We start from the raw sequence: 144,179 nt of genomic DNA on the forward strand, positions 1-144,179 counted from the left end.
AGACAGTCAGGCATGTCTCTGTATGTTCACATATGTGTGTGTGTGTGTGTATATATATATATATATATATATATATATATATATAGATAGATAGATATATAAATGCTTTGTCTACATCTAAACTACAGAATATGCAAAATAAAACCCAATAAACCTGATGCCCTGCAACTGTCTATAGAGCATATGAGGCTAGTTGTGACATGGTGTTTCATGTTATAGTGATATTTAAAACACATGCCCAATTGGTTTGTCCCCTGTGCTTAGCAGGAACCTTGTCTAAAATAGCAAGTAGTGTTTCACACTATTAATTACTCTTTCTGAATATTTCTGAATCAGTCCTGACTAACAGGAATGTGTACATAACTGGTGTAGATTGCTCTAGCCTTCAAGAGCTTTTACTGTGAGTACTGACAATGCATTATAAAAATTATAAATTTAAAATTGGTTCCTTCAGGTTCTTTGACAAGAAGTAAACAGGGAAGAAGTAAGTGATAGATTTTGTGTAAAAATACAATTAATCTCAATTTGAACAAATTGTAGAATTTCTGAGCCTATATAAATGACTGTCTGGGGAATCTTTTTGGTGCTGTTCACTTTGCAAAAGTGTAATCCAGGGAAATAGTCTGATCAACACATGTGCATGTGCATTACAAATTTGTAATACATTTTATTCCATTCTTAATTTAATATACACACTAGAAGATGTAACGTTTTTTCTGATCCTAACTCATTTCAAAGTTAAAAGCAGCGATGGCAGAAAGTGGTTAGCCAGGGGGCCACTGCATCTGTATTTCCAACACAACATAAATGCTTATTTTATTAGGTCAGTCTAATCTTGAGGTTCGAGTGCAAAAGCAAATGCACGGATGTATGAAATGATATTAAGCAGTAGACTAATCAGCTCACTGCTGATTCCCGCTTTGCTTAATTCAGCAGTGATATATAAAGTGGTGCTTTGAAGCATAACTGAATAATCATTGTTTAATTCTGAGGTCAAAGGTTTTGTCAAATCTTTCTGAGGAGTTGTATTTTTTTCACCTTTAGGTTAAAAGCTGATGAAACAAGCTTTAATTACGTGAGGTATTGAAGCAAGATCAAAAGGCAGGGAACTCATAGCTGTCGGTTAAATCCAACTCAGACTCTGATATTGGTCTACATTACACATTACAAGTCTAAAGGTGCTGAGGCTTATTAGTAAGGTTAAATGGGAAAAAAACTGCTTCAGGCATTGTACATTTAAAATGTTTTGTTTTTGCATTACTTGTACTTGTGCTGTGGTTAACAAGTGTAGCTTTTCCTTTTAATGTGTAATCTCTTGACTTTTTACTCTGCGTATTTGAGTCTGGATATGTCTTTGTGTCCACATTTAAGTTAACAAATGAGGCAGGGGAGAGCACAGAGGAAGTGAACATGTCAACTGTCAAGTGGTTGTCACGTTATGTAAATTCGGGGTGAAGGCAGGAACACAGTGAGGACACCACGTTCATGGAGCTGGAAAAAAAGATGCGTCACTGTTCACAATCAATCTCCATCGATCCTCTGCAGCAACATGATCTTCCAATACTCACTCAGTGTCAATGGTATGGCACCACTCACATCCAGAAGCCCCTCTCAAATAAACACAACTCTTTGAGCATGGATTAAAAAATATACATACATGTTTATTTTACAACAAGGGCACATTTTTTTGTACAAACTGAAAACTAAATACTGCAATAATTCTGAGGGTTATAATTTTTGACATCACTCATCAACACCAGAAACACATAAATAAATATATAAATAATCAGTGACTGTTGTCAAATTAAATTATAATCCCACCCTGGAGAAAATATACAGCATGTAAATTTGCTACACACATTAAGGATTTTTGTAGATAAAAAGCACTTGTGTTCATCATGACTACATTTTGAACATCCAATGTACAATACTTTATCCCTGCGTTCCCCAATACTAAATACTGCCATTTACAAGAAGCATTGTCACTGAAATAAGGTCGAGGTAGGGACTCCGTCATTACCCTAGACTGTTTAAGCAAGCTGAAACATCATTATTAAAATGTCTGCACACTCCCTGGCTCTGGGTATGTTGTTCGGCCCTGCGCCTGCTGCGTCCCGTGCCCTGCCATCGCAGGAGGAGAAGGGATTCTGCTCTGTCAGATTTGCTTAAGTTGTCATACGTCATGTAACAACACTGATTGAGAGACTGTTTACTTTCACTGGAGCTCCCAAAAGCAACATGTAGGGGCAGCCTAAGGGAAGTGCTCCTGATCAAACAAAACATTTTGCTTGTGGGAATGTTGTCTGTCATTGCCCTTCTCCAAAATGAAAGCAGTGGCAGCTGGAAAGATGACTCACTGAGCTGACAAGGTGAAGGCTCGAAGGGGAGGGGGCATTACGTGGAGCCAGAATACAGCAAAGATCATTTCAACTCTCAGCTGGAAGTATAATACTATAAATGCATACACAGACCATATATGGAAAACATCTGGTAAACCTGTAATGCCAGCGATATCATGACAAAAGGCAGATTAACCTCTATATTATTAAGAGTAGTCCTACCCTCACATTTTTGCTTATAAAACATCTAAATCACAGCATGAGCTGGAGAACATCCACATTCAGCCCAGAAAAGGAATTTTGTAAATAATAATAACAATAATAATAATAATAATAAACACCCAGATGAGACTTTAATTCACTGCTTTGAAACTACGGAAGTGTAGCAGTAGGCCGTGTCTGTTTAATAATAAATTCAATCTGTGTTAACATCGGGAACGCTCATCAAGTCGACAGAGGCAGTCAAGAGAAAAGAGAAAGAGATAGAGAAAAGGAGGAAAGAGGATGGGGTGCGGTTGAGGACCAAATCTTCCCCAAGGCAGTTCCCTTCCATGTCCAGTCCTGACAGATTATGTCCAGTTCATATTTCATTGCGTGTTTGAGCTGGCTTGTGCTTGGAAATAATTAGGGAGTAAATTAAGATGAGCTAGTTGAGAATTTCTAAAAGGTGTAAAATGTGGCAGTCAAAATAAAATTTGAGAACTTCAAAAATTAAGTAAAGCCATAATAATGACAGCTGATGGAAATTCAATTTCATAAATATCACTTTAACTAATGGAGCAGCAAATGGAAGGAGCTGAGGACAATGATGGAGAGAGGACAAACAGCTGCTTTTGTGCCCCCCTCCCTGCATTACAATCTAGATAGCATTGGATTTTCCAGCTCTGGAAAATCAAATGCTTTGTTCAAGACCAATTGCTTTCTATTGGATCAGCTCTTCCTTTCCCTCATGTACAACAGTTTCACGCCATCATGGACACACATAGCACATGGTGGACACTCAGTATATAATGTCAGGAAGCTGTTGAGCATGCTTTCCCCAGCAATACTGGACACAGAAGAAAGACTTTAGACTTCATCTAAAACACTAATTATGGCTTACTCTGAAGTTTGCCATGCAACTTTGCAATTATAAAGCTCTGAAAAAATAATACACTAGTTAGAATAATTGAAAAATTCAGTGAACAACTTAAAACTATCTAAATTCTAGCAAGACCAGTAGCCTATGGTGATCATTGTTAGCTAACATTAACAAATTGTAGCTCAGTTTAGTTGCACAACTGGACGACTTTCATTTATTTTGCTACACAAAGATGACAATTTGAAGCTACCTATTGGAGCACCGTTAAGGCAGCAGTAGATTTACATCAAATCTGTGGAGTGACGGTCACACTGCATGCTCCACATCGCCACTACAACACAGCTTGGCTCTCAGCATGAACACTTTACAAAATCAGATATCTGCAAGTTTGCAGAGGGTTATTAAGTGTCACTTGCATTTTGGCTGAGTGAACTGTACTGCTGCTGCTGCTGATGATGATCAGCATCCTCTGTCCCAGTGCAGAAGCTGTAGTTTACAGATTTACATTCTTTTTTTAAAATTATGAACTGACTGCATTTAACAAAAATAGAATCATTAGTGCCACTTTAAGTGCAGACTTAAAATGGAGGGCTGCCAAAGGAGATGAGTAGAAGCACCTAGAAAAAAAACACATTAAAGGAAGGTGCAGATGTTAACTACTGTGCTGATTGATGGAGAAAGTATAGGCTCACAACACTGGAGACATATGCATGACGCAAGGGAGGAAGGGACTTGCTGACCGTAAAAATTAGAGCAGGAAAATGGAAAGTAGAGGAAACCAGAGGACCCTAGAAGAGGTTTGTTGAGCAGAATAAGATAGGGGAGACAAAGCTAATGAAAACAGGGAGTGAGGAGAAGAAGTCGAGGAAACTTTAGCTGAGTCAGATCAGTCCCATGGGGGCATGACTGAGAATGGATCAGAATAGGATACAAGAAAGAGTAGAACATAGGAGAGACTATTTCTAGCTCCCTTTTTCCTCTCTTTCATACACGCACATCAGTTGGACTCTGAACATATCAGATTTTATAACAATCTGCAGATTCTGCAAGGTAATGTGGGTAGGGGTTGTCAAAATGAATATATATGACAACTGTGCTTATGGTATTTAACCCCATCATCTACCTTCAGCCTGTTTTAGTTTGGATCAGAACATTGTTACTTTGATGTTTATAGTGAGTCTAACTAAAATAAATGATGACTGCAATACATGGGTCAATTTTTCAGTTAAATTATCATTAGAACTGCTAAGAAGAAACATTGCTGCAATAAACTCATTTTCATGTACCAAGACCAATTATAGAACCAATACCCACATTGTTCTCTTGTTCATGAAACACATAAAGCGCCTACCTACAAGACATTTTGTTAATAGTTACTACATCTTGCTCCACGGTATATACTGTGTATAAATCCTGCCAGGATAGTGTCAGTACTGTACAGTATACACATGCAAATGTATACATCTTGGTAAATATGTTTTTTTAAATGTATACATGTGCACACAGCTAGTGTTTTGCTTTAATATTGACATTATCAACATTTATCATCAAATGTGTCAATTTCATCAATAAATGCTGAAAGGGTTTTGCAGATAGTTATATCCAGGTTAAAGTGCCATTACTTTTAAACATTCTGAAGGTTTTTCCATGTAGAGATTTGTTGACAGTCTTAAGGTCCTGTTCATCCCACTCACTGTTTCATTGTCAGGCATGTTGTCATGTTGTTGTCAGTTTATTTTTGTCGACCTCCTTCTTAAGCCACATTTCCTGTTCTGCAACTATACATGCGTTAGTGTTCACAGATCTATCTTTGCCTTTTCTCAACATGACAGGGTTTTATGCTGTCCATTCTGTGTTATGGGATTGATCTTTTCCAATGTGACCTCAGTATCACTGTCCAGGTTCCCAGAGATGGCTGGGGACAGTTTTTCCAGGGTGTTGTTTGCCATCCCCACCTCGATCTCCCCTCTGCATCCATCCTTCTTTTGTAAGTCCTCCTCCTGACACAGGATGCTGTGGGGAATCACATAGTTGGCTGAATGGTTACCCTCCTTTGGTATGTGACTCTTGGGCTGATACTGATAGCTGGGGTTGGAATTAGGGGCACCCATGTTGTTGTTAATACTGACGATCTCAATTGCGTTGCTCCCTGGGCAAAGCCGGTGGCAGCCCAGCAGGATGGAGAAGGCTTTGCGGAAATCAGCATTGAAGGCATAGATGATGGGGTTGAGCGAGGAGTTTGCCCAGCCAAACCACACGAACACATCAAAGGTGGTGGAGCTGATACAGGGGAAATCCGCGGCACCATCTGGCAGGTTCGGCTCACAAAATGGAACCATGCAGTTAAGGATGAAGAAGGGCAACCAGCAGCACACAAACACTCCCATGATAACTGAAAGAGTCTTTAAGACTTTGGTTTCTCGTTTGAATGACATTTTGAAGGAGCTCTCACTCTCCATGTTCGAACTATTCCCCATGCTGCTATGACGGTTTTTGGCACTCTCTGCTGCCCGCTCCAGGGCAGATATTCTCCGTATCTGTTTCTGGGCAATGCGGTAGATCCGGGTATAGGTGACCAGCATGATGGCAACAGGAATGTAGAAGCTGATAAGGGAAGAGGAGATGGCATAGGTCCTGTTAAGGCTGGAGTCACAGTTGTCAGGAGGAAGATCGCTGGGGTATGTTCCATTTAGTTCTGCATAGCTGGTGGTCTGAGCTTTGTGCCAGTTAAGCTGAACTGGAATGAAGGAGATGAGGACAGACAGGGTCCATGCCACACTGATCATCAGACATGCCACTTTAGGGGTCATCTTGCGTTCATAGCGGAAAGGGCTCGAGATGGCCCAGTAACGGTCAACACTAATCACACACAGGTTCAAGATGGAGGCAGTAGAGCACATGATGTCAAACGCCACCCAGACATTGCAGAACGCTCCAAATGGCCAAAATCCCACAATCTCCGTCGCTGCCTTCCATGGCATTACCAAGATGGCTACCAGAAGGTCAGAGATGGCCAGGGAGATGACAAAGAAGTTGGTGACTTTCGACCTCAGGTGTCGAAACTTGGTGACAGCGACACACACGAGTGTATTGCCTAGCAACGTGGTGAAGATGAGGAGGGAGAGGAAGCATCCTGTCAACACCCGTTTGGATGAGTCTCTGTCTGGTAGCAGCTGCTTGCCATCTCGAACTGTTGAGAAATTCTGATCCATTGTTTATATTACACTACTAATAAAGTGAGAGAGGGGGTGTGGGCGAGGGGGGTGTCAACAGTCACCCCATCACATCCCCAGCCTGAAGCAGCTGTGCCTCCCTGGGGAAGAGTTTTAGACGGACAGCGTAGCCGGTGGAGAGGTCATCTGTCTCGGCACCAGCTCTCCCACAGAGTGGGTCATCCATAGGCTCCTTGTCACAACCTCCATCTTTGCAAAAGAGCCACTATAAATATTTCAAAAAGATGTCTTCAGAAATTTGCTCCACAAAAATGCCTGGTTCATAATTCCTGCAGCAGCAGTACAGGCAGCAGACATTCTAGTTTGAAAAGAAAGAAGTACGTTCCCCTTTTCAAATATTTTTCCAATCAACATAAAATATTATAAATCAGCAGATAAAAACATTAGATTTAAAGTAAAAGGTCCTTGTTCTCTGTTCTTCTGTGGCTGCCTCAGGTCTCAGGCTCTCAGTGAAAGCTTCACACCATATTGTTGTCCAGCTGTTAAGTAAACAGAGGCTTGGTCAATCATTAGTCTTATATACCACCTCATCAATAACTTGTATTGATGGTTTTCGCTCTGCGTTTATCTAATTTGCTTAATGATCCTCGAGGCGTGTCTGTGTGATTATATTGGTGCCTGTATTGACGCAGATCCACTCTGTCTCCACTCTCAGATCCGCTGCTAGATGTGTTGCAGTTATTTATTTATTTATTTATTTATTTTATTTGAGTACAGATCCCTTTTCATAAATGCACGGTCTCCATCCAGCATGTCCACCTGAGTGGTGAGCCAACAATTAGCCTGTAAACAGCATCCAAAAGTCTAAACAGTTCTTTTTTGTTGAACGCAGAGACATACAACTTAAATGTACAACAGTATCACAGTTCTTTTTATGCTGACATGTAGCTGTTATTCTGATGCGAGGTCTTTTTTTTTTCTTTTTTCAATTTGTGAACACAGCAAAACCTTTCAAATCGTTTAAGAGTTGCTCCGGCCACCCACCTAAATTATTTCTGGCAGTGCTATCCCCGGGTTGTTGCAGTTGAGACAGATGCGCAGCTTATTCTGTATTTTCTGAATTTTTAAAGAGTGTGCGCTCGATCTGTGGATGTGGACAGTTTGAGACCCGGAGCAACATCTGGGTTTAAAAAATAATTGATTCCGAAATCAGTTTAACGACTAATAAGAATATTTAGTGCCCGAAAATCCATCTCTCTTCGGCACACGTCCAATTTGTATCTCGGTACCAAGTGAAGGAGAAGGAGCTCACCCTCTCTGCGCTTTCCATGGAAACTCGGCGGCGAAACTCGGTAGCGGTCTCCTGTTGCGACGGTCCTCAGGTGTTTTACCAGTCCTTATGTTTTTGTTTGGGGGTTGTCCTTTGTTGTGCAACATTCAGTTTCCCTTTTATGTGTCTTCGGTCTGAATGGCCGGCGGAGAGTGATGGGAATGACTCTGGTCTATCCAAGACCGTTTGGATGCGCGCTCCTCTCTCTCCGCTCAGCTGCTGCCTGCTGCTGTGCGCCACGGTCTCTGCCACAACTACTCCATCTATCCAGGGAGACTGTGAAGGGTAAAGCCAGGGTTGTAATTGCGCTGTGGCTTTCGGTGGGGTCTCTTTTCTCGGGCCATATAACAAAGATATATAGCTGACAGGACCATATATCTGAAATACAGCTTATGAAACTGAGGTGATCTGGTACACTAACCTGTCAGAACGGATGAGGGGAGAGAGAGATAAACACTTTCATCAGGTACTGTATCTAATTAGAAACACAGCTCACTATTTGAAATTTAGGTCTGTTTGTACTTTCATAACTATTTTGTTTCATAATTTATGTCACTTCGTAAAACAATCTCTAAGGGAGGGTGTTGATGAAATGAGGGAAAGGCTACTGAAGTGAATGCGCTATGTGAAGTGCGCTCCAGCTGGTCCGTGAGCATCGCTGATCTGACGTGAAATCTGCGCACAATATAAACTAATAACAAAAACATTAAAATAAAAAATATCACATACGAACAGCTCATGAGCCGCAGTGGATGTAAACTGTCTCGTTACAACCATTACTGAGTGACAAGTGCGCAAAATAATGGAATTTATTTAGACTTTATGAATTAAAAATGTTAACTTCTCTGATGTCTGACACAGAGTTGGCGTGAGACCTGGGTGGCTTTGTGCTAATAGACAATTATAGACCAGCCTGCAGCACAAACTCAGGCTTCATTTACATTAACAATAATGATGGTGTTCCATTTACTTGCTTGTACCTTTAGACCTGACCTAAACTAGAGACTGTTATAACGTCACACAAATACAAGCAGAGCTAAAATTGAAGGTGCTGTGATGTCCTGGGATGACCTTAAGGCCAGCAGGCATGAACAGAGTCACAATGAGGCCATCTACTGGATACAAGATTGCAGGAGATTATGTGAGTGGGAGCTAAGAGCGAGCTGCTGCGCTGTTGCATTAACGTCTCCTCGGTATAACGTACTAGAGTCCCCTGAGCCACACTGCAGCAGGGAGACCCATAAATTAAGAGAGACACTGAATGTTGAGATGTGTGTGTGTGTGTGTGTGTGTGTGTGTGTGTGTGTGTGTGAGTGAGTGACAGAGTGAGAGAGACAGATGTGAATTACAGAAGCTAATTCTATCATGCTGCTGTGGCAGCCTGGCAGGCCCTGGCCAGTTTGAATTTTAAGTGTTTAGCAGATCCAATCCTAGATGGACTCTGTCCCCCTGTGTGTGTTGTTGTGACTATTGTTCTGCATGGGTATCTGACTTTGTGTGTGTGCATCCATGACTCTGCATGTCTTTGTGGTAAAATATGTGTGTTTGCTGATGTGTACTGGAATGTTTGTGTGTGAATGTGTGTGTGTGTGAGTAATGCATGTAGACAAGCCAAGTGTAAGAGGCCTGGCAGGCACAACGCCCACATTTCCCTGTAGCACAGAGCCAGGGTGTGCGTGCAGCTGACAAAGTTCAAACCAAGACCACATCACACATAAATACACACACACACACTCACGCGCACACACAACCAGCCATGCAGGGTAATTTATGTGTGCTCCAAAAAGCAAATAGAATAGAATAGAACGCAACAAAAAGAATAGAACAAAATAAAATAGATATTTATTTTTAGGATGTTTTTTTTATTAGACTTTCTACACTTAGCTTCAGTTGTTTTCTCTGTATTTTCCAATGTGCTGACCTACACAAAAGCCAAAAATAAAAACAAAATCACAAATTTTAGGCTTTATCAATCAAAATTAAAATCAGCATATATATCTATTGTTGTGCAAATGAGGAAAGCATCTTCTGCTGGTTTAATTGAAGTGAATGTAATAAGATTGTTAATGAAGTGGTGTCACAAACTTTGTGTAACTTTTCATGGCAGCTTGAAATTACTGTAAACCCTGAGAGTAATTTTCCATTCTGCAAACCGTTCTTTCCTTATTCCTACAGGCAATAAATTGGAGGAGATAAACTGAAAACTCCCAGGAAAGGTTTTTTACTGTGCCGGTATGGCACTGATCTCTGTGGGGGGGGTCAAGTCTTTATCCTGTACCCAGTTCAATTTTAAAACGTTAACCAGAAGCAGGGATTCAGTCTTCCAAGAAATGCAAAAGATTTGAGGGGCCAAATTTATCCTTTGTCTTGGGGCCAAATTTGCAGGGGACATCTCAGAGATTAAATTTTGGCACTTATCACAAGAGTAATAATAAATCTGAATAATTCAGAAACCAATGAGCCACACACATATACATTTATATGAATGCTGTCATTATGGATAACTGCTGCCAGACAGGATGTGTAAAGCCAAGCTGCGTTATTCGGCAACCTACACATGAATGCATGCAAAAATCTGTGCTGCAAAGCAAGTGCATGCCTAAAGTAAAGCTGCTTTTGTGAAATCGGATATTTAAAGGACCTTCCTTAGTGTATCAACCAAATCTTATTTGGAATTTAAACCGTGTGTGGTAAAGTCAAAGACTTTTAATGTCAAATCTAATTAAAATGATACGTTTTTATGACATTAACCAGAGGCAGCATTCGTTTCTCATTAACTGGAGCCAAGTTATTTTCTTCTGCAATAAATGGGGCAATTACCTCAAAATAACACAAATTCAGCATGCGGTTACACAGATCTGGCTTGATGCCATTGGCCAATTAAGTGCAGTTGTTAAAAAAATGCAATAACATTAATATTTTATGTAGACTTGATGTGTATTGTCAAGAGAGTAATAGTAGATTTAGCACTTAAATTATAATAATGATAGTAAAATTGATAATAAAAAAAAAAACACTGTTAATGGTTGATGCCCTGTGTTTGACTGGCAGTCTGTCCAGGGTGTACACTGCCTGTCACTCAGTGTCAGCTAGGATCAGCTCCAGACCTGCCACGACCCTCTAGCAGGGGTAACCAACTCTGTTCTTCAAGGACCACTGCTGTGCTGGTATTCCTCCCCTACCCACTGCTGATTACTTGGGTCAGGTGTGTGAAGCTGGAAAGGGCAGGGATAGTTGGAAAACAAGCAGGGCAGTGGCTCTGGAGGAACAGAGCTATAGGATGGAGCGGGGCTATACATAGACATAGAAAACAGATAGATGGGTGGAAATGGATAAAACTTGTATCAAAGTGATTACTGGAAGATGACACCATTTTCAAGCCTGTCAACAGCAACAGGTGATTCCCTGTCTGACTGAAAATGCTGCAGCACTAAAACCAATAACTGTCAGACATTACTGAGTCATGCTTTTCAAATATTTTACTGACATGTTATAGGCCATGCAGCAGCCTCTGTGTGTCTATTTCTCTCTCGCGCTCTCTCACACGCACACTCGCACAACCTCACAGTCTCGTTCACTCTTGGTCTCTCTGCCCTCGTCCAAATCCTCTTTGTCAGTGTGACATCCATCAGGTCCTAGCTTGTTGTTGTGGAAGCTCTAACCGCCAGACACCCAGCAGGAAGAAATTGTTGTGTGCTAATCCCATCACAGAGATTCAAAAGCTGACACACAGACACACAACAGCTTTCATGACACTCAACAATAACATCGTAATTATCTTCATTGATGTAATCTGAGGCAATGTAATCAAAGCACCCATTCATCATGAGCTGGAACAAAAAAAAAAAAAGTCAGATCTTCAGGAATTCTGCATTACTTTACATGTAAACAATTTAAATTTAATTTAAAGGTACTCACATCTTGAAAAAAAAAGGTTTGCTTAAATTGTATCTTTGCACGTGTGTATTGCAGATAATTTCCAGTTATGCAAATGTAAATTTGCATTGGCAAGCACTCATGGTTTTGTTTGCTTTTTTTCTTCGCATTTTCCCTTGTTTAGTGCACTTGATGATATTTGGGCCATCTGTCAGCAGCTTCATTTGATAAAGTGTGTTTATGAAGAAGTGGGGGCATCATTCACATAATCTCTAAACATATTGCACATGCATGTCTGCATACACACTATATCTATCTATCTGTACTCAAATTTCAGGTCAATTAAAAAAAAAACAACAACATAGTACAATAAAAATTTTGCATTCAAAGAGGCCTGTACTTTTTCATTTCAGTAATAAGGATTAAAATCATTTTCTTCTGGTTTACCCTGTCATATTCACAAATCAGATGTGTGTGTGATCTTCCACAGACAGATTATTCCCTGCAGTGAGATTTAGTCAGTTTAATCTTTGAGAGCAAGTTTCTTTTTTTACAAAAAAGGAAACAACACACAGCGTTGTCAGTGTAAGGAGTGCCTTGCAAAACTATTCATTGGTTCAAAAGTGAAGCACTGCCATTTCAAAAGGCATTTTACTGAGAAAAACAGCCTACCTGAAAGCATTTCAGCAAAATGACATTCCACTGTAGTTTGCCTAGTCATGTTCAATCACTTTGTTCTAAAGTGCTGCAGAAACATACAATTTTTTATGTTTTGAATGTCACATTTGATGTTTTATTTTGCTAACCTTTTTTTTAGTATTTGTCTTTTCTGCAAGCAAATCTAAGGGGAAGTTCCCTTAATGGGACTACTTTACTTACTTATGTTATATTTGTATTTACTGACACAATAATATCTACTCATTTGATTTTCACTTTGATTAAATTATACAATTTGATTGGACCACACTGTGACTCCAAAATGTGACAGCATCTGTATTTGAACTTAGTTTGATATTGTATTTTTAATAACTGTTGAATGCGTCTTAAGGTCGGCTGGTAGGTGTCGGCAAAGGAAAAGCTTTAGGGCTTATCTTGATCTTGCTGTGGCAGCCTGGCAGAACACTGGGACGTGTTTTTAGATTGCTTGAAAATTTCATGGTCGTCTTATGAATTTTAATTATGAAAGGGAACTGATTCATTTGTTTGGCATATTTTATCTGTCTGTCGCTGTTTGTTTGTGTTTGTTTTGCTCTTTGCCACACATAGACCATAGAGTATATTAGTTCCTACCACAAGGTATGGCATCCTTTTTTCAAGAAGGTTTTGCAGCTCAGCTTATGTGCACAGTACTTTAAATCCAAGCGAGTGCAGGCAGCTTACATGATGCTGTAGAGGGAACACAGAATGTTTAACCTCACTTAACTCCAAGCTAAAGATGTTCTGATTTAGGTGATGTGCTTTGGCAGCACCAAAGAAGAAGCCATGCAGTTCCAAGAAACAAGCCATTACACAGAAAATGGTGATGAATGGAGAATCTTAATACCCTATTCTGTTGAAACCTTTCCTTTTTGACAGGTGTAATATAACTGTCTAATAAGGATTTCGCAATGTGACTTCTAGCAGTGCAAAATGTATTAAATCTGTGTTTCTCAGCTAGGGCAGCTAAATAGGAGAAACAGTAATGTATGAAGGGAGAAACAGCAGCAGTGATCAGTCATTTTTTAATATAAATGCTGAACTGGAAATGGCACAGAATGAGAATATCATTTCCAAAAATGATTATTCCGGATGACTGTTTATGACTTATGCTGTTTGGAGCTGAAGATGTACTGGAGAAAGAGAATAATTGCTCCACTTAAGATTCAGCGGTAGTAGGTGGAATAGCAAAAGAGCTTTAGTTAACAGATTGTTATCAGCTATTGTAGGACCACAGCACACATCCAAATGCTGTCATTACTGACTTCCAACACACACAGAGAGATTCAGACAGATACAGATTCAGAAATGCCACAGAAAGTTTGACACGTATTAAAGGATGACAGAACAAGAATCAATTCAATGTTAAGAATGTGCTCATTCAGAAACCACCTCATCGGTTTTATTAGTATTAGCAGCCGCTGACAATATGTAAGTAAGCTTGTCTTTTATAAATCTATCACAGTCTCATTCATAGTAATGTTTTTATCTGGTCTGAAGTGGCTCAGGGGAAGGGAGTGAATGTGGCTGTTTTCATCCACTGCTGTGAACACCAGACACCAGTGATTGCTGCTGTCACTGTGATACAAGCCATCACAGTGTGTCATAGAGGATTATTTTAATTTCAGAGTAACTGTAAACAACTGCATACTCAACAAGATTAAAACAAATAGCAAGCAAATGTATTGGTACTATCCTTGATGAGTCGTGCTAAATATCAGCGAAGCTGGAAACCTGGTTTCATAAATTACAATATCATTGTAATCACTTGAATGAGCACGGTGGTTATTTGAAATGAAATTAACATGCTCAGTGGCTAAAACGTGAGAGGTATTTTCTGAAATAATTAATATATTCAAGACAGCCAGACAGACAGTAATTTAATGCTTCAGTGGAATATAAGAAATGTAAGGAAGCATGGCAGATAAGCATGTACATTTATATACAGCTCTGCATACTGTGTTAAGTCATATCATTTGTTTGTCTTAATATTAATTATTAATGGCACAGCAAAGAACACAATAGCTTCTTCCTCCAAAAATTCCCAGGTTTGTTAGATCCTGCACCCATGCACAAACATAAACATGCACTACAATATTATCAGTGGTAGTACTAATGAAGAATTATTTTAGAGTAATAAATACACACATCAAATGGACACGCCAAAACACCATGAGTAGATAAGTGTCTTAGCCCAACAGCATTAACACATAGACAGCAGAGTCACCTTGCTTGTTCTCAATAATTGCTCTCCTTCCAGCAGGCTGTCTGGCTAATCTCACTTGGAACCTTTACCTCTGCTGATTTCATGCACCAGCTCATTCTCCATTATCCAAATTCGATCAAAGTGAGGCATCAAGCTAATGAGATAAGAAGGACAGACCAAACAAAACTACGAGAGACTCTGACAATGGGCCCTCAAGCTTCTGCTTAATACATCCATCCTTCTGTTCACCAAACATTGTTCGCAGGTTTCGTTGTCTGCAGGAGTTGACATTCAAACCAGCATCAAGAACAGATGCATAGACCTGCTTATTTACAGTATGCTGTGTTCCTTTCTCCTTGCCTTTACCTTGCTCACTCTTTCGCTCCTTTCCTCTTTTTCTTTGTTGCAGTTGTTCCATTAGTGCTGTGCATCTCCTGACAACACTGTTTGAGAGACCACTACGCTTCAGCAGTGGGAGGCTAATTTATATCCCATCACCAGGGCCAGCACCTGTACCCCCTTCTTTTGGTAATTGTGTCACCTGCTGAAGTATCTCTGTCTGACAATATGTGCACATCTCTTTGTAACCCTCTTTTTCTTATTCAACAAGTAATGTGTGTATTATGACCATACTTCTTAACATGATAGGAAAAACATAAAACTAATGATGGTTTAGTTCTATTTTGTTGTGCTCATGATCGCACTAGAACAGAGGTGTTGTTGTTAGTAAACCCAATCCAATTAAACAGTGTGTGTTTAGCGTGCTGGACACTTAGTTGTACCTAAATTACACCGAGACAATCTTCATGTATTTCCAAAATTAATTTAGAAATGTGTCTACTCTGAGCCCTTATTGTTCCTGGTGGTGTGTCATTCTTTATTGCTTTCTGTCCAGCGGTCACATCTGTCACCTCCACCTTTTTGGTTGTTTGAAGAGAACTGGAATAAAGTATCTGCCACCCCTTTCTCTGTGTTGGTTTTGCTGTTTCTAATTTTTTTTTTAACATGATTGTTGTCTCCCTTTTTCAAATCTGCTTTCTGTTCTTAGAAATTGATATTATCTTACAAACACATGTATTTGGCAGTTTATTAGCTGTAACAAGTAAGTGACAGACTGATTATGTTCACTGCAGGTAAAATGAACCTACCCATTGAACTGTACAGAGTACCACTTATCTGAGATGCTTCATCAGCTTCTGCTTCATCGGTGATGAACCCAGCAGCTACTTTCCAGTAACTTGAAATACTAATGTTTCCAGTGGCATTTAATAAGTCTTTCTTAATGTATTTATCACTTTATTATATTTTCTATTACTAACGCCCTTTTTTCTTCTAACCCTATATAAAATACGTTGTAAATTCTTTAGAAACAGGCTACTTAAAAAAAGTCACCGTAATCAAGATTAAGAAAAATCAATAAGATTATGACTATTATTGTTATTACTTATAGCTGCCTGTTGCACCAGTTATTGTAGCACATATTGATTTACACAGGGAATAAAAGACAATATGCTACCTGAATCCAAAACAAAGGATGCTCAGTACTGCCATTCATAAACAGTGCATGTATTGACTCTCTTTCTCTCCTTCGTTTCACAAATGCTTGTTCAAAATCAAAACATCTGCTCGTCTTCCTGATTAGAAAGTTACCAGGAGTAGAAGCAGTGGCAAAGAAAACATGCAGCTTTTATTCTCTGATAAGATGTGATCTAGTATGATGTGAGTAATTGCTATTCATTGTTGAATTATGGATAGGACTTTATTTGGATGCAAAGGACCTCTTTGAAGCACACAGATAATTAAAAACACTTGGATATCTTAACTAGACAGAAACTAATATGAATGACTTGGCATCATTTGATACACAGAACTTAAAAAATATGCTACAACCACTCTGCATAGGCACCATACATTTACTGCTGAAAACTTTTTGTGCTGCTTTACGCTTCTGCTTCCTTTAAAAGGCTCAGTGGCCTCATACCATCTCCTCTTCCAGCATAATTCAATTCTCAGTAACAACACACAATCTACTTTTCATTTCCAGTGCATGTTCAGAGTACAAATGATTTCTTTCAGTATCAAAACACTGACTGCACGTGACAATTTTTCAATAGGAGTAGGAATGAAAATTCATAAAATATGTCTGACCACATCCGAAGGCTGTTTGCTGCCACACTTGAAAGCAAATTGAAAAGCCAATCACCATGGACAGGGTCAAGACATGACAGTCATTCAAATATGTGGATAACTCCACACACTTTCGGATGATCCTTCCGCAAATATTTACTTTCCCACAGTGAGGGTTACACAGTATGATCGTGTGACACAGTGATTATCCAGGTGTGCAGAGATGATAAGGGTAATGTTTGAACTCCTTTATCTTAGTGTATTGTTTTATTATTCATAACATAACCATCATCCGAAACAGTGCATCCTCATTTGTATGATTCAACACTTTTTATCCTCTTTATAATTTAAATTTGTCACACGTCAACTTCCAACGTGGAAACAATAAGACTATTCCTATTTTTATTTATTATTCCTCTGAAGTGAAACGTATCAAGCACTGTTTGGAAAGGGCACAGTCAAAAACCCAGTTTCATTTTGACAAATCCTTACTGTGTGGCAGGTGAATTGGCCACAACAGACTCTCATCAGTGCACTCAGGTCGGTAGAAATTGAGTCCAGCCCTTCTTGAAAAACAGTTGCTTCTGAAAAAATATGAATCACTTACATCGACTACTGTTGGTTTCTTTACTGTATAATTGTAAATGTATAATTTGCCACAAAATGTATATTAATTGGTCACACAGACCCAGAGAGCACTGTGACGCACCAGCTTTTCTTCTTTTTTCACATAAACTCAGCAAGTGGAAATGATGTGCCATCTGAATATTCCCTCAGGATTTAAAATAAATATCACACTGAAATTTTGTTTATAAAATTATGAAAAACAGGTAGTTTAGTGAAAGGTCTGTCAGTTCAGCCTCTGTGTCTGCAGTCTGTAGCTGTCTGCTGTTGATTGCCAGCCCAAAACATCTCATTTACTTATAGAAGATAATTGGTGCTGTTTCAACTGGTTGCATTTTATTTCACTGCTTATGCATTCTTTCTCCTCTAACTTTTTCCCCTTTTTCCTTTGTGCTCCCTCTCTTTCCACGTTTTCTCCTTCGATTTTATCCTTACTTGCTCTCCCACCGTATTTAGATGATAAGCAGGAGAGAACCAGCTTCCTCCTTGTGATTATCAAAAATACCACGTAAACCAATTCCATTAGCCATTTAGAGAGAGCGGGTGACTGAAGGCATGTGGGATTATGTTTTCACACTTAAACACACACACATAATAACACAGACATACACATATACCTCCAGTGGTTCAACACAGGATACAAGGTCATGGCATTTTCATGTCAGGAAAGGATGAAAATAGAAAGAGGGCCATGAGCTGGACAGACTGAGGCACAATGAGTCAGTGGGCTGATAACACAGACAGACTGAATCAGTGGACTGAAAGCAGAAGGCACTTTGTGTGTGTGTGTGTGTGTGTGCGTGTGTGTGTGTGCGTGCGTGCGTGCGTGCGTGCGCGCGCACGCGTGTGCGTGTAGGCATCTTTGAAGGGGGAGACAACAGAGAGGAAGTCAGAGAAATGTTCTCAGGTTTTTAGGGGGTTAGCTGCAGGTGGTGAACACCAGTACTGCAGGTCCCTGTGGACATCCGCAAACTGTTCTTCAACCCCAAACACAGACTCAAAATAACTCAAACCCTTTATTCCAATTAGATGTATTCTCTCTCTCCCTCTATCTCTCTCCCTCCCTCCCTCTCTCTCTCTCCTTCTCTCTCTCCCTCCCTCTCTGCTTTTGTTTTTTTCTTTAATAACAGCATTGTACAGTTTTTACATTTAGTCTTATAATCTATTGCAATTTATATATCAATTAGGGAAATGTGAGTGGGAGGAGAGGAGCTGAGTGAGAGGAGAGGAGAGGAGAGGAGAGGAGAGTCACTATGGTGTGATTCAGTAGTGCTGGCTTTTCCACAGGGAAACAGTGTCCTCTTGTGGTAAACAGACAAACCAAACTCAGGCACTATCAATGTTATTAAAACTACAAACATGGCGATTCTGACATGCCAGCTAGTTCAATCAACTACACAGTAAAGAAACAGGTATAAAATGCACACAGCCATTTCACATTGATCGCTTTGTTTAACCAGTTTTCCATAACCCAAATACATTCATAAAATGAGACAGCATCACATCCTCACAGCTGAGAAGATGGATGTTTAACATTTTACTTTACGATTAAACGATTATTGAATGAGCTGGGGAAAAAAGAGACTTCACATACAAACAACACTGAGATGGAAAGCAGTGCCTTAAGTTAAAGCAAACGCCTTTGAAAAATCAGACAATAATAATATTGTAAAAAAGTCACTGGTTGGAGTTTGACCATCACCACAGAAGAAGAGGTAAGCCAGCGTTTAGTCATAGAAGTGGAATAAATAGAAGACGCTCTTACATTGATAATCCAGCCCTCGATTAAAACTGTGCCTATTTAATAACCGATAATAATAAACGAGCAGTAACTGAGTTGGGGGACAGCGCACGAACCGCACAGACATAAATGCAGATATTCGTTAAGTGAGAGTTGCCGATCTAGTCGTTCGTGTTCTATGCCCACGGTCCCCGGAAGTCAAGATTTCTCAGCGCGAAAAGTGTAGTTACCCTCATGTCTGAGCTGTGCAACGATAACACCAAGCAGAGGTGGGTGCAGGTCATTGTTTGGAAATGGTCGTAGAGACTCCTGCTGCTGACGAAAATCATTTTAGCCTTACTTTTTCCTGAACAGTATGTTGCAAACTGGAAAACTCTGCAGCGTAGCATGATAGCCAAACCTTGTTAGCTAGCGGAGTTTGTAGGTTAGCGTTAAATTGACATTAAGTTAGCTTCCCGGCTACTTAACACATAACACACACAATAACATCAGCACATTCAAACCTAGCTAGTTGATTGTTATCATTGTTTAACTGGTAAAGTCTGAAACATGGTAAAGAGCATTGAAACAATGACTTTCTTACCTTATGTAACGTTACTCCAGAGCTGACTGTCTGTGTTAACTTATTGAAAATGTGCAGGGACAGTAAAAGTGGTGCTGTGTTGAAAGTCTGTTCTCCTTTAACACCTTTACCTGAATGTTAAGTTATCCTAAGTCAACCCTAACCACAGTGAGGCCATAGAAGAAACAAATGCCATTATAAGTGTTTCTTATAGCGCCGCCACGCGGGTTTAGGGTTAGGATAAAGACCTTGTATTCACTATATAACACAGCTTGGAAAATATATGGGTGGATATGATATGTATGCACAAAATATGCTTCAGAGACATGTGGCAGCTTTGACAACCAATGACATTAATTTCATTGAAACAGCAGATTCTGGCAATGACAATCCTGTCATATGCCACACTACCTGTGTGTCTATAAGCACAATTGTGCTGTTTGTTTGCTGCCTAAACAAACAACTGCTGACTGACTTTGTTGACTCTGTAAAAGTCTTAAAACTATTCTGATGTACCAAAATTGTCTGTGAAAGGAAGTGAGTGAGCAGCTCAACTGTGCAAACTGACACTGTTTACCACAAAAAACTTGTTTGCCAGAGTTGTTACAGCTTAATTTTAAATTTGTATTGGGAATTTTAAATAGTTCATTTTCTACTTTTGCAGGATGTTCTGTTGATATCATGGTGAAGTACTTTGGCACTATCTTTCCTGTTTTCATCACTGCTGTTGATTTAAGTCATGCATTCACATTTCTCATTGTCCTTTTTCAAAAAGCCAAAATGTCAAAAATAGACAAGATGAGCATCCTCGGGGTGAGGAGCTTTGGGATTGAGGATAAAGACAAACAAGTCATTTCTTTCTTCACTCCTCTGACTGTGCTGGTTGGACCGAATGGAGCAGGGAAAACGGTATGAGGCCTTCGTTTTGATAAGAGAGGAGGTTTATCTGTCGAGAAAGTGTGTTTGAAATTATCTATGTGTTGGCAATAGTCAAGCGGGACAAATTTTTTTTTTTTTTCTTATACCTTGCAAATAGATACAGAAAAAGTTTGATAAAATCTCAAAATGATAAATGCAACTGTATGATGTGACCTTTTGTTTTATTTTTAGACTATTATTGAGTGCCTTAAGTATGCAACATCAGGAGAATTTCCCCCTGGATCTAAAGGGGGTGCTTTTGTTCATGATCCAAAGGTGAGTTTACTCTTCTGTACTGCTTATGCTATTTGAGCATTCAGTTAATCTAACATTAAATGTAACAAATGTTCTTATATTTGAGTTGATTTGTCTTTAAATAATAAATAAATTAAATTTCACAATTTCAGTGGTAGTTCTTGTACAAGATACTGAGTACGTGCTTAAAATGAAGCAATAATTGACTAAGACAGGCTATGGTTTGTTGCCAGTTTGTGTTGGCTTTTTCATTACACCAATTGTGGTTATCCTGTTGAGGAATGAAAGTTAATTTGTGTTCATGGCTTACTCCTGTATTTTCATGAACGTCTCATAATCCTTTGCTGTACATGTCTCTGTTAAATGTGCCAAAGCTGCTTCTTCTGATCCCTGTCAGACATGGATTTTTCAGGCTACCTTTGTTAAAGTAATGTACACTTGTGTGAAATCCAGGACGCCCATGAGACAGATGTGCGAGCACAGATTCGACTGTTATTCACAGATGTCAACGGAGAGAAAGTGACCATCCATCGCTCCATGTCCTGCACTCAGAAGGCAAAAAACTACTCTTTCAAAAGCTTAGAGCAGGTCATCACCAGAGTAAAGTAGGCCACTTTCTCAAATTTAGTTAATATTGAAAAATAATCATTTTTCTGACCAGATGTTATGACCATTTTCTTCACATGTGACCCCCTGTTGTCGTTTATTTAGAGATGGTGAGAGAGTGAGCTTGTCGTCTAAGTGTGGTGAACTAGACAGGGAGATGATTTCTGCATTGGGTGTATCAAAGCCTGTGCTGAATCATGTCATCTTCTGTCACCAAGAAGAGTCTAACTGGCCACTCAGCGAGGGCAAAGCGCTTAAAGAAAAGTTTGACTCCATCTTTGCAGCAACCAAGTAAGGACAATGAATATTTCTATTGTCCAACCGTCACATTACTTAAAATAAATATGAAGAAACCGTGTACCTCCATACACCATAAATTTATTGCCATTGTAGAGAAACTGTGTTACTGTGTTTTGTCTTTATCCCAGGTATATCAAAGCTCTGGAGACCATGCGTCAACTGCGTCTTACACAGAATCAGACAGTCAAAGAGTGTCAAGTAGAACTACGCTACCTGAAGCAGAACAAGGAGAAGGCCCAGCAGATAAGAGAAACTGTGGCCACCAAGGAGGCTCAGCTGATGTCCTCTAAAGACAGTGTCCAGCGAATAGAGAGCCAGATTGAGCCCCTTGAGGTGGGTTGATGGTCTATATTTATGTTTATTGTATATAGAACTGTGTTGAGGCTTTAGGCAGTAAAAGTAAAGTAAGGATGCTTTCAAAAGTAACACCATGAGTAGTTAATATTTGTCAATTAACTTCACCCAAAGTGCAGTACACAGAAAAAATAAATAAATCTAATCAGTATTTGGTGCAACCACGCTCTGCCCTTAAAACAGTACTGGTTCTGTACACTTGCCACAGTTCTGTGGATTTAGGCTGTGTCAGTGTCTTTTGTCTCTTCACGTAATCACAGACTCACTTGATAATGTTGAGATCCCCCCCACACACACCCATACACACACATCATGCTATACTCTGGGCATACCAACACTATAGTATATGTAACAATAAAACCCCCATTTTTTGTTCAGAACCGACTGATGGATATTGACACAAAACTTGGAAAAGTGATGAAGCTGGACAGTGACATCAAAGCTTTAGAGAGCAGGAAGAAACAGATGGAGGAGGACAACAGGGAGCTGGAGGAAACAATGGAACAGGTAATGGAATAATATGTACTTCAATGCATACTTATGCAAACAAGCTTGAATCCGTAATTAATAAGGGGAAGAAACACTGGTTGCAGCACCAAACTCAGTGCTCACTTTTCACACCACTGACTGTAGACTAAACACATGGTTAAATCATTTTGAGAAACCCGATAAGAGATTTTAAAGATAATAATGGATTTAAAAGAATGAACTTGAAAATTAAATGTGTAAGAGAAACTGATGAGGTAAAACACAAGTCTTCTGACTCCCACTGTGACAGTTTTAGCTAAACAGCTGCTTAATAGCACTCAAGACTCCACTCTGTATTAAGTGTCCTTGCCCTAAATGGGAAACTAATTGACACACTGCAGATGGTGAATGAGGTTGTAGTAATTCTTTAATGAGCAACCAGTTCATCGTTGGCCTGCACTGATATGACAGTCTTTAATGACTCCTATGTCTTACAGATGCCAGTTATCTCTGGTTTGCTGCTGTGTTGATGCTTGTGACAAAGCTGAATCATATTATAAGACAATTTAAGTTGTTCAGATATTTTATTTTTAAAAATAACTTTTCTAAAGATAATTTCACAATTTTTCCATCCAGTTGTTCAGATATTTTAGTAATGGAGTTATGCCATTACTCTGATATTTTACTAAATTTAATCGTTGAGCTTCAGGCTAAGCCAGTGAACTATGTACATGGCAGGTGTTCCAGGGTTCAGACCAGCAGTTGCAGGAGGTTTACCAGAATCACCAAAGGACAGTGAAGGAGAAGGAGCGGAGACTGACAGACTGCCAGAAGGAGATGGAGAGAGCTGGCCGCGAGTGTCAGAGACTGAACAGAGTCAAGGCAGATCTTCTGGTAGAACAAGGTACACATCCTGCCATGGCAGCTAATGAACATTATAAAATCACTATTTTACCTGAATCTTTTTTTGTCAGTTTTCTGCAGATGTCATTGTTAAAACCTTTTTAGGCACAAGTTATCTTTATTTCAACTTGAATTGAACTAAGAACAAAACTAAGACTAGCATACCATTCCTGATGAATCTAAAATAATATGGGAAACCAGCCTTTGAAATGTTAGCAATAGGTCAAATAGATTGATAGATGAAAATATTGGCAGATGGTTTGGATACAAGAATATTTCCTAAAGAGTAAGTCGGCTGCTGAAATCTCCCTCTTTTTTTCCAGGTCGTCTTCAGCTGGAGGCTGACCGCCACACTCAAAACATTAGGAACCGCGATGCTCAAGTAAGAAAACATAAACCAAATTACCTGCAATTGTACTGCAGTACTGCTCACCCTGGTTTTTTGTTTGGGGTGGATGCTATTACGTTTTTGACAACATTTGGCTCTTGGTCCAGCAGAAGTGTAGCTACTGTAAGTTGCTGTAGACAAAAGAATCTGCTAATTTAATATAATGCAATGAAAGATGCCGAGCAGGTGGACTACAAAACACACAGCTAACAATGTCAGTTTCACTAATAATGCTTTTAAGTAATGTAAAGTACCTATACTAAGAATTAAATGTTATTCCATATGCACACGTTAAAAATATGTTGTATTTGAATACTTGCCCATTTCTTTCTCAGGTTCGTTCTTTGTCATCCTTTTTGGACATGGAAGGTTACGACCGGCCGCCCTTCGCTGCGCTTCAGCTTGAGAACTTTCACCGTTTTGTCAGTCAGAGACTGCAGCAAGAAAAAGAGACAAACAGTCAGGTTTTGGTAAGAACCGATTACCACGGTGACCACTGTTGCCTTCACCTTCCACATCTTTTCTAGCTGTTCTTTCAGCTGTGTCCAGGCATCTCAAGGATCGCTGTTGTTGTTGTTGTGGTGTATATCAGCTTGTTGGTCTCAGTGATGGTCACAGTAGGGATTGTTTGTAATGCTGCATTCACATCTTCAAGTAGACTTTCAGAGGGTACTTCACTTAGTCTTGGTAACCAGCTACGGAGGTTCCAGGTGTCCATCTTACTCACGATTTTCAATCTCGGCTCAGCTGCTCTTATGTTGAGCGTGTGGGGGCTTGTTATTGGGGCTTGGTACCAAATCTCGGGTGGGGATTGTATTGTTTCCCCCCGACCTTGTGTCCTGGCTCCCCCTTGCCGTAGCATGTGTGTTGTATCTCTTCAATCTCCAGATGTGATAGCAGTTGCCGTTTGCGGATGTTGGAGCACTGAGCTACTAGTTGTTTTGGCCCTAGTCTAGATGGTGGGTTTTGAAGTTTCCATTGGTCCCACGTCTTCTTCATGTAACCCCTATCGCTGGGGTTACTCATGTAGTAGCTTTCCAACAGTTCTAGCCCATTCCAGTAGCCCATTTCTCATCAGGTTGCCCTGGTTCCCTAGCACCTGACGCGGACCTTGTATGAATATATGAATATATATATATATATATATATATATATATCAAAGATTTTTCAGTCCTTGTATTTTATGCCATTAAGCAGCTGTATTATTACTTTTTCCTGCAACTTGCTAAATATTTACAGTAGACAGATCATGAATAAATGTGTTAATCACAATTGAAATGCCTGATTTCACTCTTTATTATTCTGTCCATTAAGGCTGACCTGCTTGAAAAAGAGCAGCAGAAACAGCAGTCCATTGATGAAATAAGGGATAAGAAGACTGGCCTGGAGAGAACAGTGGAGCTGAAGAGAGACCTGCAGGGAAAGAAGCAGCAAGAACTAAGGAACATCAGAGCAGACCTGCAGAGGCTGGAGGGTTCATCAAGTCGCCTGCAGGAACTGGAGAATGAATTGGCTAAAGCAGTAAGAACCCAAACATTGGCTGTGACAGGGTTTTCTTAAGTAGACACTGACCATGTGGTACAGGTGTCCAACCACTGAATTATAACATACAACTCATACATGACAAACAGTTTTTTTTTATCCCACTATTTAGAACATAACCTTGTGTGTTTTTTTTTTTTTTTGTTTTGTTTTCAGGAGCATGAGCTGCAGAGCGCAGTGCAGAACTCCAATGTTGAGGAGCTAAAGGTCGAGGTCATTGAGCTCCAGAAAGAAAAGGCTGAACTTGATCGTGCACAGAGGCGACTTGACCAGGAAATGGAGACGCTTAACACACACACCACTGCACGAACGCAAATGGAGATGCTGAAAAAAGACAAGGTATTGTATATTCACTTCCTGCCTGTTGTCAGACCAGAGCCCCTCAAAGCATGAAAATGTCTAAAAACGCTTCACTTCACTTTTTTTATACTTTTTTACTGGCTCATATCAATTTTCATTTATTTGCTCTCTTGTGTTTCTGCTCTCATTTCTCCAGACAGAGAAGGAGGAGCAGGTACGTAAGATCAAGTCTCGCCACAGTGAGGATCTGGTGTCTTTACTGGGCCACTTTCCCAACAAGAGAGAACTTGAGGACTGGATCTATGCCAAGTCTAAGGAAATCAGCAATACCAGAGACCGACTTGCCAAATTCAAGTAAGTAAGATAATTATGCTTTAAAGCACAAAAAGTGAAAGCAAATGTTTTGAAATTGTCAATGGCACTGACTATAGTATTGTGTTGTGATTTTTATTTTTCTCAGTAAAGACCTGGCGTCAAGTGAGCAGAATAAAAGCCACATTGCCGCTGAACTGCGTAAGAAAGAACAGCAGTTAGCCAGTGATGAAGAGCGGTTGTTCAGTGTTTGTGGCAGTCAGGATCTGGAGCAGGACATGGGAAAACTGCAGGAAGATCTGGAGAAGATATCCAAACAAAGAGGTGAAAAAAATGAAATAAACAAAAAATGAAAATACAAGGATGAGGGTTAACCTTGGAATTTAGGGCTCTACTGTCAATTCTAGTAAAATGCCCCCCCAAAAAAACTTAGAAGGAAGAGATAAATAGGATTAGTTTGAGAGACACTAATATGCTAGATTTGGACTTTGTATAAATAGGTGAAACAGACATTCACAGTAGTTTTTACTGAATATCACACAATGCAATGCAAATGAATATATAACACATTTGTTTTCTCTATCTTCACTTGTCTTTGTATAGCAATGCTAGCTGGAGCCACAGCAGTGTACACACAGTTCATCAGTCAGCTGACAGAGGAGAGGGAGCCCTGCTGCCCTGTGTGCCAGCGGACGTTTCCTTCGGAGTCCGATCTGCAGGAAGTTATCAGTGACATGCAGTCCAAACTCCGCCTGGTGCCAGACAGGCTAAAAAACACTGAGCAGGACCTGAAGAAGAAGGAGAGGAAGAGAGATGAGATTATGGCTCTAAGACCTATCAGGTATAGAGTGACGTGTAGACTTTTGGGTCGAGAAAAGTACTTAAAAGTGTGTTTCATAAAAATATGAACTTTATAAGAGTAGAAGACTTATGATTTATGACATGTACTCCACAAGATGGAGCTAGAGTCCAATATGAGTGAGATTTTATACCAGTTTCTGTCCAGTGTCTTTTCATGACCTGAGTAGACCCAACAGACATTCTCAATTATTTTGACAGTTTTCTATATAACCTTTCAGCATAAGAAATGATATCCAGAAGAATTTATGCTTTTAATAATTTGACAAAAAGGAAACATTAAAATGTAAATATACCAACTATACCAAATATACCAAGTCTTATATTCAGCAATGAACTAAGAGGGTCAATTTTCACTGAAGCTCAGATCACAAAGTGAATGAAAGAATCTAAGCACAGAAATTACAGCACAATGCAGCCTGATCATATGATACACTTGTTGAATGTTATGGTGACAATAACAAGTGAATTCCAGTACTGAACAATAAATCACAACCTCAGCCCAAATGCTATATCTACAATGGGTCTTGTGTTGACACCCTTGTGTTAATCTAGTTGAATGCATGGGACATCCTACTTTAATCTGAGTGAAGTTTGTGAAGTGTTGCAGGCGATCCTTCAGGGCAAGAAATCCTACATTCTGTGAAAATCCATGTTGTAATTCAGTACACTATTCAATGGATGCATAATAACAAAAATAAATAATAATAGTAATAAATACGTTCAGGGAGTCACAAACCCATTAACTCTTTGCTTAAAATGCATTTATTTTCCCTTTCTTGTCCCCCAGGCAGGCAGTTGTACAATTTCAGGAGAAGGAGTTGCCTGAGTTGAAAAACCGTCTGCAGACCGTGAACAGAGAAATTGAGAGGCTGAAGGAAGATGTGGAAGAGCAGGAGACTCTGCTTAGCACTCTGGTGTCAGAGGAGGAAACAGCCAAGGCCTGCCTACAGGACATATCACTCATGGATAGATACCTGGTGATTTAGAAACATCATGCTAAGACATTGCAAGTCTTGGAAACTGACACCCCAGTCTTACACTTGCTTATTTTATTCTTTGCAGATGGACCTTAAAGAGGTGGAGAGGAAAATAGCCCAACAGGCAGCCAAACTACAGGGAATAGACCTGACCAGGACCATCCAGCAAGTCAGTCAGGAGAAACAGGAAACTCAGCACAAGCTAGACACTAGTAAGATGGCAGTACACAGGCACTCCCTTTTAGAGGGCTGGATCTTAGTTTTGCCATCACTGCTTTTTCATTGGTCTTTACTATAATTGCTGAGATGTGGGGCTCACATGCACGACATATCCAAGCAGAATAGCACAAGGGGAAACCACATAGTTTCAAACAAATCAGCTTTAACGTATCATAATCACTGTATTGGAAGTGGTTATGAACAAAGGTGACTAGATGGAAATCATTTATTTCCTTTGCTCTCAAAGTTTTAACCGATGACAGGAAATTTTCCTTTAATTTTTTTCCGCACTTTATTTTGATAAAGTTTTAATTTTAAATGGATGAGATCCATGTTTGACACATGTTTTATTAAAAATCTAAAATTGAAGTCTTGACACTCCAAATATATTCAAGTGCATTGTTTCAACTTCAATTATCCTTCAGATTCTTCTGCAAATCCATTATTGGTTAAAAAAATCTGTGGTGTCGTTTACTAGAAACACCTACAGTAAAGAGGGCTTGTTTGGTCCGCAGCTGTTGATATTGGAGGTGAGAATGGAGCTGAAGCACTTGTAAGGCTTTTCTCCTTTCTCTTTGCCTATTTGTGTCCTTGCAGCTTCCAGCAAGATGGATCTGAAACGTAAGCTGATTCAGGACCAGCAGGATCAGATTCAGCTGCTGAAAAGTGCTGTGAATGAGACAAGAGCAGAGAAGCTCCAGCTGAGTAGTGATATGCAGAGACAGCAGCAGCTGGAGGAGCAGTGTGTTGAGTTCACCACTGAGATACAGGCCTTAACCAGGGACATGAGGGTACAGTTTTTTTACTGCTTCTTTAAAGATCTTGATGTAGACCTATAAAGACATTTGTGTTTCACACAAAAGTGTACAGGATGTAGTTTTGTACTTTTACTCTAAAGTACTCTAGTACTTTTTGATGTTTAGGGAGACAATGTAGCTTCATTAGAATTGTACGTGACAACGCAGGACATATTTTCCACTTCATTTTTCTTTTTAGTCAATATTGACATACCTCCCCATATACATGCACTATAATTTTGGTATAGTGTATCAGTGTGTATGACCTGTAGTTCTGCTGCCATGTACTGTGCAATAAAAGTGCACATCAAAAATAATACTGTTTAATTTTCAAAGTACTTTTGCTTCATCTCTTTCTTTGTGACATGTCGATTTCTTTATCCAACCAGGAAGCAAAGGAACAATTGACCCCTTTGTCTGCTGCTCTGGAGAAACTGCATCAGGAGAAACAGGAGTTAGTGGAGCGCAAAAGGCAGAGGCAGGAAGAAGGGCAGGAGAAGGTGGATATGTTCTCTCTCTTATCTCTCTCTATACACTTTTTCTCTGTGCTGTACAAATTCAGCAACAAGCTAGTATATATTTGTCTCTACTTATAATGTTCCTCTTTTGTTATTACCTTTTTGCTTGAATTGGAACATGTGATGGGGCAGCTAAAAACTGCTTCTCTTACATATTACTTTTAAAATGCTAACTCATTATCTTTGTCTTTGTCACTGATAGATCAGTGCTATTAAAGAGAGATTGAAGGCCATCACCACATTGGATAAAGAGATCACCAAATATGTCGATGAGGGCAAAGATGAATACAAAGAGGTAATTTGTTTGTTTTACCCTCCTTGATCCATTTGTTTTGCTGATTCCTCTGTGTGTCAGTTTGTGAAAGACCATTACCCCAAACATTGCACCTGTGTCGTCTTCATTCAGCATGAAACCACAGCTTAGATTTCCTTTCTTTTCATAGTCATTTTTTTCTTTTATATTAACTTTAGAAGCTGTATTGGCTAATTTTTTGCAATTACTGAACAGCTTTATTAAAACTGTTTTTCTCTATTGCAGCAAAAAGAGTCTGAGCTTCGGGAAACCAACACTCAGTTACATGAGGCTGAGAAACATAAAGAGAAGATCAACAAGGAGATGGGAAACATTCGTCAAGACATAGACACTCAAAAGGCACAGCCTCCTAAGTCTTCATTGTCATCTTTCATGCTTTTCCCTTTATTGACATTTCATGTCATCCCTGACATTTTTGGCTCTGTTGTCTGCTTTGTGTGTGTGTGTTGGACTTTAATCTGCTAATTTTACTGTTTTTTTTTTTTAATATAAAGATAACATAACTGACCTTAAAAATGCTCTGGATTTGTGATAATTTAGAATTGGGTTTTCAGACCTTCCATACACTCAGAACACAAAAAGGTCTGAAACGGTCAAATTCTCAGCAGCTCATGTAGCATTAAGAACAACTTCACTGGCAGACCAATGTTTGGCTTGTGGCCTTAATCATTTTTGACTACCAACGTCTTCCAGCTCCTACACTGCTATGCCTTTTCCCATGGCCATTTCTATAGGTTCATACTGTGGAAATCTATAGGGATATAGTATTGATTGTAAAAATATATTTGTAGTAGTTAATACTTATTTAACTTTTCCTAATTTATTAGGTCCAGGAGCGCTGGTTGCAAGATAACCTGACCTTGAGGAAGCGTGTTGAGGAGTTGAAGGAGCTTGTGGCTAAACATGAAGCTCTTATGAAAGACATGGGCAACATGCAAGTGCTACAGCTACGCCAGTAAGAGCACTACACCAGTATCAGTCAATTGTAAAAGTAATGAATAGAGTGATGAAAGGGAATCAGGCTGCATAGAGACTAACTGTTCAAGACAGCTCCAGTGTCTTTTATCTCAGCACTGTCCCATTTGAATGAGTAAAGATTACAACTGAATTTACATTTTGGCAAACACAAATTATGGTTCACAGTAACAGAATAATCCACTGTGTTTACACCTCAACTCTGTGGTTGTCCAGAGAACGACGTGAATCTGAACGCAAGTTAGAAGACTTGAAGAAGAACCGCAGTGTTGCACTGGGTCGTCAGAAAGGCTTTGAGGAGGAGATACTGCATTACAGGTGAGATATGGAGATATAGTATGTTAATGCATTTACACTTTGAGCTGAATTCATCTGTGATGGTCATTATAATCTAAGTCTAACCTACTGTATGCCACCTGTATTTTGCTGAGAAAATAAATGATGGCTCTTCCAAGATAACATTTTCATCACTGCATGTTGCACAGGTAATTGTTTCACTAATCTGTGTAGTCCTTGGCCTACTTAGTATTCTTTTTTTTTTCCTTAATCTCAATAATTGAACTTGATTTTTGAATTGCAGAAAGGAACTGCGAGAAGATCAGTATGCCAAAGCTGAGGAGCGGTACAAAAACAAGATGATCATAATGAGGACCACAGAGCTGGTCATTAAAGATCTGGATCTCTACTACAAGGCCCTTGATCAGTAAGTGTAGCCATAACATCTACACATGCACACAAGGTGTTATTTTTCATTCAACACAAATTTAGCAAATCAGAGATTTGAATGTAGCATAGGTTTTTATTGTAGCAGTAAACCTTCTAATGCTATGATCAGCATTTATTGTCTGACCTAATAAATGTTGCTGTTACTGAGAAATGTAGGTGAAAGGGAGGTGCTAGTAGAAGAAAACCTCAGACATCTACTCAGCCTGGGAAAATCAGAACTTTTACAGTGACATGAACTGAAACAGATCGGATTGAAAGATTTCAAGTTGAAGCTGTTGGAGTCATAACCTGTACTGTACAGTACATTTTGTACTGTAGTGCATAGTAATTTGACAATATGGTTATCTCTTACAAGTGCTGAAAATACTACTGCAAAACATTATTACAGTTATACTGTGTACAGCAAGAATTACAAAAGGCAAGAGACATGTTTGATTATGTTAGAAGGGTTTTTTACTGGTTTTATGTAGCTTTTGAAGAGATACAGTCTGAATTAAGAGAACAATGAAAATAATAATTTTCAGATAAAATTTGTTCATATTTTATTTATGTTATATAAATTTATCATATTGTTATTTTTAAGACAAAAAAAACATTGGTAATTTTCCTGAAAATATAAACAGTCCTCCATCAGTCTCTGATTGCACTAGAAGCATAGAAATATGATTTCCACTACAAGTGATCATTTCTAGAAATACTGAGAAGAAAACGTCACACTAACACACATCAGTAATTTAGCACATTAAATTGATCAGTCACCTATGTGTGCTGTATCTGTGTTAAGGATCCTACCAACTATCAAAATGTCTTTGTCTGCATCTCTGAATAAATACTGTATCTGCCCTGCATGACACCTACACACAGCATTTAATGTGTTCATGACAGGGCCTTTTTCTTGAACTTAGGTCATCAAAACCACTTCAGAGGTTGGAAATTATTAGCTAGAATGTTTGCTTCCTCGTGGTGGGGAAACTGCAATAGTACGATGATGTCAATTGTGTCTGGTAACCTTTCCAGGCAGTAACTGTAAAAATGTACCTGCTGAAGCAGTACAGAGCTAAACATTTGTCTGTTACGCCTTAGTAATGAGGACATCGCATGGCGGTACAACAGTTAGCAGTGTCACCTCACAGCAAGAAAGTTCTGGGTTTGAACTGTTGAACTGAACTGTCCTGACTGTTTGCACCATGTCATATCATTATTTACTTCACCTTAAGACCAGAAATATAGGCCTATCATGTTAGGAGCTGTGAAGTAGCTCATTCTGTGAGTGTGTGACGTGAACATTAAGTAGCTAAATTCATCGGTTTTGTTATTAGAAATAATTTTTTTTAATCTGTTTGAGAAACACAGACACATACCATTATATTTTGTTTATTGCTATATAGACCATAAAGACAGGCTTTTCACAGTATAAATCTGTCAACAAGGGTGCTACATGGTCCATGGTAGGTAAAACATATACAATAAGAAAGCACAAGCATCAAACATAAGTGATCATAGTGCGTTTTGTTAAAATTTGTAAGCTAAAATTACTTTCCAGGTCACTCAGTCTCCACCTTGCAAAGACACCTTTTAACAAACACACCAGGCTCAAGTGAATTCACAGCAAACAAAGCACAGCAGTGACGAGATTTGTGGTAAAGAAATGGCATGGTTTTGTAGCAGTTCTAGGTCACCAAACCCATCGGTTTACTTTCATTTTAGAGTTGAAGCACTGCAGAGATTAATCCATCAGTCAGTAAAACATTATTATACAATAATGAAAAGTACAATAATGCACATTTTGTAATTGTCTGTTTGACTGCAGATAAAGCATCGATATTTTAAAATGGTAATGCAGTTATTTAAGCCTTGTTACATTTTCAGTCGTTTCAGATAGTGTTTGAATTCTCATGAAGAAAACTGTCAATGTAAAAAAAAATGTAAAGTCATGATTGCAAACCATTTATATTGTTTTTAGATATGTGGATGAGTCAGACTGGATCCTCAGGTTAAGGATGAAAGTGTGAACTCATGGTCTCAGATACCATCTGAGAAGTGAGCAAAAGACATAATTTACCCATATATGTGGGTTAATTACAGCATCAGCATCTGCACTTATCAAGATTGAATGCAGGCTTTAGCAACCCTATAGCAGATCAGGCAACCGGGTCACAGTTCCTGTCTGAATATACAAAAGATTGTTTTGATTTAAAGAGGGGGAAAAAATATATGAAACTGCTTTTGTCATTGATTTTGCTACAAATTGTCGTGTTTGCATAATTGGTCAATACCCTCAATAATCACATACTAATTACCTGGAGACATTTACTGTTAAAACTTAATACAGATAAACCAAACGTGCAAAAAAACAGGCCTTCCAGTTTCTTTTTATTTCCTTTAAAACCAAAATTATTTTATTAGATTTTTATTTTTCATTAGATTAATTTAAGTGAGTTTTGTTTTGTTAGCTGCATCACAGTTACAGCCACCCATCTAGTCTATGTTATACATTATCATGTTTAAATATATACTATGTAATTGAATCAGAAGTACTTTATAGACCACTGGGTTACTGGGTCACAGATACAGAGCAGTTGCTGTGAGTGTGTCACGCAAATACTTTGCCATAACAACCATAATTTCGTTAGTACTTTTATATTCAGATCAAAAGAACTTTATTAATCCGAGGGGTGCTGGAGAGGGTAGTACTGAGTTACATTTTCTCCTTTAGATGTGCTCAAATAACTTTTTTCAGCAAATTGTTCATTGTAGAAAAATCTTGCATTGTTTTTTTTTTTTTTAACCTGGAATGGTTAAAAATATTAAATAAAAACTAATTAAATTAAATATTAAATATTAAAATTAAATTAAATAATACATAATAATAACAAAATAAATTAAATAAATAATAAAACACAGAAAAGTCCAAGTAAGAAAAATACTTTTTTTAGGATTTATCATGAATGTGCCATCTTAAATATAAAAACTCCATTCTTCTGATCATAAGTCATTTCTTCCTTTGTTGCATCAGCAGGGCTTTGTCACTGTTCTTTATACTGTTATCTTTCTGGTGTTTTCAAACCACAGAGTTGCTCGTCAATTCTTTACATTATAGACAAAATCATTCTTGGTATTCAGGAAACAACTTCCTGTTGCTGGCGATGTATTGACATTATCTTCGTCATGTATCAATATTAGATGGATTTACTAAAAAGAAAATTGCTGTCTCTATCATTTTGCAACCCAATCATCAGACAAACCTTGTTTCAGGTCAGTCAGGCTTCCGCTGTGCAGCAGTAAACTCATTTAACCTACATATAACTTTGTGACTTTGTGTCAGATCAATTTCAGTTACCTGGATATGTTCAATGTTGAATCAGCCTAGAGTTTAATGTACCAAATTCTCTAATACAGCACCAGGTTCTGTCTCTGTTCACCTTTTTCATTATGCCCAGCATAAATAATGGTTCCTTGTACACTGTTGGTTCATTGCATGTTTTGACTGTATTGCACCATGCTACATGAAGTGAACCAGATTTATATTTTATACACCTTGACATCCATTCGAAGCCAACATGGTCATTGACAACCATGTAAAAGTTTTTTTTTTCTCCCAGAACAATCATGAAATTCCACAGCATGAAGATGGATGAGATCAACAAAATCATCAGAGACCTATGGCGCAGCACCTACAGGGGTCAAGGTGCCATCTCACTTTATTACTATGTACTGAGGAATATGTTGTTCTTCTTTATTCTTCCTCCTGTCAGTGTGATCAATCTCTCCTGCCTGCTTTCCAGATATTGAGTACGTGGAGATCAGGTCAGATGTGGATGAGAATGCTTCTGCTGGAGTAAGGCGAAGGGTGTACAACTACAGAGTAGTTATGATAAAAGGAGACACACCTTTGGATATGAGAGGACGCTGCAGTGCTGGTCAGAAGGTACCAGAAAAAAGTATTTTCTGTTGTACCACATATATTTGATAAAACTGTGCTGAATAAAACTTATGTTTTCTGGTGAATCATTATGTAAGCAGGTAGGGTGAAAATCTGCTATAGGGCTTGATAGGAATTAATTTCAATTCAATTCCATCCAATCCCATTTATTTGTATAGCACCAAATCACAATAGAATCATAGAGGAGAGGAGGGGAGAGGAGCTGAGTGCACCAGTCCTCAGGCAGTCTAGGCCTATTGCAGCATAACTAAGGGATAGTCCAGGGGCACCCGAGCAGACCTTACTATAAGTTTTGTCAAAAAGGAAAGTTTTAAGTCTAAACTTAAAAGCATAGAGGGTGTCTGCCTCCTGAACCCAGACTGGGAGCTGGTTCCATAGGAGAGGAGCTTGATAACAAAAGGCTTCCTCCCATTCCACTTTTGGAAACTCTGGGAACCTCAAATAGAGCTGCACTCTGAGAGCGAAGGAACTGGAGGATTTTTATTAGGTTACTGGGACATCCTGATAATGAGTTACAGTAATCCAGCCTTGAAGTAACAAATGCAATGACTAGTTTTTCTGCATCACTTTGAGACATAATGTTCCTAATTTTGACAATATTGCACAAGTGACAGAAGGCAGTTCTACAATCATATGTTTGTTTCCTTTAAGTCATACTGTTTGTTTTATTTTTAAATGTGTCCCCTGCATGTGTTTCCATTCATCCTTCATCTGCCACTTATCCTGGCACATTCAGGGTCATGGGGTGGTTGGAGTCAATCCCAGCTCACACTGGGTGAGAGGCAGGGTACACCCTGGACTGTCTGTCACAGGGCTGCCACACTGACAAACAGACAAACACACAATCACACATCTATGGGCAATTTAGAGTCACCAGTCAACCTAACCTGTATGTCTGTACTGTGGGAAGAACCCAGAGTACTCTTAGGAAACCCCCACAGGAATGGGGCCGCCAATGTGTATTCTCTCACCATGTAATTCAATGTGCTTACCTGGTTATCATTAAGATTAGGATAAATCTTGAAGAAATTATTGAAATCAGTATGCCATGAGAGATTAAGTGTGTCTGTATTGGTGTGTGTCTGTCTAGGTGTTGGCATCCCTAATCATTCGTCTGGCTCTGGCAGAGACCTTCTGTCTGAACTGTGGGATCCTGGCCCTCGATGAGCCCACAACCAACCTGGACCGAGAGAACATTGAATCACTGGCACATGCCCTTGTAGAGTCAGTACACACACACACCTGAACTTTGACTGTCCACTGTGTCATCACATCATCCACCCCGAGTGAATGAGTCTGAGCCAATAAGTACTGTCTTGAGTGTGAACTTGACTTTGTTATATTATGGAAATAAGAGAAATAAAAGCTAATGTTATGAGATGGAAACTAACAGATGCATTGAGTATGAAAATTACAAATGTATAATGAAAAACACACAAGATCAATTAGTTACTACCTGCATAGTTAAGTTAACCTGCCTGAAATGCCAAATATGAAACATAGACTCTGTCTTTATATAATTATTTACACATGTATTTCTAATTTGACTTATTACATCGTGAGCCATAAAAATTTCCAGTACTTCTTGTCTTCTGCTTGCTCCCTCCAGAATCATTAAAAGCCGTTCTCGCCAACGTAACTTCCAGCTTCTGATCATCACCCACGATGAGGACTTTGTGGAGCTGCTGGGCCGGTCCAACTACATTGAACACTTCTACCGAGTCCGTAAGAACCAGGACCAGAACTCTGAGATTACAAAGTGCAGCATCAATTCCCTGTCCTCCTATCTCCACTGAGCAGATGTTTGATTATTTAAACTCCTTTGGGAATACAAAGTAGTCCTTGATTTACTTTCATTTAGGTTTAGAAAAGCTGATGTTTGGTTTGTTTTAGTTTAAAACCAGTTAGGATTTATCTTGAGGGGTTCTGATGCATAAAGTAAATCCACTTTTAAGTCACTCCATGTGTTAACTGGCGGTCTGTTTTGCACAGTATATAATCCATGCAAACCAAAGGCACAAGTACCCATAATGCAATATGTAACTGAGCTGGAAAGAAATTTCAAGAAAATCTTGGGAAACATAGTGTTTAAAATATTCTGTTTCAAATGAATTAATTATCACATTGTGTATCAAAATTGTGTGTAAGAAACAGGTAAGGTGCCTACGAGAATCCCATAAATTCAGTACTTCCCACATGTCCACATGATGAGACACATCACAGGCTACACTCTCTAACAACCTAAGTTCCAAATAACTTGAGAATGTGTAGAGCATTATTGTAAAAAAAAAAAAAAAAAGTTTTTTTTTATGTGTAAGAAAAAATCAGATCAGTTATATTGTCATTTGAACTGCATGGGTAATTGCAGAATTCAGCAGAAAGATATGTTTTAATGTTTTTGCTTTTGTAAGCTTGCAGTATTCCTTCATTAAATTTATTGTGAAAGACCTGAGCTGTTATGTACTGTATGATTGTCTCTATTCAGCAGAGTACATTCGTTTTTTTTCCCTTTCTTTTCTTTTTTTTTTTACTTACATGGCAGTCAGTTTAGATCCTCTTCAGAGAAACCTGTTTTGGTGAAGTTGCTAATCAACCACCAAATCTTATCTCACTGGTTTCATTTTTTTTTTTTTCTCTCTATCTCTGTATGTAATGAGGGAAAACACGTAGCAAAGGCATGGCAAAGCACATATAAATTGTCTGTCAGTTGTCAGAACTTCAGAATGAACTTCAAACAGGCAACTGCAAGATCAGTTTAAGGGCTTTCTTGATATAGCATTTTCCACAGATCAACAGTAATCTAACTAAAATCATGGTGATGATGATGCTTCTGCTCGTATGCACTATGGCTCCGCTGGTCATTTTGGCTGGTCCTGTTACTATTCGTCACAAGCTAGATGAAAACCTAAACCAGATAATTGATCTGGTTGAAGAATACAATAAATCTCTCAATAGGGTAAGACACAGCTGTTTTTGTCTGCTTTTTGCTTTTTAAATTGTTGCATTGTACTGTTAAAACCTTTCATGTTAGGTAAAACAATTTTCATTTTCTCCAATGTTCTGCAGGAATTCTTTGTGGAGGATGTGCGGCCACTGGTTGACGCCGGCTGTAATGTAAGACCAGTGTTATGTTTCTTTTAAATGTTGTTGCATGTAGTCCAAATGCTATGTTCGTGAAATTAATGAACCTACTGCGGTCATACGGTAGTACAAGTATTTATTTACTGTTTTTAAAATGTAATATATTTTATTTTCTATACAGAAAACATTCTTCTGCAAAGTGCATGAGATCTTGGAAAACCGTAAGCAATTCAACGAAATTGTGAGAAACCTGAAGAAGCATATCAAGACCAGCCATGTAAGAATTTATCACATTTGGCATATTAGAAGGGACAAACCTGTTTTTTTAAAGGTTTAAAGTAGTAAGACAGCAAAAGCAAAAACAATGACATTTGGGGAACATTAATGAAATGCAATGCATTGACTCATGGTTTCTTGTCTTTCAGGCAAACTGTACGGAGTTACTAAAAGATGTGACACCAAATGGAATCAGCATTGAACTGCCTGAGTTGACAGAATATCTTGTCATGTGTATCCGCCAGAGAAATTTCAGCATGGGCTAATCAAGCCCACACTAAATACCTCCTAAACTTCCCATCTAACTGTTAGGCAGCGGATCATGTGAGCCTTCATTTTTTTTTTTTTTCCTTAAATCAAACATTCATTTCTTTGTTTTCAAAACGTTGACATTGACAAAGCATAAAATACTGAGGTAAATAATAATAAATAATTTATATTGTAGTTTATTTCATTATGTACTTTGTTACTAAAATGTATTATTTTTTTCAAAATGCTATTGTTTTTATTTGGGAGCAGCTACAGTTACAGTAGATTTACAAAGACTGATTTGTATTACCTTCAAATTAATTTATGCTTGCAGTCTCAGGTCACAACACAGCCTGCACATTCAACAGTAGATTTCAGCACAATGTAAAAAATACCCAACAAAGAGAAGTTGTTGTGACCCAGATTTGTGTTCTACCAAGTGTGCTTATATATTTATTTTTTTATTCTATTTAACCTAAGTTACTAAGTTATGGCAGTTTTCTATATTTTGACGTACAGGCTTATAGCAATCCTATTATACAGCATTTACAAAAAAGTATATTGTGTTGCTCCTGAGTGTAGTGTATACAGAAATGTTTTTTTACTCAGCTTCACGCAAACTTTGACCTCTAACAATGTAAGGAACTCTTAGATTTTAATTTGATTTTTGTGTTTCCTGAGAATTAACTTTTTTAAATATACATTTGCTTTTTATTTTTTAAGTACATTGAATTTATACCATAGACCTCGTTGTTTATTAAGTAGCATTAACATGTCTTTGGTACTGATATTAACTTGATTTAAAAATGAATTAAATGAAGGTGTATGACATTGATCTGTAAAAGGATTGTAGAATCGAATAAATAAATCTATGATAATGGCCAGAAAAAAATGTCTGTCTTGTATTGCTGAGTCATATAGGTACAAATGTGCTGTCACAGTAGAAGCTTATAGGTTATTAAGTCAGTTGGGCAAAAGTGTAAAAGTTGTGCTTTTGTGAAGCTGCCTTGAGAAGTCTTCTGAATCAAGTAAAGACTACACATTGTAACTTGGACCTGGAATTAGGTGATGCTAAAGGTCAGAGGAATGTTGGATCATGGGGCCCTCTAGTGGGTTAATCCTGTTGGTGGTGGCATAAAATGAAAACCGTGTTTTCCTGTACATCCAGAATAATTGTCATGAAGTGGAGTTTACAGTTACATCATCCTGCTTGCAAATGTTTTAACTATATTTCATACCTCTTTTTAACATCAGCTGGACCTTGCTTTATTTCTTTGCCAAGGGTCTAAACTATCAAATCATGTCTTTTTCTCCTGTTTTTTAAATACTCCGCATTATTGTAAGTTATTTCTTTTTATCTATAGTGATGCAATATTGGATTAACTCAGATTTGTTTCCTCTTGGAACTTGACTGACAATATTTTCTTGAAGATTGTTAAAGTTTATCTTATGACAAGTAAAGAGTAACATTGTTCACATATAATATGTGTCATGATTGTTATGCCTTTTATAATATTAAATAACATTTTTAAAACTAAGCATTCAGTAATAATATTGGATATTAGAATTGATTCTAGACACTACTTTGTGTCTTTAGATTAAATGACCTTGAACAAGCATGTTTAGAAGCCTGTACCCTATAGGAGAATCATGACTGAAATGGTTTTGAATTCATGCAATCATCTGATCAAATACACCAGCGTATTTAGTACTTATCTCCTTTATCCAACATAAATTACATTAGTCTTGAATAATAATGTATTTATTGCAATCCTAAATGTTAATTAGTGTCAAAGGTAATTATAGGGTGGTACTTGCTGCTGTAACCCAGGTGAGCATTTACTTCTCAATGTGACCCATGGGAACCACACAAATATTTTGATATGTGTGTGCTCAGGGGTCTCGCAAACAGCAATGCAAAAATGTTTAAAAGTTCAAATCATTGCTCAAATATTAATGATTCTGTAAATCATTCAGCCCATGAAGAACATCTAAAGAACCCTGTTTTTGTGGAGTGCACTCAACCAATCAGGGTACCCCTGTCTGGGTGTGGTGAGCTGGTTCCCTGACTGACTGAGAAGCTCTCAGAAAGAAACATGTTTCACCACTCTTTTCCCCCTTGCTTTGGACAATGTACCTGTCAGTCAGTGACTTGATGCAATGTGAGAGCTGTGGGGAGGCTTGCGTTTGGTGATGGTGGGGTCTCTGTGTGGCACTCAGCTGTGTGTGCAAGCGCTACTGAACCGTGGCTCGATCATTACTAAATAAAGAGAATCACTCTCCTTTTCAACAGAGCTTTTTATAGAATATCCCCAATACTTTGTATAACCTTCCCTCTTGTTCCTTTATTGAAGGACAAATAAGGTGCATTTGAGGTTTTAGACACTGTCTGATAAATCAAGTGAAAATGGAACAGGGCATAGTGGTTTCTCAGCTATATTGAGTCTCGCTAAACCCTCTACTGATTAAATGTAGTGATTAAATTAATTTGGTAGTCATTAGATTAGATAATGGGTGATAAAAAGATAAACTCACTCTGTTCATCAATTACGTTTTGCAATGAGCAAACTTAAAAGAATCAATGTTACTGGTATCACATGGCTCAGTCAAGGAAGAGATAATATTGGTTTTAGGCGTGTTTGATTACCATTAGTTTGGGTTATAGAGAACATCGTAATGGCTACAAATGCAAACCACATTGGGGCATTTTTGCTAGTATGCAAATAACATTGACTCACCCCAAGGCAATATAACCTGACCTGTTTTTCAACCATGTCACACCAGCTTTGTTCCCCTGATGGGATCCAGCAGATATTTTGCTGTCAATCAAAGAAGATCACTGCATCCAAACCCTCACAAGTTCAAACCTTTGCTTGTTAGCCAACATCAAGTAAATATAAATCTTGTTCGGTGTGTAAAAGGCCAAGCCGGCCCTGGATCATTAGTGTTTAGAGGGACTTGAGTACAATTTTGTTATGATCTTCCCCTTGATCTGTACAGACTCAGCGCTCACTCAGCACTGGCTGCCTCTGCTGCTGTTTTATTGTGTTCCTGGTTGATTAGCCTTGGGGCTGTCTTCAGGGCCTGGGGCCAGTGGGAACAGAATGGGGGAAGGAGGGCGGATGACTGCATCTGCTAGGGGACCTTCAGGGGCCCCACTGTGGCCTAGCTCGGTTTTCATGCCTGTCTTCAAAGGCACAGCCGTGCATGGAGAGAGAGAGAGAGAGAGAGAGAGAGAAGGGAAGACAGTTCATCAACAGTGACGCTGCCATTGTTATTTTCCCATGTGCCCTCAGTCAGTGTACAGTGTGTGGGGTGATGGGGAATGTCAACACCAAGCTGCTTTTCACTTCCCAGTTTATGTTTTTCACCCTCAGGGCCACTAAGTATTGCTGTCTTTTATCAAAACACTTTGTCTCCTGACCGTGTTGTTTTCATCTACCACAAATGTTAAACATATTATAAACATGTATTCTCTGGCCTGTCTGACAGAGCAGAGATATTCAACTCTTGGTTGCATGTACAGTTACATAAAAGAAATGTAATTTTACCTAAGTGTTTTTCTTGTACACATATTTAAAGGGAACAGTGAAAAACTAATTAAGAAGATGATTAATGGTCATCATTTTAAATTTGATGATGGACAACAAAATCTCCTTAGCTGTGGGTCCTCTGGGTGCTCCAGCTGTCAGAGGAGTTTAGTATCAGACTGTTCGGGCCAGCAGGGACACACTCACCTTGACACATTGGGCTTGGAAAAGAACTAAATCCAGACAGTCAGGATGACAGACATGGTGGGAGTCTTGCTTTCAACTTTTCCTGTGATTCCCTTTTTTGTTTTGTTTTTCTGTTAAACTTAAATTTTATTTATTTATGGGTTTCCATTAATTTAGCACCATTTTGTTTTTGTTTTTTTCAGAGACTACTTGCTCTTTCCTATTTCATTTTATTCCTTCTGCAATTTTTGTCATTATGTGCTCTCTCTTTAGTTTTTCTTTCTTCTTTGTAACTACAATCACTCTCCCCCCTTCTTCTGTTCCTCAGCTCATGCCCTCTCTCGCTTCTTTTTTTCTTTCATCTTCTGCCTGTCCCTTATCTCGCTACACTACATCCACATTTTCTTGGAGAGGATTATTATGTTCAGCACAGTGATTATACGTTCTTATACTCTGATCTGAGTGTGTGTGCAGACCTGTACCTGACCAGCTAAGTGCTTCGTGGAAGAAAAAAAAAAATCACGCCACAGTGAGTTATTTCTGGCTCGGTTAATCTTATTTCTCTGGGTACTTTGATAATGGAGAGGATTTGAATAATGAATGGTGTGTATAATACTTCTTCTTCAGGCTTGCTGAATGAATTAAGCAACTGGATTTCTGTGAATATATCTAATATGATGCCCTGTGCCCTTTGTTTGTCCTTTTGCTGCTATGATTTTGTATTTTTTAATTGGAAGATAAATAGGCTATACGACATACAGAAATATACAACAGGGCACTTTGAAGAAAATACTGAAGTAAAACGCTAGAAAGCTATTAACATATGCTGAAATATTAACTATACTGTGATCCCTCTGATGCCTTATCATGCTGAAGGAGGGACATTTCTTGCTCTCTGTGCACATCTCAATAATCTCTGAACTATGTTGTATTAAACACTTTAACTTCACACCAAACTGGCACAGAAGCTAAACTGTCTCTATGCAGAGCTGCTGATAATATTGTGTGAAAAGAAAGTTTAAAGTGTGTTTGTACCTGACTAGATGTATTTGCAAATACAGGAACAGCAGCCAAAGTTTTGCTTCACTTATAAAATCCCCAATGACAATAATGAAGTTTTAGTTGTGATACTGAGGCTGAAACTGACGATTTTTTTCATTATTTCATTTTCAATCCATACATTTAGTGTTTTTTCTTTTCAGTTTGTATTTTATAAGCTCATTTTAGATTTTTAAGATCATAGTCTGGAAAGTAACAAGTGTTTCCCCTTTACACATTGTACAGTAGCAGAACTGTTCTTCTCACAGTACTTGAGTGAATGTACTTAGTTATTTCCTACTAATAAAATCTCTTTGCCCTCATCTGAAGAGAAAACACAAAACTACTTTGGATTCACACACCACAGTGTAGAGAACAGAGAAGGGAACAGGAGCTGCAGATGGACAGCATTTCCTACTATAACTTTAGAAGACATCTATCATCCTGGCCTCAAGTTTCTAGAGAGTAACACAATCTCACTGTGTGGGCGTGTGTGTGTGTTTCCACGCCTGTGCTGTGTAGAATTCAGCAGTAGGTTGAATCCTCAGCTGCATGGTTTGGCTTCTGATGATAATAGAAGGTGACTAATAGAGATCGCAGAGGTAGCTGTCTTCCTTCGCTCTGGTCACATTCTCATTTGTTGCTACTGGCACTGGATGAATTATTGAGTTTGGGGTGTCTTGGCTCCCACTCCCCACATCCTCACATTCCCTCACTCTGCTCCCATGGATGACAGCCATCCTGCGTGTGTGTGTGTGTGTGTGTGTAAAAGTGGAGAGTTTGGGAGAGAGGGAGTGAGAGAGGCCATGTGTATATGTATGTGCATGCATTCTTCAGCAATTAGACAGAGCTTTCATCCTCATTCTGTCAGAAATGGTCTTCCCTGCATGAAAACATCTCACACACAGTCTTTCACTCACACCCCTCCCATCTTTTCTTTTTCTGTTATTTCCTTCTTTTGTTTGTTTCTCTATCTCTCTCTGTCTCAAACTCTTCTTTACTCAGCCCTTTACCTTTGACCTTTGACTGTTCGTAACTGTTTTACCTGTAAATCAGTCTCCATAAGGTTCTGTTCAGTCGACTTTTCATATTAAACAAATGCACAAATTGGCCCGTAGAACCAACGCGTCTCCATTATTGCATCAGAAAATGCAATATACCTTTCAGCTGCTGCTGAATAATTCAAGTGCCCTCAGTCGCCACATGCTACTAACGCTCACAAGCCTTCAGCTCACCTTACAACACAGTCAGTACATTATGATATCGGTACGGGTATTACAAAGATCAATTATTCACACGGTGAATCACCTTTTTTAACCTCACATTTAGCCTATGTCTGATTCAGTGCAAAGATATGGGGCTTTTGTTGAACCACCAACAATTATCTTCTTTAATGAGTGCAGCTGAAAACAGTTGTAGGCCTATTGCTGTTTTTTTTTTCAGTATTATTACTGTATTTTCAACATATAGTTAGAGTATGTTAACTGCTGTAGTTTTCTTGTTTCACAACATTTTTACTGTATTCTTGACACTTTTGTACTGTTTTAGCTCTTAACAGTATGTTTTCCGGTGCATTCTGGGAAAATGTTAACATTACTGTAAATCTAAATACAGTAATGTTAATTGAGCGCGAAAATAACACAAGCCTAACGTTACATCTTGAAATAAAAGAGTCGCCGAGTTTTATGGTAACGTTAAGTTTTAACATCGGAGAACTTTCTTTTCAGCTGTAATGAGATTTATATTAGCTTTAGCTAGGTTAAATCTAATTCACTAACGCTAACGTTAGATTTAGCTAACGGATGGATGTTTTTTAGCCATTTAGTTAACTACTGTTTGCTTTCATTTTAATAACTTTGCTTCAGCATTAACGCTAGCTAACGCTAGCTAAGCTGGCCTTACTTAACTTCGTTGTGTGTTTTTATTAAAGTTTGCTAGTTAAACGTTGTAGTCAAAAGGTGAACGTTAATAAATACGTCACAACTAGCTAAGTTAGCTAACGTTAGTTAAAATTAGCTAACTTAGCTAACGTCAGTTAAAGTTAGCTAGCTAACGTTAGCTAACATTAATGTAGCACATTTGTCTAATAGCTTGTAAATAAGTTCAAATAGATTAAATTATAATTCACATCTTAAAAATACTTGATTTGCGAATTTGATTGTATACCGTTAGTAGGCTGAGGGCCAACGTGAACTAGCTACACTTTTAATATTATTTAATGGAGCTTTGAATTTGGCTTTGGATGTTTGCATGTAAGGTTATGTTAGCATTCAGTCTATCTGATGCCATTTTAACTAAAGTTTGTTCGCTGTCATGCACAATACAGGAGCTGTGCCGAAGGACCGAGACCTTTTCTTGCAATCTGTTATTGCTCTGCAGAGCCTCAAACTACATTCATCAGGTGTGTCAAGTTCTCTCTCTTCCAGTTTACATAAACATAAAATGACCGATTAGATAGTAAAAACTGTGAGTTAGGCGTTTTAGAGTAATATTTGCCTGAAGTGATTAATTTTTGTTTTTCAAAAGTTGTCTCCCTGCTACACATGGTGGCACCATACACAAGCGCCCTCCTCACCTAGCCATCACCATCATTTTCATCCTGACCTCCCCAACACCCACAGTGAGAAATTCTTGAATTGTCATTTATTGGACTCATGAGATGTTTTATATTTAAAAAATGTAACTAAAATAAAATATTTGCTTTTTTTAGGTTCCAGCAGATCCCCATGACCCTAAAAAGAAATTACGCAGGTATAGATAACGGATGGATGTTTGCTTTTTTTGCAGTCAAATCTTCTGTTATCCTTTTTCTTATTTTATATCAGCTAGCTAAATAACAGTGCTGTAATAAATGCAAGAGAATATACTGGCGGTTATACAGTAGCACTGTAAAATAAATAATTGTACAATACTGTATTTCTTTATACAGTAGGCCTATGGTAAAGAAATGACAGTATACTCCTGTATGTAATTTTACAGTACGCTTTAAATGTACTGTAGTTTGTTTTACAGCAGTTGTCCTGTTATATGAAATACAGCACTACTGGATAATTGTTGCCAGTAAGTTATTGCTAATTTATTTATTTTTTATGTCCTGAAAAGCGCGAGGCTGTTTAGAAAGAGGCAGTAGTTTGCCCTCCTCTCACAAAGTCACATTTAACAGCATAAATTACAGACTGAGTAATCTTCTCTCAGCATCAGAGAATATTAAGAGCAGCCACAAACGTTTCCAGGTAGTTGCAGACCTGGAAACGATCGCCACACCTCACACCCCCACCGAGAAGTCCCCCCGAGAAAATCCCACAACGGCAGGTCAAGGGGGATTGCGATGGAATTCATTCATTGATAGAGTTTTTGTTTATTTTAATTTGTTGTAGAGACGTTTTTGGTTAATATTTAGCTATTGCTATGAGCGCATTCTACTCAAAGAATAAGCCGGAATTGGAGGTTATTTTAACTTTGAATCTGAATATTTTCGGCCTAAAATTGATTTACTAAATCCCACGGGCAAGCAGTCATTTTCAAAAATAACAATAACAATAATAATAATAAATACCCCTAATAATAATAATAAGAAGAAGAAGAAGAAGAAGAAGAATGTAAAATCGTCTCGATGGCCTATAAATTAGAAAAACGGACGTTGTGTCCATTTCGGCTAAACTCAAATAAAACATACATATAATAAGAGGAAAAATACTTACTAAGTCAGGCAAGAAAATAAAAATTCAAACTTGACTTTCCCGCTTTCCTCTGTCAACCTGTTATCCAGTTCGGTTCTCCCTAGAGTCATCAAAGTTCCCAGTCAGACTTCTACTCCCAGCTCCTCTACATTACTTCGTTTTATACCAATAGGTCCATATGATTAATATTGCATCGTCATTACTTAATAATTCCAAACCTCATGCACGACATAACCCGGTGACATGAGGTATTTATAATTAAAGCTGCTCTAATTAGAGAGGAAGGGGCCGTTTGCAACACATTTGAACCTTCCTGTAAAGATGGAGGCCCTTTATTTTCCGCGGGGCTTGGATCATGTACGACAATTCATAATTAATCTCAACAGAGGTTTGGGGATTCATAAATAAAACAGTCCGGCGAGTTCCCATACAACAAACAGTTTACAAAGATTGTTCCTCCTTTCTGTCCGTAACCGCGAGATCAAAATAAAACTGTTTAGTAAAGCACAAAAATAACAACGTCGCTCCTTCAGAAGATTTTTAAAAAATAATCAATAATTTATTTAGTTTAAACTTCACACAATGAATAGTGAGGAAAAATAAATACTTAAATTAGGTGATGGATAGGGCTATATTATAGCCTATATTTTTATAATAGTAGGCCATCTGTTATGCTCCAAAACACGTTCACATCAAAATACCAAAATATAGCAGCAGCCAGATGTGCGTCATAAAGGACGGTGTCATTTCCATTTTTAAAGAAGTAAAGATAAACAGATTCAGTGTGTCATACCATGTTTAAGTTATTGGAATAAGACATTGTTGTGCGCAAATTACTACCACACAGTTCACGAAGAGAGCTCACATTTCATTTAAATATTTCCTTATGGAGAAAAAGGTGAAAATTTTGTTGAAGATATGTTGTAATTCTGCATGTGCGATCCAGTGATGTGGAGGAGAAACTCTGATCTCGACCAAAAAAAAAAAAAAAAGAAAAATTAACACCATTTCCAATTTGATGTTTTTTAAAAAAAAGTGAGTTAATATCCCTGAATGTGACGAACTGTCAGGGTAAATTTACTGAAAATATAGGCTACCTAGTGTGTACAAGATACATGACAACATCAAAATCACCGTCCAATGTCTACAACACAGTCATTATAGTCCCATATCAATAACAAAATCAAAAAAGTGCAACAGCGAAGTGTTAGTGACATGAAATGAAAAATTGAAGTCAGTCTTTTTGGACATAATCCCAGGTGAGACGTGAAGATCTGTTGATAAATCCCTGTTAGTTAGGCTACTTAGGCTATTATTAATCACTCGATCAAAAATGTAGTAGGCTATTTTATTTATGATGTGTGAAACTCAGTGTACAGCGGAGTATTTCATTCGTTTCTGTTTTTGCCGCTGGTTGCAAAACCACACTCGTACCACATTCTTTTTCAGGTCCAGTTTTTCGGCGATTGCCGCAATTTTTTCCGAGGAGGGTCGAGGCTGGATGGCAAAGTAAGCCTCCAAAGAGCGTTTCTCCGGCGCGGCAATAGACGTGCGCTTTCTTTTCCTCTCATTCCCGTTGAAAAGGTCCGGCTTGCTGCTTTTTTCCCGGTACGCAGCCTCGGCTTCCTCCAGCCAGGCCTGGAGGACCGGCTTGAGCGCTATCATATTGTTGTGGGACAGGGTGAGGGACTCGAACCTGCAGATTGTGCTCTGGCTCAGGGACCCAACTCCGGGTATCTTGAGGTTTGCCAGCGCTGACCCGACGTCTGCCTGTGTCACCCCGAGTTTGATCCTCCTCTGCTTGAACCGCTCGGCGAAGGCTTCCAGCTCCCTTGGATCCGACTCCACGTCGTTGACACACGCCATGCCGCCGTGCACTGACAGGGAGTGGGGGTGGGCCATGGTTGCCATCGCTTGGTGCAGCTGCCCCATGGTCTGCAGATGATGGTGAGGGTGTTGGTGGTGGTGCGCCGACGAGGTCATCCCTGGAGGCTCCGGAGCACCCATCCCGGTCACGGCCAGGCTGGTGGAAAGATGGTCCAGGAGGTCCCCGGCCTCCAGGGTTTGTCCAAGGTGGTGGTGGTGGTGATGGTGGGAGGCGATGGTGGAAGGGACGTGGGAGATGGGCACGGTGGTGGAGGAAGAAGAGGAGGCTGAGGTGCAGGGGACACTGCTCATGGTATGGTAAGTCACGTCTGGTTTGAACGGGTGACTCTTGCCGTGAGAGACAATGCTGTCAGCAGCCGCCAGAGCCTCTGCCCGTGCCAGCAGGCTCTCATCAAAGCCTCCGAATATATTGCCCTGCAGCTGCAAGCAAGAGTGCGCATACTGGAGTCAGTGGGGAATTCTGTCAGGCAGCTCTCAGGATCTAAAAAACATTTTCCAAAGGCAAGCAGCGCCGAGAAGAGGAGAGAACCCTCCTCAAAGCGCAGGTCATAAAAATTAATATGAAAGCAAGAGCATTGCTTGAATAGACATGGGGATGAGAGGGGGGAGGAGGGGGGGTTGGCAGGAGAAGAGGGGCAACACAGACAGGGAGAGTGAGGGAGACAGTGGATAGAACAAAGTCCTGTCAAATCAGCTTTACAGACATTTCCAGTGTGATATTTCCCCCCTCTCACCCAGTATATTCCACAGCCATTCTCCCCCGACCTGAACGTACCTGCGGGGCGGGCAGACAGACTCTGCGCATGCCCTCCGAGCCTGAGTGCAGGCCGGGATACTTGGGCTCATGCAGAGCCGGGTGCATGGAGAAATGCTGTTTGCCGTTCATGGTCATCATCCTCCTCCCTGCAAGCACCTCTCAAGCAATGTGGCCCATGACATGAAAGCCGGGGAGCGAAAAGGTACAGAGCTCCTCTGCTCTCCTTCACCAGACTGAGCTGGTAACATCGCCAGCGCCTCCCGGCATCCCTCTCTCCCTCTTCCTCCCCCTCCTCCTCCTTTTCAGCCTCCCTGCTCCTCCTTCCCTCCCACCTGCTCCTCTGCTCAACTTACAAGTTGCAAAATTTTGACCTTTGTGCGCAAGCGTCAAATAAACCAAGCCAGTATGATATTCTAATGAAACACTGTCAATTGATCGAACTTTTTGTGTTTTAAGATGTCACTTTCTAAAATCTACCGTTATCTATTATAAAGCTACAAGCTCTTGTAGTATTTTAGTAGTACAATTGGTCTAATAATTAGTAAAAGTGGTTTTGGGAATGAAATCTCTGAAATGAAACTTGTCTCAATTTGGAGTCAGTCGTGGATATTGTTGACTTAGTGCTATACAGGCCTACAACGTGCCCTTCAATTCAACATTGTCGACCTTTATCCAACCGATTAATGGTTGTAACTTGTATTTTCACTTTTATTCCGAGTCTGCAATCTTGCATTGACAGATTCAGCTGGGGATAAGGCACATCTCGTCTAACCTATGCAACCTGCCGTGCATTGAAGTTGTCAGGATGGGATAGTAGCTAAGATACTCAGTGAAAGTTTTTGTAGCTACTTGTATTAAACAGCATACTCAAATCAGGAGCCATGGATCTAACCCCTGGACCCAGTTTTTTAGCACCATGGACGGCGCATCACGGGTTTGTGCAGTTGAGGACGTTAAAACACAGACAAGCTGAATAATAGCTTTCGTCCCACATGCTTCATATTGTGTCTAAGGCCTGCTAGGTTGTTGGGGAGTTGACCCAAAGGCCCTGGCCCGGTCTTCTCACATTTGAACGCTCATTCTCAGGGCCGCTTTTCAGACGTCTCATGTGGCCGCCTGGTTAAGACGCACCGAAAAAGGAGCCATGCGGCCAGAGGAGGACTGATGACACAGTGGGTCCATCCGATCCCTCTGGCCGCCTCTCTGGTTCCCCAGACTGAATAATTTAGGAACATGGTGGCAGGCATCCATTACCACGTTGGCGTGTTCTTATTCATTACACAGATTAGCACAGCCGAGACCTTTTTTCACCACGCAAACCTGTTGCAGCCAAACTTTCAGAGATGCATGTAACTCTGATTTGTGTATTTTCTAAGGAGTTTAAATGTAAAACCATATATGGACAAAATGCTAGGTGTAGGGATTTATAAGATTTAGTGTGAATAAAGCATGAAGTGCCTTTCCTCACCTTTTTTTCTTTATTGCTAGTCATTCATAATTTAATAGTCGTTTACAACTCTGTCATCACTCTGCTTTTCATATCCTGAAGATTGCTTATGACATGTTGTATAAAGAGTGTTGTGGCTAAATGTAACAACTATGGCCTACATGCAGGTGCAGCTCCCCTCTGCTTAACTACACTGAGAGCATTCACTCCATTAGCCTCTGTGGTGAGTCTTTTTTGTTTCTCAGCTGATCATTGAAAATGTGAACATACTTTATTCATTTTCATGCTTAAACAACATTAAAAATATTAATGTATCAAATGTATGGACATGCAGAGCTTGGCATTCAGTAATTACCTTTGGTTAATACTGTAATAATTCCAAGCACGTCTCATCCACCACGACCCAAACATGTTTTTTTTCTTCTATGCAACCTCTAGTCTGCATCTATGATCCTAAATAACATGTTTATTCATTCATCCATGAACCAATTCATGGTTTAGATTATAGCCTAAGGGTAACTAATGGGTAACTTGGCCTAAATTTAACCCAAAGATCAGTATAAAGTTCTTTCACATATTTCCTGACTTAAAATGCCTATAAATGAAACTGATGTTCAGTGAGTCCTGCAGAAGCTTAAAGCCACCAGAGGAAATATATTTGTATTTTAATAACCAAGCAAAACATTTTTTCAGTATTAGCATCTCAGAACATTACTTATTCCCATAACAGTTGAACTAGTCATTTTAATTTTCAAATCATTTCTATATATATGTATGTATGTATATTTTTATATATATATATATATATATATATATAAAATTCAATAAAATGAATAGAAGTGATTGTGTATGTATGTATGTATGTATATATATATATATATATATATATATATATATATATACATATAAAATATTAATGGCTGGAAATGGCATCCAACCCAGTTCTATCATTTGCCACATCCCAGTCACCAAGTGGCATGGAACTGTGCACCGTTGAGGCCTCTTCCCTTGAGATGAGCCGAAAGTTTGTGCATTAAACTAAATAGACTCTGAGTGCTTTCACTTTACTTCCTAAAGTAAGAATTGCTCATGCATTTTTCAGTGATATTTTAATATGTTGTAGTCTGGCTGGTTTAATTTAAGTGGGCGTCAAAGGTCACAGTCTATAGCCTGCAGTGAGGTGGTGGGATTTGTTGGAGGGCATGGGTATCAAACTAATATAATGATTAGCTTATTAATAAGATGGTATTAGTTTATATTGATTGTCCAATTAGGTTTGCCCCTATGGTATAGACTTACATTGTGCCTAAAGTGCATGAGTATAACTTATTCTTTTCATATTAATGGATGATTGATTGACTGTAGCCTATCCTGAGGAATATTTAGAGCCCTGGGTTAATTGTCCATGGCCACATTTCTGATTGGCTGTCAATAGGCCATTAAAATAATCAGGACACATCACACTACCACTGTTCAGGTTTTACTTTTAATGGCCATCCTAAACCCTTCCAGCCGTGGGTTAAACTGACACCAAACAAGCTTTAAAAATGAATGATTTGATCACAGCTTCTCCTTTTGTTTGTGTTCTATGTAAGGCACTACAATGTTTTCTGTTATATGAAAACAGTACATAAAGCCAAGGGTGCAATTTTTGAGTAGCGAACACCTCAGCTCAGATTTGGTGCCTTTAGCTTACTTGTTGGTTATGTGTTATTGTCAGGAAAGTGATGAACCAGTTGATGTGTTTAACCTAAATGATTAAATCATTGAGCTTATTAGAAAACATAAAAGTATTTGTCTGTAGGTGTGATTATGTATAGTAAGGTGATATAGCTATATGTAGTATTGTATAAATATTGTACAAAAATTTTATCATTTGTACATTTTTTGCTTGACTGTATTTGCGACAGTTGAAATCAGTCAAGTTAGTCCTTAGAGTGCCTTGACAGGTAAGTGGCATATGTGTATGAGCGCAGGCCACTAAGTCGCCAGTTTGAGTCTGGACACTATGTCGCAGGTCTGTTTGTGTTTCCTGTCTGCCTATTCGCAATGTGCGTTTAACGAAAAAAAAAAAAAAAATCTTAGATTTGAAGACCAGTAGTTTGATCTTATTGAAATTGATACTTAACATTTTTACCTAAGACTATTCAGGGATTGGCTAGCAGAGCTCAAATGTAAAACATGCCATTTCTACTCCGACTATACAGACTTCAAAAGAGCTAGATGTGCATTTAAACCAATAAAAGTAACTTTGCTATTCAGCATGCAACACAAACAACGTGCAAAATGAAGGAGACCACACAAGAATTTAAGGTCATATTTTCTGGAATGCTTTTGCTTGATTTTTTTTTTCCCCTTGCCAAAGTTGACTTCTTTTTCATTTTTTTTGGGTCAATTTTTCTAGCTTTTTTTTTTTTCTCCTTCTCTCAGAGATCCAATTCAAATTGTATTTTTTTTTTCCTTTTTTGATCATCTTATGAGCACCCCATTCCTCCATCTTTATTGGCAAAAGCAAACATGCTAGTAAATTAGAAATTCATTTTTTACAAACAAAATACATGAAGAAAATACATCCACATCCTGCAAATATAAACAGTAACAAATCCAAAACTATTATCCAATAAACATTTTACATTTTTTACACTATTATGTGATAGTAACATACACAAGATAGTAAAAAAAAAAAAAGTGGGAGACCTTCTGTGAATCCTCACTTAACACTAAAACCTGCCAGTATAGCTTTGTCCTATAAAACTGCCAGTGACCTCATAAAAAATAGAGAAGAGAAAAAAAAAAAATCACATTAGCAAATCATCTTAGAGTACAAAGGGCAAAGCTTCCACTTTGCATTGCACAAATGAAACACATTTTAAGATAAAAACATCAACTCAAGGGTTATAATATGAAAAATTAGGTCACTGACAGGCCAATTTTTAGAACAGTGAGACATGCAATCCAAACTAGCAATCAGTGCATGTTGTAGGTGGGAGGAAATTCTTAGTTACTGACTATCCACATGCTGGGAGAAATCTGTCTTTATATTTACAGGCTGATTTCTTCCTGCATGACTTTATAAATAAGCAAGACTATTAAACGTTAACTGATAGCTCTCCTTTGTTTTGCTGTTTCAGTCTGACTGGTTACGTTACTGGATATAATCAGATGAATTGTGATAAGTATTCAACATGTCAAGCATGTAAATAGTTATTTAAGGAAAGCAACAAAAGTAAGAACTTTCTGTAATGTCAAATTTGTATTATGTTATCTTTTCACATAAACTTCAATGAATTTTATTCCTCCCACCTTGAGGATTCTGAAATACAGTTTCTGTAAAGAAGGCAAAACATAAAGCTTTGTGAAGAAACGTGCACATTCTGGTTACACTTGTACAGTGGATTTCAGCTCTGTCTGACAACATTAAGATGCAGGCAAAGATGCATGACTCCCTGTACCTTTTGTCAAAGTGTTTTCAATAGCTCAGAGCAGCTCTCTTTGAAGAAAATGTGCTACTTAGATGACAAATTTAGTGAAATAACAAAATAAACTAAATTAGTAAATACAAAATTCTTGCAAATGGGCAGAAACACTATGTATTCTTTAACCTTTTCTGCCAACACGACCTTGCCATTCATTTAAAATGACAGAAAAACAAAAATCAAAGTACAACACTAATTTCTCTTTCAAGCATTTACAAAATTTACAAAAGTAAATCACAAATTGTGTAAAAATTCAGCAAATGCTGACTGTGTAAGGCGAAAAAAAAGTTTAATTGTTGAGATGTGTATATCTCAACTGTTCAGTATTACATTCAAACACCTGTCTATAAATCTTGTATCCCTTACATGGGTGATCTGATACTTGTCCTGTTAGGCCTTTTGGATGACCAAATAAAACAAGTGAGCAAAGTTACACACTCTTAGAAAATGTAGGACACCTGTGTGGGTGTTTGTATTTACACAGAGTGGCACTAGACATGGAGTGAACAACAAAATATAAGATGGGAAATTTGAATATGTACTACGAGACAGTATCTGGGGTGCATGGACATGGAATTTGTAAACATTGAGTTTTTCTATTGCACTGGTTTCTTCTCTACCTGTAATGGCTCTAAAGTGGTCATGGTATAGTATCAGCGTTTCTGGGTGCTGAGCAGGGTGAACTGGCTGAGCTTGGTTAATTTAGGAAGACATTAACATCAAGAAGCCAGCATGTATTCATGCCAGCACTCACAGACACTGTCAAAAACCTTTAACATTTTGGGCTGTCCCATACCAAAACACACTGAGCAAAATGAACTGGAAGGTAGGTACAACTCAGTGGATTTATGCAGTGGAAAAATAAATATCTCTCTTGTTGTAACAGAGAACATCTCTATTGGTGATGGAATGACTCTCCCCGAACAGAAGACAAGATTTTTCAAAAACTGGTGAGAAAAGATTTTAAATACAGTATGTATAAAAATACCTATTCACAGTCAACACAAAAGTCGTGCATTACCGATATTTATCATCTGGTAAGCACACCGAAACTTACATATGTTTTTCTATCTATAAGAACAACTTAATATTTATCTCTCTCAGCAAAAGTGAGATGTTTTAAATAAATATTTAGTCGAGGGATAGAAAAAGTGTCAGCCCTCTAAACTTCTTGTGATGTACAATAAAGTAAAGACTTTTTAACTTTGATTAGATTCTAAAATTACTTAGAATGAAAATACTGGAAAGGAAAACGTGAGTTCTGTTGCATTGATTTTATCTGCATGTGGGGAAAAAATGACCACCGATTTTGCTTGAGAGCAGGCAAAGACGAATCACAATGCCTTCATCGTCTCCAAGATCGGCTTTCATACTCATCGTCTTCATCATCATCCTCCTCCTCCTCTTCCTCATCCTCTTCCCCAGGCAAGTAAGAACTAGCTTCCTTCTGTTTGAATGAAAGAAAACAAATCTAATTTTCTATGTTTTTTGACATCAGTGATTCCTAAAACTGTTAGCTATTACAACCGTTACCTAGGAGGGATTTTGGGGGGGTTGATGCAAATCAGATTGTTCAGATATGTCTAATAAAGTGGTATTTTGAATTTGTCAGCACTAAGAGGATGTGTGGAATGTCTGCCTCAAAGTCTATTAAAAGTTTCCTGGGGAAGATATTTAATAAGTGACACTTATTGGACTGAAGGGAGAAAGGCTTTGCGAAAACATATTCAGATTCGTTACAGATTCCAAAAAATTCTTAAATGCATATTTAAATGATGTTATCGCTCCTGGAGGTCACAAAACAAACTTACACATAAGGATGACCACAACCTCAAAAATGTGACTTTAAACATGAAATTACAGTATATTATGAGGATTTCACCTGACAATAATGCAGTTTTACTCAAAGGGCTAAGATGCTCTTAGTACTGAGAGGCCTGCCCTGATTTTCCTTTGGGAGCTGCAGTGAAAAATTCAGAAGCCCTGGTAAGAAATGTACAAGTAAAATCTGGGAATATACGTAAAACTTCCGAAAGCTTCCCAACTCAGAACTTTAAGTTTTGCTGTGCATGGATGTCCTATTCTGCTTCCAAGGCCCTATATGTTACTAAGTGATAAAATCATATGTCAAGTGCTTGGATTTGTGAAGAATGCATCCTACCGCATTGTCCTCATCTTTAACCTCTTCCTCCTCTGGCTCTGTTGTCACAGAGGGTGTCTTGGGCTTATACCAGGAAATCTGAAGCACACGACCTTTGAACTTGGCTCCCTGGTTAGCTGCCTAGAAAACAAAACAGCAAGTCATATGCAAATGAAAGTCATACCATACCAGCTTTCACTGGGTTGTACAAGTAAAACGAAAAAGGGGAGAAAGAAGAAAGAAAGGCAGAGACAGACTGGTCTCATTTGGAGTTGTGTGACTTACATTCTCTGCTTCACTTCGTGTTTTAAAGGTCATGACAACACTGTTCGCATCTTGGTCACGGAGATCCTCGATTTCACCAAATTTCTAAGATTACAGAAAAGAACATGAATTTCAGAGTAACTGGACAATAACCATTTAAAGTGTGTGTAACAGCTTATCTCCTGAAACACAGTAATACAGTCCTCACCACAAAGTGAGGCCTCAACTCTTCTTTCTCCTCCTGAGTAACTCCTATAATAGCCAGGGCTCTGGGTCTGTGGTCAACCACCATGCGGTTCAAGGCCCCACCACGAGCCATAATCTCACGACTTCGGCCCCTGCCACGGCCTATGGGCATCGAACCGTGCTCCAATGCCATCTTCCCTCGACCTCGACCTCGACCTGTTGATGGCCGGATCAGACCCAAACGTGTCGCCTAAAGGTTGAAAGAGGGGAGGTTTAATGTTATAGAGCTACTGATTGGCTGCTGTTTGGCTCAGTACACACAGACAAGAATATATGGGCGCCACCTGGCTGTGTTAAAAACAAATTATCTGAATAGATGTGTAACTTAACCAGACTGTGCAACTTAATGCTGTGCAAATTAATGTAAATTACACATGCCAAATTTCAGTAGACACTTGACTCTGCTGTCCTGTCACATACTGCCCTTTACCATTAGCGGTCAGTCCTGCATTTTTGGAGAGACATCTCCTTGCTTCCTAACCACTCACAACCACTCTCTTCCATTTGTCCCTCCCTCACTTCTCCCTCTAATTGTCATCCGTCGATTTTCTTACAAGGCCCAGAGGCTCAAACTTTAATGAGATGGGCTCCATCAGGGTAGGACCTGTGTCTGATTTGGCTTCGTTAGCGGCTGCTCCTCTGGGCTTGCTTAAGTGGCTGCAGTTTAATGTGCAGGAGGGTTGGGTTTGGATGGATGGAGGGGATATGCATTTTTAACAGCTAGCTAATTTGGGACCCACGGGGGTAGAGGGGGGAAAAAACATGCTAGGCAGGGTGTTGCTAACAAAAGCTATGGTCTTGTTAGGCTGATCTTGACAATGAAGTCTGTGTTTGTGTGTGCTACTAATGTGAAGAGAAGAAGGGACGTGGTCCAAGAGTGAGGTGACTAAGAGCTTTGGATGCAGCATAGACCTGGGTAAATTTTTTCCTTTTCATGGAAAAAAAACATAAATTATGGAAAACAAATAGCGATATATTTTATTTTACCTTATCATCTTGCATTTTTATTACTTAGTGACGGTTGTATAACATATACATTATATAACATATATATTTAGTGAGTTTTTACATGATTATTAAGTTATGAAATCATGTCTCTGAGCATCAGGACATGGAGCGGTTACACACATTTTCTTCAGATAAAGTTTTCCATAGTTTATGAATTCTTCATGGCCCAGATCTGAAGAAAACTTATAACGGCTTGTAAAAGCTGATCTGCTGTAACTGTCAGTTTTGTTGCTGTTTGGATCTGTTTTGGAAATTTACACAGTGTGCAAATATTTGTTTCCGCCTTTGATCCCAACCTGTCCACGTCTGTTATTTTTCTCATTTTAGAAACAACAGTATTGAGTGATACAAGTGAATATCTGCTCACTTCTTGTGATGCATTTCCTGATATCACATCAATTTCAGACTCAAGAAAAATGCTGATGATCCATGTTTGCAGTGCTGCTAGCTATCTTTTCCGATGTTTGGTCTGTTGTTGTGTATTGTGTGTTTCTGTGTGTGTGTGTATTACCTCCACCTTAAGCTGCCCTAGTTTTTTCTTTAGGTCTGATGTGTCTTCTCCAGAGCTCATCTTTTTGTGAAAGTCCAGCTCTGCATCCAGCAATGCCTTCTGGGCCTAGACACATGTCATGGAAATTGAGAAATATTTCTGTTCCCTATACACAGAGAAGTAATTAAAAAACTGACAATTTCAAGACAGACCCACAGGCAAGGTCTGCAAAAATAACCCAGCACCCAAACTCTGTTTACAAATAAGACTAACAGATATAATCAGATCACCTTTTGTGCACACACTGCCCAACAAGGTGTGTCAATGAAAAATGATCAAATCATTAGCTGGTGATGTGTATATATTGAGAGTTAAAAAAAATCTACACACCCAGTTTCCATGCTGAAATTGAAAGAAAGCACTACATTTGACTGTCCCTGTTTGAAGGAGATGATGCATGTTACTAGTCAAAAGGACCCAAACTTACATCATTCATGGTCTTGGGCTGGCTGTGGTTGCCTTTGGCACTGGAGACCTGGGAGGCAGGGTTCATTTCATTCTGCAGTTGGGTGATCTTGTCCGTCAGGTCCTTCAGGGTCTTCATGATGTTGGCTCTCTCTTCAGGCTTCATGCCCCGGTTCTTTTCCAGGCGGTTTATCAAGGCCTGGAAGAAGGAGGATAGGCAGTGAGGGAGGGAAAAGCTGGGCACTGGCAGAATACAGGAAAAATAAAGATGATTGGACGGGGCTGTTAAGGCCTGTTTTACCTTCTGACACTCAATCTGTGTCTTCAACATCTCCTGTTTCTTCTTTCTCATGTCCTGCTGGAGTTTTAATGCCTCCTAAAAGAAAAAAAAGTGCATATTGAAATACACTCAATAAGGTGGACAATACACTACTGTTGGTGGACATTTTAACTCTCAGTAGGAGCTTGCCTCACTGGTAGCCCTGAGAAAAACAAGTGGCTAATCCTAGCTCTGCTATTCTTGTAACAGCCAAAAAACGTATTAAAAAATTAAGCTACATGCCTGTTTCTTCTTTAGGACTTCCTGTGCTTCGAGTGCTTTTCCTGTTTTCCCAAGACTCTTTGAGGACGACTTGAGGGTTGTGGAAGTGTAAGGGCCCTTCTGGGTGTTTGTCAGTGGAGGTGCCACCTAAGTACCACACAGAGAGCAAGTGACACATTTATGCCATTAAAATGGGATTGTAGACAGCAGTAGACACAAACACATATTATAATGTACTATCTCCAACAGCTCCTAAATGAATTTCACATGGCGTATACATGCAAGCAAATGATTGATTCTTCTGTACTATTGCTGACTGGTACAGCAGACACAAACAGATCTGTATAGAGTGAGAACACTAATGTTGCATAAATTAACACATGAAAAAAAACTTCAATGCCATAATTCCATCCTGTTTTACACAATTCCTTTTGATTGTTTGAGATTATTACATTTGTTGAGCCTTGTTCTTCCAGAAGAATTTAATGGCACTGGCTGAAAAATTAACACCACCAGCTGTTTATCTTGATGAACCAACCAACTGACATTCTTCTTTTTATGATATTTTCAAAGCTGGGTTAAATGTGTGTTACATTTGGATGGAAACTCACTTACTGATGACAAAACTCTTTAAAATATCTTGGCATTTCAAGCATGTTAAAACAAATCCTTTTGGAAATGCCATTTCACCTCACACACTCTCACACATGCATAAAGTCTGCAACATACAGTGACAGTGTCCGTGTTTGGGTTCAGACTGTCTGGCTTGGTTGTAGATGTGGTTCCGGCTGCTGTGGGCAGACGATGCTTGAGTGCAGTCTTGTTCAAAACATAGGCAGCTGGATTGTGCTGCTTAACAGCATGTAAATAAAATAAGGAAAAGGTAAATCAGACAAAAGATTTCAGAAACATAGTAAAATGTAGACATAACAATCGGAGTAATCTCTGTACTAACCTTATGCACATTGCTGTGCTGTGGCCCCTGGCTGGGTGCTGATCCAGCTACCTGGCTTCCTGAGCTCTGATCCTGCTGCTGAAGCCCTGTGGTGCTGTTGCCAGGCTCACGGTGCCAGTACACGCGGATGAAGCGGTTGTTGAGCACTGCCTCTGTGTTGGATATGGCCCGTCTGGCCTCTTCATTCTTTGTGTACTGAATCAATGCTGCCTCAGGGTCTCCACCAAATGCAACCTGGATTAAAAAAAAAAAAATAGTACACTAATTAGGTATGAAATTGATTTTTCTATAGTGCCGAATTTCAGAAAAATGTATTATCCAAAGTAGCAGGACATTATTAAATTTAAATATTTACCACAATGAATTTTGGTGTTTACATTTTATGTCACACACAGTAATTTTGGTGCCTTTAGTGAGAATCCTACTCAATATTTCTGAGGCATCTGAAAAATATGCTAAATTAAATTAAACTTTTTGGTAATTTAGTTTTCCATAACCCTCACTGTTCTACTTGAAATAACCTTGGCTATACACAATGTTGCATCCTACCTGTATATTGACGATGGTTCCAAACTTGCTGAAGTGCTCATTGAGCTTTGTGATGTTGTTGAGCTCACGTGGGATTTTGCGCACCTCCAGCTTAGTGTTGACATAGTGATTCTTCTTGGTAAAACTGTTCTTATTTTGGTTATTAAAGTTTGGCCTAAAACAGAGAGAAACAGTCTGTTGTTGTGCCATTTTAGAATACTGCAAGACACAAGCTAGTCAACATTTTGGTTAAAATCACCAATGATGAATGTCAGTAAATGGAACACAGACTGATAGGGTGAGTGTCTGTCTTATAGGAAATATACAGTTATATTGTCTCTCCTTTGAATATCAATATTTCAGATGGTAGGGAAACCAGTGTGTGTGCGCCATTGAATCCTTACTTCTCCATCCACGGTTTTTTAACTGCTGGCCCCTCAGTTGTACTGGGTGCCATGGTTCTCTTCCTACTGTCTGGCTCTGTGTTGAAACGGGACACGTTACCTCCAGGAGTGCTGGTTGCAATGGAAGGCTCTGTCTGAATCACTATGTTGGCAGCTAAAAATGTCCATACAAACACAAACAGAGAAACAATAATAATAATGAAGGACTTTTCCAATTTACAGTCTGTAAAAGTAGGAAAAATATGAGCACTAAGAAGGGCAATACTTGCTACCTCTGGAGCCTTGTCCTTCGCTGGAGGTCAGGCCGATGAGATTGGAGCGCTGGGTTTGCACACGAGGAATGAACTGACGATACGGGTTACGAACTGCTGCAGTCAGGGCGGGTGATTCTGGGTTATAACCCTCTGGATCATAGTTATCTAATGTGTAAAAGTGAGCACACCCAGATAGGCTATTAGCACCGGTCATACAAAATATTCTACAGTATAGTCGTGCAAAATTTTAAGACCACCCATGAAAGTAAGCCAATAATATCTCAAATGCTTATACACTTTTAATGCCATAGCAGTATGCATGTTATAGTAAATCCACTTTACATGCAAAACAGATAAAAATAGTTTTAAAAAGCAATGATTGTAGAGATCTAAATTCTGGGTTTTCACAGGGGTGGTCTTAAAACTTTTGCACACGACTGTAAATAAAAACAAGATACAAAATCAAATTACACAATAAAAAGCATAATCAAAATAATCAGTTCTGGCAAAAAAATACTTAATTAGTGTTAAAAAGAGCTTTGCATAATAATTAAAATAATTATACAAGACCAACAAAACATAATAAAATGCATATATGAAAAGATAATAAACAAAGTTATTCTTTTTATATTGAGAGACAGCTTAGTGCAACCAAAAAGCAAAATTTAACACTTAGAGTTTTATCAAAGTTGAATATTTAAAAAACAACAAAAATTATTCATGAGAAATATTATGGGAAACACACTCAACACAATAAGATGCAGCAGAGTTGATGTTAATTGCTTGGAGCTTTGTTTCTTAAGTTGACATATAGTGCTACCCTCTGGACAATAGCTGTTATTGCAACCTGGCAAAATCCATGTACATCACAACATGCACTAAATTATCATCAACTTAAAAAGTAAGGAATAACAGAAACAGGGATATTCAAAGTCCACAAAAAGGAATTTAACCATCACTGACTTCATCATTATAGTTCAACTTTATAAAGACAATCTAATCAACTTAAAAAAAAAAACAAACAAACAAAAAAAAAAACTAAAATTACAGGCAAAACAAGAACAATCATGAATAAAATGGAAAACATAACATCAAATGAAAAGCCACAGCAATGCTGCTTCCAAACACACAGCCCCAATCTGAATAGGAAAAGCATTTCTGCTTACATTCAGACTGGACATATTGGGGTCGAAGAGACACAGATGTAGAGGAGGAAGCAGGAGGTGGAGGAGTAGGAGGAGGAAGAGTAGGTGGAAGCCCCACACCAGGTGGTCCGATAGGAGGAGAAGAAGTGATTGCAGATTGGTGGTTGGGGGTATCAATCCCACTGGTTACTATTAGTGGGGGTCCTGAGGGAGACAGAAGCTCAAGCTAATGTCTCAGGTACATCGCAGGTATGACAGTGAGTCTTTTTCATGAGAATCAGGTTTGAATATTACAGGGATGGTGTCAGGAAGCAGAAACCTTTATTTGATGCCAAATAAGTATAAGTATATATTTACCATCTGATTTATAGTCACAAAAATCCACAACCAGAATATTACTTAATGAAGCAGTAAAACCATATTAATAGTAATTTTTTTTAATCCCACTCTCCTTTGTTTTTCAAAATTCACATTAAAGTGAACTATCAGTGTGTTCATTAACTCATGTTCATACTACCATATATGAAAGAGAAATCATTTGGGAATTTTCACTGAAGCTATAGTTGTTCACAACATAAACAATCTTCTTTCAGATTTAAAATGCAAAAACGGAACTAAAGAAATAACTTTCCATTTCTCCTTACTTGTGCATGTGGAACAAAAGGAAGCTTATGTCTCAGACAGATGGCAGACTCAAAACAGCTCTCAAGCTCACACACACCATCAGTGAGGAATATACTGATTTCATAATACATATATGAAAAATCTAACTACTTAAACTATCCACTCTTTAAATAAGTAGATTAGGCAAAAGAAATAAAAGACAATAACAAAAAAAACTATATAGCTGAGTCCAAGTTCAGTGTGTCAATATGTATCATGGGGCAAACAAATACTTAGGAGGAGAGCCATACTACCTGCAGCACTTTATTAAAGTCATAAGATGCTTTCATTGCTGTATTAGCCATTGGAATCATTACTACTCACATCAAATTGCAAAATATGCAATTTCTGAATTAGCCATTTATGACCTACTACTTACCGGTCATGGGGAAGATGCCTGGTGGTGGTGGCTGGCCATAGGGTGGCAATGAAGGCATCCTGATGGAGGGAGGTGGTTTTGTGATTGGGGGCATGGGCATGCCAGCAGGAGGCATAACAGGTGGGGGTGGAAATGGAATCATATTTGGTAGATTGACATCATCCACAATGAGGGGATCATTGCCATGATCGAATGGGCAATGGTCACCGCGGACACAAAATCCTTTTTCTGTGTGGGGGAGAAAAGAAATTGTTAACAGTCAACTGTCAAATTATCAAGAGATTCAAATATAAAAACATAAAAATATGTAAAAAATATTAACAAATGGGCAGAAATAAACAACATGAAATACTGTCTTGGTTCAAAGCAGCTAAGACGTACAGTGCATGTATTTACCCTACAGTCTCATTAAGGAGCTGGGTCCCTAGTGGCTCTGTTTGAACACCGTGACAGAAAGCTTTGTGCTTCAGGGGCAGTGGGTATGTTTAAACCCTTTTTAATGCTTTTCACTGGGGAGAGGTTAGGGAGTGTGCTAAACAGTGGTCATTAGTGATGACACTAAGCAAGACAATCAATAACTCTCATGGGAACTAATGGTAGCATTTACGTAAGAGAGTAGCTTTACAATAATCACATCAAAAACAGGCTTAAAATCAACTTGGTCTTTATGGCAGGAAAAAAGCTGCATCTTTCATTGTGATACCAGTTTTCACTGCCCAGATAATATATTTGGTAATACAGTGCAAATTACTAAGGGACCATAACAAATAAAAGGCCTCAAGATAGAGCAAGCAATGAAAGGAAGACCTGATAGAAAGCAGGGAAAAAGGGTAAGGAGAAAAATATGATTCCTACCATCATAGTCCCTGCAACGCTGTTTGAGTGAAGCACTTTTGTTGGTGAAAGGCTTCCCAACACTATCTTGTCTCTGGGCGCCATAGTAGCCAGACCAGCTATCTGTCGTGCTATCAGGCAGGTGAGCTGGTGTTGCTATGGGAACACCTCCAGCTCCTGAGACTCCAGTGGATGATGAAGAAGATGAGGAAAAAGGGTGCGGAGGTGCCGGCAATGGCAGGAGAGGCGATGAGTGCTGCTGCTGGGAATTGGATGTGGTGGAAGAGTTGTAACCATCTGCATCCTTTCTTTCCACTTCAAATTTTGATTTGAAGTCTGTTAAAGGCAAGCAGAAATATAAAGGTATTTCAACGAAACACAGTAAAGTACTGAAAGAGCATAAATTTAAACCCTGCTAGCTTTTTATAAATAGCTGCTATCCCATCATGTCAAACGTGCAGATTAACCTTGTGGGTAATAAGACCAATTCCAGCCTGTGTTGTTGAGTCCCCATTGATGCGATTGCAAAGCTGTCCACATTGTTCCTTAAAGATAACCACTCCCAGGAACAGTGCCAAACAATCCACAGAAAAGAAAATAATACAAATGGCTACATCGACAAGTCCCTCCACAACAATCTTAAGCACCTTGCAACCAGGATGTCTCCAGCAGTGCCTCTGCATCACTAATCCACAGTTCAACTGTGCTGACAGGAGCTTTAGGAACTTCTACACTCCTGGGTCTGGTCCCTTGTGCTGATGTTATTGGCTCTGTGGGTGGGGTGTTACAAAACTTTCTCACCTCTGCCTCCTCTGTGTTCTCTGTCTCTGCTCTTTCCTCTGCTGCCACTCCTACTCCGAGTGCGACTGCGGCTCCGGCTGCGACTCCGGCTGTAGCTCCTCCCACGGGGGCTGCCCCTGCGGCGCTCATGGCGCTCCCTCTCGCGGTGGGAGTCGCTGCCACTTTTCCCATGCCGATCAAAGTCTCTGCGTTTGCGCTCTTCTCGTCTCCTGTCGTCGCGGCTTCTGTGTGGTTGATGAGATGGGAATACATTTGAATAACTATGTTTATGACTGTTTTAAATCAAGAGTCAGACAGCTTGCCAGAGGGATTTAGCAGGAACTGTATCTGTATCTATTAATATGCACCGTGAAATGAGTTCTCAAGTGGTGGCCTTTATTTAACTGCACAGGAGAGACAACCAGGCTTTTAGCTGAGACAAGTTGTTATTAGAGGGAGGCTTTAAATTACAGATTTGCCTTGTTCTATCAGAATACTATCATATTTTAGTGAAAAACTCCAGATCTGTTCCAATGCATTTTGTTAATTTGCTTTTGCTTGCTGTTAACCAACGTTTTCCAATCTCTTTCACATTAAAACTATAACAACGTTTCTGAAAGGAGGCCACTGTTAAAAATCTATAGGAAGTGTTGATGATGTTGTTGGGTCTTCTTCAAACTAAAAGCAGGACTAATGAGACTTGAAACTATACAAAATGCAAAAGAAAGCAGTAAAAATGAAGGTGCTATGTATTGGAAATTTCAACATGAGACGTTGGATTTACAGAATATCTGCATATAGCTTTTGCTTCGTCATTAACCTGATCTGAAACATATTCCTCAAAGCCACAGCCATACCTGGACTCGAAGTCAGAGCGGTTTCTCAGGGGACTTCTCCTCCACCTGTTTTCTCTCTCCTCCTCTGGAGTTTCAGCCTTGAGGTAAAAAAAAAAAAACAATAATTTAAGTGACCCTACATTTTTTTTATATAAAGATTTAGGTGTAAAAAATGTAATCACAAAATTTCTTGTCAGTCAGGAGAGAATACTGATTAGAAGTCAAGATACCATAAAAAAAGTGTCACTAATTGAGACATTTACCATATGTCTTGATCCATAACCCGATAAAAAAAAATCTAAATTTAATTTTTGCGTCATGCTCTAATGACTTATCTTCAAAGCCACTTTAAAGATGGGACTAGACTCATTTTTTTATAGGATAGTTATTTATTCTCCAAAAGTAGCTGCTTTTTACAAAGACGTCTTACCTCCACAACATCAGATTTGATTGGTGTTGGTTTGACCTCCTCTTTAGGAGCTTCCTTAGCAGCAGGATTTCCCAGGTAGTTCTTGGTTGTCAGGCATTCAAAAAGTTTATCGACAAATCCTATTGTCTCTGCAATGACAATATTAATCATGTGAAATGCTAAATTCAGTGAAGTGTGTAACACTTCCCAGTATTCATTACCAGACCCATTACACCCCTGTAAACACATTGCTGTACTCCTTTGATTGTAACAATGTACAATTAACAAGTAAAACCAATAATGTGAGGAAAGAGAACACAGCTAAATCAATAATAATTTGTGTAATTGCTGAAATACTTTCAAATAATCCAAAGCACCCCCTGCTGGCCAAATTGGGCAAAGGAGAAGACATATAAATACACACACACACACACACACACACACACACACACACACACATTTATATATATATATATATATATATATCCATCCATTTTCTATACCTGCTTATTCCTTAACCAGGGTCACGGGGATCTGGTGTCTAGCTCAAATTATAACCAATGTGCTCTGAAGTTTTTTTTCTAACCGGACCTTTGTAAATTCCATAATGTCATTGGCATTGGTTCCAGTAGGATTTGTGACATAATTGCTGAGCAACTACTGTCAGTAGTGATGCAAAAAAAAATAAATGGCGTTCCTGCATGGTGGAAATAAAATTTGCATATTGCTTTGTGTGGAGTTCATACCTTTTTGTAGGAAGACATCAAGCTGATCAGCACAAAGTGCTTTCAGCTCCTTCTCTGGTTTGTCCTTCTTCACAAGAGCCACCACATAGTTTGCTAATGCAGAGGGATCAGCATCACATCTGCAGATAAGAAAATATACAGGTTCTTAATGTCAACTATTCAGTATTTATATGCCAACAAGTGGTGAGCATGGTTTAGAAACACTATACACACACACACACACACACACAAAGCCCTAAGGAAACAACTATTTTTTCCTAAATTGGATAAATATGTAAAACCTTTAAACAACCTTCACAGTCACTTGAATTGAAACAACAAAAAGATTAGATAATTTGAAATAAAACAACAAAAACATAAAACTGACAAACAATATGTGACCACAAATTAGCAAATTGCAAAGAGATCCATTATAATTTTTTTTTTTTCCATAAAGGCTTTTTTAAATTTTCTAACCTTTATTCAACAAGATAAATCCCATTCAGTTTAGCAGTGCCTATGGCAGCATGATAGGTTTCCAATAGGACAATACAACATCAAACACATAAATAAACACTGGTAAACACCAGGAAACAATATAGAAAGACTCAAATAAGCAAAATAAAATATTAAATGCAGACAATAGTTTATGAAGTGCCTCTTTGAGCAAAGGGTGATGTAAGACCGTATCATCATCTTAACAATGAGTATACAACAGGTTCGATGCACAATAACACCTATGTAAATTATTAATATAAAGAGAGAATTAAGCAGGGCAGCATGGTGGTGCAGTGGATCTGTGTCTGAATCCAGACAAAGACATGCAGAATGGGGTTAGGCTAACTGGTGGCTCTAAACTGCCTGTAGGTGTGAATGTGAGTGTTAGTCTGTCTCTATATGTTATCCATGTGAGTCCATAGGCTATTTGTCTAGGGTGTAACCTCTCTCTCACCCAGTGTCAGCTGGAATTGGATCCAAGTTAATTATATTTAGAAACTCTAAATATGATCAGTTTGGGCTCTTTTTGTAAAGTCAACCCCATCAAGAGTCCACTATCAGTGCTAGACCATCCTCACATCAACACTTCTCATCGCATGTTTAAATGCATCATTAGGTATTTACGCATTGGCAACCAGTTGTAATGAAATGATTTGATGAATTTACGTTTAAAATGCCAGAAGAACGTGAACGAGTCAAGTTGTGTAACTATGGTGACTCCAGGAGCAAAAGACATCAGCTATAAGGTACAAAAAGTCAGTAACGTAAAGCCTGATGTTCCACATTGATTCAGCAGTTTGCTATTTAAATCACAAGTCAAGGCAGAGAAGAAAGCTAAGCTTTATGATCGGTGCCTTTGTAGCAAGCCATTCATGGCTGTGAGAAAGTTACATTAGAGTGAGACAACTAGTTACGTGTCTGGTTTGTTAACTAGCTAACGTTAACCTGAAATACCAGTGCGACAAACAGCCCAAACAGTGCGTAATTTAAGTCATTTAGTTAATGAAAAGTCCTACAGTCTCGGGTTGCTGAACAAGAAAAGCTAGCGGCAGTCGTGGCGAGCTAACTCGTGCAAGAATTTGCCATCATATTCTAGCAAGCTCCCATCGATGCCACTGGCTAGTTAGCTAGTTAGCATGCGAGCTAAATGTCATTTCACTTCAACACTTACATTGGCTCCAGGAGTTTTGCCAGCCATGACTTCAAGGCTTCCACATTTTCTATGATCATCGTGAGAACGACTGTAATACTGATTATAAAATGGAAGTGCGTTGTGATAACCCTACTTTCATCATCTAAAAATTTATAAGCTTTAGGGCCTTCTGTCTGTCTTCTCTGGCAGGTCGGACAAAATGTTTTACGGCATGGCAACACAATTCAAATTGTCGTAACGCAGGCCAGAGAACGGACGTAATAATCACCCCCTTGTCCTTCTTCAGTCCCTATTCATTAAATTCATACCAGGGAGGCTACAGCTGAGCATTAAAATGTGTAGTTTTCCAATATATTTACGACGCTGCTGAATGTCCTAGCTTGCAAGATATCTAACGATACGACGCTTGAAAAGTTATACGGACAACATTTCCCAGGTAACCACGCGAGAGCATCATTGTGGGTGTCATCAGCAAGGCACCGGTGGCGTGGCTTTTCCTTGTCAAACTGAAAAGTATTGATTCTGTCTAAACAGCAGAGTAGTATATATTTTGTGCTTTAGGTCAAAATGACGGTAGGTCCAATGCTTTGGTTTTTTGGGTGTAAAGTGGTTCATGCTGCTGTACAGGCGGTGTACGTTAACTTACTGTGGCTGTTAGCTAAGTTAGCTGTCAGGCGCTAATTGACGAACCAACTGCGAAGACCCAGCTGGACTAGATATTACAGCTGTCTTCTTGTTACACACGTGTTCGGATTATAGTTAAGAGTTTTGATGGTCTTTTGTACTCTGTTCTGTTCTCCTTACAAATACTACTATATATTCCATTTTGAAATCTAGGTTCAGTTCACTTGACGCTGTCACTTTACTGATGTTTCTCTACAAATGAATGTGATTGTCTTGGTCTTCAATGTATTCCAGGAGCGGAAAGGAACAGCAAAGTTGGACTTTTTGAGGAGAATTGAGCAGGAGATCCAGGCAAAATGGGACAAGGAGCGAACATTTGAGCATGATGCCCCGACTACAGCTGGGGAAACCTCAAAGTGAGTAGTTACCTTATATGATTTAAGTTAGCACCCTATTCCTGAAGTCTTTCTCTCTTTCAAACACTTGTCCCAGGATTAGTGTAAGTGTAGTTAAGTTGTGTCCTTAAACATACGTAGTGTTATTTCCAAATTCACAACACCATGCTCAGAAAAAGATGGCAAATTTCAAATCCTTTTGGTCACCAACATGAAGATGTTGTGTTGTTATGTTTTTTTTCCTTTCAGCAAAAACAAGTATTTTGTCACCTTTCCTTATCCTTACATGAATGGCCGATTGCATCTTGGCCATACGTTCAGCTTGTCGAAGTGTGAGGTGAGTTTGCATGTGAAAGCAGACATGGAGGAACACGTGACTTCTTCAGTTGGCACCTATAGCATGTGGGTGAAATGAGGGACATCTCTGGTCTCTGAGTCACTGCTGCTCAATTGTTTTGCAGTTTGCTGTTGGTTACCAGTCTCTCAGAGGGAGGAAATGCCTCTTCCCATTTGGACTGCACTGCACAGGAATGCCCATCAAAGTGAGTGCTGTTTTTTGTCTGTCATATAAGTCGTGTGTATGGTTTCAATGACACTTACAATAGAAGCAGAAAGAAATTTTAGATATGATAATTGTTGACATTGTTTTGTGTAGATTCATTTTAGGGCCATATGATCAGACAGCCTTTTCTCACTTTTTGTTCAACAATCAAAAAATGCAGGTTATTACTGGCATTAATTGTGTAGGGAAGCAACAAATTGACAAATGATATACTGCCAATACAGCCCTTTTGCTGCTGTTGTTCAAATGTTATCAACATTTAGTAAGTGCTTTCTGATGCCACTTACCTGTTATTGCCCTTCTTCACACACCACCTCCCTCTTTTTGGTTCCTTAATCTATATGGTGTTGACCAGGCCTGTGCAGACAAGCTAAAGAGGGAGATGGAGCTGTATGGAAACCCTCCACAGTTTCCAGATGAGGAGGAAGAGGAGAAGGAGAAGCCAAATACATCTGATGAAATCATCATCAAGGACAAAGCAAAGGGAAAGAAGGTCTGAAATAGTTCTTATTTTTCACAAAAGGGTTAACATGTGGATAGATATAAAATATACAAGTAACGTACTCTGGTTTAACCATGTATTTTTGAAATTGAAATAAGGAAAAGTTGGGTGACTTTTTTCCTCTTCCAGTATGCTTCTTTAATAGAAGTCATTTTTTCAGTTGAACCTATTGCAAGGAAACTTATGCCTCTGTGGGCACATAAATCTGCTTCCAAATAAGTCTACAGGATGTGTTCTTTTTTGAAAATGTGGCTATTTTTTCTTTAAAGGCTAACAGAAACCTAATCAGACTCTCTATGTATTGTTTGGCTATCCACCTATCTTATTTTTGTGTTTTAAACATTTGTCTGTATATGTTTTCTTGCTTACATTATATTAGGACCAGCATTCATGCTTTTTCATTTATTTTTTACTCTGTAAATCTGTTTTTTTTTTTTTTTGTTTTTTGTTTTATTCTGTTAGAGTAAAGCAGTGGCCAAATCTGGATCATCCACTTTCCAGTGGGACATAATGAGGTCTTTAGGCCTGAATGATCAGGAGATTGCTAAGTTTGCCGGTGCTGAACACTGGCTCGAGTACTTTCCTCCTCTGGCTGTCAAAGACTTGAAACAGATGGGAGTCAAGGTGATTAAGTCTTCTCATGTAACTATAGCAAACAGATGTCTTGTTTTGTTTCTGTAACAGAATGAAATATGACAAGTAAACATACTGGTAAATGCTAAGAGGCACACATTAGAAAACTCCAGTGACATGCTCAAACCCATTTCTCCATTTGATATCAAAGCCAGATTCAACAGGGTTTATTTCATAAGCATGTTATTCATTTTGTTCCACTGTGTCTAAAACCTGGTGTCACATAATTTTTTCACAGGTTGACTGGAGGCGTTCATTCATCACCACTGATGTGAACCCCTTCTATGACTCTTTCGTCAGGTGGCAGTTTGTCACACTGAAAGACAGAAAAAAGATCAAATTTGGCAAAAGGTGAGATTAGCGGATTATGTTTAACTGTTTTACTTTTTTTATAACAATATCCCTGTAGTAAAAAAGCAAAGAAAGTAAAAAATGGACCACAATAAGTGTATAATTATGTATTACATTTTGTTTTTACTTGAATTGTGTTGTCTGAGATGATATCCGAATTGTTTCATGTCCGTGTCATTTCTGCCTGTGGGTTAAAAGCAATCCGCATGTTTTACAGTGAGATATAACTGATTTTATAACTATGATGTGACTGTTCCCAACTTCTCTGTAGGTATACCATCTATTCCCCCAAGGATGGACAGCCATGCATGGACCATGACAGGCAGACAGGGGAGGTATATATATTTACACACTGAAAACAAGATGGTGAAATGGTTATATATCAAGTGGGACTGTCTTCTCATAATTTTACCACAGTTTTGATTTAAAGACTTTTTATAATGAAAAATTTTGTACTGCAAATATTACATCACAATATAAATAATATTACTCCAGTTTACTGGGGATGAAAATAGTTTACATATTGAATTTAGCAGAAATTTGTTTTACTGACATTAGCACAGCATTTTACAATATGAAGAGCAACTAAAACCTTTACATCCTTCTCTTGAGGTGATCTAAGAGCTGTGTTGTAGCTCATTTTCTTCCAGCTAACAGTTTTACCTCAACCACAGGGAGTTGGACCCCAAGAGTACACTCTCATCAAGATGAAGATAGTTGAGCCCTACACAGCAAAATTCAAGTCCAAAGTCTTTTATAGCAGGTAACACATTTTGGATGTACTGAATTATTCAAATATTGATAAACTCACTATCGGCAACTCTAGACCTAAGACAAAGATAAGGAAGTTAGTGTTGATGCTTTTCTTCCTACAGTGGCATGAAAGGTAAAAACATCTTCCTGGTGGCTGCCACTCTGAGACCGGAGACCATGTTCGGTCAGACCAACTGCTGGGTGAGGCCCGACATGAAGTATGTCGCCTTTGAGACTGCCACCGGAGACATTTTCATCTGCACCCGTAGGTCTGCCAGGAACATGTCATACCAGGGCTTCACCAAAGAGAATGGAGTGGTGCCAGTGGTCATGGAAATACTGGGACAGGTAATATTTTGTTTACTTCTTGCTTCTAGCTATGACAGATTCTTATTTCTTTCAAGCTATTGGTAAAAAGTAAACACTATTTTGTAATATAAAACTAAGCTAACATTTACGAAAGATAGATGTTTGAAATTGTATTGTCTGTATGTATTGCTTGCGCTCTATTCCTATAAGGCAGGAATAGTTCAAAATTTCCTAGCAGGATCAGGTAGGGCAGCAGTGGCTTTACAATGTAAATCAAATCAGGCTCTGCATCGTTTTCGTGTTTTTCTAGGACATCCTCGGCTGTGCCCTGAGTGCTCCTCTGACCTCCTACAAGATCATCTATGCCCTACCCATGCTTACGATCAAGGAGGACAAAGGTACGATTCAAGTTGGGGAAAAATGAGCAAGATAGAGATTCATCTAAAGAGGTTGGGTTTTTTTTGTTTTTGTTTTTTTTTTAATGGTTTTCCAAGACAGATGATTGACATATTGCTTAAAGTGTTGTAACTGTTGAAAGGATTCTTTGCCAGTGTTGCTCACAGCAGTCAGAAAACCCTTCCATTGTGCCACTTCACGCTTCTTTCTTAAATGTCAATGTGCTGACAGTTGCTGAATAGTTCAGCAAAAGTTACTTGAAATGTGTCAAACTATTTCTGTTTCAAATAATATATATTTTTTTTTTTTTTTTCTAGCACTTGTTGCTTTAGGTAATACTTTTTTGCACTGCCATTTACCCCTTATTTCTCCCTCTTTTATTATTTTCTTTGTGAGATGAATGAGAAATACTGAGGAGTCTCAAAATAGCATTCTAAGATCAGTATAGAATTTATTAATGGTGTACTGTGATGTCGAAGGATCAGAGTAATAATTGCCTTTTTGCCCTGTGGGAGGACATTTGTAAACAAGTCAAATGGATCTAATTGCATGCAGGGTGGCTCTTTTTTTTGCATCTAGTATTTTTCTGGTATGTGGTGCTGGAAGGGTGTACTTTGTCTGTTTGATTTCATGTGTCTTGTTGATGAATTTATGTAAATAGCCTTACTTGGATTTTCTGATTCACTAAATTGAAATGTCACAATTTCAATAACTACAAATCTCTCATGCTCAGGGTGATATCATGTCCTCAAGGGACATGGAAAGCAATGAGTGAGGGTGAATCTGGGTCATCTGGTAACATGTATTAGTTTCCACATCAAATCCAGGTTTTGTTTTGTTTTTTTTCTCTTCATAGTTAGCTCGGCGTTTTAGTATAGCTACTCTGCATATGAAGGCAATGGAAATGTAATATCCTTGAATATGTATAATGTAAATTACAGTATCACTGAGAAACATACTCCCATTTTCATAAATACAATTTGTGTGTTGGCCTTTTGCTTTGTCTGTGTTTTTCTCAGGTACTGGAGTAGTAACCAGTGTACCTTCTGATGCTCCTGATGACATTGCTGCTCTTAGAGACATCAAGAAAAAACAGGTGAGCTTACAGAAAATAAGATTTGGAAATATTTGTGTGATTGGACTAAACCACCAGTTCTTAAGGAAATACATGACCATTTGAAAACACATACATTTAAACATGTATATGCTACATGTACATGTTGGATTTTATTAATGCCACTCTTAATGCTTGCATTTACCAAAGGCATTACGGGAGAAGTATGGAATTGAGGACAAAATGGTGTTGCCCTTTGAGCCGGTAAGCTTATCTGCTAATGTCAGTTCTTGCTGCATTGAATCCCCCTAAATCCAGTAAAAACCCCACCATCTACAAATTTAGACTGTTTGACTAAATTAAGGCATAATGTATGTTTTTGTATGTATGTGTTTCTGTTTCAGGTCCCTATCATAGAAATCCCAGGTTATGGAAACCTGTCTGCCCCCCTGGTGTGTGATGAGCTGAAGATCCAGAGCCAGAATGACAAGGAGAAGTTGGTTGAGGCCAAGGAGAAAGTCTACCTTAAGGGATTTTATGAAGGGGTTAGTCAAGTGCTTCGTAAAAAAACTGCTAGGTTTTAAAACAGGTCATAAAAACACAGCCCCTCTTCCTACCTGCTGATGATTTCACTTTACTTTGAAGCTTTTATCATTTATCTTCCAGGTTCAAACAAAATGATTCCCATCCAAATGATAGACTAAATTATTTATTAACTGGCTGGCTATTGGTTACATGCCCTCACACAGTTGGTTCTATCTACCACTGAAAAACTGTGCATAAGAGCTTTGGTGAATTTGCACAGCATGGTCCATGCAGACATGGTTTAGGATTTGTATTAATAATATGGCATTATCAATGTTAACTCTATTAGATCATGCTGGTTGATGGCTACAAGGGGCAGAAAGTTCAGGATGTCAAGAAACCCATCCAGAAGATGATTGTGGAGAGGGTAAGACATTCTCTGTTTGCACTGCACCAAGTCAAAACTAAAAAAGCATCTTAAATTAACATAAGGTAGAACAGCTTTAAATATTGACTGCTTCCATTAGGTGCCTGGAGTTTTATTTGTGTATTGTTAGAGTATTTTGGAGTTGATATGATAATACAATTGAGGTATGTAAATGGACTTATATTTATTTTTAACAATGTTGACTTTGTGTTATCCTACCAAAGGGTGAGGCCATGATCTACATGGAGCCAGAGAAACAGGTCATGTCACGTTCAGCTGATGAGTGTGTGGTGGCTCTCTGTGACCAGTGGTATGTGCCACATCAGTTCTAATACCAAGAATATAAACTGAAGGGTTTACAGTTTGAAATGTGTTAGTGGTTCAGAATGTTTTTTTTTTCGTTCATGCTGTTTATAAAACCTTTAATAAATGATGACCAAAAAAGGTTATCTAGACCAAAATAACAAAATACTGCCCCTGGTATTGGGGATTTATTTCCATGTCTAAAATGCTGGTGTGATGTAATTTAATTTTATATGTGTCCTCAAGGTATTTGGACTATGGGGATGCTGAGTGGAAGCAGCAGGCCAATGAAGCCCTCAAGTCTTTGGAAACGTAAGACAGACCTCTGATGCTCCAAATTCTCCTGCCTATGCTTTGTGCAGTCTGTGTGCATGTTTGTCTGGGTTCCTGTCGAAGTCTTAAAAAAAAATCTACTGTGGAGTGGAAAAAATACATGTAATTACTTTATAGCCTGAATTTGGTCTGAAAAGGCAAGCAACTTCAGGTTGTGTTATGTATTTTATTTTACATTATACACAGATTTTGTGATGAGACGAGGAGAAACTTTGAGGCAACACTGGCCTGGCTCCAGGAACATGCCTGTTCTCGTACCTATGGCCTTGGTGAGTGTTACACTGAATGTTTTCTTATGTGACACATACGTATACGTATATAAGCTGGACAGGACCTGAAACAACTTCTGGTGTTTAGACTATGTTGATGATGATATTTTTGGTCTGTAGATGGAGACAGAGGGCTGATGATGAAGCAGCAGCCTTTTTGTTCATGCAGTGGTAGATGCAGGTTGAAGGCCAGTTGGCACCATACAGACCAGTTTAGTACAGTGTGTTTTTCACTCCGGTCTCTCTTTTTAAATATGTTTCACCTTTGGGAGGTAACAGTGAATGTTGGTCTGTCTCTTTGTCAACACTATGATGGACTGGCAATCTGTCCATGATCTACCCTTCTTCTTGCAATGTCTGCTGGGAATGGCTCAGGGCCCCCAGCAATCCTGCATGTGTGATAAGCAATAGATAATGGATCTTTTATATTTGATCTTTACATTGTGATCTTACAACACTCAAGCAAAGAAAGTTTTTTTTTTTAATATATCATTACTTAGATCTTATATTGATGTTGCTACTGCTTGTGAATTAACTTGCTCTAGCTTCCTGTAATTTGTTTTCAGCTGGTGAAAACTATTTGTTAAATCTCCATAGAAACACAAAACATTAAACACAGTGCATTTGAGGCTGACTGGGTAGTGGTATGCCTTTTAGAATTTCTGTCCTCTTCTCTTTGCCCTTAGGTTAATAATTAAATTTTGAAGCGGTAAGTAGAAAAATAAGTTGTTAATGTTTGTCAGTAACATGGTCGTGTGTCAATTTTTCCTGGTTACCATAGGAACACGGCTGCCTTGGGACGAGCAGTGGCTGATTGAGTCACTATCGGACTCCACCATCTACATGGCTTACTACACTGTAGCGCACCTACTGCAGGGAGGTGTCCTCAATGGACAGGGAGCCTCACCACTGGGCATTAAGTATGGACACAATACACACACACACACATCAAAACTAAATGCACACAAGAACAAACAAGGAGCAAATCCTAACCAGTGTCCTCTTTTCTTTTATTTATTCATTTTATTTTTTGTTTTGCTTCCTGTCCTTTGCTTGTGCTTTTCAGCACAGATGGAATTTACTGGAGGGAGAAAGAATGAATCAGATTTAATAACTAAATTAAATTATTTCAAATGACAAGTGGCACTTTTCATAAATGGTTTTTAAAAAAATCAGTTTGTTGCTTCCCATTTGTCAATGGCAACAGTCTTTGTTGCAAAATGCACCATACAGCCATATAAAGGCTAAAAGCTCAACCAAACCAATTTTAGGAAAAGAAAACACAATTCAAACAGCGAGCAGTTAAATGGGAACACACTGAAAACAAGCTAAAGGTGCAAGACCTAAAATATGTTGTGAGCTATTTCATGAAACATTTAAATATAATAAAAATTTCATGCTAATGCAACATGCTGTGCACTGTTTGAAAGCTAACACTAAGCAGATTCCAACAGTACAAGTCCTATTTCTCTACCACTAAAACTCACTGAAAGACCAGCCAAAGAATTGCAGAATTAAATGTCGCAATATGAAGCAACGATTATGAATTTTGTCTTTCCTTTGCTGTTTTCTGAAAAAAAAATCTTATGACAATGACATGATAAATTTCAGAAGCATTTTGATGCTCAGTGCACAGTTAAGCTTCCTAAAATCTGAGCAAAATGGTAAACAAGTGAAACACTGCATTACACAAGAACAGTCAAGCATTTAATTACTTTTTTCACCTCACTTCAGCCTATTACATCCCTCTTTCTAACATTGACTAATGTTTTTCCTGTGTTTTCCACCCACAGGCCAGAGCAGATGACCAGAGAGGTGTGGGACTTCATCTTCTTCAAATCATCTCCTTTTCCCAAGACAGACATCCCTAAAGAGCATCTCCAGAGGCTGAGGAGGGAGTTTGAGTACTGGTACCCTGTGGATGTCCGTGTGTCTGGCAAAGACCTGGTGCCCAACCACCTGTCATACTACCTGTACAACCATGTGGCTATGTGGCCCAGTGACAAGTGAGTTTGCCTACTGGACTGACCCGTGAAGAGGGTAGGAACAGACAAAAGAGGGGCTGAATATGAAGTATGTATTATAAACAGTCAGGTGATTTAAAATTTGGGATCTGTTTTTGAGGAATTATTTGTAAATGGGTGATTGGTAAATTCTTGAGATCTTGAGCTTTCCTTCTTGGTTGGTGTTTTAATGGACTATAAAAGAAATTGTTTGTGCTATATCTTATTTAAACATACAGAAGCACAAGTCATAGCATTTAAACATGCTCTGTTTTAGGCCTATTTTGACTCACTTTCAATTTTCTTGTTTTCTTCTCAGTGGTTTGTGTTTATTTGGTTTTGACATACTCAGCTGTATTTATGTGCTTTAGGACTGGACAGTAATTAAATGTTGGTGTTTATCAACCTTTAGTGGCATCTTGGCATGATATCCCTGTATTGTGTCATAGTTTTATAAAATCATGTACAAATTAACAGCAACCTTGGATTAGAGTCAATTCGATGATGGTTATAATGATGAAGATATACACTAATGAGAACATTCTCTTTGCCTACAGTGCTAAGTGGCCACAAGCAGTGCGAGCTAATGGACATCTGCTTCTTAATTCTGAAAAGGTGCGTCACATATTAATGGTGTGAAATATTGTTTTGTACATGTCAGTATTAATATTTAAACATGTTATTAATGTACCAATCCACAGAGAAATAATCTGGTTCCATCTGATGTGGTCTTTTGTCCCCCTTGATTTGAACCATTAATTCGGAATAATGTTCCTGTTTTTATGTTTTGCAACATTTAGTTTAAAAAGCTCGTCTTTTTAAGTGCCAGTTATCGTGTGTATGAGGTTACTAAGAATCTTAATTACTGTATGTACTGTTTATTTGCACTTGTTTTGCTTTCTTTGTAGTTTTAAACCCAGACAGTTTGTGACTTGATAGTTTTATTCCTCTATGTTTTATAATGAACCTATGTGGGTGGGCATACTTGAAAGTTTCTGGCTGCTAACATCTGTTTTTCCATTCTCCAGATGTCTAAATCAACTGGAAACTTCCTCACCCTCAGCCAAGCAATTGACAAGTTCTCAGCAGATGGTACATTCACTTTCTTCTTGATGTATCCCCATGCATGTTCTGTTTCTAGTCTTTTACTCTTATTTCTCTTTTTGTTTTTTGTTTTTTGTTTTCCAATGTCTCTGTCATGTTCCATTGAAGCATGGGGAAAATCAGTTCAGGTGTGAATTTAGAATAAGTGTGGCTTCATAGTGCATGGGCCATTAAACTTGATTATACTATAAACATCTTTAATCCCTCGGCGAAGATGGGCGGAAAATTCTCAATTTTAGTAAGAGGGTTGAAGTGATAATATTAGGTCCTCTGCTGCTGTTAATGTTAGGTGTGTTTAGAGGATGTTGTTAATTAGCACAGATTAACCCTGATGTGCATCCTTTCTGCCAGGATACTGGAGGATTAGTCAGTCTCTCTGCTGTTTTAATACCATCTTTAGTTTTTACTATTACTGAATCACTGCAGGTGATAAAAGAATTGCTTTGTTCAGAGATTTACATGTGTACCATGAAATTAAGGGGACCCAGAGTATATGCAAAAGTTGGCTATTTAATTTGAGGAAATTGCAACATCAATGGCAATAATGGAGGCACTGCCCATGCAAGGTGTTTCCTCTGAAATGTTAACTACAAATCTAATATTGTACCTGTGGTTCCTTCCTGCTGTTCATTTGCTTTCACAGGTATGCGTCTGGCTCTGGCCGATGCTGGGGATACAGTGGAAGATGCCAACTTTGTAGAGACCATGGCTGATGCTGGTATCCTACGCCTCTACACTTGGGTAGAGTGGGTAAAAGAGATGATTGCCAACCAGAACAACCTGAGGACAGGACCTGCTGACACCTTCAACGATCGGGTCTTTGCCAGGTACATGCAGGATTTCATTAAGAAGGTTTTGTATGGTATCAAGATTTATAGCTGACATAAATTATTAACATTAAGTTGCCATATATAGGGGTTTTTAAGATAATGGAGATGGCGAATACTGAGATGGAATGTCATCCTTAATGACTTCCTTTAACAACAGGCTCCTGGCCATACCAGTAGATGCAAGAACAGACATGAAAAGCATGGATTAGTAGCTAAAATGATAAACAGGATTTTGTGCATCTAATAATGTTTTTTTTTTGTCACTATTAATTATTTAGTGTATAGTTGGCTTTAATGTTTATGAAATAGGGGTTAAACCCATAATAAGGGTTTTTATAAATTATATTTTAAAATGTACTTAATTCAAGAGATTAGTCTGTCTATCGAAATTGATTAACTTTTAATCAGCTACTCAACATGTTAAGGAATGTGGATTGTATGTTTAGCATTTGCCTGATATATCACTCTATATGCAAGATGGTAAATTGGAAGAAATGAATTTATAAAAATAAGCTTATTTCTTACCTTTTGCACCGCAGTGTGGTTTTGTGAGCCAGTCTTGCAGAGGTTGAATTCCCTTGGAAAATCCTTACCTTTATTTCTCTGTACTTTTCAGTGCTGAAAAGCAAATGGCACACTGACTTTGCAGACTTATTGAAATCGTTTTGTGTTCTCACTAGTGAGATGAATGCAGGCATCTTGAAGACAGAACAGCACTATGACAGGATGATGTACAAGGAGGCTCTAAAAAGTGGTTTCTTTGAGTTCCAGGTAAATAAAATGTCCTTTTATTGGTCTTAACTGTCTGCATATATCAAAAACATATATGTTTGTCAACCTTCTAAAGCATTTTATGAGGTGATATTATTGCAGTGACAGATGAAACAGTAGGTAGAGCCGAAGACTGAGAATTCATATCTCATCCTTATCCACCGAATTCGCTGGATTGAATATAGTGTGTGGCAGGGGTCTCTAACTCCAGTCCTCGAGGGCCACTGCCCTGCTTCTTTTCCATATATCCCTGCCCTTGCAGCTTTTGATTAGCTGAACACACCTGATCCAGGTAATCAACAGTGGGTAGGGCAGGGATAGTTGGAAAACAAACAGGACAGTGTCCTATGAGGATGGGAGTTAGAGACCCCTGGTTTGTTTTAGGAATTGCTTAATAACCACTGGTGAGGAATATTAAAACTTTTTGTGTGTGTCTGCAGGCAGCCAAAGATAAATATCGTGAGCTGGCTATTGAGGGCATGCACAGAGACCTTGTTTTCCAGTTCATAGAGAGACAAACACTGCTGCTGGCCCCCATATGCCCACACCTTTGTGAATACACCTGGGGTCTGCTGGGGAAGGTGAGAAACTTATGGATTTGGCATCATACTGTGGGTTTCATGTTCTGAGTTGCCCCTGTGTACCGACTGTGTGCTTTAGATCTGATTTTCATCCTCTCCTCACTTCTTTTTTTTGAGTTTATCTCCCTTTTTATATTTTGAAGTAAAGCCAAAATACAACGAAAAACATGTAATCTTCCTCTTTCATTTACAACAATATCATTAACAAGTTCAAAAGCTTCGGGCTTCATGTAGTCCTGCACTATGTGGTCTTGCTGCTCATTTACTTCTGTGAAATAGCTACTAAAACTCATTCACCAGGCGCCTATTTTCACACTATGGGCTTCTTCCTTTAATCAATATGAAAGGAATGGACACAGTGTTACATGCTCCCCACAGCACAGAGAGCCAAGAATATTTTTGACACTCAAATGTATGAATATGAAGGAGTGTTTCTGCGCTGTAGATGAGTTGTCGCTTAGCAACAATAAAAGCTTAACAGCCAATGTTTTCTCTAGTCATGTGTTCAACACCTCCTTGTTAAAGGGCAAACATCATTCAGAGATTTTTACTCATGCCTAGTTAGTCTGGTAACTAGTTTGGTTATGAAGGTGATCTACTTTTAGTAGGATTCAAAAGCTCCAGTGGACTTGACCTTTTTTTTTTTTTGTTTGTTTTTGTTTTTTTGTTTTTTTTAAATCTCTGCAGACTAGCAAATCTTCTCCAATCATGCTTTTCTTTTTTTCTCCCTGATAGACCAGCTCACTGATGAAGGCATCGTGGCCTGTGGCAGGTCCAGTTGACGAGATTCTGATCCGTTCTTCTCAGTACCTTATGGAGACCGCACATGATCTCCGACTGCGACTTAAAGCTTACATGCTGCCCCCCAAAAGCAAGGTAAAATATGTCTGTTGTTTCACCTGCATCATTGCCATTTTACTGTACTGCTATAATGCTTTTTAAATTAATTGTAAAAATGAATATTAACTTCATAATTGATTTCATTTGTTTGAATATTTTTTTTTTTGTGAATTCTAACATGTGTCTCGAAGTGTTCATTAAGTGTAGTAATTAAATCGGAGGCAGCAGTGTGTTGGAGTCTTTTCTCCCTCAGGTGCCGTTTAACATTTTCATGGTTGTTTGAGGAGAAGCACAATGAGGCAGAAAATAATAAAAAGAGCACAATATGAAGCTTGAAAATATCAGGAAACAGCATCAGTTTATCATATCTGTGTCTGTTTGACGTTGAATACGGACTACAAATTAGTTAGTTAATCTATTTAGGTTCATAGGTAACCAAATAAACTTAGAAGTAAGGCATTGTTGAATAACAGTGGCCATATATGTAAATAATTTTTTTTTTTTTAAACTTTGTTCTTTGATAAATAAAAAAAGCAGGGTATTTATTTGACTGAGTTAACAAATGTACAGTATGTAATTTACATGGCTGGAAGTACGGTAAGTCTACTTAATTTCCAATCTGTATTTTTTTTTAATTGCCAGGCCAGTTCCAATCTCTCATAATCACGACAATTACAAATTTTGTGGTTCACACCTCCTAGTTTGACATGTAGCACTTCTGCAATGACATCCTGCATCCTTGTAGATACACATCTTACTGTTGTGTCCACTGCATGAAAGTTATGGGGCTATTCCATTAGCACTACTCGGCCCGTTTTAACTCAACTCAGTTTATTCAGTTTTCCATTAGGGGATAGTACCTGGTAGCAGGTACTTTTTTAGTATCTCCTCGACTGAAATTCCAAGCGAGCTGAGCCAACACTAAAATGTGAAGGGGCCTAAAAGGTGTGTTAGTCTTGTGTCGTTCATGGGCAATTCAGGAAGTGGCTGTAGTCAGCTGGAAGAAAAGCAAAACAGCTGGTCGACAGCATGGATACAGTATGACTGGCTGCTGTAAAGGCAGTATATTTTGTTTTTGGCTAATATTCCTTTTTAAACAGTTTTTTTCATTGTTTTTAATTTATAGTGGTAATGTGCCGTATTATATTAAGGCTTATCTGTGGAAAAACACCTGCAGGCATGGATAAAGTATAGGCCGCCCACCCCAAAAACATATTTAGTCACTCAGGCTTGTATGGATAAATGAGATGAATCTGAAATGCTGTTTTCTTTCAACAGAAAGGTGATTCAAAGCCCCCAGCCAAACCCTCCCACTGCACCATCTATGTAGCCAAGAGTTACCCTCCATGGCAGCACAATGCCTTATCCCTGCTCGGCAAACACTATAGGGTAAGAAACACTCAACCTGCCATTCGTCATATATAAGCTTTTACATGCTGTATGCAAAGTGATTATGCAAGATACGCTGTTTCATATATGATTTAACCAGTACATTTCTCTTTGTGTTCCTGTTTGTTTGTACATCTGTCCAGAGCAACAACGGGGTCCTTCCAGATAACAAAGTGATAGCAAGTGAATTAGGGGCCCTGCCTGAGCTAAAGAAATACATGAAGAGAGTCATGCCTTTTGTAGCTATGATCAAGGTAAATCTGGATGTTGGGGTGAAAGTGTGCCATTTGTGTCTGTTTAGAGGCACATCCTGTCCTCTCTCTACCCACCTTACTCTACTTTAACATGAGAATCATAACAATAAATACATACTTTTAATTATAAATATGTGATCTAATGCCAGTAGGCTACACACATTTGCCAGGATAGTTTGAGTTTTTACCACCTACAGTAAGAAGCTGTTTACTCAGAATGTCTGTTACGGTGGCTTTTGATGGGTCTAAAGTTTGTCTTCATAATTCTGTTGAAATATTGGATTCTGCATTTTCAAAAGCGGTTTTTACGCCTTTGTGTGTCGATCAATGGCAAAACTGCAGCCAATACTAGAAAAACAATTTGAACAACAAAGTACTTGGTCTTTATTGATTGGAAGAGTACAAAACACAGGCTTTGACAGGCTGCTTCTTGTTTGCAAGATTCATATTAATATTTCTTGTTTTTTGATTGTTTTTTAGCAGCAACCTCACCTTTAACAGTTTCCTTTGCATTCTGATTATATTAAATTCCCCTCACTTTGCAAACCGAACCACATCTAGGAGCATTCAGTAATTACATCCTGGCATGACAGACTGGTTAAAATGCCAAAAAATATATATATATGTGTGTGTGTGTGTGTGTGTGTGTGTGCGTGTGTATGTACACACACTTAAGTTGCTAATGAATGATCAAAGCACACTGCATATTAAACTTTTAAATCACATATCTCTCAGGTGCTTAGGGCTTTGTTCAGGTGCTGCTGTTTCACCTCAGTGATCAAACAGAATGAACCTAATAAATAGTCATGATGAGCTTTGTGTTCATCCCTGGTTTGTGTCAAGTTGTTTTCTCTTGCAGCTTTCTTTGTTTAATGGTTTGTTTTGGCATCTTTTGTTCACAAAACCTTTTTTTTCTGTTAATAATCTCATGGTGGCAGCTTCTGCATAACAAATGAACATTTTGTGTAACCCTAAATTATCAATTGAAACATTTTCTTTTACCCTCCAGGAGAACCTGGAGAAGAATGGGCCCAGGGTTTTGGATCTGGAGCTGGAGTTTGATGAGCGGGCAGTTTTGATGGAGAACCTGGTCTATTTAACAAATTCTCTAGAGGTGTGTTTTATGATACATCAGTTCTCAAATGTGACATGACATTTAATGTAGGCCTTGCTCAAAAGGTATCTTGTCAATTTGTTGATGTTAGACAACTACTGCAGGCAGCACAAAGTCTCCTCAGCCCCTCCCACGTTTGCAGTTAACAGAATAAATTTTCTTGATTACAATTTCTGTCTGTACATAAATGTCAAGCTGTAGCATGCAGCTGCAGCATTTTGGTTTCCTTCGAAAGGCTTCACCTTCAAAGCTGTTACACTTCTGCGAAAGGCAGTTGAGACAATCCTGAGCTGAGTTGTCAGTCTGGAAAGACTTTAATGCTTTAGTCTACACAGAAACCTAGCCTAGTCGATACTAAAACCCCAGGTTTCTTTTGAGAAACTAGCACAGAAAGAAAATATACGTAATGCATTTCAAAGAAATACCCTGAATCCAATTGCCATGTTTCAGATCGATCATACCAACGGTGGCAGCATTTCAAGATAAGCTGCCACACACAAGACATAATGATACAGAAATATGCTCTATCATGTAAGATAAAAGAGGTGTGTTTTATCCTTTCAACCTAGTACTAAGGATGGGGTTTAAGACAATGATGTGCTATCACATTTGTCTTTTGAGAGACAAAGTACAGAACAGGCTTGTAAGTTGGCTGCTAAAACAAATGGTCAGCGAGTGTTTTGAGATGTGTCTTGTCCCTGCTGTTCAGTTCAACTTTGGTCAGCATGCCCAATAAAAGTTGAAACTACTGACTTATGTTTTGAGTCTTATGTTTAGAATTTGACAGAACGATTCTCTTGTTTTTAACGACTTGACAGTCCTCCTGTTCTATGCGCATACACACTAAAATACCATCCCTGATTGGGGCTAATTAGTGTAATGCCAGATGTTAAGTCTGATCACTGCTGTAGCCTGGTTAACACCCGCATCTGCCATCGTGCATACAAAACACACCTGTAGACACACTATGTGAAAAGCAGGATTAATCACCTGATTTTTCTCCCCCCGAAACTTTGATTCTCCTCTGCAGTTGGAACAAATAGATGTCTTATTTGCATCTGAGGCTGACGACAAAGTGAAGGAGGACTGTTGCCCAGGGAAACCGTTCAGTGTTTTCAGATCACAGGTAAATGCTTTTGGCTGTGAATTGGCTGCTCTAAGCAGACTGTGTGTTTGTGGGTTAGAGGACAGATGTAAATTTCCTTTTCAGTTTCCTGTTTGTAAGCTTTTAAGGCTATGTTTTGCTCTGTTTTTGCATATTAGCTTCTTTGGCTTCTGCAGCAGTGTTTGTGGGTCCTTGGTGAACAAAATGGTTGTTGTGCACTCCAGTCAACAAATAAATGGTGTGTTTGTACTTTTGTGTTGTTCCCCAGCCTGGAGTGTGTGTGTCCCTGGTCAACCCTCAGCCGTGCAATGGCCTGTTCTCTATAAATGTTGAGATCCGACAGGGGGACAGCAGAGACAGCATCATCCGTAGATTAGCCAAGGTCAACAGACTTATCAAAGGTTAGTAAGATAAAAGGATATGTGACAGAAATTCATGAGCTTTGATTAAGATCCCAATTTACAAAAACGACTGTTATACTCTAAGGAAGATTAAATGAATTCATCGTTTTGGAACCATTGATTCAAAGTTTTTAAGGGCATGTAGGGATTATTTAGCTTTTTGGTGGGAAAAAAAAAAAAACCTCCTATCTGACTAAGACATATATTATGATAAAAATGCAGCCAACAGTCGAAACTGTCCGTCATTCCTCTCATCCTTTTCTCTTTGTTCCCACCTGCCATCATTGTACCCAGGGTTTGAGCTGCAGAAAATGACCTCCTTCTAGCTTTTTGTATCACTTTAACAGTGCATGTATCTCTGCTAGTGTGCTGTTACTGTCAGTCCTCTCCTTTTCCTCTATGCTGATATTGTCCGTGTCCTCCATCACTTTTACCACCTTAACTTCATCCTTTCTTTCTATCCATTTTCAGTGCCAGTGTATGTTCATGCCTCACCCTGCACTGTATATTACCGCCACCATTTTCCCACTTAGTATTCCTTCCATACCTTTTCCTATTCCACCCTCTTTTCTCTCTGTCTCTCATCTCACCTCTGACCTCTGTCTCTGCCTCCCTCCCTCCCCTTAGATATGTCCAGAGTGAAGTTGATGAGGTATGAGGACCCCATGCTGGGGCCCCGCAGGGTGCCTGTCCTGGGACAAGAGGAACAGGGTAAATTACCCATTTCCAACAAATCTGTGTTCAACATTAATCTGGAGGAGAAGAGAGTCACTGTGGCTGACAACGGCCTCACTGTGGACATTGGGGATACTTTGGTTTATCTGGTTCATTAGAGTAACATTCACTCGCACACAGGCACATGGGGTGATGGACAGCAGTAAATCATTTGTGAAAAGCATCATGAAATGTTATTAAAATGGGTAGTGTTTTAACTCAAAGCCATAATACACTGACTCAAAATTGCATTTATGTTTTATTGCTTGTGCATGTACTTGCACCACTAGCTATTTCACGTATTGTTAGGTTTGAACAATCTTCTTGTCACTGTTTCAGCGTCTTTTCACTGCTTAACATGACCTCTCAGAATATCTGAATCGAATGGGACCTGAAAAGTTTGTACCCCATTGAGATTGGTTTGGTCTACACAAAACAAAGATAGTGACGAAGTCCACTGTTGGGTGTGTGGTTAGGTAAATAGTTGTTTTTTGGTTTGTTCTAATGATGTGAAAGGGAAAAAAAAATTGAAAATATCCCAAACCGTCTCTTACAGTTTTGGTATGGGAGTGCAACACCAGAATTCATATTCTGTTCTGCTGTTTTATTGTTTAGGTCAAAGTTGAACCTTGTAATTTTCTCTGACATTTTTCCTGTTTGATATGACACAATAAATAAGCAACTTTTTATATAGTGAAGCATCTGAATGTTTTTTACTGAAAGGCAATGAACAAACATCTACCACCATGTCCTGTTTTGTTGCTGGCCCACCACCTATTTATTACATTGTGAGACTGCTCCTGCGTCCTCCTGAATGCCTGTTTTCATAAAGATGGTAATGTGTCTGTGTTGTTTTATACGTCGAAGGTGAGGCATGACGTTCCCTCATGTTGTGAGCCTGTCAGATAGCTTTCCCATTTTCTAAAAGTGGATGGTGCTTGTTTGGTTTTTCAGAGAAATAAAAAAAAAAAAAAACCTGTGAAATATTCATCCTGTCAGTGATGCCTCCCTCTCTCTCTCCTCTCGGTGCCGTTTTATTTCTTAAGAACATAAATTAGGTGAGTGTTGCCCACAACAATAACACACATCCCAACAGTGTGTCATAGGGTTTGGAAAAGTTTTGTATCTTTGCCCTTATAATACAGTTGGTGAGGACACAAAGTGGTCACTCCTGAGTTGATGTTTAGCTACATAGCTGTGAGGGTTGGGGGCCTGTAAGAACTCAGCATATAGTTGGCTGCAGATGATATTTGTTGGTGACTTGAAATGAAGTTGCAGATAAGACAAAGCTAATAAACCTAAGTTGAATGACTATCAATACAGCTAGATTGTTACCAGTGAGGTTCAGATACTCTTAAAGTTTAACCGTGTCTATATAAACATAGTTAGAATCATTCCCACTCTTCAATACATTTTGATCGTCCTCTAAATGAGCAGTCAAGTCAAGAAGTGTCCACTTTTCATGTACTACCCATTTGGGCATCTGTGAGAACTGAGCCTCCAAGCACATTATAGTTTCACTACATGTCCTACCACATAAATCTCCCCCCACTTCTTTCTTCTCTCTTTCATTTACTGGCTCACATGCTCTGCCAGTCTAAATTTAAAGGTCAGTGTCAGAACACAGGAAATGCGTAAATGCAATCAGTCCTTTCTATGTATGAACGACAGGTGTTTCATTGGTTCTCAAATGGCTCTCTCACTTCCCAGCTCAGTGTGAGTGTGTGCTTGTTTCTAAAGGGTGAGTCTGACATTTACTGTACATCTTTTTAAATGCAATTCAATCGAAACAGTGAATGTCATAGGTCAAATTATTAGATTTTTATTTATTTTTTTTTTTTGGCTTGTTTGACATCCATCATTTAGCCAATTAAATAAATTAGTATGATTTTTATCTACATGTTTAAGATGCACAGTACATATTTTTTATATTCTACAGACCATCCTGTCAATAAATAAATACTTTAGACAACAGTCAAGTCTGATCTAACCTGCTGTTGTGCTTATGTTAAGTGTATGCATCCATTCACATTTGAATATTCTGTGCCATTGTGAAGTCTCAGGCAGAAGACTACAACAAAACTTATCTCTGTCACACAGCTTCTCTATCCTAGCCAGCTGACTGCTGGTTTATCTGCTCTGTCACACACCCTCTCATTGGGGAAGTGTCACTCCACCCCCTCCTCCACATTCTTGTTCCTGCTGAGTCCCTGCTCACCCTCTCTCATCTTCTTGCCTCACCCCTCTCTGGATGCCAGTAGCTTCGAGTCATGGAGCAGACGACAGTCACACACCAGTAAGTGTTTTTTGTCCCTACCAGTGCACAGTGTTGTCACCACTGAGCACAATGGAATTGCAGCCAACAGCTCACTTATTGTTTTCTGGCTTTTTATGCTGTTGTGCTTCTACTTTTATGCCTCTATGAAGATACAAACAAAACAGGAAAACCTCCTGCGTTTGCACTTCTTGCTGCTAAATTAAATTTCTCTTGATTTTTCTGTAGACAGTGTTGCAGAAGGCTTAAATCAAATGATTTTACCAGTGGTGTCGTCATAGCCCTCTGATGCTAAACTTCCATAGAATCCAGCTGAGTGCGAAACATGCTGCTCAAGGAAAATGAAAGTTGCTGATTGAATTAAATTCTGGCTCAGGAAAGTGACGCACAGACTAATTGGCTAATTTGAGCCATCATCTTTTAATACTAGGCTTGCAGCTGAGAAACAGTAGTGTCTTTGAAGCTTCACAAGCCATGGTGAATTTATCAACTATCTAAATATTGGTTCATTAAAAATCTAATTTCAGACCAGGATTGTCGGTCACCAAAGCCTCAGCAGTGGCATTTCAAGAAAAGAAAGTGGGGGGCTTCACCATAAAAAGCGAAGATAGCTGGAGGTCAAACAATGTCTCAGCGACCGGTCCAGTACTCACACAGCCTGGTCTTGGTGTCACCAGGACAACCATTACCACCATCACACAGACAGGAGGAGACTGGAGCACTGGCTTGTTTGATGTCTGCAACGACAAGACTACATGTAACACCAACACACAGCCAGACCCCTATGCTCCTTAACATAGGATTAATATACACCAATCACAATGTTATGACTCTCTTATTCTTCATATGTTGTTTTTACTACAACATTATTTTTATGTAAGAACCAAACAATCATCAGTCTAGTTTCACGCTTGACGTTGACATTGTCCTGACCTGTGTCTGTGCTCGCAGGTGTTCTTGGGGCCATGGTGCCGTGCTGCTTAGAGCTGAGTGTCGCTCACCAGTATGGTGAGTGTCTGTGTTTGCCTCTCTTACCAGGATCCACTTTTGCCATACGAGTCGGGATCAGAGAGCGGTACAAGATACGAGTGAGTGTGCATATTTTCATGCCAAAAACATGTTTGTCACTGAGACTTGAAGATTTGTGTTTCTTCACAGAGTATCCCTAAAGACACCACTGGATAGACTTTACTTGATGGTTCCAGCTGTATGTTCCTCATGTTTATGGACGCTTTCCATTTTTTTGTCTGTATGTGTGCTTCTTCCACTGTGGCTGTGTGTGTGTGTGTGTGTGTGTGTGCGCGCCTATCTATACATTAATCCACAGGGCACAGTGTGTGAGGACTGGACCACAGTGCATTGCTGTTACCCTCTGGCTGTATGTCAGATGATAAGAGAGATGAAGCTGAGGATGAAGACACAGACGTATCATGTGTCCACTGCCCTCGAGTGCTCCTGAAGAAACTCTATGCAACAGATAAAGATTTTTCTTTACCATGCATCAGGGACTGGTGAGGACCAGTTGATGGTACTAGTATGATGAGCATGGTGAGTCAGTACCACAAATGTTTGAATGTACTTTTAAATGTCACTGAGGAGGCACTGAGCAATAACTCACGTCCTTCAACTGAAAACAACAAAAAAACGGGAAAGGACAAGCTTTGATTAGCAGCATACGCATCTAGAAAATCTGTTAGGTCTGAGCCAATGTGTAGGTCTAAAATGAATATTAAGAATATTCTGCTTTTCTTAGAGTCAAGAATTCATCAACATTTTGAACTGAATGAAAAACAGGTGGTAAGACATGCGCATTGGATATCAGGAGTTGTCAGGGTCAGCAAATATCACCAGACGTGGTTTAACTGTCACTTATTAGAAACATTCAAAAAACAGCCAATTGTCTTTTATTCTAATTATGTTTACATTTTAAGTCTAACAAGGCAAGTACTGAGACAGTCATTGAAGCACCTTCATCTGGTAATGTTTATCAGGATAAGCTCATGATTTAAGTCATTAAACCAATTGCAGTACATGTGGAACGTAATGGTTGCAGCACTGTAACGTCGTCCACCGATTTCTCTAAAATGTCATTTTTTCAGTTAACGTTAGGTGTATTGCAGCATGCTTAGTTTCAGTTTCAGCTCAGTAGCTTTGATTGTCTCCCCCAGTATAGTGGAGGTAAATGGACCTTTGCTTATGCTGCTTGAGACAATGAAAATGAAAACTCTGGGTAACATGTCTTTCCATAAACAGTCTCCCTCATGCTCTCACTATTCCATGAAGCTCACTGACGATACTTCACAGGGACGGTTTCTTTGATAGAAAGTGGTACAAATTAAGTTAAGTGTGAAATCCTGTGATTTGTGTGAAGCCTTTAATTTAGTCTCACCTGCCAAAGGTCACCAGACATATTAATGTGTTCAGTCCCTCTCAGACACGAAGGGAAGAGGATGTGAGGAAACATAAAACTTTCTAGACCCTGAGGCACAAATTGTGCAATGGGAACATAATTCAGTATTAGGGACACTATCTACAAGTCAGACCAATAAATCTCATTTTCACATTCAAAGTACAATTGCGAAGCACAGAAAAGCGATGTCCCACTTCAGGTTGATCTTAGCGGTCATTTGGTTTTGTAAGTTCAATGAAGCATTAATGCTTTTGATAGGTGATGTATTTATTTCAGAGAGCTGAATGAAACAAGTGTGTGAATCAATTCAGTTTGCAGAACCACCTGTGTGATTACTGGTCATACAAGCCACAGTGTAGATCAGATTACAGTCAAACAGTTCAAGCACAGTCAGATTATAATAAAGCCAAATTTCTGTTATTTATTTTATCCTGCTATTTCTTGGTTTACCGTCACACATTAAAGTTAACATATTATATGTATATTAACATATTAAAGTCCTGATTGCTGGGTCCCTGAACCTGAAATGCCGCACAGCAACAACCAATATGCATACGTTATTTATACACAGAGCAGATGTGTCCTCAAAGGGCAAACATGTAATTTTGTTTATTTCTTCTGGCAGCTGCTTCACATTAAACTGGAAAAAAAAAAAAAAAAGCAATGTGTATTACACAATTAACACCAGTTATATTTTGCATACATCCCTCTGTATACTTAAAGGAGTTAATCTTCTGGTTAAAATAAATACTTTAAATCATTGTAATTCTTCATAAGTTTACATTTCTTCCTTATTTGATTCACATGTTGGTTTTAAGGATTCTAACACTTAAGCAGCACAGTTTAAAAAAAATTAGTTATAAAATGCCACAATGACAAAAAGAGACTCGTATGCAAAAGTAATCCACATTTGAAAATAAGGACAAGTTATTACCTATAACTATTTCTAGCATAGAGAGCTGATATATGCATATATTTGCATTATAAGAGGCTTTCACCTTCTAGTTTATTTCTCACTTTTGAACATTTTGATAAAACTACCCAGTATAAGCTGCAGTAAAAACCAGTCCCCTAGTGTTTAAGGAGTAGTGTATGGTGTTTAGGCTTACAAGATCATAAAGTTATATTTATCTTGAGTCCTTACTTGTGAAAGTAACAATACTTTTATGTAGATTTCATAGCAGCTGTAACATAAGCTCAAGATTGTCACTATGCCTATTAGATCAGCAATGTTTTTTTGTCTCTGCATTTGGCCCCAGCGTTTCCTGATCAGCCTATGATGGATAAATCCTCCTGCAGCCCCACTGCTCTCTGCCTATTGGGGGTTGTTAGCGAGCTCATTCTGCCTCGAGCAGAGCTGCCTTCAGGCGCTGCTGTCGTGTCATTCCCTCCCTGTGCAGTGACCAAATATTACTGCACTTCAGCATCAATATCTCTGAATAAGATTGGTGAATTGGAAATTTGCTTTGCAAAATAAATACTCTGAACAAATACTCTCAGAATATAATATATTGTTTTTCTATCCCTATATTCATTCCATGCAGAGATATTTTTAAGCACCAATATATGGACTGATTGCTGCAGTTTTAGCCCTTTCGGCTCCATCCAAATTAGTGGCATTAGTGTCATTACAACTCACATTCAACTTTTTTGGGTCCCCAGAAAAGTCCATGTTTCCATGCCTAAGTTGAATTCAAATATGTAATATTTAACATATGGCTGTGAAAACCTGAAACCTTCTTCAGCTAAATGGCACTAGAGGTAAGGAAGATATTGTTTTACATATTTTTGGTGAACTCTATGCATACTGTAAACTTGCATGTGTTTACACCTAAATTTCAAACACATTTAGACATTTACTTCAATTACCGGTACTATATTTTCAAACACACACACTCAGTCTGGCCTTACGTCATCTCTATCAAGTACACCACCATGTCTGAACCATTAGAGAGCAGTGTTGCCCCAGATCTGGGCCCCAACTGTCTGTTTTGCTGCTCAGTGGGGTAAAAACTGTCTTAAGTGCTGATCTCAGATCAGAGTTGGGATTTCCACAGTAGCAGTAGAGGTCAAGATTTGGAACACTGAAGCCCATCTTAAGTCAGCAGTCGGACAGGCCCTATAAAACCTCTACTGCTGTTTCAGCATGAAGTATCCCTACAGATGCATCAGGTCTAGAGTGCAGGCTGCTATCAACAGCAGCTCCTCGGGTTGGTGTGTTAGTGTGGGCGGGTGTTATATGAGCAGATGTACAATGTCTAGAAAGGCTTTTCATATGATTGTGCTCATTCTAAACTGTTATATACAAACATGATAATTATAAAAGCACAGCTCTGGGTAAATAGATAACACCATCCTAAATTGAACACATGACTGAATAACAAAGAGCAAAAGGTGGAATATTTGCACTTTCCCTTATGAGGCACTGACATATCTGAGATGAGTTTTAATGCTTTTCACTCCTCTTTTCCTTCCTCTCTCTCCTCACTTAGCAGACATGCTTCCATAAATGCATCTAGCTCTTTTTCCTTCTTGCCTTCCCACCATCTCCTCTTTTCCTCCCTTTACCTTTTCTTTCTTGCCCTCTTTTATTTCCCTTCTTCTAATCGTGACTCCTCTCAGCTGTGTGTTTGTAGAAAAGAGAAGGAGAGAGAGAGAAGTGTGGAAAGACCTGCTAAGCTGGAGGAGTCATTCCCCCTGGTGATACTTCTATCCAGGACAACAAGCCCCACCTGGGGTTTACATAACACACACACTTCCTAACACTCTTTTCATATCACTTTCTCTCTGATACAGTCGTGTTTAATCCCTGCCCTTCCTACATCTCTCCTTGTTTTTTTATTCGGATTCTGCTTTTGTCTCAAACACATCATCATCACTAAGGGAGGGGGACATTCAGCTGCCGGTTATCCTGCAGCTAGAGGTCTTGGCAGGTTGTGTAGCAGCCTGCCTTCTCTGTTACTGAGTGGAGTTGTCTTGTTTTGGTGTGTGTGTGAGGGAGTGTGAGGGATGATTGAAGCTTGGAACTTGTTGGCATCGCTCTGCTCCTCAGACCAAGCAATCAGTCAGTCTTATAGCATTTTTTCTGATTTGACCTGAAAACCACTATCGTGCATTAAGATTAAAATACTGGACATGAACCTGTTTTTGTAATTTTTGCTCCACAGCAGCACTATATTCTTCTGATCCTTAAATTCTTTGCATGACAAGAAGAGGGAGGGTCGTTTTTATTGCATCAGCTCTTTGTCATTAAACAGAGGCACTTACCATATTTAGAAAAGGTGGTGCCATTTTTTCTCTGAGAAATAATTGAAATAAATAAACATAGGCTGTGATTATGTGTGTATAAAATAACATAACACTACATTTCTGTCAAATGACAAGAATGTCACTCATTCTTGTTTAAACAACCCAGATGCTAAATCAGTTGTTTGATGTTGTCTTTCTATCTTGAATAGTTCTTTTCACTACTCCAACTCAGTTGGTTCCTGGATAATGATTTACACCCTTGCACTTTTTTATACCATCTTTTCTCATGGAGATGTAATTTTCCACAATTGTACCTTTTTCTTTGAGCACCTGTGGAGTTTTAATACCCAAATTCTACAGTAGCACAGTTTTGTTTTTGTTTTTTTGAAAATGCCAAAAACAGACATATTTTGATGTGAACATGGATTATCAAATAATTGCCATGACTGCCTAAAACGCTTCCTTCTGCTGCAACTATGTGATCACGTTTTGATTTGTCCCTGCAGATTTGGAGCATCCATATTTTGTGATGTCCATATGGAGCACAAGTCCTACATGTCCAGTAGAAAACCTGAGGGGGTGAACATTCCCTTTGAAGGTGTCATGATAGCTTCTTTCTTGTGACAACTTCAAAGTGAATGTCTAGGTCATTCCATCAGTTTGCTGGAGGGACTTCTTGTCATTTCACTGCGTGGTGAAAAATCTTAATCTTAAAGAGTCACTTCAATTACAGGCTCTTATAAGCGCCCCTTGACATCTGCTTGGTGCAGGAATCCATCCATGGATCTGAGGAATGTAAACCTGAAGCTATGAAGAATGAAAAATAATACTGTGGTCTGATCTGTTTTCAACTCAATGCACTTTTATTTGAAAATACCTTTAGAGCATTGTATGCTGCATGTTGTGATGTATCTGATTGCTCTGCATAATGGATAAAGAGCTGGAAACCACATAATGTTCCCATACTCGGTGGTGATTAGTGTGGATAAGGTATCATCCATGGCTTCCCCAGTCTCCCGACATAAACATAATTTATTTTTTAAAAGTGTGAACTAGGTTATTTTTTCCTTCATCTCTCACAGACCAAAACTTTTTCCTCCGTGAAGATCCTGGTCCTGTATCACACACACACACAGATAGAAAATTTTGGACTGAAGTTTTCTTCAAGGCAAAGATTGCATTAGCTCATCTAGATGCCTTTAAATGAATAATGTGTCATTTAGGGAAATACATGTATCTGCTCTTCCTCCCTGTGCAAACCCGAAGAGTGTTGTTTTTTTTTATAATTCTGTTTGTGTATTAATTAAACTTGTTTTCAGTTTATGCTAAAATAAGCCAATAACTTCCTAGTTCTAGCTTCATTTCTAATGCACAGACATGAGAACAGCTCTTGGAAAGAAACCAAATAGGCTTAGAGTATATCCTAAAATATCCCATAAATCTGCCTTTTTGTTGGTATATTTTTACTCATTGTTGAACATTTAATTAAAACACATAAGTGTTACATTGAACTAAACAGTGAAGAGGATGGATGGAAGGATGGAATAACACCAAAGTGTTTCCACTTGGGTAAGGTAACATTTTTTTTTATTGTCAAAATTGTTTTGGTGTATATAGTATTTTGCACTAGAATTAGTAGTCAGAACCCCACCAAACACACACACACACCCTCACACACACACACACACACACACACACAAAATCAATGTGACTCCAAAAACGTATTGTTGTACCAAATAACACAGCACAGGGCAGTAGAAACTGTCATTGTAGACAAAACCTAACATTGTCCCAGGGGATTTACTGCTCATTATCCACTCTATTTACTGCTGGCTGATGTGACATAGGAGGGTAGATGGCATGGAGCTCTGACAGAATGATGCTTCACTTTATGCTCTTGGGCTTGCATCCTGAAATATCTATGTACGGTCAGTGGGCAACAGTAGAAGACTGCTTGTTGGAAAAGGTCGAGTGTTGCATTGACTTGGATGAATAAGGTTTTAAAAACAACTGCCACCATGTCGTCCAGGCCTTATGCCTATGAAAAGTGACATCCCTACTTATTGGACAAACAATGGACACAATCAGTGTGTCACAAGTGTCTAAAAATTCTACCTGATAAAGATTTTATAGGATCTCAGGCTGTGCGGTTTGTTTAAAAATAACCAAAGATGGCTACAATCCGATTCATTTTGTGTTACTTGTTAAAACCAGTAATCATTTACATCATGAAGTTTTATTTTTTACCAACCTTATCAATCTCTCTCTCACTCTGTCCATTATGATGTGTATTTGTGGACTTTTCATTTAGTATAAGCTACAAACAAGCTAATAATTTATTGTATTTTTATTATTATTATGTATTAATTACATCATTAGATGGTCTTTGTAAGTATTTCTGTTTTGGAACATTTTAATGTAAGACACAAAGCAAGACTCCATCATGCTGTTGGCCATCATCGTACTTTGGGATGCTTGCAGGTTATTTTTGATCTGCCAGTCCTATATGTCTTCTGAATGTGGTTTTATACGGATGAACCTAATATCATGTGACTTGTATTGTCTCTGCTTTGTGTATGGTGCTTTCATAGCTGACATGAGTTGCAAAATGCTTTTATCTCTAGCACACATACACTTTGGTCATCCTGCCATTGATGTAAGTGTTCTTTCTTCTGTGCGTGTGTGTGTGTGATTACTACATGCCAAAAGCCTACAGTATCTTAGTAAGTGGGGAAAAAATATGTAAGCAAAGGTGTAGAAAGGAAAAGACAGTGAGTGTGAGAATAAATGATGCACAGCCTTTGGGATTCATCCTTGACCCCTGTTTAAACCCCCACCCACTTCATTTCTCCAGTGGTAGACTGGTATAGCAGCTTCAGATGTGGTCCAGAGACCTGAATTTCTATCTGAACTATAAACAAATCAGCTGGATGATTATACCAGAGTATAATGAATATAATAGCCCATAATAACAGGCAACAGATGTAACTATATGAGTGTCTTGTTTTGGTCAAATGTACAGTGGTTTCATTTGCAAATAACTGTCTATCCTATTTACCATATAAAGACTTTATTATGTGTAAGATTGACCCTTCAAAAATGGTTATGTCACATATTTTACAGTAGCTGTTACTGCCACTGCTGTCTCAGCACTTTGTTGACAGCTCATTTTAATTACACGTTGTTAGTTTATCGCCTCGAGATTCTTAATAAATGGTATAAGATTGAGAGTGAAATGTCCTCTCCTGTGCATTTGACAAAAACATGGTCAAAACATTAATAGAGTCATATTTGATTCAAGTATAAAGTACACTTTAATTATTAACTAGTTTGACTACCACATTCTGAATATGTTCTGTTTCATTTACATTTAAAGTTGGTAGGCAGTGTTCACTGGCTATTCCCTGACATGCTTTATATTTGCTGATATTCACTCAGCGTGATGAAAGCAGAGTCATGTTATTTAACCCAAAAACCTGAAGTACAGCTGTCTTTCTGTCTATTCCAGCATTAATCTGACCCTTGACCTTAAGTAATATATATACACAGCTCAAACATTCACTTTGTGTGAATATATGAATGAATTACATCACTGTGACATACTCATACGCTGATTAATTCAAATTAAATATAAATGTTCAATTGTTTGAGCACTGTAAATGTAATTCCATTTTCCTTTAGTTTTTTTAGGCTGGAGGCAGAAGTCTCTTGGTCCAATCTCTTGGCCAGATAAGTCCAAACTCTATCTGCATGTCTAGATACTGAGAGGTAAGTCATAAACTTATGACACTGTATTAGCGCCTAGTAATGGTAGTGCCTGAGTAATGCTTATTAATTTGTATTTTCTTTTTTCAGATTTTCTGCAAGTTTAATTACAATTTGTGTTGTATTTGGATGTAAACTTACCATCCCCAGAACTGTTATAACTGCAAACCGTGTAACCACCTGTATCATCCATCTGCCAAATGTTTGAGCACCTTTATGTATAATATCCCTCTCTAATTCCCCATATTGTCTCATATAGGACATAATAGAAATGAACAGTATTTTCATTTCTTAGGTTCTCAAAACTGAGCCAACATGTTTGACCTTCAATCAGTTTCAGTAGCGTGTTTTAGCATCTTGGGACCCACCTGGATTAATCTGTCTAGGCAGTAACATTTGAAAGGGATGTAGTGAACAAAAAAGTTTTAAGTGCCCTTCTTGCAAATAATCAGCTATATATAGATGCTGTTATATGCATGCTGGGGTTGTTTTTAAGACAAGCATTAGGATAACTTCCAGCAAGTTTAGGCTTCAGACTTCAGTAGAAAACTTTCCAGAAATGACCTGCATAGTCTTGGTTCTTGGGTCACCTCACCAATCAGAGGACATAAAAAACACTAAAGATAATGTGCAACTACTGAGGCCCTGATCTCCCTGTGTGAGTTGTCTAATCAAAACAGTCTCCAGAGTGTGAACAAGTATGGGAGACTATAAATAAACCAGAACCAAACTGCCTGTCTTTCTTCAAACACAGCCCAGGCTGGGATTGTGCAAGCGTGTCCAATCTAGAGCGCCTAGGCAATGAAACATCTTTTGAGGATGACATGTCAGTCAAACGAACAGGAAAACAATAAGGAGCGATGAGGCATGGAGGAGACTGACTGGTTGAGGTGTCAGCACAGAGAGGATACACACACACATCGATGCACAAATGTAGAAGATAAAAACAGGCGCATGTAGAAATGTGTATACTTACAGTACACCAAATACTTGTAGAGGTGCCTACATGCACAAAAATGGTCAAAAAGAGCCAAGTGATTTTACCCAGTAGATAAACCAAGCTACAGATGTTTACACAAGCAAACAGTGAGAGATGTAGTTATGGGCTTCAGGGATGCAAATAAAAATAACCTCTGGAAAAGCAGAAAAAGTGAAGAGAGGTTGTGAAGACAGAGTCGGGTAAGAGACATGTAAAGAAATAACATTTAGACAGATGAGCAGAGCCGGCAAATAAACAAACACCTTTCAAGACAGACATTGACATTGTTTCCACAATAAAAGAGAGAACGTAAGGTACATGGTGACAACAGGGACTCAGTTACAGAGCACAGTTCTGATTCCCACTCTCTGGGACACCAGCAAAGATTGATCAGTAGATCAGTAGTCACTTGCAACAGTATGGCTGGTGCAGCACGTGCATGTGTGTGGAGATTGTTTGTGCATATGTATGAATGCACTACATTGTACTGCACCCTCAGTGTGGACTAAAAGCTCGTGTGGTAACGTTGCCTGTGGTCGAGGCGAGTCTGGCCCCAGAAAAACCCTGTGGAAAACTGGAAAATAAATGACAAGCTCCATCTCTCAGCGAACACCTAGATCAGTCATCCTTTCATTAATATAGCTGAGAGCTGGACAGGAATATGGAGAGACAAAGTACAGGACAGAACAGCAGCAGCAAAGACCAAAAGAAAGGACAGGAAGAAGAGCTGGGATAAAAATAGCACAAAAAACAGATAAATATTTATGTAAAAGATGAAAGTGGAAAGCAGAATGACGTGCCCAATATGCTCTATAAGCTTCACAAAGTGTCAGTGACAGTCTGAAGAGGGCAAAAAAAAGTGACATCCCATTGCTGACATCCAGAGGAACAAGGTGTAAAAAGGAGGCGAGAATGAGCGATGGAAAACAAGGAAAGAGGCACCGACAGGTACGGAAACAGAAACTCTAGGTGAAATCAAATGCTGGAAAAAGAAATAATAAATGTTATGGCTCTCAATGCATTTTACATTAGTGTAAATCTTTGGTATGCTCATACTGAGCTACATTTCTCTACCTCTCAGAGTTTAAAGAAAATTTAATATAGCAAAATCATCTTATTGGATTATTTTCTGCATTTTCAATGCATTTATTGTGCCTTTAAAAATCTGTTCCTTACTAGTAGCTAACTTGTTCTCTGTAGACAGTACAAGCCCTTAGACAAGCTGAGGTTTTGTTCTCGACTAGAACCAGCCTTGACCTTTAAGCATTAATTTCTCTAATCCTACTGTACAACTGTCAGCTCTTTAAATTGGCATGCACTCACCATGGCTTTGTTTATTTCATCTTGTCTGGACACACTGCCTCAGTTATTCTTTCTGAAAAGACAAGAAGAGAAAATGATGTGCAGTGAGTGATGATCTGCTTTATGGGCCAGGTCAGGAAGATTCATAATAAAACAGATGAGTAAGTGTGCATGAAGCCCTGTGATTAGCAACATGCTGACTGCATGAGATGCTGCAGTATCTGGACTCATTTTGGCTGCTCACTGGAAAAACTGAAGGTGACACCAGTCTAGATTTACCTCCTGTACTGACCACAGCAGGTGTAGCTGGATGGGGAGAATGTGGCACTAAAGTATTTGATGGCTGTTTTGCACTGGAGACAACCATGCCAGAAATAAGAATTTTACACTATTACTACAAGGTTAATGCTTCAATGAAATGCCCTGTGCTCTTATTTATTACAAAGAAACCACCTTTTACCTCAGCAGGTTGTAGTAATAGCAGCCTGATAGAGATATCCACAGAGTGTGGGTGAAGAATAAGAAAAGAAGGTAAAGAAAGGTCAAGGAAATTATTTCAAGTTAGAACGAAGGGATGATTTAAAGAAAAAAACCGAAAGACCCAAGCACATTTTTTCTTTTAAATGTAACCTGTAACCTTTACATCTACCTGATGACATTGGGACAGGCTAATGTTAAACTACATGGGTATCTGGTGATATCATCATGATGTTATATACTAGATATATGGGAAGCTGATGACATTAGCAGCAAGGTAATTTAAATCTCCATGAACGCCTGTGAAGAAAAAAATCAATAACTTCAAAATGTGCCTTTCAGAAACAGCTGTCCTTGAGCATCCTTATCAGCTCCCTTCCTCCCTGAACATGATCACATCCCTGCAGCAGTTTAACCCTGATTAGCCCTTTACAAAGGAATCTAAGTGGTAATAGCTGCCCAGGCTAAAATGAAGCTGCTGTGTATAAGGGCACGTTAGACAATAAAGACCAAAGTATGTGATGAATATAAAGCATTAGCATAAATGGAATTGTAGGTGGCAGGGATTTGTTCTGTTGTTGCAACTATTTTCATTATGTTTTCTTTTATCTTTTATTTGATGAAAAACCTGACAGTCAACAAATAAACTAAATATTTAAACTACAATGCAAAAAGACTAAACTGCAAAAAGATCACGTGTAGCTTTAATAAGTCTTCTGGATATTGGCTTGATTTTCTGCACATAAACTCTTCTTCTTTGATCACTTAGCAGTCCATTACCTTTAGTGTGCTATCCTGTACTGCATCTAGTACCACATACTGATTTATTTTACTTAAATTTAAATGTTACAGTACAGCGATTATTACTCCTTAGAGGTTTTTTTTTCAACATGACAGAAGGAAGTGGAGTAGAAAAACAGAGCTTGAGATATGGAGGAAAAAAGTTTTGGTGACATGGCAAGGTGAAGTTATTATTCATTTCAGAAGCCAAGGACAAGAATATGACAAATTTTGGCATAGAGGCCTGTCTGTGGATAATGGCATAGTCCATCACCTTTGGTCTCTTTCTCTCTGATATACTGGACCATATATTGGGAATGGATGAACTAAGCATCTAGACATGATCAGAATGTGAAGCATTTTTACAACATACTAAGCCAATTTTCCCATAGCACTGGAGACAAACCATCTCTTAGAAATGATTATTATCAGCATTATTATCTTGCCAAAGTTAATTTATTATTTATTAGTCAACTTGACCTCGGTGGCAACACAATTGCCCTAAGTGTCTTTATGAGACACTTTTGTCTGAGACACTTTATGTCTGTTAATGAGTGTTATTTTTCCACAGAAAATAAAGGTTGTTTTCCATCATTTTAAAGGTAATATCATGATGCTCTGTACAGCATCACTTCGTATAGTAAAGTTTGCAACTGTCAATTCAGTGTCTTGTTCCAATCAGTTAAAACAATGCATTTATGTAATTATCTGCCAGTAAAGTCACAAGTTGTTTGGCTGCAACCTTCCTGTACTTAGTGCCCATTTTCATTTAGCAACTGTAGAAAAGTGGATTAAGTGAAGTGCTTCCCTTTTGGCAGCCATGACCCTCATTTATTCTGGAGCAAATGGGCCAAATAAAATAAACAGCCACTGTAAATGATGAAGTGTGACTTGTGTTACCTTTACATGTAACAAACAGCATGTTATCATAGTCCACCCACTCTTACAGTCTTCTCCTGTGTCTAGAACTGTGGCTTGTAATTGACAGAAGCGCCAAGGTCTAATTAAGACATTAATGCAAATAAGATAATTTGGTCAAGGTGATATTTGATGGCTGCAGTAATTAGAAGACTGCCTCAGTCTAATTAGAAAGAGAGAAATAGAGAGAAAGAAATCTCATCAACTGGAAACTGTCAAACCCTGTAGATTAGGAGTATTTTTTAAGTGCTGCTTTTCCTTTAATCTTTTTAAGACCCACAAACACCAAATATTTTTCTCTTGGTCCATCCTGCATGTCTTTATATTCCTCCATCTTTCTTCCACTCTCCTGCCTCTGTCCCCTCCCTACATCTGTCACTGTGACTCTGTGTCATAATGTCTGTACTTGGTACCCATGCAGACTGCCATCTCTAATTAAAGCAGTGTGTATAGGAGAGGGATTGGTGTAATACTCAACCTGGACCTGGGAAGCACAATCTTTGTTAGAAAAGACTCAGAGTATCAAATAAATCAGAAGTCTAAGCCAGAGGGATGCAATGTGTTACTTCAAGTGACGAAGAGACAGCAGAGTAAGTAAAGGAAGGGAGGAGAACTAGGAGACCTGAGGGATGTGACAGTGTGACAGGCAAATTGAGCTTAGAGGAAGGAGAAGAGAGGAAGATCAGGCTCTGGGGGGAGAAGGAGAGCAGGAATTTGAGGTCAGGGTGGAGGAGGAGGTGAGAAGAGGAAAAGAGTTAAGAGGCAACATCATTCGCCATGGTGTTACATGACTCAGTTCAGTTCAGTGCTGTCAAAATTTATCAGTGGACTGGAAAGACGATAAACAGTAGCTCTTTGCTACAGTTCAGTTAAGAAGTGTCAAAAAGTGTATGAACAGGAGCAGATGTCAATTCCAACTTACATCCATAGCAGCAAAATGTTGGATAAACAGGTCAATTTATTTGTTCATTTATGTGATATCACTTTTAGAATAACAGGCTGATATTTGAATAACAATTATGGGCTATAACTATTCCTTATATTCCTATATATTCCTTATATTTACATATTTGGTTAAGTATTTCTACATGGATCATGATTCCAAAATGCAGCATTTCATTTTATATTTTTGTGACAGCCAAACACATCAGTGCATAGTGGTACAGTCTTGGGTCAGGGTCTCACAGTAAGACATTGATTTTTAAACTAGACCTAGAAAATTACATCCTTCACTTATTGCATTTGTTATCATCCTATTATTACTGTCTATATTTTAAAGTGCAGCTTTTCACTGATGTAAGTGATTTGATTATAATTATTTAGGCCAAAATTTGCATTTTTATACCTGATGTGCATCAACATAACTGCTGTGGTTCCACTCTGGTTATCTCCAATTAAGTGAATTAATGTAAAGCAGAAAGAGAGCGTGCAGGGTGGATTTGCATATGGTGAAAATGGCACAAACACTGCATCACTTACTGCTGCTTCAACATCACTTACTCTTCTGTCTTACTCTTGTATTTTTCTATTTTCTCGCAGTGACTTTGATGGGATATAAGACTATTGCTAATTAAGGCTAATGTTTAGCATTAATGTTTCTTTATATGAAGCACATGCATTTTCTTCTGTTTGCTTTCACCATAATGAGATTTGCTACTGCAGCATTTTTGAATTCTCTTCATGTTTAATGTTTTATACTTTTGCTTAATGATGTAGATTTTTAGTGGTTGTTTGTCATAAACTGTAATACTGGAGTTAATGTAGCGGTACACATGTATGCACTACATTTATGGCTCATTGTTTTATTATACATTCCCAGCTTGGTGAGAAATAATTGCTCATGGTTTTAATTTGCCTTTGGCACACCATTTTTTGCTTTGCTTTAGCTACTGTTGAATTGTTGTGGGTCTCTTTGAATTATTTGACTGAAATGTTTTTTTTTTTTTGTTCTTGTGTATTTATGCATTTTAGGATTATCACGCTGGATTCAGGAGGCGATGGACAGGCTAAGTAGACAGACTGTGCAGACTGACAACAAAGCCAACCAAGAGCTGGTAAGCTACTTTTTGTTGTGCAAGAAAAAAAAAAAAAAGAGCTACAAGAAGAGGAAGAAAGCACAAACACGGAAAGGCTTAGACATGGAGTATAAAAAATAGCAAACTGCTTGCCTCACTACCATGTCACTTTTATAACCAAACACTGTGGTTCAGAGGCTTACCAGTTTAAGCAGTATTCACTCCCTCTCTGTTGCTTCTTATCTGATGTGTTCTGAATTGAGAAATGTCATACAGGCAGTTTTAAATTACTGTAATACAGTACATGTTTACAGGAGCCACAAAATGATGATGATATTATTTTATATTAAATAACAGCATTGCATTCCACCCTTTTTGAAAATGATGTGCCTGTCCTGTATTTTTGTGTTGTCCTGTGTTTGTATACAGGATTATGTAGGTGAAGTAAGATTTTGCAAGAAGGTTGAAACTGGAAAACTTGCAGTGATTCAGCAGCATTTCAGCTGAATGCTTGTTATTTTTCAATTTCTCTGCTATAATCCCATTGTGCATGATAATGTTATTATAAATGTACAGTGATATTCTTCTAAAGGTCATCAGTGGATTTGCTTGGTTCCCATAATAGCCAATAGCTGAAATGGAGAAGAGTTTTCAGATGATATTTTCCTCTCAGTTGCCTTTGAATGGCTGCCATAATTTCATATATTTCAGAGAACCTGTTTTTAATATAAAAGTAGAAAGTTTTGGTAGAAAATGCTCAATACTCTTCTAGTTTTAAAGAAAAAATAAAACTTAACTCCCCATACACATGCTGCATTTTACTGATCTCTTGTATCTTCCTGAAAATATAAAACAGAATTTGAAATGCCACAGTGGTAAGCATTATTGCCTCACAGCAACAAGGTTCTGTGTTTTAACCCCATTCAATCGTGGGGTCATTCTGTGTGGACTTTGCATGTTCTCTCTGTGTGTGTGTGGGTTTTTTTCTGTGCAGCTTCCTCCCACAGTGCAAAGACATGCAGTTTGGGGTTAGTTGAATTAGTGACTCTAAATTGTCTGTAGCAGTAAATGTTCCACTGGCTGCATCACAGGTCTCTCAAATATGGCTTTTCCTTGCGTCTTAGTCCCATGCCACATAAAAAGCAAGAAAAAGATGTAAGGACAGAGGAGCTGGGGAAACATGTGTAACTGACATGACATGTCCTTTCCTCTGATCCTTAATATGAAGCAGCCTGAGACAAACTGATTTCAAATAAAGGAGTATGCCTGTAAGGATTCACCCTCACATCCTCAAGTATAGCTCCTCCAGGCTGCCTCCTCGCTCCTTGGTCCTCTGAGCAGAAGTCAGAGCTATGGACCTTCCTTCACCATGGCGGACTGTGATAACTACTGGTCAATAAGATTAGGGAACTGGGGTTTATTATGTGTTGGCCCTGTGATGGACTGGTAATCTGTCCAGAGCGTACCCCACATCTCGCCCAATGTTGTCTGGGATTGGCTCCATCTCTCCTACGACTGCATCTCTCTGTAAAAACAAATCTAAAAACCTCATTTGTGCCAGTTATGACCAACAGTTGTATGTTATAAGTTAGGTGACCTCCCACTGGTTTGCAGTTCTTGTATGTAACCATCACAATAAAGGTTATTTTAAGCCAAACCACAATATTTTTCTAAACCTAATAAAGTAGTTTTAGTCCCTTAGCAACAAACTACAAACTTAATGGATTTACAAATTGGCTAGTTGATGGAGTTTAATCCAGATGTTAAACATAGCTGCTCAAAAACAGTGTGTCTTTTCGAAGTCCAAACATTAATCTCCTAATGAGTTTGAGATAAATGAGATAAATGCTCTAGGACTAATTAAGAGAAAGCACAAAGAGCCATGCCAGCTGCTGTGGCAAAGTAGGAGGTTTTTTTATTATTATTTTTTAAATTTTCTTCAATAAATATAATACAGTAATTATTTATTTATTCCATCTGTTTTCTATACCCGCTTATTCCTTAACCAGGGTCACGGAGATCTGCTGGAGCCTATCCCAGCTCTCTTTGGGTGAAAGGCAGGGGTACACCCTGGACAGGTCACCAGTCCATCACAGGGCCACATAGAGACAAACAACCTCACACACTCACACTCACTCACATTTGAATGTCAGTTTTTGTGTGTTTTAATCTGTGCCAGATACTGGACTTTAGTTATTTATTTGTTTGTTTCTAAAAGGAGCTAAAAAAGAAAATTGAACTGAAGCAGTATGTGGCTGATTCAGTCTCCATCTAATAGTTTTTTTGGCTGTAGAAAAGACCCTTATTTCAAGAGGTCTGGCTGCATAGCAAAGAGAGAAATGGTCGTGGCAGATGTCACTTGAGAAGAAGAAGTTTACTCTGGAGTGAAATCAAGTAAACAGATCATTCTTTAATCTGGTATAAACACAACAGCAGCACACAAAAAGCTGAGGATGAAAAATATCTAGCACCACCAAGTGCATTTCAACATATTTTCCAATAATGGCATGAATAAGGGGCAGCATGGTGGTTAAGTGGTAAGCACTGTTGCCTCACAGCAAGAAGGTCCTGGGTTTGCAACCCGGCCTTTCGGTGTGGAGTTTACATGTTCTCCCTGTGCTTGCGTGGATTTTCTCCAGCTACTCTGGTTTCCTCCCACAGTCCAAAAACATGTATGTCAGGTTGATTGGTGACTCTAAATTGCCCATGGGAGTGAGTGTGAGTGTGTGAGGTTGTTTGTCTCTATGTGGGCCTGTGATGGACTGGTGACCTGTCCAGGGTGGACCCCTGCCTTTCACCCAAAGAGAGCTGGGATAGGCTCCAGCAGGTCCCTGTGAGCCTGGTTAAGAAATAAGCAGGTATAGAAAATGGATGAATGGATGGAGTAGTGTGTAGTGAGTAGTGGAGGCTAGGCTGAGGTCAGAAGTGAGCATTTGTGAGCAGCAGTATGATTTCATGCCAAGAAAGAGAACCACAGATGCAATATTTGCTTTGAGAATGCTGAAGGAGAAGTACAGAGAAGGCCAGAAGGAGCTGCATTGTGTCTTTGTAGATTTAGAAAAAGCGTATGACAGGGTGCTGAGAGAGGAGCAGTGGTTTTGTATGAGGAAGTCTGGAGTGGCAGAGAAGTATGTTCGAGTGGTGCAGGACATGTATGAGAGCTGTAAGACAGTGGTTAGGTGTGCTGTGGGAGGAGTTCAAGGTGGAGGTGGGACTGCACCAAGGATCGGCTTTGAGCTCCTTCTTGTCTGCTGTGGTGATGGACAGGCTGACAGATGAGGTTAGACAGGAATCTCCATGGACCATGATGTTTGAAGATGACATTGTTATCTGTAGTGAGAGCAGGGTGCAGGTGGAGGAAAATCTAGAGCTGGAGGTTTGCTCTGGAAAGGAGAAGTATGAAGCTGAGCCACAGTAAAACAGAGTACATGTGTGTAAATGAGGTGAAGAAGGTGGAGGATTTTAAGTACCTAGGGTCAACAGTCCAGAGCAACGGAGAGTGTGGAAAAGAAGGGAAGAGACGTGTGCAAGCAGGTTGGAACAGGTGGAGGAAAGTGTCAGGTGTGATGTGTGACAAAAGAGTGTCAGCAAGAATGAAAGGAAAGGTGGACAAGACAATGGTGAGACCAGCAATGTTGTCTGGTTTAGAGACAGTGGCACTGAGAAAAAGACAGGAGGCAGAGCTGAAGATGTTGAGGATCTCTCTGGGAGTGACGAGGATGGATAGGATCAGGAATGAGGACATCAGAGGGACAGCTCATGTTAGATGTTTTGGAGAAAAAACCAGGGAAGCCAGATTGAGATGGTTTGGACATGTTCAGAGGAGGGACAGTGAATACATTGGTAAAAAGATGCTGAGGTTAGAGCTGCCAGGAAGGAGGCCTAGAGGAAGACCAAAGAGGAGGTTCTTCGATATAGTGAAGGAGGACATGAGGATAGTTGGTATGGGTGAGGAGGATACAGAGGATAGGGTTAAATGGAGGCAGATGATTGGCTGTGGCGACCCCTGAAGGGAGCAGCCGAAAGGAAAAGAAGAAGAAGAAGAAGAAGATGATGATGGATGGATGGATATTTCTGAAAAAGAAAAGTAATATTAAAATTGTAACTGTACTTCATGATCTTGCTGCTGCACACATGTTGGGACTTCTGTGCAGCTCAGGTTGCAGTAAGGATTTATAGTGTTAGCCCATACTTTCCAACAAAAAAGTCATCAGCTCAACAGGATTTTTCTTGATCTGACATTTGATTCCTCTTTCAGTAGATAAGCTTTTCATCCACGTAATCTGGTTAGCCAGAGACACTTGTTTTATTCTGTTGTTTTGTTGCTTTATGGTTGGTGAAGTGATAAAGCACAGGAAATCCTGATCATTTTAACTGCAAGCATGTGCTGTCAATCTGTGCAATACCAGACTGCAATAGATTTAATGACAGATTCAGAGACTGTGGTACCCAGGTCAACCTGTGCAGAATTTACACTGCACTGAGCTCGTTACCAAACAATATTTAAAATGTTTAAATAGATATGACTCTGCCTAAATGCCTGGACATTTTGAATTATCTCAGTAGTTTACAGACTTTGTTAATTCAGATATACTTATTGTATAGATATATATTCAGATACACATATTGCATAAATTATATTTTGTCGTCTATAAATGTCACTGGCCTACAAAAATAATGTGACTTTTTAGTAACCAGATTCAGTAATAATCATACATTTATCTAATGTCCTTCATTAAGTTAGGATGGTTTGATTATCTTAGATTTGCTTGCTACACTGTGACATCACAACCACCCAGTAGGTCAGGACAGGAAGATACAATTATCTCTGTCAGTGCTGCAAAATTTTATATCTAGCATTTTGGTGGATCAACCTCTTTTTTTTACAGCTTTGGAATAGGCCCCTTTCACATGATGTAAAACTCAAAAGTAGAATTTAAAAAAGACAGAAAGTTTGTTAGCATGCTTTGGTTAATTGTTCAGATAATGTAACATCCACATCAAAGGCCATTTGAAGACTTTCAAATGAGCCTTGCAATTAAATCGTAGTTTTACGAAACATAGGTGTGTCTGCTGATTCCTGGCATTTCCCTGCCTTGATTCCCTGCCTTGATTCCCTTGCTGCTGGCTGGAATCTCATTTTGGTTGGGATTGCAGTTGTGCAATCATACATCATTTTTGAGAGGGACTTTTTTTTCTGAATATGAAATTCGAGTGGGGTGCAGAGATCACGGGAGAAGGTCTCTGTAGCATCCCAGCTGCAAGTTTCTGTATTAGCTCAAGGTTTCATGGGAGACAAACACCACCACCATACAGCTAATTAAAATTAGATAAAAAACCAATCCCAGTGAAGTATTAAATATTAACTTGACTGTGACTTACAACATCTATCATTTGATAGACATCGTAATTAAGATAATGAAATTCAAATACATTAGTACTTCTATTTAAAACAGTGCTGCTGTTTTTTAATGACAGTGTAATCTAATTCAGTGTTGAGGGTTTGTGCTTTCTCTTCGTTAAAGTCTCTGTACACTTGGACAACTGATGTGTATAAAAGTTCATTTTTATATACGAATGGAGTCATTTCTAATTTAATTACTATAACACTGGATGCTGTTTAACTGACTGGGAAAGTCAAAGTCAAAGACCTTTAAAAATGATTTATCTCATTTTGTGTTGAACAAAAGATGTTTTGTTACTTCTGATGGCCAAAACATCTTTGAGCTCTTTTACATAGTGTTGAGAAGTGTTTTTACAACAGATCATTTTAAAGCTACTAATTGTGTAAACATCTATAATGCATATTGTACTCTTTTAGTAATCAAGACCACACATGAATTGCCTTATTTCCTCTTATTTATGACGCTATGCTAGCTTTTGAGTAAACACAGTTTAAAGCTATATTTTCTGCCAAAGTGTTCTCTTATGGAAACTCTTTAGAGACATCCATTATTTTTATCTGTATACAGGGTGTTTTTACAGATTCCTTTTAAAAAGACATGTTTTGTTTATGAGTGAAATGTCTGTTAGTATTTTTTTTATTACAGTAATACAAGATCTACGTTAAAAACCACAATGTATTGATTTCAGATCTGGTTTCTCATTGTTTACTTTCTATATAACTATAAATGTATTTATAACCTCTAAATATGGGCTCTTTCCCTGAATGAAATGAACAGATCTTAGCAGATATTTTATGTTTTTTGTCTGTAAACGTCAGAATCGATGTGACATTTGTGTTGCTTTAGGACGAATATGATCTCTTACATTCTCTTGTAGCTTCATGTCTCCCTCCTTCCCTCCTTGCCACCATTGCCACCATACACCCCCCCCCCCCCCCTGTCCCCCCCCCCTCCTTACTCCAGCCTTTCACCTGCTCTTTTCTCATCGTTGCCTGAATCTCTTTCCTCTTTTTCCTCCTACCTGTCAGCCGCCTGAGGGCAGAGCAAGCAAGTCAAAAGCTACACTCTGAGTTTGGTGCTGTAAAGTGCAGAGGAAGAGGAAAAGATCTAGGGCAGTAGTAGTTTCTATCCAAAATGGCAAAGCTCTTGTTGCCTTTTTTGTGGTAAACACCAGGAGATCATTATCACCTTGCTGGAGTCTCCTCACTGAGGGAACAGTTCATTGTCAGAAACTCCTTGCATTTCACTCTGACACTCCGGGTTAATTCCACCTTTCATCCCAAAAAAATGTCCCTACAAAATAACGAAAGCTATGGAGAAACTGAATCCAGTTCTGGTTGATCTTTGTTCTGTTTCTGCCTGAAAATAGTTGACGTGAATATGTGAGTCAGTCAATACCATTCCCCTTGGGAAGGTATCAGAAATAGTACAAGCAAAATAATGAGCAGGTCTCTTTTAAAATGGAGAATTCACTTTCCTCTTTTCTGTCTTTTTCTTTTTGAACATTACTTACACAGGGCAAAAGAATAGAGAGAAAAAGAGCGACAGAAGCAGAGGTTGATGGAAAGAGTACAACAATCAGTACACAACAGAGATGGGTGTAAGCTTCACCCAGGCCTTCACTGTGAGGCTTGCCAAGTGTGAAACACACATCTCCTAAAGGTATTTTTGAACCTTTGAGGGGAAATAATCAAGCTTAACACAAATATGCTCCTACATGTACAAAATGACTACTATTATGAACAGCAGTTGAAACAGGATGTATGAATGTAGCTGTGAAGGGTTTGTGGCATAAACAACTGGGAGTATTTTATCTAAGTGATAAAAGACAGGAGCACAGAGGAGCAGCCAGCACTCACCATACCATGCAGTTAGCTCATACAGGTAGCAGCAGGTCATCTGCAGACTAGACTTGCATTGGCTTTAAATTTGTGGCTCACTGAGGCTTGTCTTGCTCACTCAGGTCTAAAAGCATTATCACCAGCACACTGAAACCAAAACTAGTATTTCTCAGGTTCGATCTGTACCATCAGAGAACTGAAAAGGGATTAGATGAAGATCTATGGCTACTGAGAGCACTGTATCTGAGCAATGAAGCTCATATTGCAATTTTATTCAGGAATCATAATGGGGATAATCGAATATACATGAACTGTTAATGTGGAGACACATAGAGACAGATTTACAGTAGCAATCGTTTAAACTAAAAGCAGCAAGCACCATGATGCACCTAAAACAATTTCTCGCTCGAGTGACCATGCTTGTTTGTTCTGCGATCTGATTAAGCTGACTCTTGGCCAGGGAAGAGCCAAGATAGGGTCTTTGTCTACTCTCAGTGCTACCCCTCTCTCTTATTAAACCATCCATTCATTCTCAGCTTAGTAACAGTTATCTCCAAGGATAATTGTAAGGTTGATCTTAACATGCCTTGAGTTAATAGCGTTCATGTGTTGGGTTGGTGGCTGTTCTCTCCTGAAGATGAAGGGAAATGTGCTATTACCATCGGCAGTTTCAAAATATGGATAAGAACATTTTCTAAAACTATATAATGGAATAAAATCATATATGTATGCATTTGTTGATTGGACATTCATACAAATTTATACACAAGACCTAGTGTGAGATGTTTCTGAACACTACATTAGATTGTTGAAACCTCATAATATAATATTATATAATTTATTGTTTAAAATATGTTTTTTGCACAGAACGAGACTTGTGCTGTCGTCCCCCAACGCCGACTGTAAAAAGAAATCGCTTATTGCTTTAAGAAGTATTTTTTATGATGTTTTTTTATTATGAACAAAAGGAAACATTAAAGTGAACAGTGGTTGTTTTAACATCCATATGGGCATGTGAAGACTGATTTAAGACACGAGTAAAAGAATGCACCACGAGTCTTTACCTCTTGCTATTAGTCACACTAAGGGCTACATAATTGCATGTTAGATACAAAATAAGGATACGCAATTTGCAAAATAATTAAAGTCGTTACACTAGACAGAAAGACACTTAGCATATGGTGATTTTGTTAAACACTAATTGTGACTCATTAGTTCAAGTAATTACACTGTAGGATTATGGAAGGAGAATGTTTAATTGTATACTTTCCATGATTATTTCTATTTATTTAATTCTGTGAAATAAACTCCTAAAATTCACTTCAGATTAGACTTTCAAAGAGTTTTAGTCTAGGATTACAGACACATACTGTATACAGATAGAAAAAACTATAAATGCAAGGTGTTAATTCAGTTAGATATAGCATTAAAGCTTACAGTAGTACTGCTGGATGGATGTTGTGTTAAGGCTAAAGGTTCCCAGTGTGACAGTAACAGACATCAGACGTTATGTTTACTCTTCAACACTGATGCACTCGGCTCCAGTCCAATGACAGGCACTCTTCCAACTCTCTGACAACACACACACACAGTCTTTCTCTCCCTTACACACAAACACACAGACCTCCACACAGTCCCCAGCTACCTTCTATTCTGGTGATCATAATTATTTGATGACTGGGCTTCTGGTTTCTCAACCACCCTTTTGTACATACGATCTAGCCGTGAATAATTTAGCTCATGAAACTAGAAAGGTGGGTCCCTTAAAACAGCAGTTACAATCAAACTCAGGAGGCAGGACACAGAGAGAGAGCTTCATCATCCACCCACTCTTTACACACAGCTCCTCAGTCGGGCTCTCATACCCTGTGCTGCCATCGTGCTGTATATCAATACGTTTTTCCATCCATCCTATACATTCTTTCATCACACCAGGCACCGTGGTCTCCAGCTGATGTCAATTTGCCCCAGGTAAGGAACTTCTTGGATGGAGTGACGCCCTTGCTGCATCTGTTTCTGTCAGCTACCATGGAGGAACTCCAGAGAAAATTGAATCAGCACTACGAAGGCACCAAGCCCAGAAAGGTAAGTTATTTACTAGACCACTTTCTTTCAACTTTGTGAGTTTTGAAGTGCTTCTGTAAATGTACTGTGTTGAGTAAAAGACATTCTGAGGTTATTGGAGTTACCTGTTAAAATGATTTTTGTGCAGTTGTTAGTAGCAGATAAGCTTTACGTTTTAGCACATAACAAACTGAACCTGGTGTGGTTGGAGACCTGCATCTGACAGTTCACTTGTGCGTGTTAAAATATTTCTATACACCTTCACTCTGATCAAACAGCAAATTTTCTTCCCTTAGGGAAGTGAATTAAAAGCACGTCATTTCTGACTCAAAACCTTAGGTGAGGTTCAAGCTGGCGTCGTCCTACAGTGGTCGTGTGCTGAAGCATGTGTATGAGGATGGCCAGGAGCTGGACAGTCCAGAGGAGAAATACCCTCACAGCTTTGTCCATCGCAAGATCCCTCCCAGTCACTTGGAGGTGGAGCAGCTTTGTGGATTTGAAAATACTCACGGGGACCAACAGAGTGGGTTTTTATCATGATATAACATACTATACTCCTGTATCTTACTTTATATGCATGATTGGAGTGAGGTTTGTTTGTGTGGGCTTGTGTGTAACCAGAGACACCAACAACTTCTCCTGGTGAAGAAGCATCTGAAGCATCTTTCATACACTTGAATAAGAAATGTATTTCCTCTACCATTATGAGAGAGTCTAGCTAAATGAAACCTGCCTGATTCATAGGTGTTGTCTCAATTCAAAAATTCAGACAAGCACATCAGTGTGCTGGTGGATGAAACTCAATCTTTACTGTCCAATCTCTGGTAAGTTCTGACTCTCTACTATTGACTGCAGTTCTATTCTCTACCCAGGTGTCTATCCTCCAACAGGGCTCATTGCCCAGAGAATAAATGTGTACAGAGGGTTGGGAAGCTACAAGCCTGCGACTGGCCAGACCGAGGAAGTGGAGGGAAGTGCTAAAGTAAGCAATGCCGCTTGTTTTGATGGTTGAATTTTGCTATTAATCAAGGTGAGAATTCGATTTCCTACTAGTATCAGTTTTGTCTGCCTTAATATCTGTCTGAATGTCAACTACTTACTTTAATGTGTTCTTAAAATAGTTTGGTAATAATACTAAAACATTATCATCTTGGTGATACTTGGGGAGCATAGGCATCCTGAGGGTTATCGTTAAGGAAAAGAGAACAGCTCTCTTTGTCATTCCTGTGTGTGCACATTTCCCTTTTCAATCAGCATTTTACCTATTTTCCCATTTGCCCTAACCTCTTGTGCAGATTTGCTATGTCCTCCAAGAAATAATGTCCTCATTTTGGCAGCTATTATACATTTATCCTGCCTGTGACCACAGGGCACTGCTTTAGTTACATTTGTGTGTTCACCATCATTGACAGGTGTTTTTGACAGCTTCCTCCACCACATTTATATCTATGTGACCAGGGAAACTAGGAGAAACACCTCTCTCTATACGGGAGTGGAGTAGTTTCAACTTGAAACTGACAGATGTCTCTAATTACACTGAGTTAAGAAAGGTGCATAGTGCGGTGGTTCATTTGGAGGTTTCTTCTGTTACAGGGAGTTTTTCCTCTCCACCGTTGCCTCATCAGGGATTTGTTGGGTTTTATAAGTAAAGTATCATGTGAAGACTTTTTTTATTGTGCTTTGGAGCTATACAAATAAAACTGAAATAAATGAAATTGCAGAGCAAAATGAAGTAAGAACTTGTCTTTTTCAAGGATTCCTCCAGTTAACAGACCTCGCCACTGTAATAAATCATAGATATGGGTTTTTTTGAAGTTAGCACCACCTACTTTTGCTTAATAGAGTGGCTTGTTGTTGGCATAATTTTAAAATTTACTTTAAATTCTGATCATTCCAGCCTTGTCAAACTTGTACTTCTTTATGCCAAAGAATACAGGTTGGCATTTTTACAGTGTTCAAAATATGTGCTTATTTATGGATGCACTGTCTAATTATTCTCTGCTATCTCAATACCACCTACAGGAGAAATTTGTTAACACTTTAAACTGTGATTTACTGTTGCTGAGACACACTGAATGGTACATTTCTCATTTTCAAGCATGATCACTTTGTAGTATCTCTTCAGATCTACTTATATGATAGGAATTTTAATAAGAAAAAGTTATTTATTTTTTAAACACCACAGAGCACTGCAAGTCTACACTTTGTATGCTAGAAAGAAACACACACACACCAAAATGCACACATCACAATTATGAGCCAAAGTAATTCAGTAATAGATTCATGCATCTTTAGAACAAAACACATGACGAAGACTTCAAAGAGAAAATGAAATGAATCTTTGAGTAGTGGAAGCATCAACTGCAGGCTCCTCAGTGAAAATTGTACGATTAATGTGGAACAACAGCAGCAACAAAATTGTTCATCTGACTGAAAAGCTGGTTTTACTGAATTGCTGTGACAGTGACTTCATTAGTGCTGCAGGCTGAGAGGGAGGTCAGCTACATCACCTGCTGGCTTAGTGTCAGTTTCATTCTTTTAGCCTCTAAACAAAGGCACACTTAGCCCTGCATTGCCACTAAGGGCAATATTTATCACATTTATCAGAGGAAGACAGCAATTTGGAATTGGTTTAAGTCTCTGCAGCATTATTGAAAGGAGGATGCAGCGTTTTAGAGGAGGACCCCTGTTGTAAAAGGCCTAATGAATTCATTCCAATGTGATTTCAATGTGTTCTCTGTCTGTTTTATAATAAGAAAGTTTCACTGATTTTAATTTATGAAATGTTTGATATATTCAACTTATTAGATCATCTTAAAAAAAAGTCACTTCTAACAATGTTAGAGGTGCTCCTCCTTTGTTTCTGTGTTCAGAACCACTGACGACGCACTTGCAGGAAAAAAATTAAACACTTCCTGGACCAGAATCTCCTCACACTTTGCAGATCTACGCTCATCACATTCTGCAAGACCAATATACAACTTATTCTATTTTTTAAACAGCTACCAGCAATAGACTGTACATTTCACTTCTCAAGTAACCTGGTTGTTTTGTTCTTATAGACAACCAAATGTAGATGAAACGCACTGCAGTAAATGCAACAAATGAATCAATGAGAAAAGATCAGTATTTTCTCTCAATGTGTCTCCTCAGTCAGTTCAGTCAGTTCAAACAGAAATTACTGTAGTTTCTCCAACACCAGAAGCCCCAGAGTACCACAAAACAGCTATAGCACAAAACATATTACGTATTTGCACAAACAGTAGGACACTTCAGCTGCATTCAACTAGAAAACTCCTTTTCACCCACACATAAAGCCCATGGCTAAATGTGGACACACTCTCTTAGAGATGCATGAAATAGCCAACATAAGTAGAGTCTAATTTAATTATCTGATATAATATGAGATTATCTCTATTTCTGTTTCCTTTAGTCATCAGTGTTGGACTTTGGGAAGATAATCATCTACACCAGCAATCTGCGCATCATCAAAGCGCCACAGAGAAAGCCTGAAGTGCTGCGGCATCACACAGTGCCCCATGTGGATATGGAGGGATACCCAAAGGCCAGGGAGAGGGGGAGCAGGAGGAAGGCTAAGGCTCAATGTGCACAGGACGGGGAGGAAAAGGAGGAGAAACAAATCAGCAAGACAGAGACCAAGGTAATGGTCCTTAGCCAAATTACTGTCAGTGGTGTGATATAGGTTTTATCACCTTGTTCTTGTTTTGTGATATTCTCAGCCTCATCATGTCTCTCCTCCTCCCTCTGTCTTTCTCTGCATATATCTTCAGCCATCCTTTTTTCACTTTAGTTCTGCTTTCAGGAGAATAACTGTGGTATTGTCTGTGCAGCGATATTGTTGTAACTCAAAACTGTTCACAGAGGGGTGTTTATTCTCCGTTTCCTTGTAACTGCCACCTCATTTGTACCTACTCCTTTCTTTTCCTTGTGGGCCCTTCCTGCTGCAACAATCACCGTCCCATTTTTCAAGTTTTATCTGTCAACTGTGAACAGATACTGATGAGTCCACAGTTCTGCTCTGCCCTCGCTGCATTTGCCTGCCAGTTACCAGCCTGCAAGGATACCCAGCTCTGTATTATTTCCTCCCTCTCACCTCCTTGGGTGATTACTGTTCTCCCCTCGCCCCTCCATCCTTTTCTCACCTCTCTCGTTATTTTCTCATTTTCTCTGCCTCTATAAACGCAAGGAAGTTCATTCTCAGCTTTTTTTGTTATTATCTGGCGATCAGCTCCTCTTTGTTACTGTCCCTTTTTTTTATCATTGTTGCCTTTGTTGCACAAATGCTAAGGTAATTTATTTCTCACTGCTTTTATTTTTTTTTTTTAATTTCTAGCACAGGCTTAGCTTCATATTTTGTAGTTCACCCAGTGTGGTTCTAGGGTTCACCATTGATATAATAGCTGATCATCACAATACAGTAGATGAATATATCACTAGCTCTACAGGCAGAAATGACTTTTGTTGCTGCCAAATAATACGACTTTGTCCTGTTTCCTGTTTTCATGTTTGCACTACTTGCAGCAATGCAGCAAACCAATCACACTGAAACTGCACTTGTTTTTTTTTTCATATAGGTGCATATAGGGTAAGATCAGTTGCTACTGTATCTGTGGCCCATTGGTTACTGACTATCTGATCATATATACTTATATATCTTGTAAAGAATTCAAATGAATTAAATAACACCTTATCTACTTTCAGTGTTTTTTTTTTTTAATTTTACTCTGTAGGAGGAATTGTTTAAGCAACACTTTCCCCCTTCCATAGTTTCTACATTTATAGAGCCTCTGCCTCTGAGGTACACCAGCCTGCACTGTAGCAGTCTAGTTCTGTCTGTCCCAAAGTGTCAGAGGTGAGTGATACTTGTTTGTCCAATAGTAGAAAAGTGACAACAAAAAGTCCATAGAGCTATTTTCCACTGAGGTGCAACATCTATTAGTTGGTACAGATTTAAAAACATCGTCGCTGCATCTCATTGAAACTGCACAGGCAGAGGCTCATTACTGTACATTTTAGCTGTTAGTTGACTGGCTGGCTGTACCATACTGAAAACAACAACAAAAAAAAAACCCATACTGGGGTTGGAGCCAGTGGTTGGAGCGGTGCAAAAATTAATAATAATAATTTTTTTAGTTTTTATTATAAAAACAAAGCAAATGCCCAACATCCCTTTTTAGCACAGTCTCTATACCTGTGTCCTTTCTCACCCATTCACACTTCTTCCTTCCCTTTTTACCCTTTGTCTAACCTCACAGTTCCTCTTTTTCACCTCCTCTTTCTCCTCTTCTCTCCTCTAATGTGTTTCTTCTTCCTCCAGGAGGCTGACAGCTGCCAGCATTGTGGTGGCTCAGGCTGTGCTCCCTGCTCTCTGTGTCACGGTAGTAAGCTATCCATGCTGGCGAACCGCTTTAACGAGTCCATCAGTGATCTGCGATGCCAAGCCTGCTACCCCCATGGTCTGGAGAAGTGCCAGTCCTGCTGCAGCAAATAGCACCGTTTGGCTGACAACCATGTCTGGCAGAAAGTGAGTGAGTCAATGAGAATGTGTAGCTGTGAGTGACCGTGTGTCCGAAGCTTACAGTTTGTCAGAATTGTCTCTGTGGTAATTTTGCTCTAATCCAAAATGTTCTTGGTGGGGTGTTTTGAAGCACTACTAGGAAACATAAGCCATCACCAGAAAGGGGAATTGTAGCTGAGCAGTGGGCACAAAATCATAAAATACAATTACTGTGTGCAGTGAACATGGTTTGTGATAACACAAACACATAATCGCCCTTTTGTTGTCACATTATTTTGCATCTGTGCTCTCCTTCCTGATAAAGCCTGGTTCCACGACAGAGATATCATTTTAATTAAAATGATGCAAACATTTTGCATTTTATTTTATCTGCTGGGAAAGCTGCCCTCTTCCTATCTCCACTCTCTATTCACTAGTGAGAATGAAACCTTTTTTCAACCCAGCATGATGTGCTGTATGAGGGTAATTGATGCTTTCATTTTTTTAAACTGAAGGAAAAGAGATGAAGGATAAAGAGTTTGCAATGGAAAGGAAAGATGGTAATGTTAATAAGGGGATGATGATAAACTGCAATTCAAATATGGCAAAATGCATTGCTACAACTGCTTAAAATGTTGATTTTGGATGAAATATCACATTTTTTGTGGCATGCTTAGAGAAAAGATAGAGATAAGAAGACATGAGGAGCATTTAAATAAATGTATTGCTTACTGTAGGACAGCTCAGGTAGTTAAATAATGGTGTCAGGTTAGTGCAGTTCCTGGTGTTTCACAGTTTTATACCACATGTTTTTGGTATATGTATGAAATAAAACACTTGATTCATTTTCAGTGATTCTTCTTTCATTGTGTCCAACATGCTGTTTTAAAGCATCACTTGTGCTCTATTTATTTTGTACTTGGCTATTAACACGGGATATTTACAATAGTCCAGATTCATTAGTTAGTTTCATCAGTTAGTTTTTCACAAGCATCAAAAACAACATCAAACATGCTTGATATGATTTTAATCTGAGCAAGTGTAGATGTATCCTGCAGTCGGAGCAGCATCAGTATTCTACAGGCAACGTCTCTAACTGTAATGTGTAAGTCATTTTGTAAATGTTTGATGTGTTTTCACAGTAGGTTAGAAGTGTTTGTTTGTGTATTTCCAGCATGAAAACTAAATGAAACATTACCATAAAGACAAGTGCATAATTTCTAGCCATTACGTCTTCATCACTACACCTCAAATCAACTGCAATCAACCACAATATTTGGTTTCATGCCATTTCAGGAAGATTTAACAGAAAAGGAAAAACCAAATTAAACATTATCGCTTCACTAGTAAATGATTTTAATAGTTTTCACACTGCTACTGTCAGCTCTGAGTGATCAACTTCATTTAATAATGTATTTCTTTTGTGGCAACATCAAACCTTCCTTCTATCCATCCATAACCTGTTGCTTATCCTTCTGCAGTTTGAGCAGAATTGAATTCTTATCCTTCCATGGCTGCAGGGGTGAGGGGTGGGGTGGATGGATGGAGCCAGTCCCCGCTGACATTGGGGGAGAGGTGGGATCCACCTGGAAAAAGACCACAAGTCCATCACAGGGCTCTTCCAGGATTATATTAACCTATTACAAACCATCACAATCCTCCCTGTGAGGTTTAAACAGTACCTTAGCAATATTAACCACACAGAATTTGTGGTTTTCTTACATCCTGTGCACTTGTCTGCTGTTTGCAGATGTGTCGAGGTGAAGTTACCTGTTAAAAAGCCAATGTAATGCCTACCTGCTCTGTAATCAAATATAAACTGCACCGAGCCTTGGGATTTTTAGCAGTGGCTGCTGAAATGGGATTTTCACTACTATCCTTATGCTCCAAGGCAGAGATAATCAATCAAAATTAGCTTTAGCAGTGGAGAGCACTGACCACATCGTCTAAGGTGGCTTTGGCCCAGAGTCACGCCAGAACAAGCACCGGTCCAGGCCATTACAGTCCATCTCTGTCCCTATATCTATTTGTGCTGGCATTTCCATTATTTTGTCTTGTTATTTTCACACACAGTTAAAGAGCATGGCTTATCAGCAGGCTGACCAAAAGCTCCATCAGCAATCAAATCCCTGCTATTTCTGGGATGAGAGAAGGTCCCAGGATCTCAAGCCTCTCTTTCATTTTTCATTTCTCTCTCTTTCTGACTCTCTCTCTTTCTGTCTCTCTCTCTCTCTCTCTCTCTCTCTCTCTCTCTCTCTCTCTCTGTGCCTGGTCTTAAAAATCTGCTACCCATTCTGAAGTTAAAACTGTGCTTTTTACTTTGTCACTTTAGCTTCCATTCTCACTCTGTATTTCACAAAGAGAAAGTCACTGAAAAATTGGGTCACAGAACTCTTGGGTCACCTCAGTCCCACAGGAACTAAATTGATAGGGATAAGGTTAAAAAAAAAAAAAAATTGTGTTTCACTATATATTGTTGTGTTAATGTTCAGGAAAGGGAAATTCAGACAAACACAGAGTAATAATTGCTGGAGAAAGAAAATCATGTTTGATGCTTGTTATGAGCATTTCCTACATTTATTTGCATTTATAAGATCTAAAGACAAATGGTAGAGGCCATTTAACCTGCACTACACATTATTATACTTCCCAAAATTCATTAGTGTGAGCATTCAATGTTGTGACACATCAGGGAATTTTCCAAAGGACCCCATGACCCTACATCCCACCCTTTTTGTTGTCAAAAACAATGCATAACAATTCACTAAAATGATTGATGAGTAAATGTTGCTGTTTCCGTCTAACAAACTTTGCAAGGTAGGCATGAATATCTTCTATGTTACTTTGTTTCTCTCTACTCAGATCTACATCTTCATCCGTTTATATTTTATTCCTCCTAAAAAGAGGAACATAACAAACTGTATTTGACAAATAGACCAAAGATACTGTTTTCACAGTGATCATATTTTCTGTTAGTAGCACAGAACTCTTACTCCACCTACAATTTTACAGCTCTCCTAATCAATACACAATAAATCTTTTACGCTTTCCTAAATAAATAAAGTGAACATTGCTGTACCTTTGTGGGTGGACACACACCCCTACATATGTGTAAAGCCACTATCTCTGCTGTTCTTGTGATTTATTATGGGACGTTACATAAAATAATAATTTATTTGAGATTTTGATGATCAAATAATGCCCCGTTTAATCACAGCAGCTAGCAAATGATTGCTTGTGACTATAGAGAGAAACACTTTCCCCTGTGGCAGTATCATCATTTATGATGCTTTATATTATTGATATTGCTGATCTCTTAAAGCCCATTCGTAATATACAACACAAGATGCAGACTGGGAGCAGACTGTGTGCATTATTCATAAAATCTCATACTAGAATATTGCACTGTGCCACATTTATTCCAAAAATGCTTGAACTTTCTCTATTTAGTTAGTATAGATCATTGTCTTCCTGTCTGTTTTTTATGTCACTCTATCTCAATCAGTTTCTCATTATTTCTCAACACAAAAATAATGTCATAATAACAGATAAAACTGGTGTAAAATCACTCACATAAATGAGCCTGTCATTAATATACAGCTTGGTGTAAGTAAGACCTAAAAACAATGAAATGTTTAAGAGTAGCAACAACTAAATATTATCATTTTATCTGGTGGCAGTGTTCAGACACATTACTGCATGCGTTTTCCCTCAGGCTGCAACAGCAGAGTAGCGTAGTAATTAGAGTGTCCCTCAGTGGATGGCTCAGGATTTAAGCCTCCATCACAGTGAGCATCAACCTTGCTGACGCATCATTTGGCAAAAAGCCGAACGCCCCCCTCCAGCTCCTGTTAGCTGATCCTAACCTCTGACCTCTCTGTGGTGGAAGTAGGAACAACAATGGCAACTTTTCTTCAAATCAACAACTTAACTTTTTACTCACCAGAAATAATGAGCAATCAACAGAAGAGTCAATGTTTATAAAAGTAGATAAATCTAAATTATTATACTATTCAAATGTATATATCACTCACAAGATCTATAAGTTTGACATCATGTGTCCTAATGTAATGTAAGCAACACATAAGATTTTGTAAAGCTGCCCTATAATAATTTGTGTCACCTGAAATTAACCTCCCTGTGTTGCAGTGGGTTATATGGGCAAGAGCAGTCTTAGTCTCTGGTGTCAAAGAGATGCTAAAACTCTGATGAATCTTTCAAATTACATCCCATGATCACACCTCCATTTTTTTTTAGAAACTTTTAATGACTCTATCCATTCCCAGTCTGCACACATGCTCATGTTGAGAAAACTCAGGTTGAGAAAGATCCATGAAGTTGAAGAACACAAAGACTCCTCATTGCTTTTCGAAGAGATTGTTCTTTTTACTCCCTCAGTTTCCCATTCTGGGGGCTTGGATGGCAAATTATGTGTTCATTTGCATAAAAGAATAAAAATACTATACTAACGTCAGCACATAGAATGTGATAATATTGCAATATAATGTATACAGATGATTCATACAGTTGTGTGCATTTGTGTGTAATAAAATGACACACTGAAGTAGACGGTAGAAATCATTTTTCTCTAGGCTCATGCACAGGAAAAGGCTTCTCATAAGAGCCAAAATATCTGTTAAAATGAAGTGATGTTCTGTATAGTATGTTGTTATATGTTATTATGATTATCATAGTTTTTAATCTCTTAACAATTGTCTATATTAACAACTGGAAACACTGTGCAGTGCAGTGTTTTAAAAAGCAGAAAAGATCAACTAAAATATACAGTGTCCTGAATCCAAAGGGCAGGTTTAATTGTTTAGATGTAAATAGACAGACAGAAAAATCTCTCCTAAGCAAACACAGACCAATATATTCACAGTCTCAGGCTGAACTTGTTTCACTGTTGCATCATGAAGCAAATGCAAAAATTACACACTGAATATTTAGCTGTCAAAATGGGTGTCTAAGCAAAATTGATCTCCAAACTAAAAATGCCTCCCATGTGGCTGATGGAATTTAGAAGTGAGCCCAGTTTATCTCCCAGGAAACTGAAGTTAATTTCTCTCAGTATGCAAACAATCTCATAGGTTAGATTATCCACACTGAAATGCATAGTGCTCCATTTTTGCCTCTCTATTACCTTCTAAAGTTCCCAGTGTAAAACCACTGGCTCAAACTCTGTAACAAAGCATAATTTACAAACTTAACAATTAAATATCCTCCTGAGACACAGCCTATTCATTTATGTCCTCTGCAGTCTCCATTTTGTCTCAGCATGAAAACAAAGTGCCCTCTCATCCCACCACCAACACATGAGGTATCACATTAGAAAGGCCAGGATGTCCTCTACTGAGCACATCAGTAGAGGACAGCACTTAGTAGGGTAGCTCAAATGAGTCAAAAGATATAGACCAAAAACAAATGTCCACTACAGAGGACATAATGAATAGGCTGGGTCTCAGGACGATATAGCAAAAGGTAAGAATTCCTCTTGTACATTAAAGTCTTTGTTGTCTCTTACATACTAGTTATACTGTCAGGGACATAATGTATCAGAGGAAGAGAACTATTTAGCTTATAGATGGTTATGCACTTATATTTGGTGAAATAGACTCTGCTTCTGAAGTTGCTCCCCGGTGAGTCTATGGTGCAGTGTGTGATTCAGCTTAAGAGTGTTAACACCTGCACAGGACTGTGCAGAACCCAGAAGACACATAACACTGTCACATGGGATACACAAATTGCACAAGGTGAGAGCTATGATTGGTAAGTGCGGCCATAAGAGCTGGAGGAGGCACAGTGGTGGAGAGAGAAATCAAGCCAGTCAGTGTGTAGCAGGTAGCAGTGTTGTAGGAGGGAGTGAGGGCTGGTCACGTTATAAAGACAAGCTCACTGTCTTCATTGAAGGTGACTGGTGTTTGTACTTCATCTGACGACAGCAGTATTTCAGTGCTTTATTGGTAATAATCTCAGAAGTCCCTGACTAAGTGGACTTTATGTTGTTTTATTAACTGTCTGCTGATCTCTCATCACCACCTGTCTCACAAAACATAAATATGAAAGCGCTTGCTCCTAATCTGGCTCAGGACAGATATATTTTTGTTTCTTCGTCATCCACATCTGCAGTATCGTATTCTGTTTGATATTTTCACAGCTGGTAGTTAACTTTCAGTGTTTCCTAAAATGTGTCTTTACATCTTAAAGTTCTTATTCCATCAAGACAGATCTTACAGTATTAAATAAATATTCTTCAATTTACCTTTTATTAGTTTGCTTTAATAGAACTAAATAGCACAAAGAGCCCAGAACAAATGTATCCTGCATGGAAACCTTCCACTACAGTGAACAGTTTTTCTCCATCTAGCTTGTTTACAGATTTAACACAATTTTTTTTCTAGCCTATATGAATCACCATTTGGCACATGGAACAATTAGAAGTAATCTGAGTGATACATATGTATCATAGGTGTACAGCACAGATGGTTCACAGGTTTTCTTTGCTTTTGTCTTTTCCTCTGATTCTACCCTGCTTCTACTTCCAAACCAAAGGTGAAATAAACTGTGCCCACTGATATACGGTGAGAGGTTTCTGTTTCTTTCTCATCCCTTAATCAGCATGGAGAGTTGCATTTTGTATTCCTTCCCATGTATTTGCAATGAAATGTCTAACACACCAAAAGTGGAATCCACTGCTTTACTACTGAGAAGAAAGATACAATTTAAGATTCATTTGTGGGTGGATGAGAAAGATGTTTATGCATAACCTAGAGATTACTACATTTAAAAATAAAACATTTTACCTTTGCAGATATTGGAATGCATTCATTTTAACCACAGCTAGCCTTCTTCATGGTAAGAATTGAAAGGCTTTGGAATCAAAGCAGACTTATATATATGTAATATATAAGTATGTATGAGAGTATGAACCTCTCAACTCTTACAAGAGCACACAATAGGCTGACAAATGAGTTCCTTCTTCACCTAATCAAGCTACTTCATGGAAGCACTAGGCCAAGACGATCGATGTAAACAAATACTGTCTGTCACAATCACTTTAATATGGCTTGGGGTATTTTAAAGAAACTGATCCGTTAGACATGGTGAGAGCATTTATTTTTATGTTCTTCTTCTAAATAAGGCAAAAAAAATCAATAGAATTTAAGTTCAGAAAAAGAAAAGAAAAATAGATAAATTAAAAGCAGATAAAACAGAAGTGAAATGTATAGGAAGTGATTCAGCTCAAAATATCCTTGAAAATAATTACATAACTAAAAGAAGAGCACACCTTTGCTTTAAATACGTGTAATTTAATTGGTAATTATCAGCTGTCGGTCAATGACACCTGCTGTGATTGGCGGTAGATGAGGAAGCGACTCAAAGAGGGCGGGCAGATACGCGGATTGAACCAAGTAGTAAAAAAAGAAACACGATTTTTGCAAGTTGGCTAATCGTCAACGAAAGGCAAATAAAATAAACTAGGATGTTTGTGTCACCTGAGATTAACCTGTTTCCCTACGTAATGTCACTTAAATAGGCTCAGGTTAGTGTTTTGTGCGAGTTTCAGAGTCAAGAAAACGTGGAGCTGCTAGCGGCTAAGCTAGCAGTGCTAACGATGCTAACAGCTTAGCTTAGCTTGTTTAGCTTATTATACTACGTGTGTTGAAAATAACGGAGCTTCCCCCAAATACTGGACTCAAGGTCAGAAAGACCCATGAGGATCCGGGAAAGCAGCATGGGTCGTCTGAGGAAGAGGATCCGACTGTTACGACTCCACCAGCTCTTTTCCGCCAACAGTAAGTTGATTATTCCTGTTATCGATTAATCGGCGGTTTATTTTCCCATTTAGCGTTAATCGTTTTGTCTGTATAGGCGAGTTAATGCCAGTCGGTTGTGTAACTATTATTGGCAGCACTTCACCTGAGCCACAAACAGGCCTACAGCATTTTTTAGACGTGAAATGTGTGTTTGGAAACGTGAATTACGGTCAGTGTTTCATGGCAGATTTTATAATTAAAGTGTGTAAACCTTTGTTCAAAATAAGCGACTTGACACTAAAACAAAATCAGTGAGTGAATGTTTGTGTATATGTTATTTATGTTGATGTGTAATTTATTTTCATTGTCTTCCAGTAGTTTTGATAGTTATAGTTTAATTTTTTGTGTTTTTAAAGCTTTATGTCATTATTTTGACATTTAGGTTCAACCTACAGTTTGTTTCCTAAGTACAAACAAAGCTTTCGTTAAACTATCGTTTTTCATTTAGGCTGAGTTACTTAAATAATTTCTGTCTTGTTAGCAGGTTGTAATATTTTTACTTTTGTAAGGCAAAACCTTTGTGGTAATTACATTACAGAACCCAAAAAGCACTATTATTCTTATCATGTCTACTGTAGGGCAACACACTTGTGGTTCTGGTTCTGACGTTGCCCCTGTAGGTAAAAGTGTTTTTATTACTCCAACTTGAAATGATACAAGTCGGTGTAAATAACAGTGTTTGCTTCCTCACATTATTTTAAATGAGGCATTATAATGCAAGGCTCTAAATGACTTACTCTTTTGTTCCATTTCAATGAGATGATAGTTAAACTTCACCTGTAAACTGTTCCTTTTATGTAGCCACATGTCTAACTGTGGGGCACTGAGTCAATCAGGCTATCAGTCGCTACTGGCTGTCAGTGTCGCAGAATAATCACCATAATCCCACCTCACCAGCCTTGGTAGCCCCAGCCAAGCTGCTTGGGAGGTGCTAGTCTTTGAAGAGCTGGAGTTCAATCAGCAAAGGAGATGGGGGGGAAGGCATCAATTTACACCCTGTTGGGCTGCTCTCCAACCTATCTTGGATTGAGACAGTGTGAGACACTGATGGAAACAGAGAGAGAGAACGATGCTGTGATGGTGGAAGCAGCTGCAGCACTAGATTATATTATGAGAGAGAGGCTGATTGATGCTGAAAGATGGTTAGTTTGGATGACAATGGCCATTATGTGAATAAACTTCGAGCACAAGTCTGTGCTGTGAATGTGTGTGGGTCTGTGTTATTCAGAATGTGATATTTTCATAGCTTTGGCCCTATTAAAAATGTTTTTTCTGTGGTTCTTACAATAGCCTTGATATTGCCCATAAATATGGCTGTATAACCTTTGAACAGTAAGTTGCCTACTAGATCATTTTTAGATGGACTTCAAGGAAGCACCTGGCCAATTCTTTATATATTTAGTTTTTGATATTGTTTTAATGCTGCTTATTTGTATGATTTTCTGATTTTATAAGATGCCTATAATGTTTGTGGTCTATTAACAATCAAGCAGGTAGCCACTGTGGCACACTGTGATGTTTTCAAACATTTCCAACAGCAGGCAAATATTCAACCCCTGCTGCAGTCTGTTTACTCACAGTCTCGTGTTGTGTCTAAAACTAATCAAGTTTGACTGTGACAATTAGCCAAAGATGGGAAGTCCTCACCGAGGGTGGCTTTACTAAAGCAGAGACAAACACATTTAGCAAACCAGGGCTCGGTTTCACTTAAATTCCTTCCAGTCTTTAACTTTGGGAAGATTAGCCTGTGTGTGTCTGCCAGTTCTTTTGATCACTTGGCCTGTTTCTTTCTCTGCTGGCTCCTTCAGTGCCACCTATAAGTGATTTATTTGCTGCTAATTTGTTGGTTTGTAATGAGCAGATGGAGGTGGTGAGTCTTCTGTTGATTTTTAGTTGCCGTCTGCTTCTGCCTCATATCCAGTAATGGTCAAGGAGAGAAATACCTGACATGAAGTGATGCGTTAAAGCCTGGTTGCGACCGACTCTGTAAGTTTTCCAACTGTACGTACTATGGTGATCCCTAAAGACGCCAATATCCAAGAACAGTTAAATATATCTTTTGCCTTGGATAACTATGGGAGACAGTAGGCTATCACTTTTCATTTCTTAAAATAGACTCAAACTCAGAATGGATGCCAGGTTTCTCTCCCTGTCTCTGCAAATACTCTTGTGTGTTTGCTGTGGCTATTTTTACTATGTGGGTCTTTTTTTCCTGTCAATTGGCCCAATTGAATTGAAGTGAATTTTCAAGCTGTTCTAGCTTGCCAACTTTATAGCCTTCAGACTGCTTTAGAGGACATCCTTGATAGAATTAAGTCAGTTCTAAAGCAGAAGTGACAGTGACTTGTTTACACTAAAGAACCACTAGTTATCCCTGCGACTGCTGACTTCATTATCTGTCTAACAACTCCTATGGGAGATAGTGGAATAGGGTGTGACCCATGGTGTGTTTCACAGAGCTCTTCTGAACTTACAAGGACCAAATCCCACTTCATTGGTAGGACAGTGGATCCTGCAGTGTGAGGACACGTGTTGCTTAAAACACTTCTCTGAAATAGTTTTTATACTAACATTATATACTTTGAGGGTAGGATTTATTGCAGGACTGTTGTACATAATAAACTGTGTGTACACCTATGTACTACAGTAGACCCTGATGATGTACATGTTTATGTTGTGTAATAAAACAGTGCATGGTTTAATGTCCAATAAACATTTTCTTTTACCTAGACAACCCCTAAATTAAAGTTGTCAAAGTAATGGAGAACTACAAAATATTATGAGTATTTTCTTAGCTGTTTAAAGTAGTTCAAGGAGAGAGGGAAACATGGGGACAGAAAGAACTGGCAATGATGCAGTCTTTTCATTGTTTGGGACGCTACAAAAAGAATTTTTGTTTGGAGATTGGGAGACGCTTCGAGTGCCGTGCAGACTATGATTGATTCCTTTTCAGCTAGCAGTGAACTTATAAGGTGAGCTGAAGCCGGAGAGGCTTGAGAGAGTGGAGGAGTTACTTCTAAGAACATGACTGGTTTGGAATTCAACTAGAGAGACATCTGCTGCCAGGCTTTTACTATATTTTAACATTTTTTATCATTAATGCACATAATCAGCAAACTGGTGAGCAAGGATAGTTTTTCCTTCTTGTAATTAGAATTTTTTTTACCCAGCTATGCATCTATAAATATAGGAAGAAGCTATAAAAGAGCTTCTGCAAAGAAATGATGTAGTTTAAGCTGTGCTTAATCTTTTTCAGCAAACATGCTATCGGTGGACATTTCTTACTGCGCTGTGGTGTCTGTGCCACCATGGCTGTCAAGGGACCTTGATAACCATGTGAATTCACTTTGTAGCAGGGCTGGATCAAACATTTCATTTCATGTTCCCTCACCTCAGTGGCCCAGTTCAAGTTGCACCAAGTCCAGTATTGCAAGCTTGTCCAAGACCTGCTTTAAGTTATTTCAGATTGATGTAGTTCCCTTTGGAGCCCATACTACCAGTTAACACTGTCGAGCAAATCTGTGCTGTTCAAGGTCTGTGCCAAATAAAGACACTACACTTTTGTCCCTCTAAATCTTTGTTGTCAGCTGTGGTTCTGTGCCTCTTTCTCTGAAATGTGCCTTTTGTGTCTTGGAAACATTTAAGCAGGGAGTCTTTGAAAATACAACTGAATTATCCACTTGTGGCCTTGCAAGCAGTGCTCCTAGGCTATGTTTTACAGTTTGCCACCCAAAACTGGTTTAAATGATGTTGTATTCAGAGGGGATGTCTGGAGTCATCAGGTGAATGATGCAGATTCGGGCTGTTAGAATAGAACCTTTAGGAATAAGTAAGAAATACTGGCAATGTGAAGGGTGTTCATTCCTGTCACCGTTTGCTGGAAAGGAGACCTACATACTTGTCCACATTGGGCAAGTTGTGCTCTTTCAATTGAGGTAATCTATTTTCCATCAGTGAAGAGGGCTCTTCGATCCCTGTTATGACATTGTCATGGACCCTGGGAAACAGCACCACCGATATATCAGGGGAGAAGGACATCTCAGAAGAAATGTCTGTCCTCTGGATGTGAAATTTATATCTCAGCTGGTTTTATCTTTTGCAGTTTATTGACCTAATTAAAACACAGGATTCCTGCCATAAACTTTTGTCATGCATACATGCATGCAAGTCTGTGTCTTTGCTTTAATGGTTATGTTTTTATTTAAACAAAAAGATTGATTTGACTCTCATTGCTTTATGATGGAAAAAGATTGCTACTGCTCTGACAAAATTCAGGTTTTCAGGGGTTAGGTGGAATAGATTTGTGTTATGAATACAATGGTACAGATGACTTACAAGGGTGAGGTAACAGTAGGAGGAAGAAATTGCTAGAGAAACTGATTTCATTCATAACACAACATTTATCAGTGCTGTAAATGACATTATGTTACTAGAAATGTTCAATTCCTTCCATTCTCAAGGCCTTTTCTTATCTGGAATCAAATCTTACTAACTCAACAAATAAGTGCTTTTCATTCTGTTGTTTTCCAGTTCCTCTATATCCTCTCCTCTCATCTTATTCATTTCATTTCATTTAGAACATTATTTTCAATATTGAACATGTTAGCCTGTCTGTGCAGACGTAAGAGAGTAAAATTCGCCAGTCAGCCATATTTGAACTGATTCCTTGTTCCTGTCTCCTCTCTTTAATACAGGCATCCACATGAAATGAGCGACAGTCCAGAGGATTAGGGAATCACTGCAACCTGGAGCACGAGTGATTAAAGGGTGTTTGTAGAATCATGCTGAGAATACATTGAGGGTCTATTTGTGTGTTATGTGAATATGTGTGTTCCTGTGATAGGTTTGATAGTTTCCCTATGTGCATGTTTGCACATGCTTACGGTGGCAAGAAAAAGTGAACACTGGAATTACAGTTCATTCAGTTATGTGCACATCTGGATTTAAATATGGTCTGATCTAGTTGAATGAATAACACACAAGTTGTTGTACTGCTTTTCTCCATATTTGAGACATTATTCAGAGCATGTCAACCCCTATCTTAACAACATCCACAAAAGCTAAGTGGAGTCAGGAGTTAACAAACCTTGAGTCCAGTCATGAAACTAGAGTGGGAGTATTGGTCAGAGCTATTCTGACTTAAACATTTTTAATTTGCTGCTGACAAGAAACATATTCATGTGTGAAACATGTCTGCAAAAAAGAGATCTCACACTCATGACCAAGATTTGCTGATGAGAAGCAGGCTTAAAGTTTAGATATGCATCTATTCACAGTTAAATGGAGTTAATTCAGTTCTGTGGCTGCTCTTCTCAGGTCTGTGTACTCAGCTGACTACAAAGGCACAATGGAGCTAATAAACATCTCTGTTTATGTGCTTACCATATGCAATTCTGGTGCATGGTTGCATGGAGCATAGGTTTCATGCCAGGATACTGTGAAGAAATGTGCTGCTGAAAAAAGTTTTTTTTGGACTGATAAAATAGTTTTGAAGGCACAGCACAGTGCAGGGGGTAGAAAGGGTGCTGCATACCAACGGTTGCTGTAAGTGAGCTAAAGCTCAGTAGAACTTGGATTATGCAACAGGACAATGGCCATAAATACCAGAGTAAATCTGCTTCAGAATGACTTCAAACAAAGAAAATCCACCTTCAGGAGTGTCCTAGTCAGGCCCCAGACTTTAACCCAATCGAGAGGCTGTGGACTGACTTCAAGAGAGCTGCTCACACCTGACATTCTAAGGTTATGGCTGAGCTGAAGTAGTTTTGTAAGAAAACATGAGCTAGAATTGCTCCTGATTGTTGTTGAGTTCTGACCTGCGGCTACAGAAAGCATTTGTTTGAAGTTATTACTGTGAGATATTTAGCTACTTATTAAATCCAAGTTGATACCTACTTTTCCCACTTGCACAGTCATTAAACATTGACTGTGCAAGTGTAATTTCTATTTGTCTATAATGTGTGTGTCTGCACTTGTGACTTAGATGATCAGATGACATTTTATGACCAATCACTGCAGAAAACCTGGTAATTCCAAATGGTTCACAGCCCCTTTCACTAAATGAAATCAACTGTATTAATTTTTTTTTACATGAATAATAAATAAGTGGACTTATACAGGGTAAATCGGCATATTAGGTACTCTCCTAAGTCAGTTTGCCTCTGTCTTATGCATATTGTATATTTTTATTTAAACAAAAAGATGCAACAATGCTTTTTTTAAATAACTGTGCGTCTATATGTTCATCTTGAGGAACAGTACATAGAGCCCTCTGTTATGTTATAGTGGGGTAATTATTCCATGTGAATACACTGAATGGTTGTTGGTGAAAAGTATACTGCTATAAATAGTCCTGTCTTATACTTTTAGCGTTTTGTGACATACGTTTGCAATAAAGTCATAATGTAAATGTTTATATTGCTGCTATACTTTTTCCCCGTTTTTATCAGATTTTCAGTTATTGCCAACTATCAGTTTCTACATAACCCTATTCTGAAACAGGGGAATTAGACAGGTATATTAAAGACCCAGGGAGAAGCATACCTGAATAATTCACAACTGTGTAACAAAATTTACTCACCCAAGAATAAAAGGACTTGACGTAGTTTGTGATATTTGGAGTGTTCATAACAATAAAGCTTTAACTTCTTGGCCATGCTCCTGAGAGTATTCAGCCTATGTGAACATTTACAGCTAAACAGTGATTGCTCATGGAGTCTTCCAATGGTGAAACTGCTAGTAAAAGAAAAGGTAAAAAAAATAAGTAGTGCTTCAGCAGCCATATAGACCACTGTGTGCTGCTTACATCGCTGAAAAGAAGCTCACTTATAAGTTAAGGAAGGAAGTTCAGGGCACTTTTTAAAAAAAAAAAAAAAAAATCAATTCTACACCTCTGAAAGGATATGTACTACAGTGTATGGCAACTCTACACTGGAGTGTCATAGCTGGGTCTGTGGTCAGTGGACTCCTCTTTCTCTCTCATTCTGTTAAATCTTCTCAGAGATAAAACCACAATCGATCAGCTACCCATCCTGCCACTCGCCTACATCCCTCCCCATCTTTTGACCTATGCTGCTCAAGTACATTAGAGACTAAACTCAGCCGCTGTCTGTCTTTGTCTCTCCCTCACTGCAGACACCCCTGGCACCCCATGTCTCTGTTTTCTCCCCACAATGTGTATTTGTTCTATTCACCACCAAATAGCAAAGCAGAGAACAAAGTGAGAACAGGCCTCAGAAATCAGAGCAGAACACCATGTTCTAATGCTTGCAAATTCACGTCAAGCAGAAGCAGATTACATGATCGGCTTTTACTCGGTAACAGTGAATATCCTAAATGCAGAGGTTGCTAGATGAATACCTTTACCTGCTGAAGTTGGGCTGTGAGCTTGACAGAAAACAAAGCAACGTCAAATAAATTGACAGTGGTACATGCTGTGACTGATTGTCAATTGCAACAACCATCTTGACTGATATATGCTTTGACAGCTGAGCTCACACTCATCCTGAACTTTGCATTGATAAGTGTTCCCATGAACGTGAATGTATGTAAATGTATGCATCTGTATTCATGAGCATGTGTTTTAGTTTGTGGGGGTATGCAGAGCTGCATCCACCTATTACTGTGACCCTGACACTGAGCCAACAAGTGTGGGTATTCTTCAAAAAAAATCATTACCTCAAGTATTGCAATTGACAGCATTTTTAGTGATGAGGGTCACTGGTCAATACATTGTATCTCTAGAGGTCTACAGTGAGCACAGCAGGCAAGTACTTATAGGCAGCTTCACAAAATAGCTAAACTAAACTAGTTTTTGGTACCGGGTGAGAAGAAGACTATTTATCCAATATTAACCAAATACTTGTATTTGGCCGTTACCTGTGATTTGCTGCATGTCGGTATTTCCATGACTTGGCTGTTTTCATGTTGATTAAAGTGCTTCTGCTGTTTGTCATATGAGCTGTAGGCCTGTTAATAAGCATTCCATGCTGCTAATGTGGTCTAGCTGTGCAGTCTAGCTCTGCCCAAAGGAAATGTCCTAGCATCAGCTGGCTTAAAATTTGTGCTCTTTCTATATGCTTCATTTGCCTTCATATTGTGAATTTATAGAGACAGTCGTTTCATATACAATGAATCATAACATGAAGTAACAGCAATATCAAAAGGTGAATGGGTGAGATTTGGATTGAGAATATTCTACATATTATTCCACGCTCTGACAAATGCACCCGTACAACATTACCAGAGAGACTAGATTGTTTGCATGATTTCTCCAGTTGCATAATATCCTAATTTAGGGTTCATACAAATGAATCCAGCTTTTCTTGCCAGAGAGCTAAATAACAGATCTAATACATTCTTTTACAATAATGTTTGTTTGTGTTCATTTTGACAGTATGTCTTTGAATGCCTCAGGAACACAATTCAATTCTATGCAACATTATATTATTTTTTTTGTGCATGTTTATGCTTCTAGTAAAAATCTTAGCCTCTAATAAGTTGATCTTTCTTGTAATAAGCCTCCCCATTGTTTTCCCAATTATGAGAACACAGTGACTGAAAGTGTCTCGGTGTAATATCAAAGGTTTCATTGTCACACAAGCAGACTGCTCAACATTTAACTGATGAAGGAATCATAATACGACATGTTACATTTTTTAGTTTCCTTGAGGTGTGTGGCAGACTTGCATGCTGGTACTACTTTTGTGTATTTTATCATTATTTATCATGTATGACTGAGAAGGAATGAAGGTATGTTAGAAAGTTCTAGACTGTACCTGCTTTGTGCAAATAGTACAATTTATTTCTAAGAATTTTTAAATGTTTATCCTTATAATAATAAAAGTATGGCTTTGTGTTTAATGTGTTCTAATGCTTTTCAAAACCAGACCATCAACAAGACTTCATTGGTCCTGACTTGTATACCTGTGTGAATACATTTCATGATGCTAGTCAGCTGGTAGTGAATGAGCTGCTCATAGTGCAGCATGAATGTAAACTTATTCTTTTTCCAAAATGATCCCAGTTAACCATGCAAGGAAAAATAAAATAGCAAATAGGTCTTGATTTGACTTGATGTTAAAGCCTGAAAATAGACATGGTTATACTGATACAATGACTGTGATATCAATCATACCATTATATTTTGTATATCATATTCAGCAAAAGAGTTCTACCACAGAGTCAGCCATGTATCACAGTCTTCCTCAGTAGAGCTAAAGCTGTAGAACTGCACATGTTCAGTTTTTCATTTCTCATCACTTCATGGACAAGGCTTTTCATGTTGGAATAAATTATATGATTATTACGTTTTCAAAGCACCAATGTGCTCAATTTAAGTCAAACAGCTCAAAACCTAGAGAAAAGCTGTGCATATATTTGTCTGAAAAATGACCCAAACCAAATCACGTGACATTTTTAGATTTGAAGATGTATTTGTTGGTCAATGAAGTGAAGAACTTTTCATTGTGATGCTACTTGGTGTTTGAGAACTTTCAGCTTTCAGTGATATTAATGAAGTGAGATAAAACTGAGCTGGTCTGAGATTGGACTTGGGTACAGTAAAGTGAAATGATAAATTTATTAGATGAGAAGTCTGGAGCCGAGCTGTGTTCTAAGTCAAAGATTGATCAAAGCTTTAACTTTTATCTGACGCATTTCTGCAGTTTGAGTGAGGGACACAAGGGCTCACACCAGTATGACTGAGAAGGAATGAAGGTATGTGAGGGGAGCGAAGAAGAGATAAAATATTCAATAGATGGATATGGTGCAATGAGAGAGTGAAAGGCACATTAGCTCTTGACACACAGGATGAACAGAATTTCATGCTCTTCTGCTCCAAATGTCGTGGTCATGACTATATATTTCCCTAAATGTCTTGAAAAAGTTTCACAATTGACAGAAAAAGATTATTTTTCACTCAGTTGGACTTTGATGATTCTTTCTGAGAGAAAACCTTTTTCATCAGAGCTTTTTAAATAACTTCAAACAGAAGACTGTGCCCCTTTTAATTTGGTATAGTTGCTTTAAAGATCTTGACTATTATGTTTTATATTATCACTGAATTTAAAAAATATCCTCTTTGTTGTGCAATTATGTGACCACATACACATACTGCTATTGATACATGGAGAAATAGGTATAGCTCCGGGACCATCTCAAATTGTAGCTGTTGAGATGGTGGAAGTAGCTTTTGCCTGCATGCGCTGGTGTGTCCATGTGAGTTGTTTCACTGGGACCTATGCTGTTTTGTGCCAGTAAAGGATCAGTTTCGATATAGATGGTTCATTAGACAACACCTAAAGTGAAAGTCTCAGATGCCTGTTCCTCAATGAGTGGTAATTTGCAGAAGATGAGTCTACCATTCTCCTTGTCAACAGGAAGCTAATTGTTGTTTGCTTGCCTTATTTTTTCACGGCTGTAAACACTTCCCTCCAGCAGGTCATTGGTGGTGGTGGTGAGTTGAGGGGAGGGGGACCAAAAAAGACACACAAGCAGTGAGAGACAGCGAGGTGAGACAGGGCAAGCAAGATTGTGAGTTAGTCATTATTGCTTACACTAATGAGAAATTAATTACACCACAGCTGGCTGTGCAGACTGTGTTACTGGAGGCTGAGTGTAGGGGGCAGCATGCAGCATCAGATAGGCTTGCAGACGTTTGAGAATTTGGGGCAGACGAGATGGACCAAAATCAGTAATCATCAGGAAAAAATCAACAGCTAAAAGCGAAACAGACAGCAGTTTTAGCATGCTTTTTGAAATCAAAAATCAAATACAGAACCTCAGGGAACAGGAATATTTAAAGCTGACAAACCTGAATGGAGAAGACAATGTTAAAACAGGTTTTTACTTTTCTTTTTTAAAAATCTTTTTTGGACTAATAGCTGCCTCTTTGTCATTACTGCTAAGTAAAGTACTGATGCATTTACAGCAGATGTGCATGTCTGACATTTAATTTGTATGCACACTCTGGGATTGCAAATATGTCTAAAAAGTTAATACAGTTTGTCATATTTCTGCCTACTGCACCATCATTTCACAGGCAGAATCAACCATGAGCTTGAAATTTCAGATTTTTTTATACCTTCCATTCGAAACTGAGAAAATGAATGGAAGGATGTTTTGTTTTTTTTGCTGGGAAGTTGCTGAAGACTGTACCTACACAAAGCAACAGTCACATCGATCGACCTGGAGGCCTAGATGAGTAGATGTATGCACATGAAATGAAACAGCCACATATGCACAAACACACACACAAACAGAGTTCCTGGAACCATTATGAAAGCCTGATAAGGCTGTGAGAAAATAAAAGCCATCTGTAGTTCATAGGACTTCATGCAGTATATGCACTCTCTAAATCCTGGACCCCCATGAAATAAGGTGTTAGACATTAATTGTTTATTCTAGACATTATTGTAAATTACACTAAACAAATCTCAACATGAAGGCACAGTTCCACCTACTGCCAGTTTGCTTGTCTATTTGCAGTGTAGCCTTGCAGCTAGAAACTCCATCCATATTGTCCTGATTTGGCATCCACATTATATGGGCCATATGTGATCCCCTTAAGTGAGACACTGCACCCTTTCTGTTCACCACCATAGAATAAAAGCATCAGACTGCTGGCTAAAGTGCATACGCATGTGTCTGTCTGCACAGATGCATCTATGCATGCAGAGGGTCAGTCAGTTATGAAGGGACTCGGTAGACTTGATATTCAATTACATGATAGAGTGTTTGTGAGGCGAGACTGATGGCGCTGTAAAACCGCTGCATGCTCTGAAGGTACGCGTCATGGTTAATTTAGCTTTCATAATGAGATGACCGAGAGGGGGAGGAGACTGGAGGCACTGCATTATAGAGGGATGAAGGAGCGTAGTGTTGCAGATGTGACTTAAACACGTGGACAGTGCAGTAAAACAGAGGAAACACTTTGACTTGAAGCCTGTACAGTGTCCTAATCGCCTTAAATAAGTATGATTGTAGGATTCAAAATGAGGAGGGAAACTGCAATGGCAGAGAATTAGAAAGTATGATGGATAACAGGAGAGGCAGTTGATGTACATAAGAAAAGATTTGAAGTGCTGGGACTACATGGTCAAGTGCTCTTCTTTTAGAGTAGGGAGAAACAGATCAGTCACTATGGAACTGAGCCATTTGTAAAATGCACAGACGTGTAAACAACTTGTAAAGTTGCATTATTGATTGTTTTAAGCCACTCTTACTCACTCCAGTGAATACGTGTATATCTGTATAAACAGAGAGCAGAATGGTGGGCAGTCACTGTGCTGATTGAACACATCGGAACTTCATCTGTCCTTTTTTTTAGGAATAGCATAAAGAAAACTAAACAATGTAACAAAAAAAAACAATGTTTAATTTGTGTTTTTTTTCTCTTCAGAACCTTAGAAAAAGGAGAATATATTTGGGAAAAACTGACACATTTGAAACTCTTCTCTCTCCATCTATAAATATCTGAGGTGCTGTAAATTACTGCACAGTACAGTAAATACAGACACAATATTTACATCACTTTCTCTAGGCACTGCTAACCTTGGAAGATTTGGGTAACAGTCATATTTTCTTTGTAAAATTAGTACAGCTGTTTCTGAGTGTGCGAGAGAAACAAAGTCGTATTGTTGCCGATGGCATTCATCAATCTGTATATAGCTGTGAGCTGTTTCATAGCATGCTGGTTACCTGTTTTCATTACATTAATGGCTGTACTGCCTAGCACCAGAATTATGAATGGACAAACAAATAGAAGCAGCTGTCAGTACCAGACAATAAAAATTAACAGTAGAATAATGCACCAATATGATCATATAGTTGGATCAATACCAGCATTAATTAATATGACCAAATACGCTCTTAGCATCTATGATAAGCTTATGACCTGGACATGGGAGGTCACCATTCGGCTGTTACTTATACTGACTCCACTCTATAGTAGTTGACACTGTTGATACTCTTATCTTTCAAATGTGTTCTAATAATTCCCTAATCAGTTCATGACCACAGTTGTTTTATTGTACGTTTTTTTTTTTTTAACTCTAACAATAATAACAATAATCTCTTCTGTCCAAACTAAATCCCAACCTTATAGCAAACATGCAGGCAAGTGCATCTTGATTAAATCCAATGAAAAATCCAGTGCATAAAATGCTGTGTTTTAAGGTTTCTTATTAACACACCCCATTTTTCATCTCCACTGGGAAGTAGAACTGGAGGTTATGCAGTGGGACAACTAATAACAGATACTGCTCCCTTTTAGTTATCTTCTGAGAATAAATGTTTTTGTGATCAAAGAGAGATTTGAGTAAACATTTCCCACAACACCGGTGCTGGCATTACTCTAATCTCATTTCCTCACTTTGTCTTTCAGACATAACATCATAGCACAGGCTACAGAATAAAAGCTTTTGGATTGACAAATTGATGACTGGCCCCTCAGACAGTTACATCACAGATGACTGAGCTACGTGTGTGTAATCAATGATTCTAATTAGGAGGCTGTTTACCAAATGCGTATATGTACTGGCCTTTTCACATTTTGTTTTTCTGGGGCAGGGCCAGGCCCATATGGGGATACGGACTGCATGATCTACACACTAAAAAAAGGCAACATCAGGCATACAGCACAAACACACACATTTGCATGCACATCTGCAAACATGAAGTCTTAGACAGGAACCTGATCTCTTTGGAGCCAAAGTGTGGCAATTGTTCTTGGTGAAACGAAACACAAACCTGGTGCTCAATCTAACAAGAGACTAAATAATTTAACCTGAGCTGAGGAATATTGTTCCGACGTCCAATACACACTCACGCAGCACCTTTTCCAAGATGATCTCATGCTGAGTAAGGTGCTCAGTCTGAACAGTTAAAACTACCTGACACACATAAGAAGCTAAGTATGTTTTCTTAAGCTCATAGCCCAATGTGAAAGAAGGCGGTAATTGAAATAGTCTTGACCTGTGGCTTAAGCATGAAACCTTGATTAAAAAATCAGCATCTTCTTACCTATTTAAAAGCTGCTTTAAACGAATTGTGCATTGGCTGTGTAAAGACCAGTATATAATATCCACAAAGAACAACTGTGTGTCTTGTATTTTGATCGTATTTGAGCTGTCCCTCTGGCTAAGGGTGTCATGTTGCATCATGTGGGTTTTGGGTTCAGACCTGACCCATCTTTCCTGGGTTAATGTGGACTTGCACCAGTGCATGCACATGCACTGAGTGTAATGTAGCTGTTTGTGCATTCGGTTTTGTCTTACATGATCATTATTGCCAGACAGAGAGAGAAATTAGTGAGTAGGAATCAGAACAGATCCTAACTGCATGTACTTACTGCAAATTTATTTAAGAAGGGAAAGAGAAAGAGAGAAGGGCGTTCACCAATTCCTCTGGGTCTGAGCTAAAGCCTACACTTGTTTTCATCATGGTGGAAGCTGGAGGTAAAAGAATGTTCTGGTTGACCAGGCAGACATTGTGAGGGCTGACATAGCGGGCAGTGAGGGCGCCAGATCTGGAGAACACACTTAGTCTCAGAAGGCTGCTTCTCTCTAAACCTGCTGCTTAACAACTGGCCTTTGGTTCTTTCTTTCTCTTTATTTTTTCTTTCTTTTTCCTGTTTTCTGTGATTTTTTTTTTTTTTTCCTCTTCTTTGAAAATATGATGCCATGAAGATTGTGCTTTATGACTGAATGTACATTTGGATTTATTGTTGTTGACGTAACTCAGTCAGTTGACTTTTGATTCAAATTTTGGTTAGTGCCCAAATGTTGTCACTTACCTATGCTTCAACTCCCTGCCCACTTGCCTTTGCATCCCATTGTCAGAACCTGTGTGGCCTGAGCTCAACTACACTGTCACTGCCTCTCCCTGTCTCTCTCAATGCAACACACACTGACCTATTCTCTAAAAGAGACACATCACTCTTGTGGCAGCTAGCTAACTAGAATATGTGCTGATGGTAACAACAGTAATAACAGAAATTTCTGGCATTTTGTGATAGACAAAGATCTAAGCAACTGCAGTTCCTACAAAGTTTGGGAGCAGTTTAGGCT

General features: G+C 38.7%; 7 protein-coding genes across 12 annotated transcripts; 4 read left to right on the forward strand and 3 right to left on the reverse strand.

Annotated features, from left to right (window-relative positions):
* Positions 1-3,477: 3,477 nt before the first annotated feature.
* On the reverse strand, positions 3,478-6,992 carry drd1b (dopamine receptor D1b). The gene has a single exon (XM_026328522.1). The coding sequence runs from the start codon at positions 6,630-6,632 to the stop codon at positions 5,241-5,243; it is 1,392 nt and encodes a 463-aa protein (XP_026184307.1). The 5' UTR covers positions 6,633-6,992; the 3' UTR covers positions 3,478-5,240.
* A 12,384-nt stretch (positions 6,993-19,376) lies between these two features.
* Positions 19,377-37,889, forward strand: rad50 (RAD50 homolog, double strand break repair protein). The gene is made up of 28 exons (XM_026329052.1): positions 19,377-19,462; positions 20,531-20,664; positions 20,866-20,949; positions 21,382-21,533; positions 21,640-21,825; positions 21,963-22,167; positions 22,567-22,695; positions 23,395-23,560; positions 23,883-23,941; positions 24,283-24,417; positions 25,262-25,468; positions 25,646-25,828; positions 25,986-26,143; positions 26,250-26,425; positions 26,705-26,942; positions 27,750-27,939; positions 28,025-28,151; positions 28,756-28,949; positions 29,345-29,455; positions 29,676-29,768; positions 30,012-30,125; positions 30,614-30,741; positions 30,978-31,079; positions 31,342-31,464; positions 35,090-35,175; positions 35,273-35,415; positions 36,521-36,654; positions 37,040-37,889. Exons 2-28 carry the CDS (start codon positions 20,536-20,538, stop codon positions 37,224-37,226), a joined length of 3,939 nt encoding a protein of 1,312 aa, XP_026184837.1. The 5' UTR covers positions 19,377-19,462; positions 20,531-20,535; the 3' UTR covers positions 37,227-37,889.
* A 10,949-nt stretch (positions 37,890-48,838) lies between these two features.
* pou4f3 (POU class 4 homeobox 3) lies at positions 48,839-52,304 on the reverse strand. Its single transcript, XM_026328797.1, has 3 exons — positions 52,290-52,304; positions 50,133-50,270; positions 48,839-49,777 (listed from the first exon to the last, which is right to left on the reverse strand). Exons 1-3 carry the CDS (start codon positions 52,302-52,304, stop codon positions 48,839-48,841), a joined length of 1,092 nt encoding a protein of 363 aa, XP_026184582.1.
* Positions 52,305-53,981: 1,677 nt separating this feature from the next.
* On the reverse strand, positions 53,982-70,149 carry rbm27 (RNA binding motif protein 27). Of its 3 annotated transcripts, none has more exons than XM_026327802.2 (21): positions 69,773-70,149; positions 68,125-68,243; positions 67,400-67,527; positions 66,991-67,067; positions 66,155-66,378; positions 65,375-65,689; positions 64,520-64,747; positions 63,499-63,681; positions 62,351-62,497; positions 62,079-62,232; positions 61,696-61,849; positions 61,147-61,380; positions 60,921-61,043; positions 60,213-60,338; positions 59,952-60,026; positions 59,673-59,849; positions 59,207-59,311; positions 57,650-57,877; positions 57,463-57,546; positions 57,199-57,318; positions 53,982-56,484 (listed from the first exon to the last, which is right to left on the reverse strand). In XM_026327802.2, the coding sequence occupies exons 1-21, from the start codon at positions 69,829-69,831 to the stop codon at positions 56,383-56,385; spliced, it is 3,162 nt and encodes a 1,053-aa protein (XP_026183587.1). In that variant the 5' UTR covers positions 69,832-70,149; the 3' UTR covers positions 53,982-56,382. The 3 variants fall into 3 exon arrangements, with proteins under 3 accessions (XP_026183587.1, XP_026183588.1, XP_026183589.1); XM_026327803.2 differs by having other exon boundaries at positions 60,921-61,040; positions 69,773-70,148; XM_026327804.2 differs by lacking the exon at positions 63,499-63,681 and having other exon boundaries at positions 69,773-70,148.
* A 48-nt stretch (positions 70,150-70,197) lies between these two features.
* Positions 70,198-89,284, forward strand: lars1b (leucyl-tRNA synthetase 1b). The gene is made up of 32 exons (XM_026327805.1): positions 70,198-70,327; positions 70,673-70,794; positions 71,023-71,110; positions 71,235-71,315; positions 71,691-71,828; positions 72,300-72,461; positions 72,709-72,821; positions 73,093-73,156; positions 73,496-73,584; positions 73,697-73,922; positions 74,194-74,281; positions 75,299-75,375; positions 75,544-75,597; positions 75,738-75,878; positions 76,208-76,285; positions 76,510-76,595; positions 76,835-76,900; positions 77,108-77,190; positions 77,972-78,110; positions 78,984-79,196; positions 79,751-79,808; positions 80,222-80,285; positions 80,941-81,124; positions 81,808-81,898; positions 82,339-82,479; positions 83,215-83,355; positions 84,598-84,708; positions 84,852-84,962; positions 85,972-86,076; positions 87,107-87,202; positions 87,450-87,582; positions 88,210-89,284. Exons 1-32 carry the CDS (start codon positions 70,322-70,324, stop codon positions 88,413-88,415), a joined length of 3,555 nt encoding a protein of 1,184 aa, XP_026183590.1. The 5' UTR covers positions 70,198-70,321; the 3' UTR covers positions 88,416-89,284.
* A 1,140-nt stretch (positions 89,285-90,424) lies between these two features.
* Positions 90,425-106,765, forward strand: plac8l1 (PLAC8 like 1). 4 transcript variants are annotated; one of them, XR_003296984.2, is made up of 6 exons: positions 90,425-90,592; positions 91,099-91,328; positions 91,523-91,659; positions 91,899-92,119; positions 99,912-99,998; positions 106,423-106,765. XR_003296984.2 is itself a non-coding variant. In XM_026328091.2 (4 exons), the coding sequence occupies exons 1-4, from the start codon at positions 90,567-90,569 to the stop codon at positions 92,028-92,030; spliced, it is 525 nt and encodes a 174-aa protein (XP_026183876.1). In that variant the 5' UTR covers positions 90,425-90,566; the 3' UTR covers positions 92,031-93,632. The 4 variants fall into 4 exon arrangements, 1 of the variants encoding a protein (XP_026183876.1); XR_003296983.2 differs by lacking the exons at positions 99,912-99,998; positions 106,423-106,765 and adding an exon at positions 96,737-97,804; XR_003296985.2 differs by lacking the exons at positions 99,912-99,998; positions 106,423-106,765 and adding an exon at positions 96,964-97,804.
* Positions 106,766-112,874: 6,109 nt separating this feature from the next.
* Positions 112,875-121,978, forward strand: grxcr2 (glutaredoxin and cysteine rich domain containing 2). The gene is made up of 6 exons (XM_026328410.1): positions 112,875-113,533; positions 115,648-115,797; positions 116,116-116,299; positions 116,649-116,758; positions 119,210-119,437; positions 121,115-121,978. The coding sequence occupies exons 2-6, from the start codon at positions 115,741-115,743 to the stop codon at positions 121,286-121,288; spliced, it is 753 nt and encodes a 250-aa protein (XP_026184195.1). The 5' UTR covers positions 112,875-113,533; positions 115,648-115,740; the 3' UTR covers positions 121,289-121,978.
* Positions 121,979-144,179: the final 22,201 nt, after the last annotated feature.

This window comes from Mastacembelus armatus, chromosome 14 (genome assembly GCF_900324485.2).
Source record: "Mastacembelus armatus chromosome 14, fMasArm1.2, whole genome shotgun sequence".
Taxonomy (NCBI): Eukaryota; Metazoa; Chordata; class Actinopteri; order Synbranchiformes; family Mastacembelidae; genus Mastacembelus; species Mastacembelus armatus.

What these genes read in the sequence shown, in the direction of transcription:
- plac8l1 (XM_026328091.2), top strand. Translation starts at nt 90,567, where the DNA reads ATGGAGCAGACGACAGTCACACACCA. An exon ending in CTGCAACGACAAGACTACAT is followed by an intron (nt 91,329 to 91,522) that starts GTAACACCAACA and finishes CTGTGCTCGCAG; the next exon opens with GTGTTCTTGGGGCCATGGTG. An exon ending in GAGAGCGGTACAAGATACGA is followed by an intron (nt 91,660 to 91,898) that starts GTGAGTGTGCAT and finishes ATTAATCCACAG; the next exon opens with GGCACAGTGTGTGAGGACTG.
- rad50 (XM_026329052.1), top strand. Translation starts at nt 20,536, where the DNA reads ATGTCAAAAATAGACAAGATGAGCATCCTCGGGGTGAGGAGCTTTGGG. An exon ending in GCAAAGATGAATACAAAGAG is followed by an intron (nt 29,769 to 30,011) that starts GTAATTTGTTTG and finishes TCTCTATTGCAG; the next exon opens with CAAAAAGAGTCTGAGCTTCG. An exon ending in GAGGAGATACTGCATTACAG is followed by an intron (nt 31,080 to 31,341) that starts GTGAGATATGGA and finishes TTTGAATTGCAG; the next exon opens with AAAGGAACTGCGAGAAGATC.
- grxcr2 (XM_026328410.1), top strand. Translation starts at nt 115,741, where the DNA reads ATGGAGGAACTCCAGAGAAAATTGAATCAGCACTACGAAGGCACCAAG. An exon ending in AAGGCACCAAGCCCAGAAAG is followed by an intron (nt 115,798 to 116,115) that starts GTAAGTTATTTA and finishes TCAAAACCTTAG; the next exon opens with GTGAGGTTCAAGCTGGCGTC. An exon ending in TCAGCAAGACAGAGACCAAG is followed by an intron (nt 119,438 to 121,114) that starts GTAATGGTCCTT and finishes TTCTTCCTCCAG; the next exon opens with GAGGCTGACAGCTGCCAGCA.
- drd1b (XM_026328522.1), bottom strand. Translation starts at nt 6,632, where the DNA reads ATGGATCAGAATTTCTCAACAGTTCGAGATGGCAAGCAGCTGCTACCA.
- rbm27 (XM_026327802.2), bottom strand. Translation starts at nt 69,831, where the DNA reads ATGATCATAGAAAATGTGGAAGCCTTGAAGTCATGGCTGGCAAAACTC. An exon ending in TGATGTCTTCCTACAAAAAG is followed by an intron (nt 67,528 to 68,124) that starts GTATGAACTCCA and finishes TTGTCATTGCAG; the next exon opens with AGACAATAGGATTTGTCGAT. An exon ending in CGAAGGACAAGGCTCCAGAG is followed by an intron (nt 62,233 to 62,350) that starts GTAGCAAGTATT and finishes GGACATTTTTAG; the next exon opens with CTGCCAACATAGTGATTCAG.
- pou4f3 (XM_026328797.1), bottom strand. An exon ending in TCTGTCTGCCCGCCCCGCAG is followed by an intron (nt 49,778 to 50,132) that starts GTACGTTCAGGT and finishes TCTTGCTTGCAG; the next exon opens with CTGCAGGGCAATATATTCGG.
- lars1b (XM_026327805.1), top strand. An exon ending in GCCCTCAAGTCTTTGGAAAC is followed by an intron (nt 76,901 to 77,107) that starts GTAAGACAGACC and finishes CATTATACACAG; the next exon opens with ATTTTGTGATGAGACGAGGA. An exon ending in CTTTTGTAGCTATGATCAAG is followed by an intron (nt 84,963 to 85,971) that starts GTAAATCTGGAT and finishes TTTACCCTCCAG; the next exon opens with GAGAACCTGGAGAAGAATGG.